The sequence below is a fragment of the Paramacrobiotus metropolitanus genome, unplaced genomic scaffold (assembly GCF_019649055.1).
Source record: "Paramacrobiotus metropolitanus isolate TYO unplaced genomic scaffold, Prichtersi_v1.0 Parri_scaffold0000001, whole genome shotgun sequence".
Taxonomy (NCBI): domain Eukaryota; kingdom Metazoa; phylum Tardigrada; class Eutardigrada; order Parachela; family Macrobiotidae; genus Paramacrobiotus; species Paramacrobiotus metropolitanus.
The window spans coordinates 1,255,583-1,357,411 of NW_026570221.1; the positions used below are offsets into that span (position 1 = coordinate 1,255,583).

At 45.7% G+C, this 101,829-nt stretch overlaps 9 protein-coding genes and 1 long non-coding RNA gene across 11 annotated transcripts; 3 read left to right on the plus strand and 7 right to left on the minus strand.

Moving 5' to 3' along the window:
- Window positions 1-489: 489 nt before the first annotated feature.
- On the plus strand, window positions 490-4,756 carry LOC129596442 (aquaporin-6-like). Its single transcript, XM_055493751.1, has 6 exons — window positions 490-1,003; window positions 1,358-1,651; window positions 1,954-2,046; window positions 2,133-2,266; window positions 3,982-4,062; window positions 4,150-4,756. The coding sequence occupies exons 1-6, from the start codon at window positions 901-903 to the stop codon at window positions 4,354-4,356; spliced, it is 912 nt and encodes a 303-aa protein (XP_055349726.1). The 5' UTR covers window positions 490-900; the 3' UTR covers window positions 4,357-4,756.
- On the minus strand, window positions 4,462-5,372 carry LOC129596524 (uncharacterized). Its single transcript, XR_008691449.1, has 3 exons — window positions 5,128-5,372; window positions 4,949-5,068; window positions 4,462-4,859 (listed from the first exon to the last, which is right to left on the minus strand). It is a non-coding gene; the product is annotated as an uncharacterized LOC129596524 (long non-coding RNA).
- A 5,297-nt stretch (window positions 5,373-10,669) lies between these two features.
- On the minus strand, window positions 10,670-19,749 carry LOC129591747 (uncharacterized). The gene is made up of 9 exons (XM_055487572.1): window positions 18,789-19,749; window positions 18,401-18,716; window positions 17,493-18,167; window positions 16,843-17,416; window positions 14,683-15,595; window positions 13,364-13,676; window positions 12,980-13,182; window positions 11,959-12,733; window positions 10,670-11,576 (listed from the first exon to the last, which is right to left on the minus strand). Exons 1-9 carry the CDS (start codon window positions 19,599-19,601, stop codon window positions 10,903-10,905), a joined length of 5,256 nt encoding a protein of 1,751 aa, XP_055343547.1. The 5' UTR covers window positions 19,602-19,749; the 3' UTR covers window positions 10,670-10,902.
- A 651-nt stretch (window positions 19,750-20,400) lies between these two features.
- LOC129598470 (histone H2B-like) lies at window positions 20,401-21,688 on the minus strand. The gene is made up of 3 exons (XM_055496424.1): window positions 21,450-21,688; window positions 21,147-21,189; window positions 20,401-20,915 (listed from the first exon to the last, which is right to left on the minus strand). Exons 1-3 carry the CDS (start codon window positions 21,539-21,541, stop codon window positions 20,676-20,678), a joined length of 375 nt encoding a protein of 124 aa, XP_055352399.1. The 5' UTR covers window positions 21,542-21,688; the 3' UTR covers window positions 20,401-20,675.
- A 5,850-nt stretch (window positions 21,689-27,538) lies between these two features.
- On the plus strand, window positions 27,539-32,440 carry LOC129598391 (uncharacterized). Its single transcript, XM_055496313.1, has 14 exons — window positions 27,539-27,845; window positions 27,919-28,028; window positions 28,141-28,325; window positions 28,405-28,532; window positions 28,691-28,788; window positions 28,882-28,992; window positions 29,127-29,262; window positions 29,478-29,624; window positions 29,880-29,963; window positions 30,027-30,268; window positions 30,370-31,254; window positions 31,338-31,558; window positions 31,624-31,833; window positions 31,905-32,440. The coding sequence occupies exons 1-14, from the start codon at window positions 27,674-27,676 to the stop codon at window positions 32,248-32,250; spliced, it is 3,075 nt and encodes a 1,024-aa protein (XP_055352288.1). The 5' UTR covers window positions 27,539-27,673; the 3' UTR covers window positions 32,251-32,440.
- Window positions 32,441-32,734: 294 nt separating this feature from the next.
- On the minus strand, window positions 32,735-37,128 carry LOC129591826 (uncharacterized). The gene is made up of 5 exons (XM_055487693.1): window positions 36,703-37,128; window positions 34,535-35,069; window positions 34,054-34,147; window positions 33,006-33,698; window positions 32,735-32,914 (listed from the first exon to the last, which is right to left on the minus strand). Exons 1-5 carry the CDS (start codon window positions 37,126-37,128, stop codon window positions 32,791-32,793), a joined length of 1,872 nt encoding a protein of 623 aa, XP_055343668.1. The 3' UTR covers window positions 32,735-32,790.
- Window positions 37,129-37,666: 538 nt separating this feature from the next.
- LOC129591905 (RUS family member 1-like) lies at window positions 37,667-40,036 on the minus strand. Its single transcript, XM_055487818.1, is given in 11 exon segments — window positions 37,667-37,912; window positions 37,993-38,057; window positions 38,278-38,600; window positions 38,735-38,885; window positions 38,888-38,906; window positions 39,014-39,116; window positions 39,211-39,243; window positions 39,306-39,351; window positions 39,540-39,654; window positions 39,739-39,816; window positions 39,899-40,036. Coding segments are annotated over 11 exon segments (1,317 nt in total).
- A 10,538-nt stretch (window positions 40,037-50,574) lies between these two features.
- Window positions 50,575-57,129, minus strand: LOC129591981 (uncharacterized). Its single transcript, XM_055487939.1, has 6 exons — window positions 56,838-57,129; window positions 55,233-55,849; window positions 54,506-54,796; window positions 53,422-54,365; window positions 51,575-53,157; window positions 50,575-51,491 (listed from the first exon to the last, which is right to left on the minus strand). The coding sequence occupies exons 1-6, from the start codon at window positions 57,127-57,129 to the stop codon at window positions 50,575-50,577; spliced, it is 4,644 nt and encodes a 1,547-aa protein (XP_055343914.1).
- A 2,143-nt stretch (window positions 57,130-59,272) lies between these two features.
- LOC129592152 (tyrosine-protein phosphatase non-receptor type 23-like) lies at window positions 59,273-61,566 on the minus strand. Its single transcript, XM_055488158.1, has 2 exons — window positions 59,695-61,566; window positions 59,273-59,584 (listed from the first exon to the last, which is right to left on the minus strand). The coding sequence occupies exons 1-2, from the start codon at window positions 61,564-61,566 to the stop codon at window positions 59,273-59,275; spliced, it is 2,184 nt and encodes a 727-aa protein (XP_055344133.1).
- A 10,978-nt stretch (window positions 61,567-72,544) lies between these two features.
- On the plus strand, window positions 72,545-74,439 carry LOC129581174 (retinal guanylyl cyclase 1-like). Of its 2 annotated transcripts, none has more exons than XM_055472113.1 (3): window positions 72,545-72,825; window positions 72,901-73,120; window positions 74,387-74,439. In XM_055472113.1, exons 1-3 carry the CDS (start codon window positions 72,707-72,709, stop codon window positions 74,402-74,404), a joined length of 357 nt encoding a protein of 118 aa, XP_055328088.1. In that variant the 5' UTR covers window positions 72,545-72,706; the 3' UTR covers window positions 74,405-74,439. The 2 variants fall into 2 exon arrangements, with proteins under 2 accessions (XP_055328088.1, XP_055328079.1); XM_055472104.1 differs by lacking the exon at window positions 74,387-74,439 and adding an exon at window positions 73,364-74,021.
- The last annotated feature ends 27,390 nt before the right edge of the window (window positions 74,440-101,829 follow it).

Consider the following 101,829-nt stretch of genomic DNA (forward strand, 5'->3'; position numbering starts at 1 on the left):
TAGAAGCATAGTAAACTTGATGGCCTTTACATGTTCATTACTGCAACCGTTGTTTAATGTTGCTATTTATATATACTATGGGTGTTTTCTGTGGGAGTACGAAGCATTGTCCTTGGCAATGCTATTGGTAATCGAAGTTTGGATTGTGCCGGTCACGTTGCTTAATGAAAAGCCAGCCGGGAAATGGAAATCAAAGAAGGAGTCTCCATTAAGGAAATGTGATGATCCAGCAGCTGAGATTAAATCATCATACCTAATTATCCCATCCCCAGGATTAACGAGCAGCATATCCGGCAAACAGCGACGACTGGGACGTTTCATACGACCCGGCCCCCTCCGCCAAATTACCCATGCAAATAGTGCACAGCGCGGCCAAGCACTTAATTGTCGAGTGTCAAAGCACACAAGACAGAGCGCGCAAAACGCGGGCTTAACGCCGTCCGCACTATGCTCGTACAGCTGATGGGATCGGATCATTTCGTGTGTGTATGTAAAGGCAGCCAACAAATCTTGAAGGAAGTATGATGTATTAGTGGAAATAATCGATAAGTGATTCGCCCATTCGTTTCATTTCCCTAGTGAAATGCCGCGCGTACTACGGAATAGCCGCGCGCGCGTCTGTGTGGCGTAATATACACCGGCAGAATTTGCCGGGTTGTGCAAATATGAGCTCTGGTCAAAATTGAGCTCGGGAATATCTAGACGGGTCTTTGTTGTGCTGGCGCGCGGGATAAAAGTTTGTGCAAACGTCTCAGTGTTAGGCCGGATTGACATATCGCTTTCCCGCGTCAGTTGTATGGTGTTTATCTTGTACTTATGGACAAGGGCCTTGTTCTTGTGTGGCGCACAACTTGCTGGATGCGCCATGCCGGCAGCTATGTCATTATTTGATCTTTATCCATGAAATTTGTCCTGTTCCGGGGAAATACTGTTGATGCTGGTTGCGCATGCAACAGATTCTGCAACATGGACCGGAAAGATATGCGCGAAAGGTTACAACAAGGTAAACGTAATTAAACGATTAGGAAATTAGGCAACACCTGCTGAATGTATCCGGACGTGTTTCCTGCGTTTGGTCAGCCAACCGTCTCTTGTTTTATATACAAAAAGGTCACAAATGATGAGTAAGTTGTGCGTTTATTTACTAGTACTAGATATTTTACTCTATTAATCGGGCCGATCGGCTAGCCAATCATAAGTAATAAATTTAGTCGAATTTGCTATGTATAGACTATAGAGTAGTATGTACATAGCTTAGAATACATAAATAATTTATTGTATTTATGCTGAATGATAAGTGCGTGTAATGTTAATGTCGTGGTTAACATGTTGCGTAACGTATTATTGGTCCGTTTAGTGCTGGAGCAATATGCAAAATCACCGAACTGGACGCCGCGGCAGGAAATACGCCAGCCAATGTTTTGGAAGTCCGTTCGAGCGGAATTTATCGGTTCTTTGATTCTGATTGTCTTCTCCAGTCATTCTGATCCATATATTGGACCTGTCAGTTATGGATGCACAGTCGCTATCCTCAGCTATTCCTTCAAAGCCACTAGCTCATATTTTAATCCGGTGATAAGTTTTGCCGCTCTCCTGTTACGCTCCGTAACACCCTTCCGCTGCTGTTCACTCATTCTAGCGCAAACAATAGGTAGGCTTTGTTAGCCAAACGTTTTTTATTAAGAGGACAAAGCACTAATTAAATTTCACTACTTAGTACAACAAATCTTCCACAAAATTGCCTTAAGGTATAGACAAAGTACTTATGAAACTGATGTACACAGAGTATATATATTATGCGTCAGATGTGTATATATTATCCCGTACGTAAAGTTGCAGCAGTTTGCAAAGTCGCCGTAATTCTTATCAATTTAATTTTTAAACTGTTTAAGCTGGTTTTGAACGATAGCGTATTTTGAACTAAAAAAATTAGAATTTTATCTTTCCTTGCAGGAACTATATCAGGCGCTACGGTGATCAGCCTAGGACTAGCGAGTAATTCAACATCTGTGATACTTCCGGAATTGCACGTTAATCCTGCCAAAGGTGCAGTTCATATGGCATCCCATTTCCTCATTGGTTCTACTTATACTTTTTTCATTACCGGTATGTTAATGGGAGTTTTTTAATAGGTTTCGGTTACGAGTTTTTCGGATCCCTTGTGGTAATTCTGGTCATGGCAGCCCAGCTGGAAAAATCAACAGACTATGATCCGCTCTTTCCTCTGATGACCGGTTTAACTGTTGGCACAGCGTCTTCACTAGCGGTATGTCGGCGCATCTATAATCACTAAACTGGAACTTTTCTTTGCCAGTATGTACCTCGTAATAATTACAGAGAACACAAAAACGCGAGCTTTTTTAATTTTTTTATACAACAACGTTATTATTTTCATTATTGTGGCCTGAGGTTCTTAAAAATATCAAAAACAAGCGCATGTTATTGCAGGCGTTTAGTTGTAAAGGACAAATTACGCTCATTTATACTCTGGAGTTTTTCCGGCTTAAATTCGGCATCTGTAAATTAATTTATTCTTTCTGGAAGTAGTACGAAAACATTATGTCAGATCGGTTGAATGGCTGCCGGAAATGCAAAGGATTTCAAATTGTATGGAACATGATAGCATTGATTGCCATTGATCGGCGAGCACTGTATAGGCTGCGTGCTCAAGAGTCCTCATCAATTTGTATGGGAACATAACTCCTGTGCACTAACAAGATCACTTGTATTCACTTCCTGTCGTCCAATTTGCAACTAATTTCCAATTCTATTTCTAAACTATCATTCTCCTGTCAAACACAGGCTTAACACTTACGCAACGCAGGACGAATTCGATAATTATGTGACAATTTTCTGGCCAACTCTAATAAAAACTCGTAAAAATAAAAACAGTTATATTTTCATTTGTACCAAGCCAAACACTCATAAGTAATCTGCAAAGCATGCAATGCCGCACATCCCGTAGTCCTATTTCGAATGATTTTCATTTCAGGTTAGACTGGAAGCAAACGACATTTTGTTGAGTATTTAAAAAAATTACTAGACCAATTCTACTCGTAGTATCTGTAGTATTGTTTAATGGACGCTATCCACAATTTTTTTCGTGGAATTTTGTATTTCCTGTACTTCTACACTGAATGTTACGATTCCTGGGCTTTAGCTACTGTATTTTCTGTACATTCACTGCTCTTATTTTGGAAAACTTAAATAGCAATAATTAATACCGCGAATTGATTATATGTGTCATTGTATTACGTACGTCCCAAGAATTTTACCACTTTGAGACAAAAATGCCAAATTGTCAGCAATATTACACTAGTGTATTACACCAGCTAGATAATACTTGTCCAACAGAAAAGTTATGTGGCAGGCGACTTCCGTTCACGAGTTTCTCATCCGTACTGTACTGTACTGGCGCGCACGGCAATTTCGTCGCTCTATTCATGCTTGGTTGGAGGACGTAATTCGATTTCACGTAATGGTTATTGAATAGCCACATCACACAGCGCCCGGCTAACCGGGCCTAATGCTCACACCCGCTAAGTTTTTATTGTTATCGCTACTTGATTGCAGTGCGAGTAGGCCTCCACGTAATCTTTGCGTGGACAATAAATGTCAAAATGCCGCATTCTTTAAGAAAGCGGTCAATTGCACGACACCGTCCGCACTAGCCTTTTAACACCCATGACCTTTGCGTGATCCAGGCTATATAGAAGAAAGTCTTACGAGAGGCAGTAAACCGTTTCTGTGCGCAGAGTTGTACATCGATATCTCCGTAGAATCTGTATATAAAACGCTTTCATGGAGTAATGTTTCCTGGATTAGTACGTCAATCACTCAAAAATGTCACTAACAACCGACACAAATCAGCTGGCCGTTTTTGACGTAATGTCATTTATCCACAATAATCCATCTAAATCCTATGTGTAAATGGGCTGAGAAAATACTGTGGTTTTGATTAATAATGCTGGTCATTTGTAGCGCCTGGGGACGGGCGGCTTTCTCAATCCAATTCGGGCTTCCTCGTTAGCGCTCTTCCAGGACTGCTGGAGTCATCACTATGTAAATCCGCCGTACTCGTGCAACGTCTGGCTTTTATATATGAACGTCACTGTAATGTAAATGGTTTTTTTTGGCTGATTGTTGCAGATTTACTGGGTGGGACCCATTCTCGGTACACTGCTGGCCGTCTTCACGTTCGATTTCATACGACCTTCAAGGACGAAGCCGAAGCCGGATTCCACAGCGATGACAACATCCGATAGCCGGGCAGTTAATCTATCGACAATCGTTCGGTCCGATATCGAGTTCACCCAACAGGAAACGGATATCACACAGCTTGCCACATTAAGTTAATCGCCAAGAAAAAATGTCATTTACCACCAACGAATTCGGCGCAAACGCGCGCGCTAAGGAATAACAACCCAAAATTAAGTTTTACCGGAAGAACTCGGTTTCGTGATACGTTAACCTGATTTATTCTTCCTGCAACGGTGGTCGAAATTATTGTTGTACAGATACCTCATAAATCGTTACAAGGGCTTGCATGATGTTCAGTTTAACACAGATCCGATAAAATCCAACAAGAAGGTAATAAGAGATAGGTTGGGCATGTTAAGCAACAACATGCATGCATGAGATAGGTTATAACATGTTAAGCAACAACATGCGCTGCCAAAATGACCAACCAGGTTGTAGTGTAAATTATATCCATCACTGGCAACTGAAACAGATCAATTAATGCACGAGAACGCTTTGGACACACACTTTCTTGTCCTTGTTTTCCGTGGGACAACACTTGACTAAACGTCCACTGCAGTCGTCGTCGCTCTTGCAGAATTGTGTGTTCATGCAAGGTTCTATCAAGAAAAAAAATATCATAAAGATTATTAGGATTATATCGTATTCAGGCTTTATATGTAGCATACACAATAAAAGAATCACTTACGTTTTGTGCAGAAACTGGAACCACCGATTGTGCAACATCCCCAAGATCTAGCACAGTTAACGTTTGGGCTGTTAGGATCCATCTCGCATTTGGGCGCAGGGCAAATGCCTGACTTTTTTTCTATAAAATAACACTTTTGCTTTTTGCACGCAGCCCCTTAAGGTCAAACTTGCGCCTACCTTTTGCCGAAAGCACGGTATTTGCGACTGCGAGTACGACCAAAAGGGCCGCGACCATATAAACACAGCGAGGCATATTCACGGTAGGAGTATAACCCTTAATATCGGTACTTAATAATCGAAAATAAAATCCTGGACTTTCCAAATTTCACTTATTATATGCACCTCTGCTTACACCAGTTTTTTGAAGACGCTTCTGAATGATATCTAAGGAACTGAGCTATGCTCTGTCATTTATTTTGTATACTCTACTTAGACGACTTTTGTGAACGAGCTTTTCAAGTAAAAAGCTCGTTAAAAAGTGCCTCCAGGTATAAGTTGTTATAAGACTTCTTGAGTCAACTGATTAAAAAACAATCAAAACGGATATTAGTTTGTTGTGAGTGCAGTTGCACGCTTTTTTGCCAAAAGGATGTATATCACGGTTCAAATTCGTTTACTCTGTAGAAAACAGTCCTTCTACAGCTTTCGGTACTGGTGCTCGTATGTCTGATACTGCGTGCCTACGGCTGACGGTTTAAATATGCGAATTTCTAGCATAGCAAGACCGCTTTTTTTAGAACAGCTTTACTATACTAGCGATCAGGTTTTGGCTAATTTTGCTAACCACTATTATGTAAGTGTTGTGAACCATTGACTACTAGGTCTAGTACGTACTTCGTAGTGGCAACATCGTGGAGAACAGCGAAATATATATTTTACGGCGAGTACCGTTATTCCGGCACGCAAATTGCTGCTGTATAATTATGTAAAAAGCGCAATTTAGGATCTACTGTAACTCTGTATTACGGTAATCACACTGTGGCAGTGTCAAACGGTTTAAATATCCACTTCAACTGACAGTGTGTTCCCATTCGCACAACTTTATTCATTTTGGTTTTACTACTTGTGCTGCGCTGTTGAAATGTTGCCGCCATAGCTGATGCACAACGTGCCCGTATGACCAAATCCCAGTAGTTCGATTGTCAGAGCTCATCGAAGTTGAACTACTTGAACGACAGACATGTGCTTTGCCCGATAAATACAGCAATTTTGAAATTTGTATCGCTGTGCACAGATACAAACTGCAAAATGGGTAAACTATCGTTGGAACGTTCTTCGGCTCGTTCGCCTTGGTTGTCTAAACGTGGTACCCGCGTAATCGCATAGACTTAAAAACAAGATGACCATCAAGTGAATGGCAGTTCCGTCATTTCCGTAACTGCATGGCAATATGTCGGCGTTTGTGTTCGATATCCGATATCTTCATGTGGATAACTGTAACAGCAATAAACAAGACACTCGTGTTTGCAAAGGTCAAGACTCGTATAATACCGTATGGGATAAATTTTAGTCCTAAAACGCGTCGTTCCTTGTTTACTTTACGAACACTTGTGTAAATGATGAACCTTTGGGCAACATGCAGTTTAACAGCGTATAGCATCAAGCATCATCAAACTCCAGCTAGCACCTACGATGCTCAGCGTTTACTGATAAAACTGTAAAAAACTTCATAAGCCGCTTAACAGTGCACTTGGCGATTTTATTATAATTATTATCGTACTGTAAAGATGGGTTTTCCATAAAGTATTGGTCTAAAATGTGGAAACTTTGGCTAAAAGCCAGGCGTGGTTCGATGGTAAAATCTGGCACGGCCGTCCAAAAAATAATCACATCCTGGTTAAATGTGCTTTGTTTATTCATATATCTCCCATATAAAAATGTTCCTTATGATCGTTCTACCTTCTGCCGCCCTAGGCACCGGACCATTTTTGGGAATTCAATAGCTGTCATTTCATTTATCGGTATGTTATGTTTCTGCATCCTGAAAGTATCGCTTATCGGAAACAAGGAAGCACCCCAACATCCAAGTGATTTGTTACGACTGGTGTCCAGCACTTTACCAGGTATCTGGGTTCCTTTCATGCCGCTCGGTATTTCCAGAAGTCTCCGTCATATCGGTCATATTTTTGGTGATAACAGCCCTTACACACTACTTAACTGCAAGTATCTTAACCGGAAAAATCGGGCGCATTTGACAGGATTTGCATGCATTCTAACTATGCTCTGTATCTATTCTTTATGCCTGTTTATTTACACGGTTTACCAAGAATGCCGACGAACGGTTTATATCGAAAGCAGCCCGCTTTTTCAGTATCTGGCCCTGAATCGGTCCGTTGTGCATATTTTGAGTTGCGTTTTGTATGTAGCCGGTCGCTGGGTTGATTGTTGCAACACTTTGACAGAATGCTTATTAACCTTCGTAGCTGCTGTCTTTGGTCTTTGTTTCAAGAACCTGCGTAAGTTGTATTCCGACGTCAAAAGAAAAGAAGACCGGGAAATTGTTTTCCAAGATTACAGCAATCTATGTAGTAATATTCAACGGCTGCAGAAAGACACCGGCTTACTCTGGTTACTCCTTTACCTGGATGGTCTCGTCTCGTCTGGGCGCTGTTTGCTGTAGCGAACATGTGGGATCCGGCGCCCACCAGGAAAATCTTAGAATCCAATTTGTTTGCCGGAAATCTGTTATTGAGATTGGTTGGTAAAACTGCAATATTTGTTTGGATGAATGACAAGGTAAAACGTCTAAACTGTTTATTTAGAAAGGTTGCCGCAAATGCACCCGAGCAATAGTAACATTATGTGCAGTGTTGTTGTGGTGCCTTATATGCTGTCTGCGTACCCTATCAGGCAGGAGCTGTAACAGATGAAATGACCGATCGGATAATCAGCGATCCCGGTTATCAAGAAACCAAGACCGACTTCGTTCGTGTTACTTTATTGGACAACAACCATGTCGGATTTTCCGTTGGTGGCTTGGTGAATATCGATCGCAATTTCGTCACCGGTGTAAGTCTCAACAGCCCTTGGTGTAATATTTTTGGCGTTTACTTTCACGATTTTTATATACTGGCACTTATACAAGTTTTGCTAATAGGTGCTTGCAGCATTCTTGACCTATTTACTCTTGATATGGGATGAACCAAACCAGTCCGCTGCTGCTGGACCACTGGCATGCAGTCCAAAAAATCTTAGTACCCATGTCCAGTAACTCAAAGCCTACTGTACCTTTGAAGGACAATTCCTAACGGTTTCCGGTGTAATTACTGTTTTTTGCGACTTACACACAATACAAGATAATGGAAGCAGTCAAACTTTAAAACATTCAACCATGTTGTGAAAATGTATCTGATGTGTGAGTCCAGATTGCAGGTGGTGGTACGTAAAAAGGAAGCTGTATATAACAAATGGAACTATCGTTTTCCCTATCTGCACTTTATTCAGCTGCGCTTTTGCGGTTGTTTTAACCGCGTCGAGAACGGATAAACTGACGACCGTATTATATGACACATGGCAGTTGTTCAAATGTTTGTATGGGTAACTGCTGCACAAGTACAGTCGAATTCAATGGAATACGAAAACGTAAAACTGTCGCTCCGAATACGGATCACCTGAGAATAATACAAAAGCAGCAGAAAACCTGCAAAAGTAAACTTTTGTGGCAGATCAAAAACACGGTCACCTCATACAGCATCCACCGTGCCTCCGATACAATGATTTCGCTAACACAAATACTTAACTTAATGCTCTATATTCGGCATTTTTGATTATAAGTACTTTGTCCTCTTTCTGGCCACTGTGCTGGCAACTATGCCAAACGACCCTGTCGACGCGGCGGTTACCGAGAACGATGCGCCTTGTGCGATACTGCAACGGATTTTTTCCTTCTGGCTGATAGTACTCCGTTCTTCAGTATACGTTTCTTTGGGAAGACACCGAAGACACTGCACACTAACCTCGAAAGATGTTGCGATATTCATTCTTAGTACTTGCGCCGTAATTTCCCTCCTGGCCACATTATGCTTCTGTGTGTTGAAGATATCGTTAATCGTTAACAAACCTTCTCCCCAACAGCCCAGCGAAGTTCTTATAACCGCATGGAGTGTCTTACCCGGATTTTGGATACCCCTAACATCGTTTGGTATTTGCCTCGCTTTCCGACATATCGGATCTGTTCTGGTTGACCATCAAGTTCTCGCGAGCCGATATCTTACTCGCACTGACCGAAAACCGTTGGTCATCTGCGCATTATCATTGTTAGCGTACTACTTGTGGACGGTTCTGCAGCTGGGTTACGGCGTCCGTCAAGAATGTCGCAGTACAATTTATATCGAAGACAGTCCAATTTTTCATGCGGCCAACTTGTCCTTACCTACGGTACATGCATTTAGCTGTGTCGTTTTCGTGTTCGCGTGTTGGAATGATTGCAGTTTTGTACTAACTGAAGCCTTGATAATCCTACTGGCATTTGCGACAGGGTTGTGTTTAAAAAATCTGCGCAGCGGCTACTCCCTTTGCCAAGAAAGTAAAGAGAAAGAAACCACTTTTAATGACTTTATTAAACTGCGCCTGATTATTAAGCGAGTGCAAGAAGACACATCCTTATTTTGGCTGATCGTGTACGTTAACGGCGTTGTGTGGGCGTTGTTTGCTGTAGCCAATGCGCGTGACCCTACTCCCGACAGAAGCGTCATGGAAATGAACATGTACGCCGGTGGATTGGTTGTGTTGCTGACTGGTCGGACAGGTGTCTTCGTATGGATGGCTGACAAGGTGATTCTGTAAACTTATCAAGTGACTATTAGCAGTTATTTCCATTAACTGAAGCGCGGTGTTTTGCGATATCCAGGCGTCGGGATTCATCGACGAACTCGCTTCCGAAGCGATTTTCTTCAAACAGTGTATACCTGTGGAACTCGGTTTCATTCGTGCATCGCTATTGCGCAGGCGGCATATGGGGTTTACTCTGGGTGGATTCGTAAATATTGACCGCAAATTTGTTATTACCGTGAGTTTCTTTAGCGTGCAAGCTGCAAATCACAGATAAAATATTCTATAATAAAAGTAAGTAATGTACTGCACTTTTTGCAGCTAATGGGAGTATTTCTCACTTACATGGTTTTGTTATGGGAGGAGCCCGAATCGACCTCTGGCCAGCTTACCGAAGTTTCGTGCCGAGGAAGCAACAGCAGTATCAGTGGGCCAAAATGAACGAACGAGATTTTTATTCTAATTATGGCAGTTGCCAGTTACTGTATTATGACCTGCAAAACGGCCCTTAAAAATCAATGTTTTACGTGGCCATGGAATTTTTAGTATTTCGAGTCGATGCTGTCGTCGGCATCTACCGCATGGTACAATGTACGACAAAAAGAGGTTGAACCGATCAGTCGGTCCGCGGTTCAAAATAACCTCGCAAGCGTCCAAGTTTTAGTGGTGGCGTGTCGTTGCGAGGTTATTTTGAACCGCGGACCGACTGATCGGTTCAACCTCTTTTTGTCGTACATTGTACACTGAACTTTTATTTCATAAATGTGACAGTCAGTGCATGCCTTATGAATCGTGTTATGAATATAAAATATTCCATATTGAGAATATAATATAGAATATCCCATATACAGAGTACCATTGGCATTAACACAAAGAATCGATATCAACATGCAAGTGACTGCATGTACCCACTGCCCGTATACACAAAACACGCTCGTAACGGCAAAAGTAAATTATTTGAATTATAAAACTATTTCATCATGATTGAGCTACAGTTGGGCGACTTAACATCGTCCAGACCAAGTTTTCGTCAATGCACGGGACGGTAGCGCAGATATCAGGCCGAAATGCACATCAACAGGACAACAGCTATGTCGCATTCCACTCAGAAATTTCTTTTACAAAAAAAAACAAAATGAGCAATAAAAATCTTTGAAAACAATAATCCAGACTGTCCTAAAATCACGCTGTGGCAGACTGCTTTACAGACCCCGATGGTTGGAAAGTAATTATAATCTCTGGCGGCGGTGAGTAGTTCCTGTGGCCGCCGGTGGCCGGCACCTGATACGTCAGAAACCCATGGCCGCGTAGCTGCTCTGCGGACCATCGCTTTGTAATGTCCCTTTTAAAGCACTGCTCCAGAAACTCCACAGCCACGCTATCCAGATCCTCGGGAATGTGCGGCCGTCCACCACTTCCCACGAAGAACATGATGGGCATCGGCTCCGACAATGGCGAAACACTACCGTCGCGCTGTTGTTTCTGGTATCTTGGTGTACGACCGGTCAGCAGTTCCAGCGCGACGCAACCGAAACTCCACACATCGGATGGCTGCCCGATAACGGCCACATCGTCACCCCGGATCATTTCCGGGGACATGTACATGACGGTTCCAATATTGGCTACGAAGGCATTATCTTCAGGGCCGCTGAAAGACCGCTCCAGGGATGCCATTTCTCCAAAGTCCCCGATTTTTACCAGACCGTCGGAAGTGAGGAAAACGTTCTCGCCTTTCAAATCCAGATGGTAGATTTTCTGTGCGTGGAGATACTGCAGACCGTCTAACAGCTGGGTGAGATAACCCTGTGTCTGGCTCAGTGAAAGGCGAGTTTTTGCGGCACTTTTCAACGACCCTCCTGCAACAAAAATTTATGCTTTTCCAAATTTTCCACGATATAAATAGTTTTTTTTTTCAAATTCACACTGTCGATTTAGGGGTTTCGTTCTCGCTTCGTTATCGTTTTAGCAGTTATCGTTTCATTATCGTTTCTGTCGCACTTGATGGACATTTAGTCAACACATAATTTTTTATCACCTTTTGTTAATTTCCCAAATACATATTTCCTACTTAAGACATTACTTTAATATCAGAACTACGACTGATACGCAACTGAATAACTGAATTCAGAACTGGTACAGACTCTGTACTTCGCGCGATCGAATTCAAATTTTAAAAATATTTAACTGGATGTATTCTTTGAAAAGAAAAGACCGGTACGTACAAGAACCGATACATACCGTCGCACAATTCCATTAATAGCAAAATAATCCGATCATCCGCCTTGACATCCATATCGTAATACTTCAGAATATTCTGATGGTTCAGCCTGGAGACCACTTTAAACTCTTTATACACACTCTCCACTTCCTGGTCATGGTCATCGTGAGCCGCCACCTCGATCCGTTTGACAGCAATCGGTTGCCCGTTGTCTTTCCTAGTGGCTCGGTAGACTTTACTGCGTCCAGCGCCCAGGCAGTTCTGTTCATCAAAACTACACGAATACGTCAGTTTGGGAGGTGGACCGGATGGCAAAGATTTGCGCCGTAGTGACGGTTCCTTCTCGATAGCGCAGGGGATAGTTGGCGGGCGGAAGGTCAATGCGGACTCGAGTTCTTCCACCTGCAGATGCGAGTCCAGCGCCCCAGCCTGAGGGAAGGACATTTGGAAATTGAAGGGCGTCAGAGCCGGCTGGAAGTTCATGAGCAGACCACGCGGAGCCGCCGCTACAGATGGCATACTGGGGATTCCATCCGGCTGCAATCTAAGTGACTCTTCCGCAGAAGAGGGAGTGGAATCTCGAATTCCGTCTTCCCGGAGCTGAACCCGTTCCGGAGAGTACTCGGCAGAAGAAGGAGTCCGTTCCAGAGAGTGTCTAACCATTCTAGGCATTCCCCCTCCAACCTGGTATGACGGTCCTTCTTCTTTTGCTCTAATCGAGGTTCCGTGTAAAGGCCGAATATCGGAAGGTTCAACATCATAAAAATCCTCGTCGTCTATTTCCTGCTGCCGCACCTGTCATACAGAGTTAAATTTGTCAACAATGTAAATCGCCACAATTGAAAAGATTTACGGGAATGTTTTACCCCGTTTTCTGTGCCTTACGACAGTTGTCAATAATTTATTCTCATTATTGCTTGCTCATCTTTTTATATTCTGTAGTAACCTGTTACCAGTATTTTGACCAACTGTATTAGTACTGATTTTTCCGATCCCCAATATAAGTAAACCGATTAACATGGTGAGCTTCGACATATTTACCGGTGACTTGGTATCTCGCCGTTGTCTGCTCCGCATTGTTTTGGCACCTTTAACCGGCAGAAACTTTCTGACATCAAAAACTGGTTTACTTCGCACTGCAGCGGATGGCGTCGGGGAAGTTGATGGTGTTTGATCAACAAGCAGCCAGTCATCGTCAACCGCTCGCTCCAGCAAACCTTCGCCGCCTTCAAAACTGCTAGCTCCTGTGAAAGTGACCATTTAACATTAAACTGCAATTTTAAGTGTTGAAGACTTGTGTTTAACAAACGTATAAGCTGAAGTAAATATACCAACCCAATCTACATACTAATCTACAACTTAAAGTGCATTCAACGGCAAATTTAGATAAAAATCGACTACATATTTATTCAGGCAAATAGATACCTGTTGAATATTTCAAAGTGTCGAGATACTGCCGCCATCTGGGTAAATCACGTCCTTTCGCGGTTAATTTCAAAGTACGCCATGCAGTTGTGAGGATAATGCGCAATTTAAGCGGTGATCCGTTGGTATAAGCATGCATTTTCTTTATTATCATCTTCAGCTCGGTTGGAATTTCCTTTTCGTTGCATTTAAAAACCGAGCAAAAAAATGCAATAGACTCGTCCACGTTGAAACCTTCCGGGACGCTGACAGCTTCCACGTGCGTTTTCAGCTTTTTCGCCAAATCGGTGTCTCTCGTGGTAACTATAACGCACTAAGGAAAAAGCAGAAGTAAGGTATTGTATACAGTAATTTAAGCAACAGGAATTTAGTATACTTCTAGAGGAATTTAGGCAATTTAGGTTAGTACCAAGATAGGTATCTTGGTAGTATAACAGACTTGCATGACCATGCGACTCATGCTAGAACTACGAACAAATATTTACATAATATTGATTAACCAGCAGAGACCACAACAATAATCACCCGATACTGGTTTGTATTTAAATTCAGAATATTTATATTAACGAACTTGCTAAAATACCTACGTTATAAACTTTAAAAAATTTTGTGGCGCAGTGAAGTTGTTCAGACTTCAGAGGTCGTAAATTTGATTCAGTCACCTTTGCTACATGGACAACACGCGAAAGCTATGAACCGGAAGTCGTGAAACGAGCAGGAAATGTAATTCGAAAAGTATTTCCCATTCTAACCAAATAATAAAATAGATTGCTCTAGGTACAAAGTGGTACAAGCCCTTATTACCTACTCTAAAACCTTTCTGTTTAGCGATATATGCATTGCTCAGCTGATTAAATAAATCGTAAAGCTAAAACAGTACTTAGTTCTGTAACGATAAATCTTCCCTCCTCGTTAACACTGCAGCGATAATATCGCACGTCATTTTTATTACCTTCATCAAAATGCACTATTTTCTTGAATTATAGCTCCCACAGTAACTAATAAAACAAGTGCATGGGCATCAATAATTTATGCATGATTTACACTAATTTATGTAGTTGTACTGTACAATCATTTAACCAAACTGACATTAATCTGCGCCCAATGCGATAACATCCAACCACTACAAAAATTTTATTGGAGCGCGATAGAAGTATGTACGTTTAAATAAAATTTTGTAAATTAACAGCCTCGAAAGAGTATTTTAGTTATCAACTTTATAAAACGTCACCCGATATCGTTGAAGTACAGTTGCAAATGTGACTTTACTAATGGTAAGTTTACTTGTACATATCGTATTTAGCGCTCGACATACGTACTTTGTAAAATGTACTCAGCAACTCCGCCTGTTTCGACGCCTCTTTGTTCCACTGGAACACATTATCCAGAACCAAGAGATTGCATGCCAGCGGCGATGCGGGTGTCCTCCTGTTCTGCGCAGCGATTCTCTTTAGTTCTTCTTCAATATTGGAGTCTTCGTCGAATTTCTCCGCCGTAATGTGATCCAGACGCCCCGCATCCTCCACCTGTATGGTCCGCAGTACATTGGCCAGCACCGCCGTCTTCCCACAACTGCCTTCCCCGGAAATAACCACCCACGTTCCCCCAGCCGCCGACAATGTGGAGGCCTTCCTGATTTTCAGCGCCTTGGATACTAAATGCGTAGCATGGTTTACCAGTGCAATGCGGGGAACGTAATTCGGTGGCAGGGGAAAATCGGCCGCCTGCCCCGACAGCGCCCGAATCAAATGCGGACGAACCATCCCGTCAAACGCGGCAATAATATCCTTAAATAATTCAGTGTGGCTGCGCTCTAATAACGCATTTAAATATCGGTTGAAAAAATGCACGGAATGCTCGCAGAATTCCTTCGTCTTTCCCGTGGCGATGGTGTGGGTGATGAAATGATCCAGACTAGACAGCGCTAGGCGAATGTACGGTGTCTTGGACAGTTTCTCCAGATTCTGTACATCGATGCATAATGTCTGCTCCTTCTCGCAGTCCTGACTCTGCAGCACGGACTCAATCACAATGGTCAGATCGAAACGGTCGGACATCTTTTTGTACAGACTGCAGGGTAGTTTGCGGAGAGACTGGATGGGCAGCGCCGTGGACCAGTGCAACGCTTCATGGTGCGCCATTTCGGATAAAGAGGCAGTGCGCGGGAGAGTGCAGCGTCGGGACATGTATAAACACGTGCCGAGTCTCAAGATGGGGGCAGACTGGCGAGGACTTTATTGTGCAATCACTGCCTCCCAGGTGGATCTAATCAGCAACACAGAAACAGTAGCTACAGCTGCTACACATCATTTGACGGCAACGGTAGGAAATCGCAGATTAGAATTCATTCAGTATTTGTTATCGTTTTCCCTCATCCTGGTGCTTTCTTATCAATTATCAAAGACAAGGACAAGAATCAAAATACATGGTGTTCGATTCAGTTTGAAGACAACCTGTCTCCGAAAACTGAAACATAAGAAACGAAGATAAAAATTATGGTGTAACGCGACTGTGGTTGCGGTGAAATGGAAGACTGTAAAAATCATGCAGATATCGTGATTCGTGAGATATGAGACACACGCAGTACCACAGCGTGGGTTTAGGCAACATGCATGCATACGCGTATTCGTATAGCATATTGTACGTCTTCTAACGCTGATGATCTTATTACCGCTCATTAGTCAGCAAAAGCTGTAAATACCGGTTTCAAAGTCCAGTACTAATGCTGAAACAAAATCATAATTCTACAGAGTATCATGTGTACCTGCATACGTAACGCGAACGCGTGATGCAACTGATCTACTATTTCATTTCCGACGCATTTAGCAAATTTCCGCAATATAGGTATAGTAATTACGATATCTGTAGTTGTCTATCTATTCACGTTTGACAAAAAAATCTTTGGGAATGGCATTAACGATACATACAAGTTACGAGTTAAATATGTTTGTACAGCTATCTATGCACATAGACATGCATGCACATGCCCTATGTACAAAAATTACATACCTCAGCATACAATTATTAATACAGCATTAATTTTTTTGTTTCAGACAGCCCTTGCTCGACGGCGAATTATCACTATTGGTAGATAAATAGCAAGTTGTGAATGCGCCTTTGCATGTAAATTAAGGCCTCGATCATTGCTTCACCAGCGAACACAGGGACATGCTTTCGCCGGGCTTCCGATTCAGACAACAAATTAGCTGTCAGAACTTTGCCCACTATAGAATTAGCGCAAATAAATGTTTCATTAGGACATCAACGGTGGGTTTCTGGATTACCCAATTTATCAGGGCAGAAAAAGAAGAGGGAGGAAAAAAGCGGGAGAAATAAAGAGGTCAGGCTATTCCTTTATTGGGGAAAGTGCGCACAACGCGACACCGGTTCCTTTTCAAAGAACTATTGAACTACAGACATTTATTCGCATGCACGGGTCCACTTAGCTGCCGCCTGCATGCAGTAACAAAGACTGTTACTGCAACAGAAACTGGTGAGTTAGCAGCTCCGCGGCGGATGGGCGGAGTGCATAGTCTCGTTTAAAGCAGTACTGCACGAAATCCGATGCAAGCACGTCCAGACTCTCGGGAATGTATGGCCTGCTCCCGGGTGTGGCGGCAATGTAGTACCAGATTGCTTCTTGTAGTTGTAACTCAATTATTTCTCCACCTGGACATGTTTTTCTGTAGGAAGGAGCGTGTTGCGTTAGCAGTTCCAAAGCAATGCATCCGAAACTCCAAATATCAGACGGTCGGCCGATCTCTGACAAAGAAGTCCCATTTTGGCAGATCATTTCCGGTGACATGTAGTGACCCGTACCACGCATGTCACCATCAAACAGCAAACAATCAGAGGAGTCTGGAGAAAAAACTTCACCGAAATCTCCGATTTTTATGTGGTCATCTTTGGCAAGAAATATGTTCTCGGTCTTTAAGTCCAAATGAAAAATTCGTCGCTGATGCAGATAATTGACGCCATCAAGAATTTGCATCAGGTAAGACTTGACCTTTGGAAGTGACGATCCGCGCTCAATGACTTTTTTCAGACAACCCCCTAGAGCAATTGTATTTGTAAAGTTATTTCGATACAATCATTGGCATTTGAAATTATAGCAGTTCGACAAATTTACCGTTACAGTGCTCCATGAAAAGCAGGATTTGACGATCGACTAACTGCACCGCTAAGTCGTAGTAACGAAGAATACTTCCATGATTCAGATTCGCTACAATATTGAATTCGATCTGCACTTTCTTGACTGCGACATCAATGGCTCTCTGTTCTTGATTGCTCCACACGGTTTTCTTAATTGCCACCGGACACTTTCTTTCAACACAGTGTCCAGTGTAAATGCTACTCCTTCCATATGGAACTTTCAGGCGATACTTCTCCGTTAAACTGTATCGAAAAGTGCCGTGCGTGTGCAGCTCAACCATTTGTGGAGCTATGTGATCCCATCTCTTTGTAGACCTCTTTTGTGTAGGTTTCGTCGGCGGAAATAATTTTCCCCGAGTTATTAAATTGCCGAAAATATCACGCGAGGGTTTTTTTGTGGAAGATTCCAGCTGAATGCGCTTAGGCGTGCGTGAGAAGTTGACGCCGGTAGTACACACTGCTCCATGATATTCCAGCGGAAATTCTGCCGCTTGAAATTGCGCTGTCGGTTGCATTTCTATCACGTCGTACTCGGCTTCCGATTCCGAATCTGACCGCGGAGATGAGCTAGTAGTCGGGGTAGGCGTTGGCAAAAGCGCCCAACCGCTGTCGTCCTGATCGATGGAAGTGCCACGCTCCCTTGTTGAAGACACTAGAGAAAAAGGTCATATTTGGTTCCAAATTTTGTTTCCGAACGATAGAAGTTGTCCAAAAGGCTGATGCTGGTTTAAGGATCACGACCACTTCTTCTACTAAGCGGTATGATAAGTGTTCGCGTTGTTGCAAAACTTGCTACTTGGTATAGTTGGTGGACACGATACCGAAATACAAAATTAATCATATACTTTACACATACCGGTTATGATACGATACCAAAGTACTAACCGCTTGGGTTCTTGAGGTTTTGAAAGAACTGACGCCATCTCCCAAAATCCTGCGGTTGGCATGACAAATTATGTGTTTTGCGTGCCATGGTGTAAATAATTCTTTGGCGCAGTGGGCATCCTTGGCAGTATTCGTGGATCTGATTTATTGTGTTTAGAAGCGGTATCGGCAGTTCTTCGCTTTTACAATCAAACATCGAGCAGAAAAATGCTGTGGATTCTGCGATGGTAAAGCCACTCCCGATATCAGCGGCACTGTATTTGCAACGCTGAGACTTGGGCTCGCACTTCCATGCTCTTGTCGTAATGATGATGCACTAAAAAGAAAAGGTTGCGTAAAGCGCAATAAAGGCATGAATTTATAGAGCAAAACAGCAGGTCACTCTAACCTTGTAAAACTGTGCTAGCGAATCCATGTGTTTTACTGCGACTGCACTGGCATCCATAAGATTGTCCAAAACCAGCAAATGGGATTCGATCCGCGAAAGTTTTTGCCTTTTAGCGTCGGCCAAGGTGTCGTCCATTAAACCATCGACATCTTCATCTTCGCCAAACTTTACTGCGGTGATAGAAGCAAATATCTCCCGAAGTTGAATGTCCCTAAGGACATTCGCCAATACCGCTGTTTTACCGCATCGGGAATTCCCAGCAATGACTATACATTGGGTGCAACCACTCTGAAATAAACGGCTAGGAAGTTTTTGTCGCATGGCGGCTTGCACTTCTCGCAGCACGCTAATCCTGGGAATATAATTCGCGGGAAGCGGGAAGTTTATCGTTTCTCCAAATATTCCTTGAATAGATGGCTCGTACATTCGGTCAAAGACATCTCTGATTTTTTTATAAGTTTTCGCCTGGTTTTTATTGAGCAAATGTACGTAGTATCTCTCCAGGAAGAAATGGTCGTGTTGACAAAACTGTTTGCTGCACTGGTTCACGATGTGATCCAATAGCGATAGCGGAGCCCTAGCGTTGTCCGAATTTTCAGCTAACAATAAGCTGTGGGTAATCAACCGCTCTATCCGAGTTAAATCCGATAGAAGCTTTTTTTCCTCCGCACAGTCTTTGTGGTTCTGAAGGATGGACTTGACTGCGCCGTCAAAAAAATCAGCGTGGCAGATACTGCGGTATAATGACAAGGGCAGCCTTTTTAAGCAGTAAATGGGCAAAATTGCGCTCCAGTGTGCAGCTTCCGGCTCCATATCTGCTGTGTTCCACGTTTAGAAATTAAGGGTCACACAATTGTTTATGTCGCAAATGCAGTTGCACACTCCAAAATTTTTTTTGCACACTCCTGCAAGTTGCACACTCTAAAAATTTCCTCAGATATTGCTGCGAGCAACAGCAACAGCGAGTGAGATACAGCAAAAAGGTTTCAACAATATCATACGCATTTGTGCATCCCGAACTAGGGCAAATTGAGCAATAATCAGCGGCAAGATAATTTTGAGTACTGTATCTGTTACTATCTAACCACATTACCTCATATCTGCTGTTGATTTATAAATTTTATTGGTTTATCTCATGTCGGTGTTTATAACAAGTGTAGATTACAGAGCTCACGCTGCTTTATTAAATTTAAATAGACCAAGTTCAAATACTGCGGCATGAACGTATTCACAATTACTGAATGAATTTGGACTCCCTTATAAATAATTATTATAATCATTTTATCATCACTGTGCGCGAACAATAAAACAATAAAAATTCGACCGCATTTGCCATCGTACAAAATGCACCCAAATGTAAATTAGACTTGAGACATTTTTTGCCACCTACCGGCATGTAATAAGCTTTTGGTTGTATAAAGCTCCTAAGCGCAATTAGAAGAATACTGGCGTAATAAGTACGTATAGATTGTTTTGCGCTAATAATTATTGATACAATCTATTTCATCGGACTTTGCGTAGTATTTTTGCATATCAGTTTTGTGGGGCTTATTGAACAACATCTTCAACTCGGTCTAAAAAAACATCGGCTACAGGATCATACTCATAGCAGTTGTAACGCTTTGCATTTACTATGCAGCTATTCCAATATCGGGACAAACAGGAATGGAAGGAGATTCGATTATCTTCACATGAAAATTAATCACATGATCGGCACTGAAACATTCGTTAATCAATTAAATTATGGATCAATGGCGATATTCCGCAACGGTAATCAAGATGACAAATGCGAAGGAAAACAGGGCAGCTGCACGCAGTGCAAATTATAGTGGTCAGTGAACAAAAGTCGGGACTTCCGGTCGGAGTTGTAATGTTGTAATGTATCCTTTATTTGTTGGCGCTGGTGTACTTGGTGACCGCCTTGGTTCCTTCCGACACGGCATGCTTAGCCAGTTCTCCCGGCAAGAGTAGACGCACCGCCGTCTGGATTTCCCGGGATGTGATGGTCGATTTCTTGTTGTACTGCGACAGACGCGAGGCTTCCGCCGCGATGCGTTCGAAAATATCGTTGACGAAGGAATTCATGATAGCCATGGCTTTAGAGGAAACTCCTGTGTCCGGATGTACCTTTGGCAAACAAGTATCAGTTTTAATCACATTAACATTACATGGTGATCTGTTTCCTGCCTAACAAACAACCCAAGAGTAGACGTGGCGGTCTGATACATACCAACGGGCTTCACTATTAATTTACAACTAAAATTGTTTTATAAAATTTATTCTGCATCCAGATATTATAGCTAGAACTGTATGCGGCAAATAATAATTAGTAACTTTCCTGTCACTTTTTCAACGTACCTGCTTAAGCACTTTGTAGATATAAACGGAGTAGGATTCCTTCCTGTAAATCGAAGCATTTCGGGCTTGGGCATTTCAATGTGTAATTCATAATCGTACAATTTATAAGGAAAAGTTAACCTAATAAGAAATACTATCTAACTTTTGCTTGTATAATATCTTATTAATTGTTGTAAAGCATTACGAGCACAATATACCATTTTTGGGATGCGAAATTCGGTTTGAAAAAAACTGTGCGAAACGTGTTACAGTACTTCCGGATATCAATCCTGTACAGTGTACACCTCATAAACAAGACCTTACCTCTTCTTTTTCTTCTTGGCATCCGGAGCTCGGATGGCTTTCTGCGCTTTCCCGGATTTCTTCATCGCTTTACCTGGGGCTTTCGGCGGCATTTTCCTTATCTACGGAAGTATCTTCTGGAAATCGAAAGAGTTTTATTATGTAAAAGCTGGAAAAACCTTGATGATCCTTTCGAGACCAGTTCTATCCGTGATGTCATAGGCCGCTGAGATAGAGCCACAAGCCCACTAGTCACGGCATGTGAAAACATGTTGGCTTGCGCTGCCTTTCACGGACGGCGTGCGCAAGGATGATTCATGTTGCGGTACAAAATTTTACGGTACGGTAGCACAGCTTGGCCGTACGTACCTACGTAGTGGCCAGGTGCTTATGGCGGGCACCCGCCTTGGCGGGTGCAATAAGGCGGGTACTGTATCAATATCAGTGGCGGGCACTGCCGAATTGCACATTGCACCGAGGCACCAATTGCACTGCACTTGCCTAATCGGTAGTGCACTTCTGCTTTTGTGTATTTGCCTTTTTGTTTTTCGTGGCTGAACTCGTTTTTTTACAACTGTAAGTCAAAGAAACGAACGGTTTGTAGTCTTTTTGTTTGTTTTGACTGTTATGCAAGTAGGCAACAGGTTCAATCATGCGACCAACTGAAAACAGAAGATGTAACGCTATATACGTGGATCGCTTTGACACCTTCAGGATTTCGAACAAGTTTTTTTAAAGTTTAATACAAAAACCAACGCATCCTGACACCATCCCCTTTTTTCAAGCAGATGTTTATGGTTATCTACTCCAAAGTACCACACAAGCTAAAATAACAGTTGTAAGAAAATTAACGGCAAGAATATTGAATATCAAGTAACGTAGATCAGAAAAAGGTGTCCAAATATAAAAATAACAGTAGACCCGCAAATTAGCCGCAAAACGTACAGAACGATATTGTCAGTGTTGGCAATTTAGCAGGTATAATGCATTTAAATGCTCAAGACACCGTTGACCGTATTCTCAAAGAGTCTCGTGCATACCCTGATGCCGGGAAATGAAGCAACTATAACTCTAATAATTATGATATTTTATTGCTAATGAAAAATTTTACGGTAAGTCTGCTAGCCGTATCGTTAAAATTTGTGGGACAGTCAGGTTACCAGTCATAGACCAACAAACAGAAAACAAAATTCGGTTTACTAACTGTTTACATATATATAAACCGTTATTGCTTTAGATAAAAAGTCCCATACAATCTGATTTTAATCGCATAATGGTTTTCAACAATAAATAAAAGGAGGTTTCAACCTGTATTACACTACATAGAAATATTGAGCAAAACGCGATTCATCTAACTCTTTTATTTTTACTGCTGCAGTTTTTCAAATTTTCCTATTAGTTAAGGTTGCAGCCTAAGTGTTTTTACCTTTATTCACTTTATCACAGAACATTCTCCCACCTGTTTTGATCTTCACGTTTAAGAAAAAAATTGGAAAGGCCTATTTGGTATGCATTCTTTGTTAAAAAACTGCGGTTACCAGATTTAGGCTGTGGCCTAAGTTGCTTGCCTAAATCCAGCGTTTCCCGGAACGCTCCTTTGAATTTAGGTTGCAGCCTATTTTGTTGCAGTATACAGGATTTTCTCTGACGTCAAAAAATGCTGTTACTTTTAGCTTCCGCAAGTAAACAATTCAGTTTGAAACCATTTTAGGGCTGAAGCAAAATTAATTTTGCGTTTCAGAGTGCCTCTTTTTCGGTTTAGTTCTGGTCGAAAATTGTTGAAAAAAAGCAGCTGTGATCGCTTCGATTTTTGAAATATCAGTAAAATAATCTTTTTATTTTTGAGCGATCAAAGCTTGGAAGCCCGTGCTTAACAAATAGTATCATTTACTATTTTTTCTTTTAGCATCTTACAGCAACTTATAAAAACAGCCTTATAATTGGCTCTGTAATGCGCTAACGTTAGACAGTTAAATAAAAACAAAACTGATAACATATGCATAATTTGGTTCGCTGTAAAATATTCAAGTTTTTTTCATTGCCTAAATGCTACGAAATAGCTTCGCTGTAAACTCTGGACAGTTACAATTGAAATAAATTTAACCTGGAGTCGCTCCTATCCATAAGCTTAAAAATATTGGTGCGTGTCAGGTAAAGTTGCTCTCTCTTTTTTGAATGCAGAATGTTAGTTTATTTAGTAGCATTGAACTGCTTGTCCTAATTTCATAGCTGTCGTCGCCTCTACGCATTCCCTTTATAAGCAAAATATATAAAATAACATATATATATATATATATATATATATATATATATATATATATATATATATATATATATATATATATATATCGATATATATCATAAACAAAATAAAATATATATTTTGCGTCTGTGCCTTTTACCTTTGTATCTTTGTATTAAAGAAACCAATTCTCTTTAGTGGTTTAAGAAAATACCTGGCAAGTTAAGTGAGTCCTGGAAACCAGTAAAATAAGTCCGCTAATAAATTAACGGGACACTGGGACATTTATCCTGCATTACGCATCTTTGTATTATAACTAAGCAGCCCAACAAATCAATTTAGAAAGATCTGCGTAAGTCTTTTTTGTAGACAAGAGATGGTTTTAAAGGTAAGTATCAATATTCATAAAGCGTGGAGTAGCGTAAGCAAGTATTGTATGACTCGCACTAGCAGCTTGGATGCGCAGCTAGTGGGAAAGTGCACTTTGCAAATGCATTTCTGCAATACCCGCCACCGACGCCCGCCTGATTGTTGACAACCGCCTTATCACACTCGCGAAGGCGGGTGCCCGCCATAAGCACCAGGCCGTACGTACCACGTAGTACTAGTACTCACGTCGAACGTTGAAGTCATGAACAATCATGGCATAAGAACCATTGTGGTGCACTTTGTTGCTGATGTACCAACAAAATGGCTTAATGTTTACAGTAGTGGTAGCATAGAAAGTAAAAGCCACACTTACACTTTTATTTTCTTTTTATTTTTTATTTCTTTTTATTTTTTTTCTTTTTATTTACACTTTTATTTTCTTTTTGCCACACCTACACTTTTATTTTCTATGGTGGTAGTATTAAGCACTCCAAATACCGTATCATTCTTACACCGATACGTATTACACTACTGTAATTACAGTGGAGCTGCTACTACGGACATGAGTACTTTCAGTATAGTATATAGAGTCAAAGCACTATTTAACGCACTCTCTACTGTGTAGTTGCCCAAATACCAACAGTGCCGCAATAATTTATTATTATCCTAGAAAATATTCGTGTTGAAATGTGCTCATACGATAAGCACATGTGCAGTTTTTGTATTGTCTGAGTTTAGACTACGATAGTACAACATTAAAGTATCACATGAGACTATTGAGTACCACTTTAGAAATTCAGATTGGCGGTACAAAACAATCGAAAATTTTTTGTACAAGTAAAAAATCTTTACTTTACGCAGTCTTAGCCGACATGGTATAGTGCAGCTGCTCTGTATGTGCTAGCAGAGTCCAGACGGATCGCGCAATAAATAATTTCCGAGTCTGGTTATATGCATACCTTTATACAGCACTGTCAGCCTTTCGTAAAAGCTGCCCTAGGGTAGATAATATAGTTTTCATATAAATCCTCTCATTTGATATTGTTCCATTAATCGTTAATAGTGTAAAAGGTCAACCTAGAAACATAGCGGGCAGTGGTCACGCCCAGCTATTTACGCACAATATTGTTCGTTGTATTAATTTTTTGATTTCCGTGATAATTATTAAGACTGCAGAATGTGTACAGTACTTACATTGTGGAATACGACTATACCAGTCAAATTATCAGTGAAATAGCATCCATTTCGTATGAACCCGGTTACTGAGACCTACTGACTTTGACATTAATCAATTAAAACTGAAATAAGGTATCATGATTTGCCATCGATTTTTGATTTTATCCATTTGCGCAAACCGTTTTAAGTTGTTAAGATTTGCGAGAGTCCTGCATCCGCGCATTACAGCCTGTATGGCTAATTCCGGTGGCAAAAGTAATCGTACGGCAGTTTGAATTTCCCGTGCTGTTATTGTCCGTTTTTTGTTATAATGCAAGATGCGTGACGCTTCTACGGCTATGCGCTGGAAAAAGTCATTGGCAAAACAGTTCATAATGTCCATGGCTTCGGAAGAGATCCCTGCCTCTGGGTGCCTCTACGGAAACTGAATTTACTTTCATACGATTGTAAATGTTTTGTTGGAAAAGTGCAGAACCAGCAATTCGATATTTTCGTACGAGACAACTGTTGTTCTTATACACTCGTTAAACCATACTGCATAAAATTGTCTTAAAAGGCACCTTACATACCTGTTTCAGCACCTTATAAATGTAGACCGAGTAAGACTCCTTCCTGCAAAATTAACAGATCTGAAATTTTGAATTTCGTAAATCTCGGACGTGCTAAATAAAGTACGACGGTCCAGCACTGCATGGAGTGCATGCATGCGTCTTGGTTGTTGGCTAACATAACGTATTAACGGTTATAAAGGATTCACTGTTTAAGTACGAGTACCTTTTCCTTCTCCTTCTTAGAACATGCGGGGATCCAACAGACTTCCCAACCTTCGGAAGTTTCCTCCGCTTTCTTGGTCTTGGCATTTTCAGTGGCATTGGCACTTATGCAGCGCAGTTTCAGCATATTCGTCAATAATCCATAAAGACTTGGAGATGTAGCAATATGCTTTACAAACACCGACAACAGCTGCACGGTCGCCTTTACTTCGATTCGTATCGCACCGGCATGTTTGCACGCTACAGATTCTATTTCGAATACATAGCACGAGTACCTACGTAGTCTTGCCGGTGCAGTTTATCAGCTACTGTGTAACAACAATAATATTTTATTGCGGAGCTTACAACGCGTAATCGATGCCTACGTACAAATACGCTTTAATCTGGGAATCACACTTGCCACAAAAACAGCCTACCAAAAAGCTGACACTTCGCAGACTAAAATTATTGAAAGAATGATACTAGTATTATTGACACGGCGATTTTCGAGTTACTGCACCAAACAACGACCGTACAAATATCATAAATCCGTAACCCCCATTACCCGCCTTAAGGTAACTTAACTCCAAACTGCACTCCACTGTGTGATATTCTGGAACGTAAGAATGTGCAACACAGTGAAAGGGATCCAACCGTGCTTGCTGCTGAAAACTCACCGGTAGAGACGCCGAAGGAAAATACATAAATTCTTAGGGATGATGGAATAAATAAAATACTTTCCCGAAAACTGCAAAAGTGTTTAAAGAGGTTTTTTTATTGCATCTCTGAATTCTGATGCATGTATTAAGAACTGCTGGTTAACCTGCAGAAAGATGCACAATTCTGTAGGTCAACCTGCACGTATTTATAGTAGAACCACGCAATGAAAGTTTGATTTAAGTGATCGTAAAATTTTTTATACGTAGTTCCAGCGTTTAGCAGTATGCATCGTTTACTTATTAAATATACAATAAAAATACATTTGTAGAAGGGTTGACCGCAGTTGAGTTGTAAACAAAATATACAAGCTTTTATGGCCGTCATTAAAACCATGTAAACGGACAACTATGCATCTGGGAAGACACTGGACAAGTCAATGGAACTTTACGTCATTTCCGGTTTCATCGACCGTCTGCATACGTACGGTTAAGTTTCTCATATTAGTTGAAAGGCCAACAGCGCTAGGTTGCACTATCAGCTGCCATAGCAAGCAGATAATATGGTTTTTGTGTGGTCTGCGCTGCGGAATGCAAAGCCGCTTGTTCAATCCTACCAAACGTCTGCAATTCCGTAGTTTCCGTTCCCACAGCCAGCGAAAATTACTTGCCCAGCTTTAACACTGCTGATAAAAAACTTGCGCAATAAGCGTTTGTGCCGTTGTTGCGGTACGTAATACAGGAAATTTGACGTGCGGCAAAAAGAATAACAACCAATTTTCGTCATATCTTTTGCATTGGAAGCTGTCTTCTACGCTGTAGACCTTCAACGACTTTTGTTGCCAGAAACGTGCAACCGAGAAGTGTATAAAAGCAGCATCCAGCGAGCCATGGCTAATCTGCAATACAGTTTCATTGGAAGGTAATTTGCCGTGACCTTTCTGGAACTTTCCCTTGAGCTGTATCTTGAATCCTTGATTCAGTTAGCTTGTCCGGTTAATAGTACAGTTCCATATTTAGAGAAAGGTCATTGTTCTTCAGTCCCTGACCATGGCACGGTGTGCGACAGTGGTACCGGCAGTTTGGTTGATCCTGGTCGCATCCAGTACATGGCACGTAGCAGAAAGCAACTTTCGGTTCCAAGGTAGTGATTCTACGGTATCCGATGGTGCAAAAGGATCGCGGGTGGTTCGCGCCGTAATGCAAAAGCTGGAGAGTGTTTGTAAGGTTTCACATCTTAATGTGTCTTTCTTGGGAATGCATGTTCCGCATTCACCGAAATCCATGTTTCGTAGGCATCTTCAAACGAGACAAACAAATGCTACGCACGATTGCCGTGGCAGCGTCCGATGACGGTGTGAAAGCTGGTACTTTCCGGCCAGGTTATTATGGAGGTATTTGGCAGGTAAGCCATAACAAGCTGTTTACAGAGTAGGTGCCTTTGAGCTAATCAATTAAAGCATCCTTGGATGTCACTAGTTGTTTCTGGTCTGTATTAAACACCAGTTTCGTCGCAGGTTGACGAGGCTTTGTTTTTGCGGACAAAAGATTATTCATTGAGTTATTTATGGAGTCGTTTCAACAGTGCCTTTAACATTGACTGGCAAACTGTACAATGGCAAGATTTAACCAAACCCTTGTATTCGGCTCTTGCGGCACGCCTGGTACTGGCGTCCGTTGCATACGAAAATGATAATAACATGTAAGCGATTCAATCAGAAAGTTGTGTACATAGAGTGTAGGTACCGCTAAAACAAAAAGTGACGATCTTCTCTCTGTAGAGAAAACGGTTTGCCCTGGGATCTACCCAACCAAGCATCTATTTGGATCAGCAGTTTCAATTTGCACCACGATGTCAACGCTTACCAAAATTATCATACCGCCGCCCAGAAACTGCGTGATACTTCCGGTACCGCACCTTTAAAATATCCACTTTGTATTGACGAGTGAATGTTGATGAATAAAGTATGGCTTTTAAAAGTTGCCGTGGCGTTCGTCTTCATTGGTTGTCTTTATTACTTGTCAACACATCCTCAACAGTAACGCCAATTATTGTACAATTTTTAGGTTGTAAATCCGTGGGTGCCGACATCGCCTTTATTATGGATGGATCTGCAAGTGTTGGCACTAGTGATTTTCAGCACAGCCTAAATTTCGTAACTGAGGTAAGTCTGGGGAATCTCAGAACCTACACTATTAAACGGATTGACTCCTTAAATTTAGGTACAATGAATTGTGTACCTGAGGTGGTTAATTAGGTTATCAGCCGGCTGAACATCGGACCGACGAGTAATCAAGTGTCGATGATCCAGTATTCTTCAACAGCCGTTGTCGAGCTCTATTTCAACACATTTGCAGCAAAGGACCAGGTTAGCTTAACTACAAAAATGTTAGGACGTTGCAACCGATTTTGCACAACCATTTATGCACAACTAATGTCAACTATGGACGCTTTTACAACGATGCGTGCAAGGGTAAAAGCAAATAATAGCCCCTCTTGCAGGTGCTACAAAAAATTGCATCCGGTATAGCATATCAAGGCGGTGGAACTGCCACAGAACAAGCGCTATGGCTGCTGGATCAGAACGTTTTTGCGCCATCTAACGGTGCTAGAGGGCAAAGTGCCATACCACAGTTCGGTAAGGGATACCATGTGTACAAGTACTATACATAATTTTAAATAATTGTTCTTTTTGTAAAAACTGTCGTATTTGATATCGGACGCACTATAAATTTAAGTATAATTGTTTCCAAGTAGTAATTTGAATTCGAATACTTCTTACTTCTTAAAATATATTATTGCGTTTTTGTCTAGCTTGACTATCGTAATTCTCTTCTTTATTAACGCACACAGCTGTTTTGTTCACGGATGGCCACGCCAACGATCCAATGGCCGCACAAGTCCAGGCAGCCCAGATTCACGCCAAGAATATAACCTTATTATCAGTCGGTATTGGAGGCATTAACGAGCTGGAGCTGAACGCTTACGCGTCTCAACTAAGTATAGAAATTGTGTTTGTCTTTAAATATTATAAATGGCATATCCGGGGCGTAACAGATGATTGTAGTGATTGTAGTGATGATTGTAGCATAAGCGCCAATAGTGTAAAATAACCGAACAGTCAAAAAGCACTTACTCAGTAGGTGTACAGTTCAATATTATTCTACTGCAATGGGAGCCGTGGTACCGAAAACGTTAATTATTTTGTCTATGGCTGTGGGTTGCTCTACGAATAAATACGAAAATGCTTTCTAGAATGCAAAAACACTTACCATCTCCAGGGTTTCTCAGATATGGCACAAATGTTTGCTTTCGAACTGGAACAACGTAGCTGCACAGGTACCGTAATCAGCTTTATTTTTTTGTATTTCTAGCAAATTTAGTCCTATGACCTTTACACAGACCACGGTAATGTTGTCCCCCTACCCGAAGACCCAGAAACCGGCCAGTTACCACCACCAGTCATGATCGTTCTGCAACCAAATCAGGAACAGTACATTTGTTTCCTGGTCCATGTATCACTGGGTGCAACGCTTATTATAAATGGAACTTCCGGTACTCTGACCATGTACTTCTCGTTCTCAGTGTCGCAACCCATCGAGGAAAACTACGACAAGAAAATTACAGTTACAGCTGGACATGTTGTAAGTGACTTGCTGCTAGGCTGCTGCTTAAAGCCAATTAGCATCGCTTTGAAGGTCACAAGTCCTTAGCAGAAAACTAATGCAACAAAAATTCTGCGTAGGAAACGCTTTATTTGACCCCGAGCATTATTAAAGCGTACGTCGGCGACATTGTCCAGGAAACACAGATCTGCATAACACTGGCAGCCGACAGCAGCAATCAAATCCCGACACCTTTCGTTTCCACCACGTTAGCACCAACGCCGGCAACGAATACCACGGTTTATGTACACATTGACCCGCCACCTCCCACTGAACCTTGGTGGATGACAACCGAACCAACCACTGAAGTTACCGAACAAACAACCACATCGCTGCCAACGGATAACGGGGCTAGTGGCACCGTGACAGTGGTGGAGGGATCAGTCGGATGTGGCGCAGCAGAGAGTAATATGCAGGATAATGACAAGCTGCTAATCACTTCGCCCCACTTTGACACTTTAACCAACCAACCAGCGGGATACCGGCAAGGTTTAAGTTGCGTCTGGCGAATCAATACTCCCGCCTGGACGACGCTGGAAATCACGGTCACCTACTTCCGCCTTCAGGAGAACCACAACGTGGAACCCGGAAGAACGTGCAATAGTCAGGATAGAGTTATAATCGCTGACACGGCTGGAGTGGTTTCTGGCGGATACTTATGCGGAAGTAGACTCACCGGCTTCGTGATTCCCGTAACCCGAACACTGAACCAGACTACCATTAGTTTTACCAGCATCAGCAATGCCAGCAGGGAGTTTGGGTTCAGTTTGACAGTGAGAGCCATCGGGCGGCATCGGCTGGACTGCAGCGCCAGCGAAATCAATGTTGAGATGCGAAAACTGTATCTGCCTGCCCAGACCCCGGTTGGGAATTATCGTCTATTAAATGACACCTGTAGAGCCTCGGAAACCGGCACCGCTCTGCTGATGCGCACCAGTTATGGCCAGTGTGGCACAATACGTTCTGTAGGCGCAAACAATTATGTTTTATTGTTTTAAATTACCCAAAGCATGAAGCCTTTTATTACATTAATTTTGGTTGCACATAGATTGATGATGAGAATGTTTATTTCGTCAATCAAGCCAGCGCTGCCGGCGGTCGGTTTTGCACCGGACCGATATGCGTGAACGCACCAGCGGTCGACATTCCTTTTCGCTGCAAGCTGGAACGCATGGTCAAGCCAGTGAGTGGCTCCGTTTCCTCCCATCATCCACGAAATGTCATTTCGAATCGCCCTTTCCTGGAAGGTATCATCGATGTTGGCGCTAGGTAAGTATTGTTCGACTGAAGTCATTACTTGCTTCTGATGCTTATTCTGCTTTTTATCTGGACAGCCTCGAGCTTGGCTACGATCTGAATTTCGATCAGCCATCGCAGTCAGCATTTCTGGATTTCGATTTTCAAAGCCAGAAAGTTTATTTTGAAGTCTCGGTCAAACGGCGCTTCGGCAGCAGCGTAGCGTTTATCGTGCAAGCTGATCAGTGCTGGACCACGCCCACATCGAACAAAAACGATCCTATACGATTCGATATTCTTCTTGACGGGTATTGGAAAAAGCATTAAAACTGTTGAATTTTCTGCAATACCTTGCTAAATTTTCTCTTATGGTCTGTAGGTGCCCGGTGGACACCCCCGGCTTTGACCTCCAGTTTAGGCGGCACTACACGGAGTCACGTCATAAAGATATTTTCAGTGTAAATGCCCTGCACTTCAACGAAACCAGTGACCTTTTGCATTTCCACTGCATTGTGCGAGTGTGCAGTGTTGGTGTGGATGAAGGGCTGTGTGATACAAGCTGTCAACGGCCTATCTCTGTCCCAGCCCCTCCAGAAGAGCCTGGACCTGAGATCCGTACCCGTACTTCACCTGTGGTGCTGAAAAAAGAAGCGGCCATGCAACGTACTGCGCAGCTGGGTTCTATCCAGTTCAGGCGGATGCAGCATAGAAACCAATCTCACTGAACCTCAATTAACTTCCGCTTGTTATCGCTCTATATCTAGGTAATGATCATTGCACATCGTATATTTGCTTTATTTCGTTTCCTTATATATTATCTATAATTATCTGCTTCTATGTCTAAAAACCACCGAGTAACTGGGGAAAAATTATCACTTTACTTTTTTCTCAGGGCCGGTACGTTATTTGTTAGCCAAGCAAGTGCCGGAGGTATGATGCTCCGTGTCTTTTGCATCATTAAAATTATATTCAAATATTAGATTAGTTTTCGTTCCAAAAGGTCAAAAGCTGCCATTTTTTCACAGTTGGCATCGAAAATGCACTCAGTGCAGTGCATAATACAGAAGACTGCACCCGTAATCCATACAAAGTAATTATTTTGAAGTAGGTACCGAGTATCGTACGTAATAAAATAATTCAAAACGAATCTACGTATGAACGATGGTACTGTGGTATAATTACAAAAAATGAGATTACGGCAAAATAATAAGACATGATGTTGACGCCGGTCGCGGGAGTGAACAAAAATATGGCAATATTCCCGTTCAATCGACGTAGCACCTATCCAGAGTAGTCATCGCCAGTTTTGTCAAGACATTTACATTCAGCTGACGAAGGTCCGTGTTATTCCAGTGATGAGCACTGCCATCAGGGAGAAAGCCGCTGCATCTGTAGTTTAAACAAACTGTAAGAATCACGAAGGAACGTATACATTTCGCTATTCGTAAGCATAGACTGATACGAAATCTAATGTACGTACATATTAAGGAGGTCACGAATTCCTAACCAACCCGCTGGATAATCCAGATGCTCCACCCAGCGTTTATGGATAGCTCTGATCTTGGCGACAACTTGCTGACCAATCGGTGGACAGTTATTATTGGCTGCAATAAAAAACCGCCGAGGCATCTGATCCACCGCATCCGTGCAGCGATGGCGCAGGTGCGGAATATTAACGCTCAATTTGATTCGCTCTTTTGATCGTAAAAAGCATCTTTCGTGTTCAGGAAAATCCCGGGCGAAATTTCCCGAGTTCAAGACATTTTGCACACTGTAGTTCATTACCAGTAACTGGTCGCAAACAGCGGCTATCTGCGACAGATATTCGCAGGTATACCCTTCCCTACGATCATAGCGTGCAATCTCACAGGAACTGGAGCAGTCTTTAACGATGATTGTAGACAGTTGCATCGCTTTGGCTTTCGACACTTTAGCGGCGATCGGGGCCCCTGTTTCGAAGTCCAAGTCCGCGGCGCGTCCGTTAAGAAGCACCAGTGTTCGCGTGTGTGGGGTGACAATTTGGTCCATCAATATGATTAGCTTGTAGGTGTAATTTAGGCATGCGTGTGACCTTTGATCATGTGGTTCGTCGGTCAGGTGAGAGCAAATATCCACGATTATATCCACATAAGCGGCAGTTTCCGTCAACAACACATGCCACAACGCGCAAACCCTATTGTAAAACCACAATTGGGATGTTTTCACGACTTTTAACAACAACAACAATATTGCAATAAATTTTGGTGTATAACGTGTAGGTACTATTCAAATGATTATTTTCATTCTGTGTTCTATTCAAATAATTCAAGTCCTGTGCCTGAAACCAAAATGTTAGAAACACAAATTTTTGCAGAAAGTTTTTTTGCTTAACAGATTGCCATTAACAGATAAGCATCTTTTCCGACAATATATTTTTCCCTATTTTTAAAGGATATTGCAGCAGTGTTTTTGCTAAGAAAAACTTCAAAGAGTGCGAACAGTTTAACAATTTAACATTGGATAAGTATGTTTTTTGTGATAATCCTCACCTTCTCGTTCTTGCTTGATTATGTACATCCAGGTTCAAAAGAACGTTAGTCATAATGGAATGTGGAAGGTCACTCATTCTCGTGTCCCCAGTTTCTGGAAAATAACCGGTGATATCGATGGTCAAGTACAGAGTACACCACAGCAAGCGTTTTAGCTCATCTTAATTTCGACTACAGAGTGCACAGGTACTTTGCTTAAATAATTTTTAAACATTTTAGAACATATATAATTAGAGACCGTGCGCAAGATGACCGGTACGAACCAATTTCGTCGAGATCATGTACTGACAAGTGACATGTACATGTACAGGTACATGTCGAGGTCTGTAGTCTGTATCGGTGCGTTTACAGTCAGTTTTCTCCTTGGCCAAAAGTTTGTTTTCTTTACCCTTTCCTTTTACGGTAGCAAGGCCAAAAACAGCCATTCAATACGTTATTAACAGCATAACAATTTCCTAATTGCTAGTATTTTCAACGATACCTCCATTACATTCGGAGGTATTTCTCCAAGGAAGGATCGACATTGGACCGTCGCGGTTCGCCGCTTGCTGCTCCTTCCACATTAGTTCGCATGCTCGCTTCAAAGAATTGTCACTCCAGCATAAGGCCCGAAGCGCGTCTCCGTGTATTTCCGCACAAATAAACGCAACAGTGCGCTTATCATCATCCACTCGCACAAAGAATCGACAACCGAGATTGAGCACCACCCGGCTTCGATTACCAACAGCTTCTATGCAACTCGCCGAGTCCAGGTAAAGTTTCATGGCTACCAGATTTGCTATTTCAGGAGCGCGTTCAAAACGAATGACATATTTCCGGTACAGTAATCCTTCGTTCCTCCCGAAAAAACATTGCTTGTCGTGCGATGGCAGTTCGGTGACCAACTGCGAACGGTGGACAACACGACGATTTTCAAAATCTTCATTATTCTCGTTAACACCGTTGTCACCCTGGCGGTTATTCAGCTTGACGACGCAGCACACGGTGAAAAGATCCGGTGGAGTTATTGTGCCGGGCTGAAATACAAACGGTCCATCGGGTGTATTTCGCAGCGCTACGTAGACCGAAGCACCATGCTTGAACCACGGCTCGCGAACATAAAGATGCGGCCAAATATGGCGGAATGGATCCAGCCGGCGGCAACGGATAGGCAGTCGAAATCAATAAAAAATAGATCGCCATAAACGTTCTGAACATATCCAAGCCACCACTCATGGTCCCTCTTGACCAATACGGTGTTCCCGTAGTTCATTTCACGAGCACCGGAATGAAAGTGTCGAAAATATAGCGGCGTCGCGTCGGCCATTCTGTTTTACTGCCAGTCTAAAGAACCTAAAAGTAAAGAAGTTTAACCCGACGAAAACTCATACCTAATTATTGCCGAATAAATTTATTGGCAGTAGCCAATCAATTAAACAGAATGCAAGCGCTGGTACACTACTTGACAGTTACAATTTAAACAGAGTATTACAGAGTACTTGCATTTAGCAACAAGTTATCAACTAACACGTATTCATAAATGGATTTTGTGGTGTATGATGTTATGATTTACTACGTAGACTATGTATGTGCATCAAAAGACAAAAGAAATTTTAATGAAATGACTAGAACTGGAAGTGAAATGCGGGCCGAAATATTACAGATCTATCCATATAAAAAATGTCTAAAATAATTCGCCCTAGAAACATCGCCTGCCTGGATGCACATACAGCAGCTAAATAAACATCATTATTTGCAGTGACCTTACCTGATACAGTTTGTGACCTTAGGTTTTCGCCGTAAGCATTACTCATCGTCGGTCGATCAGAACAGTGTGCAAAATTAAGCGGAAAACTGAAGTAATTGTAGGCACATAGGCTGTTCCGGGTTCCAACTGAAATAATTATGTGCACTGAGCATTGAGCACAGCGCATCAAAATTCCTTTAGGTAATTCGAAAAGTGATCAACTTCGGCAGAAAGCAATTACTGTACCTGTTGAAAGAGAACGAGGCCGCAGTCGTTGTATTGTGCTCATAGGTTTGTCTATTCAGTGAACCTGACCAGCTGCATGGGACAGTTGACTGAGGTATGACAAGATGGATTGAATGGGCCTAGGCCGAATCGCAGTCCTGGATAGCATTTTCGCACTTACTGGCTAGTAGACTACTGTAACGTTTCAGGGCTACCTTATGTACGGAGCATAACTTCCGCTATTTCTTATTATAATATGAAGTTTTAACAAGTTTTTAGCTCTGGAAGCTCTTTTTCCCGTGTTTATTCATTCTTTAGTACGGTATCTGCACATACAACTATCGCGTGCTTGTTAGAATATTATATAGCCGTAAGAGAAGTGTGTGTACCGATGACCTTGGACGTTATATTGTATGGTATTATAATAAATCGCAAATTATGAAGTTGGTCTCAAAACATATTATAATAAATACGAGCTACCACAGTAACCAAACCAAAAAACTGGTACTTTGTTTTCGTAGTTTTAATCCGCGAACTTCTTTTATTTGTTTCTCACCGTGTCCTTTTTCTGATTTTACACTTTCATTATGAAAAACCAAAGACACCCAGCTTGTCACATTTTGCAGTTTCATCGTTTTTATGCTGCTACAACAGGTTCCGCCGCTAAACGGTGCAGCAACCGGATCCGCCAACGGTACCCCGGGCGCTTGGAGGTCATCCATGCCGACCGCCATGGCCGGCACATCCATCGGTTTGGCCGCATCACCGGCCGCCTCGTCAGCCTCGCCGGCCCTCTGCCAGCTCATACTAGACATGGAACACCCGAAGGGGTCACCGCGTTGGCATGCTTGTTTGGCGTACTGCGAGAACTGCGGCTCCGGGCAGCACTGCCAATCCAGCGCCTCACAGCGTATAAAAGGATGGCGCGGATACGGGCAACCGTCCCCGCTCGGTGGGGCGGGCGCGGGCCTCGATGGACAGGCGGCAATGTGGGCGGGGATGGTGGTGGCGAGGAGCAGTGGAAGGCGGGAGGCGGGCGGGGCGGGGCTTGAGGAGTAGGCGGTAATCTGTTGGGGAATTACGGCCGCTAGGAGGAGGGACAATGCGGACAGGTGTTGGGGCATGGTTGCGATAGGCGTAGTACAGAGTGGAGGATTATTACAGAATACCACTGTATCCGGTCTAATGTCTGAGCTATTACAGGAAAAAACCTACTTAGCCTACAGGCTAAAATTCACTGATGTTCTCTGCGATCGAATGACAGAAAATGTGCTTACTAAAACTCTTTTGCACTATTTCCTTGGTTAAAAATATTGTGACTTTCTCAACTTTTTATTTCGTTGCCAGGTATAGAACATTATTGATAAGTACTAGTAATATCCAGTAATAGTAGTACGCTGTACGAATATACGAATTTACAGTAATAAAAAAATGTCAATACGTACTTCAGTTATATGTATGTTTAGCAAGGCATAAAGTAAGTACTGTGCCTTTACAATTTTTTTATAATAATTATCCATATTCCAGTATAAAGCTATTTTTAATTTTTTATTACAGTAATATTAACAATTACCATAAGTTAACCAATAATAATCAGCTAGAAGTAATCATAGAACTCATTTACAGGTACTTCTGTATGTACAATAAACGTTCTTGATTATATTAACTGCGTTTTTCCTTCTTTGTTTCGGGACATTCTAAAGCGTAGTCATTGTCGGCATCGAGATTCTGCCATGTGATCCGCCAGTCACGGGCCGCCAAATAGTTTCGAGTGAAATCAAAGCCTTCCTGATTCGCCAACATTTCAAAGCGGTCATATAAATCGTCGGCTTCCGCTCGAACTTGGTGCAGTGTCAGATAGACAAACTCATTTACTGCTTTCGCTGTAATGTAAAACATATTCAGCATCTAAAAAAATTTAAATCTTTAAGGAATAAAAATATTGTACCAGAAGATTGCGTAGATAATCTGTATGCAAACAGCTCTACTTCGAATGCAGCACGAATGACATCAATATCCGCGGATTCGGGTGTTAACAGCACCGTAACATGACCTGAAAAAATAAGTGGAATTTTTATGTGCTAATTTTGTATGCTTCCAATGGGGATAGAATTAACCGCATGGATACTGACCATATTTTTGCAAACTGAAGAAAAATGCGATAATGATACCATATGTTTATAACACAGCTGCATTACTGAAGGCGTTCACAGACGTACGGTTACAATCTACGTAATATAATTAAGGCGAAATTGGCATACTACCCGTAGTACTTTTGGCTGGATCGACCAACAGACAGAACGCTTGAGCCGCATAAATATCCCTCATTTTGAGGAAATCGTCGCTGTCGAAGCTCTGATGAGGCAGGCGATGACCGATGGAATATTTCCACTTCCGTTGTAAAGGAATAACTACCGGCTCCTGGCGGTTGACTTCGCGAACCGATGGCACGAAGAGCCCAGCAGAATTCAAGAATCCCAAAACGGCTAGATGCAATCGGGACTGATTAAACTGCTCCAAATTCAGCGCTTTCATCCCGCAATAATTGGCGATTACGTGAATAATAACCACCAAGGAAAATACCATCCAGCTTAAACTAAAATATTGAAGAGATAAAGTGGTTTTCTGCGGTTTTGCAAAACTTTTCAAAAATCTGGTGCGTATATGTATGCAGATTTTGATTTTACGGACGATGCCAATTAGCTAATTAAAGCGAATATAGCAACTTACAAATGGGAATGTGAAATCAAAGGCATGATCATTAACGCCACAATCATGCCGGTAAGATTCACCAGCGTCTCCTGGCTGGCTTCCTTCGCTGCAACATCCCCGAGATTATTTCGTCGAGCCTGATGCAAGGTGATCGCTGGCCGTGTTCCATACCGGCAATACCCACTACTGACTGCAAAACACTGACCGCAAATCAACGAATGCTGACATTTTGATTTCGCATTTTTCAGCGGGTTTAAACCCGCTGAAACATTTGAAAAAAGCCAAATTCTCACGCACTCGTAAAAGAGCGGAAAGGCACAAAGCAAACGGAAAATATATCGTCTGCGCTGAGATCACATCCAGGAACATTGCTAAATCGTTGAGAACATCCGCTCGTAGCCTGTTTTGAACAGTTTACTGTAGAGACTGACCATAAGTCACACTATGCTTTCTATAACGCTATCGACTCATAGACACCGGGTTTTATTGCTTACCGCCATAGCTTCATATCACAGTCTAGATCCGGGCTGTAATTCGTAAACAAATAGCAGTGACCTTTAATTCAGCACAAAACTTTCCGTTTTTGTACCCTTGAAACCACGCAAAAGCGATCTTTCCAGTCATGCTCACTCCATCTAAATTAGGAGAAACACAATACTATTTAGTTAATAGTTTCTGTAATTACCGCAAACATAGTCATAAGGTGTAAGCGTTTAACGCACGTGTAAACGCTTCACAACACTTCTCTGGATCATGTGTACGTCTCATTAGAAGAAAGTCCAAAGCATAATACTTATTTTTATGCGACATTAATTTTTAATACCTTTCAGAATGCATGTCATTGTAGCCGCTAGGACACTTGACGTTTCTTCTCCGACACCAAGTCCGGCAAGAATAGACTGTGTAGCAATCGTCCCATTGACGTAGCTACAAAATCCCTGCATCATGCATGGCTGTTAGATTTACCGTAAAGGTATGCTTTGGTAGAAGTTTTATTCTTAACGTTACTACACGAACTTAACTTGTACTGTGTCGCAGATCTGATACGCTAGATAGTCCTTGCTGACACTATCCGGATATCCTTCCGGAAAGAACACTTCCTGCAACAACAATTTGTATGTATTATGATTTTTTAATAGCATTAGGGTGAGGAGAATTTGATATGATATTCGTGTGACTGACATAGAAAAAATTCCCGAATCCAAATGCTGCACGGTTCCGGTTAGGTTCCACTTTAACCACGGTGCGCTTGTCCAGTGAATAAAATGTCTTATTCGCTAGCGGCGAACCACAGGTCTCGACTGCCACAATTTTAGCCATTTTTTAGTAAAAAAACCTTTTAAATCAGCGTAAAAGATTTGGGAAAAGATTACATGGAGATATTTGAGTAAACCAGTAGTAATAACATTGGCTAGAATGGTTTTCGCTAATAATGACGTACAATTGTGTGTTTTGCATTCAGCAAACATTATTGTTTACGCGTCCTGCTGCATGCGACGTAAGTGTTCCGTGTAGAAGTTCATAGTGCAGTTTCTCCGCATTCATTCAGCAAAAAAATAATCGACTTTGTGTTGCGGTGCCACGAGAACAGCCTCGCACAGCAAAGACGCCGATGGAACGAGTCATGGCAGTGGAAAACAGTTTAAATTAGCCAGAAATTCTAATACGACTTTTAGCGCTTGAAATTAACGTTAGTTTGAGGACAACCAAGAGAGTGCTTCGTGGAAAAAAAACTAAATGTCAACGGCTGGACCACACCTGCTAAACGCCTAGGGTAGGTAGGGAAGGAGAATCGTTTTTTTCGCCAAAACAAAGCGCTCATTGGGAAAAGTGATAATGACCACTGGAAACTGTTGCTACCGAGTGTCGCGCGCTTATATTAAGGACGATAGTGAAAACCTAAACGCCCAACACGTTGTAAATCGTATTTTGTGGTGCATGTTCAGGGAGTGTTTCCCAGTGCAGCACGGTGACCTCGCGAAGGAGGTCGTCCTACACTTCGGCCCACCTTTACAGCGGTGCCCTGGGTCAGGAGGGGCTTCAACTTAATGGCGTGAAGTGCACCCAGAAGGGCCATTGGATGGCCAAGTTCACACATTATGCCGCCATCCAAAGACATTATTTTGGTGTCCTTGGATGGCGGCATAAACGTGAATTTAAAACGAATTTTGTGTGGGAAAGACGAAACCACGATAGCTGGACTGCAGCGCATTTTCAAAGTGGCCTACTCTAGTTTTAAAATTCCTGTAATTTGATACAAGCTTGAATTTTGGAAACTTTAATTGTAAATGGTGTTGAATAGATTCAGATCACATAAAAGTTAAATAAAGATAAATTTATTGATAAATTTAGTTCATGGGAATTTTTTAAATGAACACCGCCAACTTGGCGTGAACGGGGTGTACTTACGGGTGTTTGAAAAATTTGGCTGGATATGTACTGCTTCTATAGTAAAGATCTGCAGTGAATTAGTGAACACCTAAGCAAGCATCAGATGCAAGCGGTTTATGACATAATGCTGTAGCGGGAGTTTATTAATTTGTCGCATTTTACAACATATCTGAGAACAATTCGTAAGCGTAACATGATTTCATGTCTACTAGTAGAGGATGTTCGCCGGGGTTCAAAGGGTCGAGGCAGCCTCGGTACTCGAGGTAAAGTCCCGGTGTACCCTCCGCTGTGCTGGCAGATCGTGGTTACGCGATGTGCTGGGTGTTCTGTCCGGTCAGAAATCCCAAATCCCCCTCTGGGTACCTATTGGGTAACACCTGAAGGGTGGGTTCCGGACTTTGAAGGTTGAAGTCCGAGGGTCCGAGGGTCGATTAGCCTCGGCTGATTGGTAGTTGACGATCTGATGGTCGCTTCCTCCCGGCAAAACCCTTATTAACGGTGTGGGTCGCCTATTGGGCAACTCTACCGAGGGTCTCACCGGTAAGATGAAGTTGCTACCCGGGGCGACCTCCGTGTCCGGGGTAGCCTCGGTGGTGAGGTAGTCAGCATCTGGTAAGGCTGGTCCTAAGGCATCCTGCCCGGGCAAAACCCTTTTTTTAAAGTCTCCCGTCACCTGTTGGGTAATATGGAGAGGGTTAATGCCTCTGGACAGGGTCCGAGCAGGTATCCGAGGGTCAGTTAGCCTCGGTGTCTGGGGTCAATCGGCCTCTGGACAGGGTCCGAACCTCGGTAACGAGACTGGCCCAACATGCTCTGGTGGGAGTCCGCTTGATGCTGGAGATGTCCACCGGGTAACTAGCAAGAATCATGCAAAAGAGGCTCCTCAGCGGCTGTATAAGACCTAATTGGGTCTAAGCCGCGAGACAGACACTCTAAGTGTTAAAGACGGAGTCCATGCTGGTCCGTTCCTCGGCTGATCCCGTGCTTCCACTTAGGCGGAAACACCCGGGATGCCGGAATGATGCTGGGACTAAGGGCCTATTGGGCCTCAAAGGGCATCTTTGCCGAGTTAGAGTCCGTGATTAGCCATGGTCTTCGGTGGGTGAGGTAGAGATCGTGGTTCTACGCGATCTGCGAAGGCTTGCATCCTCCGAGGGTCCTTCTGCCGGAGGAACAGGCCGGTGGAGCGAAGCGGATCGCGCCGCGCAGCACCGTCCCGTAACTTTTTGGCGGCCTATTGGGTACCTTACCTGGAACCTATTGGGTTCAAGGGGAAGTTATCGAGGGTTCATGTGCCATATTCGACTTCGCTTCAAACCGTCCATTTCCGGAGGGTGAAGTCCATATTTTGGTGGTCCTGGCCAGAGCGGTCAGGTTCCAAGTCGGCCAAACCTCCTCTGGCCAGGGCCTGAAGGTTGATCAGGCCTAGCTGAGCACTTGCCCCGGAACCTATTGGGTTCGCAAGGTAGTTGTTAAGCCTTTCATGGGGTGGGGTCCGGTCAGGTCCGCTTCTTTGGACTCTGTCTTTCGATCCGAGGTATTTCCGTTCCCGCGATGTAGGTACCGTTGCTTCCCGCATCGGAGGAACGGAACTTAGAATTTGATCCACGGGTGGAGGCCTATTGGGCCTCGTACCCCGGAGCCTTTAGGGTCCGGTGAGGTATCGAGCAATCTCCGTATCCCTTATTGAGGGTCCGGTGAGGTAGCTGATCCTGGTTAATAGGCGCGGTCTGCGTTGGTAGCTTGTCGTGGTTCGAACTGCGGGATGGTCGGCCGACGATCTGCGGCTCCTCCGATTGGGTTCCATCTGGGGTATACGTCTCTATTGGAGACGTCGCCATGTCCGTGTGACCGGTTTTGCGGTTAGCCTAACCCTATTGGGGTCCAGCTACCGGTCTCTCTTATTCCAAGTCCACGTTGACCGGGGCTCTACCACCCAAGTGGGAGCCTTCCGAGTCATCATCCTTATCCCGTCGTCCTGGGTGGTTTGAGGATGTAGCCTCCTGGGTACAGGCTGACTGCAATTCCGAGGCTTCCTGTCCGGGCTTTTCGGCTTTAGTTCGGCGGGCTTTGCGTCGTCGGCGGTTCCTGCCCGAGGATGACGAACCAGGCCACATATTATACCTGTAGGATGACTTACCCTCGGGCATCGGTGGAGATGTGAACCCGGGTGGCAAGTGGCGATGGGTCCGGCACCATTCCGAGAGGGTCGACGCCTCGTCGACATCCTTTTCGTCGTCTGGGTGGTACTGGTACTCCTTGTGCCATCGCTCTGCTGTCAGCAGGAAGTCACGCAGCCATAATCCCACCACTGTGTCTCTCACTGGCGTACTCAGCTGGGCCACCGCCGTCCGTAGTCGGGGCGGGATGTTGTTGTTCCGGTACGCACAGTACAGAGTGTAATGGCTGTGATGGTGGCCAAGTCGGGCCGCGAAAATCAGTCGCAAAGCCGTCTGGAAAGCCATCGGAGCATCTCCCCGGGCTTCGGTTTCAATGTTGCCAAGGTATTCAGGCAAACCCTGGGCCGCTCTGGCTGCAGTGATCACCATGGCTGTTTGTGCCTCGGTGAGTACGAACTGCGCCACCCATTCCGTATGGTCCGTGACCTCTCGTTCCGAGGCATACAACGGGAGCTGACTCAGCTGAGACCAGTCAAGATGGTCGAATGGCAGTCCCAAGGTTGCTGGGTCGGTCGCGCTAGGCAAACCGTTCGTCCGGTAGTACGGGAATCCGATGCCATAGGCCAACCGATCATTCATCTCAAAGTCCTCCGACAATTGCCGATGTTCAAACATCTGTTGGTATCCGGAGCGGTCGAGGAAGGTTCGAAGGTCGTTGACCAGGTGCCAGACTTGGTTGCGTCGGTCTTCCCGGTACTGCATGGTTCCCATGATATAATTCGTCCGTTCCGTCAGGTGTGGGATTTCCACCGCAATGCCCTGTCGGCGTGCATGGTCGTACCGAGGGTCATGCTGGCCTGGTACTACCGGGTCCGGGTCGGGTAATGGACGTTATCCGGGGCTGGTAGGTCGGACTCGTCAGTGTCGACGTGATAGTCCCACATTTCTTCCTGGGGACCCACGGCTAGGTGTTTAGCCGAGCCAGGTTCCAGCTGGTCCGACTCATTGAGCCTCCGCTTGACTGGGGTATCTTCCATTTCGATCTCCGGGGATGCCGAGCGTTCTAAGTCTCGGTCCCACTGTTGGATGTTGTCAACCATCCGCTGGAGAAATGGAGGAAGCGAAGAGACTGTCGCTGGCTGCCATACTCGTAGGCTGCCATAGCGACTGGCCCAACACAGCTGCCATAGCGACAGCCCGCTTCTTCTGATAGTCATCGCCCATCTGCTGCACAATCTCCTTCATCCGTTCGGTGAGGTTATGGTACTCACGGATGGTCTCGTTGGAGTCGTTGTCAGGCAAATTGTCGCGGCGACTCTTGAGGGCGTTATAGTAGTTACGCTCCGCGCTCGCAGCCCGATTGATACAATCATCCCTTTCGGTCATGGTCAGGTCCTTTATGGAGTCCATGGCCGGGTCATTATGGTACTGACGATGAGTCTGGTTACTATCCGCGGGCCCTAATTGGGGCTGCACAGACGGTTGTACCTGACGCTCAACCGTTACTTCGGCTGCTATGTCCGGCACCGAGGTTGACATCGATGCTGTGCTGCCCGGCTCTTTTGCCGCTATCTCCAGTTTTGCCGGAGACGAAGTGTCCCTTCGTTCTTGGGAGGGTTGCCGAGGGGTCCGTTTCGGGGAAAACCTCGGTGTTGGAGGCTGGATAGGGGTCATACTGGGTAACCGGTTCGGTTGAGACAGAGCCCTAGTTGGGGACACCTGTTTCACCGGGGACCTACTGCGTCCATCAGTTGACCGAGGCTCAGTCGAGAGCCTTGATGTTGACCGAAGGTCGTTTAACAGGGCTTGTTGCCCTTGTCGCTCCTCGTCACTATCCTCCGCGCCATAGACGTTGGGGTTGTCGTCATTACCTCCCGAATTGTCGGGTTCGGTTTCGCGGATAAGGTCGGTTTTGACCTGGCCTTCCTCCAGGGGTGGTTCACGGATGTATACAGCCGGGTTGATCCTCGGGTTCCGTAACAACTGGACATAGTCTAAAACCACCCTCGGTAACCTCTGTTGGCGAAGTACCTGCATGCTGCTCCGGAGAGCCATGAGTCTCCGTATAATGGTGTCACGGTCGGCCGCAAAGTCCAGGATCTTCTGAGTTATGCGGTTCCGATCCCTTGACGACATCTTGTGTTCCAGCTGTCCTCCGGTAAGTTCACCCTCTTGGATGACTCGGTAAAATTCAGCCTGTTTGATCTGGTCTACCAGTTGATTGTGGTAAACCAAGGCTTCTCGTTCCGTGGCGGTTAAGTCCGGTTGGATGACCCGCAATACTAACTAAGGCTGGGGGGCCGTCTTGTGGCTCTCTCCCGGCGTCGGTCGTACCTTCTGACGGGACTTCAGTGGGTTTGAAGTCGTTTCCCGCATCATGATCTCCCGGACCTGTTCGAGGGTCCGGACCTGTCTCGGTGGTGATGAGAACAGCTTCCGTTTCGGGCCTTGATCCTCATTCCGATCCTTTGATCGAGGCTTCCTCGCGAATTTAGGCGAATCTGGGCCTCCGGGCTGATGGATAGCCCTACCATCCGGGGTTCTCTCCGGGTCATCTGACTGTTCAGTCGGACGTCGGATGACAAGCACCTGTTCCGTTCGTTTTGGCCCGGCCGAACCGCCTATTGGGGGTACCGGCAATGTTGTTGGCCTCGGTGCCTTACTTGTACTCGGTCGCTCCGGGGTTAAGTCTCGTGTCCGAGTATAAGCTTCCCGTTCCGCTGTGGAGGGCTCGAGGTTCTGTTCTTCGCCTTCTAAGGGTGGGACATCCATGGGCTCACCGGGCGGCGTAGCTGGTTTGGCAGATGGCTTAGTCTGTTGGGCTTTTCGCTCTGCAGCCTCACGTCGCTTGTTACGGTAGTAACCCTCGGTGATCCGCTTTATATCTTGCAGCGCCTGAATTAGGGTCTCCTCGGTGTCCGAAGATCTCGCTGCCGATAGAGTAAGTATGGTGGCAATGATTTTTCGGCTTGTGTCCAAGGTATTGGTGTCAACATCGAGCCTTGCCGCCCTAGGGTCCCAGGCGTTCATGGCATGCAGTTGGGCATGCATCTCATGACTGGCATCCTCGGCTCGCTGAAGTGCGCGCCGAATGGTTTCTTCCATTCCGGGTACTGCCAGTGGCCAATTTCCTGACGGTGGGGTAGCCGTTGAGGGTGGCTTGATGGTCGGTCTCCGGGTCGATTGGACAGATGTACCCTGCTCTGGGGGTTCGATCTGCCTGATCCGAGACTGATCCCTGGAGGCTCGATCTGCCTCTCGCTGTTCTTTAGCCTGCTTTTCTTCCTCATAGTCCCGGATGAAGCCCGATAGCCAAAGCACGCATGATTGCAGCTGAGCCTGGTTGTACTGATGCTTCGGAGTTTCCGGGTGTAGGAGTATTCGGGTTGCCCGGGTGTGATTCTCCACTTCGGTGATGTCACCATCCAATTTGAAGAATTCCGCGCTGTGACGGTCGCAGAAGCCTCGGCGAGTCCGCATCTCAGTCAAGATATTATTTGCCCGAGTCATGGCTTCAACTATGTAGGGTTGAGCGTCGGGCGGCAGGACTCCCGGGTCCGATATATTTTTTATCGTCCGCACTACTGAGCGTGGTGAAAGACGCTGAGACGGTGCAACCTGTTGGGTCGCTACCGGCCGTTCCGGTTGCTGCGGTGGATTCGCAGAGGCTTGGGTCGGCGGGTTGGCCGGAGGCTGAGGTGGAACCGTTTTGCGGTTCTCTTCCTCATGCTTCCTTTTTGCCAATGCCACTTCCAGGTCAGCTCTTAAGCTCTCAAGGTCCATTGTGGCCATCTTATGCTGGTCTTGGATCCGCTCCTTCAGCTTCTTCTGAGCCGGGGTCCGATCCTCTAATTGGTTAGCCTGGACGGTTAAGTCCCGGACATAGCCTTCGTTGAGGGCTATGTCGTCACGGATGATTTGGATTTCCTGCTCCGTCGGGGCTGGTTCAGGTTGGATTGGCCCTGGTGGGTTGGCCTGTGAAGGTCCGAGGGTCGGAGGTTGAGGTGACCCTGGTGGGTTGGCCTGTCGGGATCCGGGGGTCCGAGGTTAAGCCACCTTGCGGCTTCTTTCCTCTAACTTCCTCCGGAGCCTCTCAGCATGTCCTCGAGCCATATCACGCTGTTCGGTGATGGTCCGTCGGGTAACTTCGTCACCCGGCTGCAGTGTGGAGATCCGTTGAGTCAGAAGGTCCGCTGTTAGCTCAGTTTCGGCTAAGTCCCTCCTCAATTCTTCGGTAGTTATAGTAATACCGAAGTCCATTTCCGGTGGGTCATCGAACATCTCGATGTCCGGTGAGGGTATCGGTGACGGAGGTTCCGACATCGGTGATGCACTTCGATGCGAGCCAGGGCCGGGGGTCACTGTTGGTTCCCCTTCTCGGCTGTGGCTTCGGCTCGGGCTGTATTCCGAGCATTCGTCCGAGTCCAGGTCACCTTCTTCGGCGATGCGTCTCCCGAGGTATCCGAGTAGCGCATCTAATTCTCGAACGTCGGCCGGTGCTGTTGGCATTCCGGCATCAGTGAGCCTGGCGACATGGCGGAGGTTACTCTCCAGGTTACACCGGTCGTTGAACCACTTTGACTGTTCTGGATCGCCGTGGTTGGGCTTTCCTTGCCATCGATCTGACCGTTCCAAGGTGGTCTTGAGCGTGTGGCCCTTTTCTAAGGTCTTTCTGATCTCTTGCCACTTCCAAAGTCTGGCTTCGGCTTCGTCGGGCCGGTTTGATGGATCGTCAGAGACGACTATGCCGTAGTTGTCGGCGCGTCGCTCGATGGAAGACAAGAGTCTCGGGAGCTCGCGGGTTTCCCAGGGTCCTATTGGGATCCCTTCCCAGACAAGACCTGCGATGTCGGCTGTCTCCCGGTTAACTTCGGTAATTAGGTCAGAAACTCGTCGGGCAGCCTCTTGTCCATTGAGGCTATAGGCCTGCTCACGGCGTCTTATCAACATCGTTATGATGTTGTCGCTGAGCCTCCTCACTCGGTTGACTCTTTCCCAGAGCTGCATCTTATCTCTGGCTCGGTCATACGCTTGGCGGGTTACGGGGTTCGGTTGTTGCCCTTCCGGTCCGGCCCCCTCAGTTAAATTGAAGGCCGCTATCTGTTGCTCTACGTATGCTACCGCGCCTTCTAAGAGCCATCTATCGCGGACTCCTGCTGGAATTCTGTCATGGCTGAAGCGTTCAATCTCTCCGAGCTTCAGTTGGATCTCGATGATGAGGGTCTCAGCTTCTGCCCATTGTTCGGATTCGATGGGGTATCGGTCTCGGCGCCGACGTAGTTCCATTAAGAGCTGCAGTCCTTGCTGCCGAGTCTTTCGGATGGCCACCAGCGCATCCGACTTGGCTACGTCGCGCGGGGTCGGTGATGCTGGGTTCTGATGGTCATCGACGAGCCTACGCAAGTTCCGGAACGCTTGCCGGGACTGCTGGATCTGCTGCGGGGTTGCCGGGACTGCTGGATCTGCTGCGGGGTTAAATTGTCGGTTTCGGTTGACCGACGAAGCATGTAGGAATCATGGATGATACGGTTGATGGCCAATTCCTGGTCCAAGTATCGAGGGTCGGTTGGCAAGGTTTCACGGTGCTCGCGGTTGAGACGTTCCGCCAAGTCGTCCGACTTCCTCAGGGTTGCGTAAACCTGTAGCCGGCTTGGGCTCGCATCCCCGTCATCCGGGGTTCTTGTTGTTCCAGCCGAAGCCCCCATAATTGTGGTTGCGACGGCTGATCCCCATTTTGTTTCTCGGCTCGTCGGTCCAGGCGTGTTGTCCACCCCTCTAGGGGGTGCCAGAGGGTGTTCGGTTCGGGCCTCCTCTACCTGGGCTTTCAAGATCCAGTAATGACCGTAAGGTAACTGCAGTTGTCCTCCGGTTAAAGGGGTCTGCGCCAAAAGTTTGCGGAGTACTTCGGCTCCGCATTTGTTGCACCAGAGCTTCGGTTTATCCGAGCAAGGTATACACTTCGGTCATCGAAGGGTTGAGGGGAGGGTTAGTTGATCCAGCCGAAGCCCCCGTAGTTGCGGTTGCTAAGGCTGGCCCTCTTTCCGAGGCTGGTATTTCGGAGGTTGACTGCCGGGCTTTAAGTATGGCCCGGGTATCCTGGATGTACTGTTCCAGCTCCTTCATTTCCGAGTTCAGTCGGGTCAACTCCTGCGCAAAGTTAGGGTCGCTCAACTTGAGAGCTTCTATCTTGCGCTGGACGATGGTCCATTCGCTTTCAGCTTCCATAAGACCCAATGTGAGTTCTTCCGAGGGTCGGATCTGCCTTCGCAATCCGGCCGAAGATGCGGCCGAGATCGGTTCAACCGTGATTGCGGCTGCCGAAGGTCTGGCTGTCGAGGGTCCGGCTGTTGAAGGTCCGGCTGTTGGTTGTGCCGGTGTTACTTCCGCTGATGATGTCGGAGGCTTTGGTCGTTTTAACATGTGGACCGAGAAGGCCTTCGTTCCGTCCTCGTAGTATCGAGTGAACGGGGATGCCGTCCGTTGACGTTCCGGCCAAGCCGTCGCTGATACCACCGGAGGCATATTTGTGCCATCCTGCCGTGGCGCCGCCGGTAATGTCGGCTGCTGCGAGGCTCCAATTAATCCAGTGACCAAAGGGTATCCCATCAGAGGGTTGACCGTGCCGCCTTGTGGCTGGTTCATACCCATCTGGTTACACCATTGTGTGAACATGGCGAACATTTGGTTCGGCATGGGGTTCATCCCGGCTTGAGTCATCAGCGGCCCTATTGGGGCCGGCTGGATGCTCGTCACCGTAATCGGAATGTATGGTACCGTCGGTGGTATAACTGGTCCGGGGATGAATGTTCCCGGTAGAAGTGGCGGGCGGATCTGACCTATTGGGTCGATCGGTACTGCCGGTGCATTCTGACCGGTGGCCGCGCTCACATTCACCAAAAGTCCAGTTTCGTCGAGCATAGTGCCCGGTGGCAAGGTCTGGAGGGGGATCGTCCGGGGTTGAGTGACCGTCCGTGACCCGACCGTTAAACCTGCCAAAGAATCTGCCGCTATGTTCGCATGCGGGTTTGTTACCTGTGGGATAGGGGTTTGGGTGGCCGAACGCGTTTCAACCCGTGAACCCGATCGGTTGTGCGGGTACGGCTGGGATCGTCGGTTGTCGCGTCGGCTACTGTTCGATCCGCTCGATGGAGGGTCTCGTTGTCGGTCAGACATCGTGATAGGAGGCTATTAGGATAAAGGAGATACGGCTCGTTAGCATTCTGATAAGGCCAGATAAGTTCAACTGAAGATTCCGTGCACAACTGAAGAGGTTCCATTTCGACACCAAAGGTCCATTCTTAACTATGTCCTAGCTAAGTCCTAACTTATTCTAAGTTAACTATGGCCCTATGTTTGTGTTGTGGTGGGTTTTGTTGTTTTGGGCTTCTTTGCTGGTTTGGTCGATTTGACCGGTTCTGCCCTTCCTTCGGCAATTCTGTCGAGGATATCTTTGTGTGCTTCATCTTCGGCCACTTGAGCTTCTTCAAGTACCTCATGCGCCGTTAACTTAGGCTTCTTGGCCGTCCCGTACTTCCGTTTCGGAGCCGGGGGTTCAACCGTCTTATCGGTTGAAACTGCCGGGACCGGTGTGTCGGGTCGCTTCTTCACCGGTTTCTTCACTTTTGCCGGCTTCTCCTTCGGTGCCTTAGGCTCCTTAGGCTTAGTTGAGGTAGCCTCGGTATTCGCGACTAAGTCCACCGACCTCTTCGGGTTAGCCTCGGATGATCCGGCCAAGTTCTTAGGCTTCTCCGGGACAGCCTCGGATTCATCCTCTATCACAGCCTGCTTTTGCAATTCCTGCAGGGCTGGTGTCTCGAAGTCCGACGGGGGCTTCTTCCTCGGTCGACCACGTTTTCCTTTCGGTTTAGGAGGTTCCTCCGGACTCGGTTTGTCGGACGGACCCTTATTCGGGTCCTGAACTGACGTTAAGTCCAGTTTCTGAGGCTCTTTTGCCGGTTCCTTCGGCTTCTCTTCGGCTGGATTTGCCTTTCGGGCCCGGGTATTGCGAGCGGGCTGACCCTCATGGGGGTACGGCACCGTTGCAAGGTTACTACCCGAGGTTCCCTCGGCTTTCTTCTGGCCGTAAGATCGCGTGATCCGCCGACGCTTGTTGCTTGGATGATGTTTGCATCTATCCACGGCGACGACGTCTTCCTTTCCGGTTTCGACGTTGCGGAGCCAGAAGTTGTTGGGTCCCTTATAGTTGAGTACCGTCCATACTCCATCGTACCGTTCCTTCCTGGTAGGATCCTTATTGGGATACTCTACCAGGACGAGGTCTCTCTTCTGGAAGTCCGGTACTGATTTCCTCTTATTATAGAGTTCTGCGGCCTTTTCGAAGCTTCACCGATGTTCGTCTTCGCGATGTCGTGAGCCCTCTGAAGCCGTTCCTTCATCCTTTTGATGTAATGTTCCTTATCGGTATAGTGTTCCGGTGCGTTGGTTCCGGTAATGACGTCCTGGGGTATGGTCATCTCACGTCCGTACAGCATGTAGTAGGGTGAGAACCCGGTGGTCGCATGTTTCGCTCGGTTAATTCCGCACACTACGTACTGTAGGTTCCGGTGCCATCGGTGACCATCCTTGGCGTCGCACTCCTTCCTGATGCCGTCCCAAATCGTCTGCATGGAACGTTCGACTTGGCCTTGACCCTCTGGGTGGTAGGCTGTTCCGAAAGTGTGCTGGATTCCGAAGATCTTAGCCACCTTGGCGAAGGTCTTAGCCGTAAAGTGGGATCCTTGGTCGGTATGAAGGTGGGTCGGCATGCCGTACTTTAGGACGACATCCTCCACAAAGAACTTCTCAAATTCCTTCGCCGAGTTAGTCTTGGTCGCTCGGGCTATGGTGAACTTGGTGAACTGGTCGGTGACGACCGCGATATATTGGTATCCCTTCGACTCAGTCCGAGGTAAGGGTCCTTTGAAGTCCGCGTAAACTCGGAACCAAGGTTCACCTACTTCCATCTTCTGGAGTTTACCGGGTGGTTTAGTCCGGGGCTTGTTCACCAAGGTACACCGGGGGCAGTTATCCACATAGTCGTGAACATCGGATAGCATCCGGTCCCAGTAGTACCGAAGCTTCGCTGCCTCCAGTGTCTTCACGCGGCCGAAATTGTTACCGGTTTTTCCGTCGTGAAGTGCTCGGATGATGCCTTTTCGCATGAAGAGCGGGACCACGAACCGTCGTTCCAACTTGGTGTTGTGGGTGGTCAGCCGGTACAGTATACCTCCGCTCATCTGGTAATGTTCCAACAGCTTGGACTTGTGGTCAAGCTGGTCTTGGTTCTCAAGTTCATCGATCAGCTTCCGGAGGTGAGGGTCCCGGAGTTGCAGTCTGCGTAGCTCCTTGTTGGACTCTATCGGTTTCTCCTCTTCATCCTCGGGTTCGCCTTGTGAACCCGAAGCCTCCGGTCCGTTGACTTCGGTAGTCCGTACCTTTGCAGATCCGACCCTCGACTCGCCTTGTGAGCCCGGGTCGTCCGGTACGACTACGTTAATTATCCGTACATCTGCGGTGGACAGGTCGTTCCAGTCGGAGATGACCTTGCATCCAGGCAGCGGGGTTGCTTTCGGAACGGGGCGACACATATTTGTGGTCTGCCTCCATTCAGCTGCCGCTCGGAGAGACCTAACTTTAGCCTCATCCGTCCAGCCTCCGGGCTCAAGTATGAGATCCGGATGTCTTCGGCTCTTTTCCTTAATTTCATGTCTTTGTACCCGGAGAGACCTTATTCGGATCTCATCCTTGAAGTCCTCAAAGTTGTGTACCTGGTCCAATTCTTCATGGGGGTCATTGTCGTCGGGTCGTTCCAACGGCCATCGAGACAGAGCATCCGCATTATCACAGAAAACTCCGGGTTTATACTCGATGGTGATGTCCTTACCTTGCAGAGCCAAAGCCCACCGAGTTAGCCGGGGGTTGATACCGGGTCTATTAGACTCACAGCGCATCAGGTTCTGCAAGGCTCGATGATCCGTTCTGACGGTAAAGGGTCCATGATCAATGAAGTGTTTAAACTTCTGGACGGCCCAAACTACGGCTAGGCATTCCCATTCGGTGACTCCGTAGTTCTTTTCGGCTCCGTGGAGTACTCGGCTGGCAAATGCTACGGGTTGTCCTTCTTGCGACAACACCGCGCCAAGTCCGGCTCCACTGGCATCGCATTCGATTACCGTCTTCTTGGTCGGGTCGAACTTTGCGAGTACCGGGGCTGTGGTAAAAGCCTCTTTGATGCCGTTGAACTCCGCTGTATGGTCGTCCGTCCAATCTGTCCGGATGGAATTGGTCTTCCGGAGGAGTTCATACATCTTTGATGTCCGCTGAGCGTAGTTGCGGATGAATTTCCGATAGTAGTTGGCCAACCCGAGGAACGACCGCAATTGGCGTTCTGTTCGTGGGGGTTGGTGTTGTGCAATAGCCGCTACCTTTTCGTCGTCGGTCTGGACTCCGGCTTTGCTGAGGACATGTCCGAGGAACGGTAGCTTGTCCGTTCCAACCTCACACTTCGAGGGTTTGATGGTGAACCCGGCCTCAAGTAGGCAGTCCAGGGTGGCTCGGAAGGCTTCTTTGAATTCTTCAAAGGTCCGGCCAAAGAAGATGATGTCATCGATGTACGCAAAAACGCCTTTCTTGCGGGCTTTTGCGGTTATCTTATCGACATGCATCTGAAAGGTTGCGGGTCCGTTGCAGACTCCGAACGGCATCCGGTTGAACCGATACATGCCTTCTGGCGTGACGAAGGTGGTCATGTCCTTCGAGGCTTCATCCATTGGGATGTGCCAAAAACCGGATTGGCAGTCGACCTTGCCGTAGTATTCCATCCCGGCGTACTTGTCCAGTAGTTCATCCGGGTTCGGAAGGGGGTAGTTGTTCTTCTTAGTTACTGCGTTCAACTTGATGCAGTTGATGCAGAACCTGGTTCCGACGGAGCCATCCGGGTTTTTCTTGGCTGCCAAGACCACGGGGAAGCTCCATGCTGCGTCGGAGGGTTCAATGACTCCTTGGTCCAGCATCTCTTGGACACGTTTGGAGATGAACTGGCGACCCTTCCAACTGGTTCTAGTTGGGTTCATCTTTATAGGCTTTGCACCTTGGACATCGATGACGTGGGTGACTCCCTTGACGTTACCGTAGGGTCGCTTTGAAGTTGGGAAGACAAGCCGATACTCCCATGCAATGTCCCGAAGGACTTGTCGCTGCTCGTCGGTTAGGTTCTCTCCGAGCTTCATGGAGTTTATGGCTTTCTTCTGTTCCTCGACGGTTGCCGGGTCTTCGTCACCTTCTTGGGTAAGTCTGTCCGGGCCTTTCGGTCGTCCGTCATGTGTTCATACGGCTCGACTCGACCCATTGGGGTTCCTTTCCTGATGGTTATGTCCTTATTGGTGTGGTTTGCCACCAGGATGGTGAACTTCTTCCCGTCATGTGGGGTCGGACCATCCTTCATCTCAATACCTTCCGCTAAGGCTTCCTCCGAGCCGAGGTACATTAGGTACTTGTTCTTAGCGGGGTCGACTTCTATGTTGAGGGTTACCGTGACTTCGACGATAGCCCTGGGGAGTAGCTGGACCTTCTGTTGGGTCCGTACCGTAGTAGCGTCATATTGTGTCGCCCTCGGTAAACTGAATGGTCGGTCTCCGTGCTGTGCGACTCGGGCTACTCCCATCGGGATTTCCCATTCGATCCCTTCGTTGTCGGGTTCGAACCCGTAGGTGTCGCTATAGTGCATGTATCCGATCTTCGCACCCCTTCGGAGTACCTGGTCGGATCTCGATTGTGTCTTCAATCGGCCGAACTCCGGAGTGCTTTCGCCGGAAGGATTCAAAATGGATATCCCGGTGAGGGGCCATGCTCTTAAGAGTTCGTACCAGTACGGCGCAGGTTGAGAAGGGTGGTAGGGTGCACTTGTTTTCGACAAAAACGGGTTGTCGGTCTTCGTCCTTATCTTCGGTATGGAGCTGAAGACGATTGACGGTTGGGCCTGTTGCTATTGGCTTCGGCCTCCGTACCCGTTTCCATGGGTTATAGACGGTGCTCTCCGACTTAGTCTGTCGAACCGAGGCTCTCTTCGGTTTAGCCGAGGCTCCGTCGGGACTTGTATTTTTGTCGGGTTCAACGGGGTTACCTCCGACGAATGTCGCCTGTTGGGCAATCTGTTCGTCGTCGGTCTGAGATACCCGTTGTCCCGCCGCACGGACGTCGTACGTGGGGCTTCCTTCCGAGGATTCAGCTTCGGAGGTATTAGGGTGATATTCTTGGCCCGTATCGCTGGACGTAGCCGAGATTACTGGGCTGTCAGCCGGGTGAGAAACCGTAATTGCGGTTAACTCAGCCCGCCGTTGGCCCGAGCCTCCGTTCTGAGGTTGCTGGGCTTCCTTTGAGGGTTCGTTACCGGACGATCCACCTTTTGGGGGTTTGTCCGGGGGTGTGTCGATTCCCATCCATCGAACCGAAGGGTCGAAGCCGATATCGTTATCATCGTCGTCATCGGAAGTATCCGATGAGTTGCCTTCTGAAGGGTCTGATGGCTCATTATCGGAGTCTGTGTCCGGTGAGTCACTTGTGCTCTGTACATCCGAGGCTTCCGAATCCCAATCTTCGAATTCATTGGCTTCGCCTTCCTCCGCTGTTGCAGCGGATGGTCCAAGTAGACCGTCAGTAACCCTAACTGGGGTCTGCTGAGTCGGTCCTTCCCACTTTCCCAGTTCGGGAGGTCCGGGGGATGGTGGCCTACCATGCTCCCAGACTTATTCGTTCCGAGTTCTGAGGGCTTGGACGATCGCTCCATTATTGTCGTGGCAGATCGGGCATTCCAAGGTCATATATTGTTGATCCGGGGCATGTTCCCGTATGTTAGCTAGGCGACCCCCATTGTGGGTGCACCGCCCCTGCTAACCTTACTTTCTTAGCCTGGTGCCAATTACAAGGCTTGATCGGAGGTTCGGAGTCCGGCACGACCCTAGTTATGCGGGTATCTTCGCCGTATCGACTCTAAAAGGAGGCAGTGTCCAGGGTACCGAAGTGGTAGGGATCCCGAAAATGCCACATAAGGCGTCGGTCCAATTCATGGGACTGGATTTCCAGTATCGCCGGTATGGGGAGCTGGTGTTCCACGAATTGTGCGTGGAGTACAATCCGCTCTTCTTCCCACTCGATGATTTCCTCTTCTAAGGCTTCAGTTAGGTCGATTACCTCTTGGCATTCCTCCCGTGCGGCTCGGATCTGATCGTCCGTCCTTGCACCGACTCGTTCGAGTGCAATTCTTATACCAACCGTTCGGGTTTCAAGGAGGTGTCGAATGCCGGAAAACCAAGTTCGGTACCTTTGACTGAGTATACCAGAGGCCGATGCCTCTGGTATCGGGATAGACTTTAGTATCCCTCGGACTGGTTCCAATCGGGTCGTCCGTACTTTCGCCAAGTATTGTTCGATGGTGTTGTGGATTTGCCGCTCCGTTACGAGGCTTCGTTCGGTGTCCGAGCATTGTGGGCAGATCGGAGGTCCGGGGTTCATCGGGTGATCAAGCCGATTTATCCGAGCCTCACTCGCTGCCGTGCCCGATGCCTCTGGTATCGGGATAGGCTGCACTACACCCGAAGATGGGTTCCGCTGACCTTCGTTGGGGGTTGTTGGCGCCCGGGTGAGGACGAACTTGGAGTGCAGGTAGTCGCATCCAAGAAGTACGGGAACGTCCGAATTATTGGGTTGGACGTGAAATGTATGGGGGCTGGTGAACCCGCGCAGGGTTACCGGTACGTTACAGCAATGGGTTACCATGAAGGCGACTTGTCCGCCGACACCAAGTATTTTGGTGAAATAGCCCAGGGATTCGAGTTTAAGGTTGTTAGTCCGGCAGAAACGCTCCTCTATTAGGGATGTTTCGGCTCCGGTGTCCAACATAGCCATGGTTGTCACTGGTCCAATCTGAACTTCATGTGTCCATGCCCGGACTACCTTCGGTCGTCCGGTGGTCTGTAACGGTTCAATCGTTACTTCCCTGATGGTCACTTCGACCGGGATTAAAGGTATCGTTGGTCCGCCGGGGACACTATTGGTGTCTACGCGCGGCGGTGATGAGATGCTGCCCGACCTCGGTGGATCTACTCCGTCTTGTGGGTAGCCATCCGAGGGTCGGTGTGGACTTAGCCGTTTTGCCGGGGCTGATAAGCCTGGTAGCCCGGGTGGAACTTCCTTAACCGAGTGATCCGCATCCGGTCGGTTAGCTACTCCGTTCATTAGCGATTCGGCGGTTTCCACCGGGTATGTCCGGCTTGCTATCCGTTCTTCCATGGATGGTTGACCCTCCCGTAAGGTTGAGAGGTTATACTGCATGTTGAAGAACGTACGCGATCCGGTTACCGTTCTGGCCGGTTGTCACTGGAAGAGGTCCGCTTCCTGCTGCAGACAGTAGGCGGGCACCTGTGCCTCCAAAGGTACTGATTCCCAGTCTTCGAAGTACTCCGTTACTTCGTCGGTCGGAGCCTCCGGCCGTCTACCTGGTTGGCCTACCAAGGACGGTTTAGGCGTCATTCTGGCACTTTGTGAGATTGCGGGTCGGCGTCCCGATTCTCCGCTTAGCCCGTGGCTCGTAATGCCTAATTGGGCACTGAGCCGTCCGGGCGGCCTGGTGACGTTTCTCGTCCCGGCTGGTCGGATCCGGTTTCTCCGGCCGACATCCCCGGCTTCACCTTCTGGGCCTGGGGGTCCGGGCACATTCTGTGTCCCGGCTGCCGATCGGGTCCAAGTTCCTTGGCCGATCCTCCCAGGTACCTGTTCTGGTCCGGGAGCCGCATTATCGGCGTGGCGAGGTTCGGGTCGATTCTCCGAGTATCCGAACCGGGGATGTTCGGCGCCTAATTGGGCTACCGTTCCCGCCGCTAAGATTCTAGCGGCCTCGCTGACCGTTGCGGAGGCTAAATCCTCGTTGAGGTTCCGAGTTATGTCCAAAGGGTTAATCCGGTTAGTGGGGTTATCCTTATCCGGTGGTTCCGTCGGATGACAGAGGTCGAATGAGTCACCGGAGCTCATCGACCTTAGGCGTTTCCCTGGGATGTACCCGGGACGGGTCCGCCAACTGCCGGTTGAAATCCGCTCGGGCCCCTATTGGGGGCCGGGGACGGCGGCAGTTGCGGCCGTTGGGCTGGTGGCGGGGTTGCCAATGGGGGTCGACCAACATTCTGGGGGTTCCCTCCATTTCCCTGGCCAGGCTGCCGGTTAGGGCTGCCTTGGCCGCCGAATCCGCCGGCATTCTGCTGACGGGGGCGCCGGGGTGGTACGATGTTCGGGAAGTTCTGATTCGCCGAACCTAATGGCCATCCATTATCGTACCGGTACCTCCAATCCAGGTACCATATTCAGTTTTGATTGTCTTCCAGCCGAAGGTTGGCATAGCCGCAACTCGCTTGGTTGTGGTTGCCCCATAGACAGTGACCGCAGGGAAACGTTCCGTCCTGGGTCCACTGGAAGAACTTGGCTTCCATCCGATCGACATAAGTCTCCTGCTGGCGAGCCTACTGCTGTGGTGTCCGGGGCTGCCGTTGCACATTCTGGGGCTGGCCGCCTCCACCCGCGCGGTTGCCGAAGTTTCCGCGGCCGCGATTCCCGCCGCCACGTCTTCCGCCGGAGCCACCATATTGTGAGGCTCCACCGCGTGTATATCCGCCTCCGAAGCCATACCCCTGGTTCTGAGGTTGGCCGTAGCCGGAGTTCTGGTCGTAGCCCTGTTGGGGCTGGCCATAGCCGGGGCTCCGAGGCTGGCTGTAGCCCTGTTGGGGCTGGCCATAGCCGGAGTATCCCTGGCTCTGAGGTTGGCCGTAGCCGGGGCTCCGAGGCTGACTTGGTTGGCCGCTATTTCCATAGGCCGGCGGCGTGACCATGGTCCCTGTTGGGGCCCCATTCAGGCTCAACGCCGCCATTGCCGCCCAAGTCTGTTCGATCTGACCACGGGCTTGAGGGGGTGGTGTCGCCGGAGGGCTCTGTCGGTGAAGCCCCGGTTGCACGTTCTGGTAACCTGGCGAATTGGGTTGGATGTATCCGGGAGCCGGTTGGGTCACAGGGACAGGCGTCGTCGTTTGACGGTGATGTAGTTGGTGGTATTGCCACCTTTAACTACCTGATACATCGGCTTCCCCCGGGTGAAGTCCCGAACGTAGTCCCGGAACTCCCGTGTCGTCTTCGGCATCCTCACGTCCAAGGCTGCTCGAAGGATCGGTTCCGTTACGTTCGTCCTCAGATAGAAGACCGCTAGTTCATCGGTAAGGTTGCCTCGTTGTTTGAGGTTTATGATGGCGTCGTAATACTGCTCGGGGGTCTCTTGCCCCAGCATGTACTTCCTGGTAGTGATGTCCGCGACAGCCGTGACCTGTTTGTCAGGGTCCATAAACCGGGCCGCAAATTGCTGCAGCCAGTAGTCGACGGTCCATCCGTTTTCCTCTGGTTCCAGAGCTGACTGGTTCTGGTACCATTCCAGGCTTGTCCAGTTAGGGCGCCTTCCAGCTCCGTCATAAAGGCGACGTTCGTCTTTGCGACGTCGTCAGCCTCCGAGCGATAGATTCGCCGGATCTTTGTGATCCAGCCTTCCACCTTGGCCCCGTTGCCGTTGAACTTCGGCAACTCTGCCCGATTCTTCTGAGCCAAGATCCGGTTGTTCCGCTCTTCGTACCGGCGCCGGCCTTCTTCGTAGCCCTCGAGTCGGGCTTGAGCAATGTCTTGCTCATCGGGTGGTGGGGTTTGACGGGGTTGGGCCACCGGCGCTGCCTGTTGGGCTACCGGAGGGTTCCAACCTATTGGATAGGCCGCTTGCTGGTTCTGCGCAGCCGGGACGGGTTGAGGTGGGTACGGCTGTGGTTGAGGATAAGGGTTGCCAGGGGGTGCCGGCTGTTGCGGCTGTCCCGGTCCGGGCGGAGGATTCTGCGCTCCGTTCCCCTGGTTCGGCGGTTGGTTCGGTGCCACATACCCAGGTATCCGTTGGAGGACTCGGTTCTGATCGAGCCACATCCCTGGTGGTATAACCACGTATTGGTCAGCCTGGGGCGCCGGACCTATTGGGTCCATGTTGCCTTGCTGGGGCTGATAGGGGACATTGCCAACAGCGCCGGGGCCAACCAGACCTATTGGGCCACGGTTGTCTAGCCGAGGCTGCTGTGGTACATTATCTGGGTAGCCGGGGCGTACCGGGTCAGCCCAATTGCGCTGCCCTGCCGATACGGGTTGTACTTCGATCCTCGGCGGGTACGTGTTCTGGGAACCCGAGCGTTGTCGGTCCCGGTTGGAATTCCCCGAATTGGGTTGCGAACTTCCCGCCGAGGCGTTTGTCGGCGGTCTAAGTCCCATGCCAGGTCCGGCTACCGGGGCTCGGAGGTTCGAGCCTCGGGGTTGGTCTTGTCCGGTTGAGGTTGATGCTACGGGCCTAGTTCCGGTTGAGAACATCGTCGTTGTGGATGTCCCTCCGTAGGCCGTAGTTGTTGTGGTAGTGGAATGGGTCGGTGCGTTGGGGGTGGCCGTCGAAATGTTTCGCTCCGGCTCCGGGGCTGACGGTACTACCGGTGGCCTCGGTATGGGTCCCACCGACGGTTCAGCCCGAAGCATTCCGACCTGATAAGTTTGTCCCTCGTGAGCCCCCGTTTGACCTGTTGGGTTCAGCAGGGGGTTGTCTCGGCGCAGGTAGTCATCAATCTGTTGACATTTATCCTGCTCTTGGGCTGACCGATAGGATGGCGGTTGCTCCGTCATTGAGTCCTCGAGGTAAGTCTTTTCCTCCTTCAGGCACGCGACCTCAATGCCCAGGTTTTCTCGTTCCTGGATCAGCTGATTGTGCTTTTCGCACAGGTCGTTGTACTTGTTGGATACATCCGTGCCGAAGTCGTAAAGTTCCTGTTGGTACTTTGGGAGACGGTCCTTGTATGTCTCCCATTGGGTCTTTTCGGATTCCAACTGGGTTATCCGAGCTCGTTGAGCCTCGATGACTCCGAGGTTCTCAATTCGGGCCTGTTTGAACCGGGCTGTCTCGTTCTGGAGATGGGTGGTGAGGGCACGAATCTGCTGGCCAAGTTGGGCCTGGCATAGCCGGAGGTCTATGGCTACACCCTCCGGGTCGTTCTGGTTCAACCGGAGTTTCTCGTAGGCTGTCCGGAGGAAGTCGAGTTCCCACTGAAGTTCGTCGATCTCTCCCTCCAAGCTGATGATGCCCTGTTTGAGGTGGTTGTTCTCTTTATAGTATTTATCCACCCGGCCTAGCACATTCTGAAGCTCGGCCGAGCCAGCCTCGGAGTCGCCGAGGGTCTGTAACCGCTGTTCCAAGTCCTGGCGCAGTGTGGCCACCTCGGCCCGAGACTGCTCCAGCATGTCCTGGAGTCTGGTGACTTCGGTCCGGTCATAACGGCAGGGCTCCTCAGTTACTTCAACTGGGCCTCTAACTGTTCGATTTCTTGGGTGAGGTCGTCGATGACGGTGTTCGCACGTTCAAGTTCAGCAGTGAGCCTCTTGCGCTCCTGCTTGTGCGAAGCTACCGTCTGGGACAAGACATTCTCCGTCGATTCGACGATGTTTTGCCCGGCCAAGAGCTGGTTTTGCAGCTCGTAAATCCGTTGGCGGAGGACCTGTGGGTTATCGATCTTCTACGAAGGGGTCTTTGTCAGGTACCGCCGGGGTGTATAGTCCGATGCTCCGGTGTGTGAGCCTGGGTACTGCTTCGGTGACGGAAACCTGAAGCCCTTTCTGCTGTCCGGACGCTCGGTCACCTTATTGGGTAACACGGTTGCGTCGAAGACATCGTCGGTCGGTGATGGAGTCTTGTCTGCCCCGAGGCCCGAGGGTTCGAACATCGGTGGTGTGGCCGGATGGTCCGTGGTTGGCTTTGCAACCATCGGTGAAGCCGATTTCGACTTACGAGTAGCCTGTGAGGCTTCCATCCGGCTGGCTCGGGTCAGCATAGGTTCACTGCCGGGGGTCATGGGTTTCGTGGATGACGGTCCGCCAGCCAAAGTTAAGTTAACCTCGGTAACCGAACCCTCAACCTCGTCCACGGAGGCTATGTCCGTTCCGACCGATGAAATCCGAAATTTTACCGGAGAAACGGCTTTTCTAGCCGAGGAAGTGGGGGTTGTCGGCCGGGTTTTGGATGTTCCAACCTGTTGGGTCGGAGTCCGGACCCTGGTGTTGAGGGTCCGAGCCTCGGTGCCCGAGGCTTTTGCCGACTGTATCCTCCCTTGCGGGGATTTTAAAGTCCCCGAGGTTGGCTTCGATGAGTTCGAAGTCCGAGTTGGGGTCCCGGTGAGGGTCCTCGGGTCCGGTGTGGTCGCCTTCGGAGACCCGGAGGGTCGTTTCGGGTCCGGCGACATCGATTTCCGACTGTTGTCCGAGGATTTAGGGTTGTTGCCCGTTGGTTTGGGGCTTTGAGCCAGGGTCGGTGGAGACTTAGTCGGTGAACCCGTCTTGTGGGTCACCCCCCGTGTCGGTAATGCCGTACCCTTCATTTGGCTCGGGCTCATCTGGCCTTGCCTCGGTTTCGATCCGGCCATGCCGCCCTGTTGGGGCTGCACAGGGTCACCCATGTCCGGTGACACATAGGAGCTACTTAGCACCGGGCTCGAGGCTCCATTGTCCGGGGTGATGGCCGGGAAGAAGACTGGCGAGGCACATATTGGGTGCACAAGTCCAGCCGCAGGCTCGGAGTTCGCAGTTTGACCTATTGGGTCATGCAGAACCTCCGGTTCAGCCTGTGGTAGCTCGAGGAACGTCCGGTCGTGTGCGTCCTCGAAGCTATCCTCCGGCGATTGGGTAAAGTCGTTCGCCAGGATCCGCGCATCTCGCTTCTCCTTGGCTGATTTGGTCGACTGGTTGGATTTGCCGGACTTACTCGATCGGTTGGAGTCCGACGAGTGAGGCTCGTTGCCCGGGCCGGCATGACGGAAGGTATATCCGCCTGCGTTATCCCTTCGGGCATAGCCTTGATCGAACTTCCGTTCGTATGGGTTCGATCGGTCGGACATCTTCGGTGGTAGCTCTATTGGAGCTGTGAAGTAGCCTCCGGGTTGCCCCTTCGGCCAAAAAGTCAGAGAATCCCTATTGGGGACTTGTCCGAGGCTGATGAGGCTTTTTGCCTGTTGAAGGTCCAAGGGCCCGGTGGGGGGGCTAAGGACCGGTGGGGGGCGCAGAGGTCCGGTGGGGTGAGGGGTGATGGTGTGGGTGTGCTTGTACTACATGCAACTCAGTACTGTTGTCAATACAGGGTACAGCTTACGTACGTCCTATACTACAGCACTGACCGCTATGACGTCACACACCACTAAGTGGTCTTGCGGATTACCGCCTACGTCACGATTCTACGCGCCGCGTGCAAAATTCCAAAAAACTATGACTCACTACGGGCCTATAGCATAGGGAATTTCCCCGCTATCCTGATTGGTCGAATTTTATAATGTAAAATCGGCCGTCGTGACGTCATAATTATTTAAATTTTTGAATTAATTAATTTCCGAGATGGAAAAATTCGGAAAAATCGCAGAAAATCCAGAAAAATTAATTTTACCGACCAAAAATTATTTTAGCCGGGGGAAAGTTATTCCCTTAATTTTCTAGAGGTTAGAGGAGGTTGAAAACCGAGGCTCAGAGGGTCTACACCGAGGCTCGAGGGTCCGACCTAGTAAGGTTGGCTAACCCTATTTTACCCGTAAAAGATGTTTTTAAGCCCGTTTCTCTGGGTGAAAATAAGTTTTAGCCGGCCAAATTACTTTTGGTCCGGTGAAAATGAAAATTGCCCGGCTATATCGGGTCTTATGAAGCTCTACGAGGCTTACCGAGGGTCAGTCGACCCTATTTACCGGGTGAATCCGCTTGTTCGTCCGGTGAATCCCGTGCTGGTAAAGTTGCGGGTGCCACTTAAGGCAAAGGCGACCCCGATTGATGAAGCTGCGAGGGTCCGCTGGGTCCGTGCCGTACGTTCTGTCCGGGGATCCGCTAATCGACCCGGGCAAAGTCCGTCCGATGGTCGTTTCCGCGAGGAACGTTCCGTCCACGCGCAAGAAGAGGGTCTGCCGAGGCTTTCTGCCCGCAAGAGAGAGAGAAGACACCAGACCGTTCTGGCTGGCGGCAATCAGATGGGGATATGAACCTTCGGTTCTCCCCTGTCTTCTCGTCGGCCGTTACGGATGTAGGTCTACACCGGGGTCTCAGAAGGTTCGCAGAAGGAAAAACTCAACGATATGCTATCATGTGACAGCTGGCGAACAAAGGCTCACGATAGTGAGAGAAGGCTTTATTGTGATAGCAATAAAGTGAAGAACCAACATACAAAGGCTCGAGGTGCGAGCAGTATCGTGAAAGTACAGTGAATGATATGCTAGTGAAACAGAATGAACGGCATATCGAGCCAAAGCATGGGAAAAGCCTATGCGGCATACTGGGCAGATCCAACACGAGCGAACGAACGCTGATAGGCCGAGATGTGGAAGTGGGGCGTGGCTCCGCCTACATCGAGGCCGATGATTGGCCGAGACGTAAGGCTGGGCGGAAAGCTGCCTGAGTCGAGGCTGATCTAGCGCTCGACAGCGAGTGCGACTCGGTGTGAGTCAGCACACCGGAAGCGGGACTGTCGCTGGCTGCCATACTCGTAGGCTGCCATAGCGACTGGCCCAACACTACGCAAAAACGTTTGTAAAACGAGTGGGTAGATTACTGTATCGTCGAGTCAACTTGCCAGCTTTTCTTACAGTGAGTTATATGCTAATCGGATACGACTCACTGTAAAAAAAGGTGGCAAGTTGACTCGACAACACAGTATTTTGTTTACGCTAGTCAGCGATTGATATATCGTGAATTTTTGCATTAGTGCATAAGTGAATCTTTGCATAACTCATATCATTAAGAATTTTTGCATTGTACAAGATCTTTAGAAAATAATAATGGCTTTCGGATCGAAATCGATCACTGTGTTGTCTTGGGCATTTAAAAAATGACAGGATTAAGTACTGTCGGTCGATAATGCCGATAATAGCCTCCTTATTAACTACCCGTATGTACTTACAAGTTTGCAAGGAAGGTGTTTCTGTGAACCGAAACATGTTAATTACAGTGTGGATTGTGGAGTATGTATGGCGGTGTATACGTGCAGATATATTAAACAAAATAATATTTATATTTTTGTTGATTATAGAATTTATAGTATACTTGTATTATTAACCAAAGCTTATCGGGTGTCAAATTAGCTGGCTTGACAGTTGTAACTTTATAAACAATTCGAGCAAAAAAATACCTTTCAGCGCTCAGTACGTCGTACGCCATGGAACAGCTGACATTTTATTGCACGTTATAAGTAAATTCCAGCATAGAAATCCAGCGCGGGAACGCGGCCTCCGTTCAGGGAACAGCTCCACCGGGAGCAAATTTAGATCAGTTGTTCTCGGTTCTTAGACCTTCCGAGGCTGTTTTATGCTGATTGGGTGTACTGCGTTGTGATGTTAACTGTTGTGTATAAGCTAAATGTATAAAATAAAATAATTATACTTGAAGCAAATTCCCTCTTGCGTGCAGTGTACTTGCCCAGTTTCTATGCTGGTATACTGTATTTGCGGTGCCGGTACTTTATATCTCTTCCCTACCTGCGTTCTTCTGTGCCGGGAATAAAAAGGTCAAAGTTGCATATTGCACACACACACTTGGAAAACAATAAGTTTGGTGCGAGTACAGACTACCGTGTATATAAGTAGACAAAATCTTGACCCGCAGATTGGATCGGAGGGTTCCATTTCCCTGGTGGGTGTAGAGAAAACTCGCACTCATTCGCATACTTTTGTGTATTTTGACTTTTTAGATTTGTGCAGGATGTCTGTGTAGGTACGGTAGTCTCATGGTACGTGCATAAGTGAATCTTTGCATAACTCATATCATTAAGAATTTTTGCATTGTACAAGATCTTTAGAAAATAATAATGGCTTTCGGATCGAAATCGATCACTGTGTTGTCTTGGGCATTTAAAAAATGACAGGATTAAGTACTGTCGGTCGATAATGCCGATAATAGCCTCCTTATTAACTACCCGTATGTACTTACAAGTTTGCAAGGAAGGTGTTTCTGTGAACCGAAACATGTTAATTACAGTGTGGATTGTGGAGTATGTATGGCGGTGTATACGTGCAGATATATTAAACAAAATAATATTTATATTTTTGTTGATTATAGAATTTATAGTATACTTGTATTATTAACCAAAGCTTATCGGGTGTCAAATTAGCTGGCTTGACAGTTGTAACTTTATAAACAATTCGAGCAAAAAATACCTTTCAGCGCTCAGTACGTCGTACGCCATGGAACAGCTGACATTTTATTGCACGTTATAAGTAAATTCCAGCATAGAAATCCAGCGCGGGAACGCGGCCTCCGTTCAGGGAACAGCTCCACCGGGAGCAAATTTAGATCAGTTGTTCTCGGTTCTTAGACCTTCCGAGGCTGTTTTATGCTGATTGGGTGTACTGCGTTGTGATGTTAACTGTTGTGTATAAGCTAAATGTATAAAATAAAATAATTATACTTGAAGCAAATTCCCTCTTGCGTGCAGTGTACTTGCCCAGTTTCTATGCTGGTATACTGTATTTGCGGTGCCGGTACTTTATATCTCTTCCCTACCTGCGTTCTTCTGTGCCGGGAATAAAAAGGTCAAAGTTGCATATTGCACACACACACTTGGAAAACAATAAGTTTGGTGCGAGTACAGACTACCGTGTATATAAGTAGACAAAATCTTGACCCGCAGATTGGATCGGAGGGTTCCATTTCCCTGGTGGGTGTAGAGAAAACTCGCACTCATTCGCATACTTTTGTGTATTTTGACTTTTTAGATTTGTGCAGGATGTCTGTGTAGGTACGGTAGTCTCATGGTACGTAGGCGGTAATCAAATTTAAGGTGATATACATATATCAATTTAAGATTACATCGATGCATCTGTTAAATGAGCATTAGCATCTCTGATTTGAAATTGTACAAACATAATTTTGGCAGTACCCGTGTATTACATGTAACTGCATTTGTGTTCAGATGGGCATAACACGAAATGCGATCCGTATAATAAATATGTAGTACAATAAATTACATTATATCTATATTGCAAAGCTGCTTAGACAGTTTAACATAACATATCATATTGTTTCATAAATCTGTTGCCGAAATACAATTTTTTCACGGCGGCAAGAGCTGTATATGTTGCAGCCATGTTGAGCTGTATATGTTGCAGCTAAATATAGATACTCGTATATCACGCGTGACTAATCGAATGAATGCGCGGTAAACACAATTCCGGAGGAAGTAATACTCTACATGTACCGTCTAAATACTAATTTCGACCGCGTTACATAAGATGGCATGTGATCTTCACCCATCCACAAGTTTCTGTAAATCCAACAAGAGGCGCGAAATATAATACCTTTAAGGAGAGCAGAAAAGTGCAAATCTTTTGAAAACAGCGCGCCAACGCAGGTAGCGCTGCTTCTTTCCATCACGCCTGCGATTCACGCTGGCAGGTAATCTAGACTTCTTTATTCCTTGAGAGTGCCAGTAATACGGGATGATTGTATTAATCTACCCACTTATAGTTAATCACCATTTATGCATTTGTGCGTTGTACCCTGCACACACTTTAAACGTAGAAAAATAGTACATTTATAAAGGGAACGTAATAATACTTACATGTGCATCGCTTTAATACGACTTTCTCCGCCTACACGGAATGCGTATTGCATACGTATATGGCGCACATCCTTTGTGCTGTGCGCCGGTCGTGCCTACCGAAGGCTGTTTATGGACCATCGTTTATCAATGCGCTTATTTATCATATACGTACATATATAGAGGAAAGCACGATTAGAGCAAACTTAAATCACAGTGATTTTTGCAGGTTTCATTTTCCAGCGTTCAGAAAAGAACTCATTTTATTAACTATGAGTATGCACTCCTGCCGCACATAATGGGGAAGCCTTATTTTATTCGATTACTTTTCGCATTGGCATGTCTGACTTAATTTTGTTCCGGGATTCAGCTAAATATTGTTACCATCTCGGCATCTTCGAATGCCGGTTCCGGTGTGGAGCCGATGCAGAGCGCTTTTGCAATAGCCATGGAGGATATGATCATAAAGTATCCGCGATTATATCAGAATCATACCAGAACTAATCTCACTCTTAAGGAAAACGTCTGCAAAGATTATGAATGGACATTTCCTTCGAATGTTTCCTCGTGGTATGGGAAGGGTTATTTTGATAGACCTGGACTTACCATTATACTGACATCAAGTAAGAGTTACTGAAATCATAAACTAGGACTGCGGAAATGGATGTGGTCCTGAATTAAAACGTCTTTCTTGATCTAAAACTTTAACCAGCCGTTGGGCGTCATTAAACCAAAATGTATTCAGCTGTGTGATGTACAGGTAGCCAACGGATACGCAGTCCGATAATTTTTTGCAATTATTCGCAAGTAATTGTACTACTGTATATTCCGATGGCTACATACAATGCATGCCGCGAAATGCACGCAACATTTTTCCGATTAGTTTGAGATTATCGGCACGTTCAGAGCTCGAGTAGTTACCAAATCGTTCAAACTTCAACACGAGCAGTACGGTTTACTGAATTGAAACCGAATCATGGAAAACACCGGAACAAACGCTAAAGTGGAGGTTGCCAACAGAAATTCGCATGTCAAGATTAGTTTATACTGCAAAAAGTAATGTTAATGGCATCTACTGGAAGAGAAATTATTTGCAAAATTATGTATACTGAATAAAAACTATAAGGTAATACAACTGTTGCAAATGCATTCACATTTGGCATACCGTAACCACAATTACTACCATATAACTATATAAATAACGTAACCATACGTTAAAAAATCTGTGGCATACTTATTTCAAACTTTAACGGTGGTACCGCTGCAGATGTAATTAGGTATGCAGTCTGTAGTTTTCTGTACCAATACTAATAATTATTTGTGTTTATGCAATACTTTTCAGTATGCAATCTTGTGGCATCATACACTGGCGATTTTGCTCGAGGTGAGAAAAGCCTATCATTTCCTGGGTTAATACACGTATGTACACATTCTTGTTTTTTGATACGAATACTGAAGTATGTATAATCACTCCATTGATTATCCCGTGATTACACAGTGCTGTCTCTTCAATTTTTTTATATTTTCCCCTGTAGAAATGGCTATTCCAACAATGGCATGGTAAGCTCTGACAATCAACTTTATCGAATAAATTGTCAGTTAACAGTACAATGACCAGATACGTGAACGTACAGTACACATCGTACTGTATACGCCGATATGCTGTACAGTCTGTATATGACATTGCGCTGTCATAGTGCCACCGGCTTTCCTGATAATCCCCGCTACAGCACCGTGATATCGCTGAGCCCGGGATCCATCCAGAATTATGCACAAGCACTGGTGACGCTGATGAAGATGAACAACTGGACATTCATCATTCTGATCCATGACAATCTCACCGGTGTAGTGGAAGCGGGGAGACCCGTGGCCATTACGACCATGTTCCGGCAGGTTTTTAATGCCAATCTCAAGATTGTTAACTGCAAATATTTCACCACAGATTCCGTAACCTCTTCCGTGGACGATCTGCGCTATGTAATGACACAAGCCAGTCAACATTCACGCTGTAAGTTAAGCCATTCAATCAGTCTACTGCAGTATAATCACAAAGGTCATCCTTATAAAGAAGTTGTCGTTACTTTTAGTGATTATAATTAGCACCTTGACGATTCCAATGCGGAAGCTTCTGGTACGGTAAAAACACGTCTTCTGTTTATAACTGAATCAACTGACATAATTCCAAGCGCTTTTAGGCTGCGGCTTACAATTTTAATATGATGAATGGCGATTATGTAAGTTTTTCATCTCAGTAGCGCCTCGATACTCCAGTGCGCAGATAAATGCTGAAGTCAGACTGCTTGGTAGAGTGTGTACCGAGTGAATTCTAAACAAATTTATTACATTAAAATTATAACTGTGCAGGTTTTCTTTTGCATTTACACGTGGCAAGTTCCCGGCGAGGCGCCGTTGACTTGGAATAAAATGATAATCTGGATGCGGTAAACATTAAAAAACCACAATTTTTCTTCTAAGTCACGGCCTATAATTACCGATCTTTCCCGTATTTCTCAGAAAGTACGAGTACTTGCGGTAATGAAGAGTGTCATTATTCTCACTTCGCCTCTGACCAATTGGCCGCGATGGAACGAAACGGGAGTTAGAGTCAACCGATTTCGAGAGAGAACTTTCAACACATCTTACGATGAAGAAAAAATTGTACGTAGGCTGATACTGGTATCTGTATATACCGTACGTGCCTTAAGTTCAAAAGAAAAACCTGCTTTCAGTATAACGACTTCGGCATTACTTGCTACGGTGCAGCAGAACTCATCTCTCAGGTGACAAATCATTTTTTTTAAAGTAGAGACACAATTATTTTTTGTACGAGTTCTAGTTAATAGGTTCTGGATGAGATTTTGACGGAAGACCATATCCCAGACGATGGCAAAGCCTTTACGTATGACGCCAACTTTAGCCCACAACAACTGATCCAGAGAGTATCACATCGCACCAATCAGTTGACTTTCGAGAATATCACTTTCGTTCCGGGTTCTGGATGGCGGGTTCCCGACATCATTCTGCAACAGTTCAATACGACCACCAATAGTTTTGATGTCCGTTACTTCTCCCATTTCAAATATCATTCTCAATATTGACTGTGGCATTTCTGACTGGATATTATTATAGTGTTTGATATCTTATGTAGGATGTGTACTGGTATGATATTCAGCGGTCAAGGTTCTTGCCTGCCTCCAGCAAAAACCGCCCATTAATCTGGCCGTCTGGTGCACCGCCTCGTGATCGATCACGCTGTGGATTGACTGGAGAGAAATGCGTCCAGGTCTCCAGCAGTGTGTTGGTGATAGCAGTCGTTGTTGCAGTGTTGTTAATATTATTAGCACTTGCCGCGACCGTTGGATGCATATGGTAAACATTGACGCTAGCAATAAGTAACTGTTTTACTGGAAATTTTCTTTACATAATTCAATAGGACCTTGCAATTATTAGTATGTTGTATTTGCCTGTAGATGCAATAATTCACCGTGTTGACGTAACTGACAATAATTATGAACTCTGAACACAGGTATCAAAAAAACAAAAACGATGACGATCAGGCATGGTGGCTTATTGAAGATCCCCATAAGGCAGGCGACAGTATGGCTAAAGACTTGGACAACCTCAATTATTCCAAAAAAACTTCTCGATCGCCTCAGCAGATCTTGCTAAGGGATGGGCGTTTGGCGTTGAGCAGCCACTGGAGTGGAATCTCCGGTGGAAACTGGTCATATCCAGAAAGCTCATCAAATACTTAAGCCAAGTAAGTTCTGCAATGCAAAGCTACAGTAATTAAGCAAAGCTAATTAGTCACATCCATAGAAGTACTCGTGCTACTAGTGTTTGTGCTATTATTTGTTAGAGCGCCTAAGAGCGGAGCATCGTTTGTATTGTGTATTGAACATGATGGTTATTACTTACTGTGTGCGTATATCTCAAATTCTGGATTTATTTACCGTTTTTTATCGATGGTCACAGGTGCACAAAGTTCATCATCCAAATGTTGCTTGCATGTTCGGCTTGGGATTTGTAACGAAATTTCCGTACGTTTACTACGAATGGTGTTCCAAGGGATCGGTCGAGAAGCTGCTGAAAACGTTTAATGTCGACCACATATTAAAATTTGGCTTGTTAGAAGGGTTCGGTCAGGTAAATTCTGATGATAAAACAGCTTTATTTCACTGCTAGCATTAGCTGGCTTCGGTCACATAGGGCTTGACCTTTATTCACCACTCCCAGTTCATTGCCACGGGAATCTCAAAATGTCGAAATGTGTTGTGGACGCTCGTTTCATGCTGAAAATAACAGACTATAGTCATGAGAAGTTGTGTAGCTTACTACTCGGAAAGAGATCAAATATCCAGCGAAAACCTCATTCTTCCCAAGTCATCCATGGATGGCACCGGAAGTGCGGAATGGGCAAATGCCAACACAGGACAGTGATGTGTTCGCATTCGCTATCATCATTCACCCGATTCTAATGGAATGCGAGCCATTCGGCGCGGATCTGCCGGAAAAAATTGCCGACAATCGAACCGGTATGTATAGTATAAGTAAATTTTATGTACGGTATAAGTACCGGCATTCGTGTGATATTCGCCATATTTCCAGCGGCGCTTTTACTTTGTTTAATGAATAATTTTGATAAAGCAAAACGATTTAAATAATTCTACAGAAAACTTGCCGGAATTTTTTCTTTCGACGATAACACCGCTGATTCGTGAAGCGTGGAACTCCAATCCAAAAGGCCGGCCAAAATTGCGCAAATTTGACCGAGCCATCCGATTGGCCAGCACGGCTGAAGGCATCCACGGGTCCCTGGTATAACGCATGTTCATACAGCTGGCGAGATATTTCATTAAGCTGGAACGTGATGTTGCCGACCGGACGTCACAGTTGAAATCGGAAAGGGAAAAAGCCGATCAACTACTGCGGGAAATGTTGCCCCAGTAACTGCTTTCATTTTCAATATAGGTAGTTACCATTACTAGTATTATACATCACGATCTGGGATTTTATTTCAGAGAAATCGTGAAAAAGCTGCGGAACGGACTTCCCGTAGTACCTGAGTACCTGGAATCCGTGAGCGTGTATTTCAGTGACATGTGCGGATTTGCTGAGTTCGTGACAACCGTCGCGCCGCCGGATGTCGTGAACTTTTTGCACAGTGTATATTCCGCCTTTGATAAGTCGGTTGCCGGTTTTTCTGTTTACAAGATGGAAACAATTGGAAGCAGTTATATGGTAAGGCAAAGCACTGAACACAGCAAGCGCCGGGCGCTGTGCTTGTTCAATATTAACATAAGTCCGGTTTTCTAACATCTCTAACATGGTGCTAAAGTTAATTTGCTCACTCGTTTGTCCGTTCAACGTAAAGCCTTTCACTTTGACGACGGCATCTCCATCATTGGTGATGTAGGCTTACGTTTCGGCACCCAAGCTAACAAACTGGGTGATGTGCTGTCCTGGCTTTAGTTTGTTGGTCAGGTCGCCCAGAAAAATTTCGGTGAGTGGATCAACAAGTTGTGAAAACCTCTTTGACGACGACACAGTAAAGATTTCAGTCGGTTTGAGACTGGGCGTAAAGATCTGCGAGCCGCATTCACGTGCAAAGTATCACAAGTTCGTAGATGAGTATGGACACCACGGCTTACCCTGCTCCTTTTCCGCTGGAAGACATGCACGCCACGGCGGTTAATAGTATTTTGTGTAGATCGTTAGTGTCAGCCGGCATCGCGAATAAGCTGGAACCCCGGGGCACATCCCACACGTCCGATCGTCGTCCGGATGGGTGCACAACCTTTGCCTGTTGCGTGCTATGTGCCTGGCATGGGACGCGACCTGTGTGGATACCGTTGCAATGTCTCATATGCAATCCACGTCAGTTACCGCAGGAGTTGCAGCTGCTGAGGCCGAGATAAAAAATTACGACTGTAGTCGTACTTGGAGGGTAGATATGTCTTCCCTCCACTAGGTTTCGAAACTCTTGGACCATGGGGGAAGCTAGCCATACTCTTAGTAAAAGAAATCGGCAAACGACTTCAACCACACACGGGTGAACCTCGCTCCCATGAATTTCTCCGCCAACGGTTGTCACTAGAAATTCAGCGGGGCAACGCCGCTTCAGTACTCGGAACAGTGGATGGAGCGGCAGCTTTAAATGAAATTTTGTTGTTGTGATTGCTGTTTCTTTTCAGTCTGTAATGTATGCGCGTTTATGAAATAAAGCACTGTCTCACATCACGAATACTAAGCTTGTCCTCGTATTCTAGTTAATGCCTTATGCCGTTTCGCTGCTCACTCTTATATTACAATAACGTCAGTCGTCAAGTGAAAGTGGATTTTTATTTTATAGAAACCAGCCAACAGATTTGAACTTTAAAATGTTCTGTTAGTAAAAAGAAGCATCTGATTTCTTTTGAAGATATAGAATCTATGGACATAAATTTACCGGTGGTCGCAAACTGCGAGCTGAAACAAACCGCATTTTAAATTTCAAAGCATTTTCAGGAATGTGGCGATTGCTGAGAGAGCCTATCGCATCATCTTATGAAATTAACGGAATTTTAATTGGTCGGTCAAACCGGTCTTGGATCACAGGCGAAGCTCCAGCTATTTCTTACGAGATACAATAGAATACGACGAATTACTAAATGGGACGACGATGGTGTGGATAACTGCACAGCTACCACGGCGATGCAAAAATCATTCTACGAGAAATATGGCAGCAGAGGGTAACAAGCATATTATTGTCACGCATTTTCTTTTAAACATTTTAACTTCGAAAACAGCCGACTAGAGTAATGTGACAAGACTGCAGCGCTCATTTTACAAGTTTACATGCACAAAATTCGTATTTTGTGCAGAAAGGCAGAAAGCATGCCTTCTGCATAGTATGACCAACCTTTCCTACTTTCTCACCCATTGGCCAAAAGGGCCAGGGAAAACATAAAATCTAGTAGGTAGTAAATTACGTAAAACACTACACAGAAACGTCCAAAGTCTGCGAAGACGCAGATTCAAATACAGCATTTGTTGCGGATATTGCGGCATTTAATGGTTTTTGATTGGTCCGCAACAAGACAGTGACAGCCGTAACAAGGTTTGGTACATATTTTGAGCCACTTCTGAATGTGCAGCACATGGATGGGCTGTTGCGTCTAAACCGAGCCTACCGCTTCATGAGGCAGGTACCTGACGACCATCTGGTATCGAAGCAATTTCCAAATTCTCCGATTCGCTGTTGCAATTTTCCGTAGACTTTGTATAGCAATGTACTTTACAATTTTCTTTAGAACCTTAATGTTTTTTTTTAAATCGAAATAATTTTGTTAAAACCCCCTCATTTAGGGTATCAAATGGTACATACATAGATAACCTGGATTCGTGCAGTACTGTGTTCCGGGTAGGTGCGCAAACGCGGTGACCACACCCCCTCTTATACTTTTATTATAAAGGATTAGTGCACAGAAATAAGTATAACTTTTTTCACAGTGAGTCGTACCCGATAGCATATAACTCACTGTAAAAAAATGTGGCAAGTTGACTCGGCAATACAGTACTGCTCGTTGAACCTAAACCTTAACTCTTCCCAGTTCGGCAAACATTGGAGAGTCATCGCAACCTGCCATTCATCCAGCCATTAGCTTGAAAAAAGTCATAAATTGACCATGCAAACGTTATCCACGCGAAGGCGAAGATCGAAGCTAAAAGTATTGAAGAAAACTCTTTCTGAAAAAGCTTCACAGCTGAGGTCATCAGCTGAGATGAAAGAAAATGATAGCTGGTTTCGTTGAAAAATGTTCAGTTTTACTGAATGCAAGCTTAAACGCTCTAATAACACTTCTAACAGTGAATTAAAAACCTGCGATATCGAAAAATGTTTTAACCCACTGACGCCCATTGGTGTTGGGGCGCAACATGGTCTTCAGAATGATTTTCTCAATGACCCACAGAAATTAATCGACATGTCAAAGCGTAATTAGCTTTACGTGACTGCACAGTAGCAATAAAAAAACTAGTCAAGCTTGTATCCTAAGTTACTCAAGAACCACGGGTTCGGGAAAGTCGCTAATTTCGAGTTTTCTGACCTTCCGAAGGTCCTGGCAATTAACTAATTAGTACCTGAGTCAATTAGTCTGAGATTTAATTTAGTAATGTGCAATCAGTAATGCTGCACTAAGAAATGCTTAGCACGGATTCTGAAAGTTAAACAGCAGATGGCCACAGTACATCAAAGTCTCATGCTGCGAGCAGACACCATTGGGCACGCATAGCCCTAAAGTACGGGCGGGCGCCATTTCGACATATAGTTATCATTATGTAAGTCGGATAAGGTCCTGTCAGTTCAGACTTATAACATGCTCCCCGTGGCACCGCTTGCCGAAACTCTTTCAAAAACGATTTCGTTGAGCGGCACCCTTGGCGGTCGGCTATTACCCTTCCGCGAATGAATGGGTGTCCGTTTCCGGCCACTGAAACCTTCAAGATAATCCAGCGTGGTAGTCGATGTTTTATTTTCTATAACCGTGCAGTACCCCTGTGAGCCGGCATGATATTCCTGTAGTCTACCATGCGCACATTGCAATCCACTACAGTTTAGATCAACTTGACAAACGCAGCGGTGAAGACGTGCAGAACCTGAACACGTCAGTGCACTGTGTCGTGGATGATCGCCACTGTAAGAAACATATATCCGGTGGTGACCTTTTGCGACACCGGCATATTACTAAATTCCGACTATGTTGTGTTCCAAGTTGCCTCTACTTCCCAGCTTCATTGCAGTAAACGCAGTTAGGGTTGTGGCCGCAAAGATGCAAAGGCTATGGACGACATTCATGAAAATGAAACATCCATGCTCACGCTTATATTTATAAGCGTGAGCCATGCAGCTCGGCATGCCATAAAGACTAGAAACACCTGTTACGTGAAGGTTCATATGATGCCTAATGGATCTTTTAGGAAAGAAAATTACTGTTATGGATCCTGAAAGAAGGCTACTTTTGCAGTATCTAGTTACTTATCAGTTACTATATCATACGAAAACCGTTTCTTTATTTTTCTGTTTTTGCTGACCAGTGGTCAGTTAAATGATCACTGCAATACCCTCGTTTTGAAGTCCATCTGACGTACTATACGATGAAAGTGTTTGTTTCGGTCAGTCAGTTTTCGCCGAATTATTATACAACTTAGCGTTTTTATGGTTAGGACCGTCTACGCCCAATGGTGTTGCTAAACACCCATGTCACCGTCGGTGACCTATGGTCAGTACGTAATCCCAAAAAATTCCCTTTTTTAATTGAAATTTTTCATCGAGAAATCCCAGTTTTCATGAAGAAACTCCCACCCCTTCGGGCAGTGAGCGTTGGAGGGTTAACCAAGTGTGTAACCCAGCCGAATCAACTCCTATTGATTGTTCTTGGTTTAGTAAATTAAATAAGAAGCCGGTGACTGTTGAACTTAATTCCTCTGATATTAAGGCTTCCGATATCGAAAATATCTTGAGGAAGAAGAGCACTGCTATTGTCAATTTGACAAGCGGCACATGGTCATTAGCTGCGGGGGCGGGCTTAGCAGTTACCACGCCCATGTCTCGTTGGTGGATTGTTCACGCGCCACCATGTATTGCCATATTCGTTAACCATGCAGTATACTCTACGGAATAAGTTAAATCAAGTACTGATATAAAAATTGCAATCATGAATGTTCTTTATTAGCACAAGCCAGTCACAGTGCAAATTTTGTTATTAAAACAAGATTAATTATAACAGGAAAATTTCTCTTAAGTTGTCCGTTACATCCATAGTTCCAAAACGGACACCGCATTTCCCCGTTGAATTTCGATAGACAGACGCTGGCGTAGAAATTCATGTGATCGCGGTTCACCAGTGTGCTGCTGCAGTCGCTTGCCGATTTCCTTCACTAGAGCGGATGCCGACTTTCCCCATGGCCCGAGTGTTTCGAAGGCCAAGGGCGCGAAAATGTATCTGCCGTCAAGGTACGCGTAAAGACTGGTCTTCCTGTCTTCGGCATGGGCAGCGGCGGATCCAGCGGTTGCCGAAGTGGACTTGATGTGCGATGGGGCGACAGTGTCGACGCAAGTGACGTCCCAGGCTAAACACATGCCACGTTTCCAGGCGAACGTCGTGCACCCGTCCGGGCGACGATCGGACGTGTGGGATGTGCCGCGGGGCTCGAGCTTCGCTGGGATACCCGCCGAAACTAATGATCGGCAGACAATACTGTTTAACCCGCCATGGCGAGCGTGTCTACCGGCAGAGAAGGAGCATGACAGCCCGTGGTGGCCATAAACGTCAACTGGTTTGCGGCATTTTGCACATGAGTGTGCTTCACAGATTACTGCGCCCAGCCTTAGACCGACTGAAATCTTTAAAGTATCGTCATCGAGGAGGTTTCCAATGTGTGCCGAAGGCAGCGCATTCAACCAAATGCCGGCTTCTGGTTTAGACTGGGCAAGCAGGCGGGCTCTGTTAATTTCGTCGTCGCGAAAAACGTTCAACAATGTTGACAGCGACGCATTGCAGAGCGGTAGGTCCCATGGTCTCTGAGACTTTTGGAAGTTGAGTTCGGGGGATCTGTCTGGCCACTCTTCACTTTCCACTGTTCCCGTGCAACAGTAGTGTCCACTGCAGCGTGATTGGGAAGAAGCAATGACATTAGCGCAGATGCGGAATGAATCGAAGCCAAGTAGGCTGGGAGAGCTAATTCTTCCGCTCGACGAATGCCAATACCACCTCTGCTCACGGGGAGAGACGCTTGCCGCCAACACGGATAATCATTCTTGTTGGTGCGCACATTGCACAAGGTCTGAAAACACTCGCGCGTAACTTCGTCAAGCTGGTAGAGCTGTTGCGGTTGCTTCCACGCGTTGCAGCACCGTAACATGTACACAATCTTAGGGACGCCAAGGCAATTCTTCAGCAGGAACAACGCGACATGGGCGGGTAGAAGCTGCAGTCGCTCGCATGCCGACTTCAACAGGGTGGATTTCTCAACAATTGCTGGGCCGATAGCATCATCCAAAACTGGCGCGCCTAGTAATGAAAATGTTGACCTAGTTAAAATCCGCAGTTTTGGATGTCTTTCAACAAAATATTCCACGACTTCGTTCTGTTGTTCCACCGTTCCCCCACCGACAAAAAGTTCACATTTCGCCTCGTTGACAACCAAACCAATAGCCTGCGCGCGTTCAATCACTTGATCAAAGGCTTGGGCCACTGTCGCTGGCTTGCCGCCCATGGTTCCGTCGTCCAAAAACCAAGCGTTCAGCTCTGCCTTGAGATTGGTCACAACCGGGAGAAAAGCAAGACAAAATAATAGTGGGCCCAATGGATCTCCTTGCTGTACGCCGGATTCCGACGACAGGAGAAAATCTTCTAGGAAAAGCGACGAGTGGTGTCCGTATGCTAACTGGAGAAACTTACTGTACTCCGGGAGGTGTTGCTTCCCAGCATTGAGCACGGCCTCCCTAGATACCGTATTGAAGGCGTTTCTGAAGTCCACTTTCAAAATTACCGTAGGTTCAGCTGTACATGATTCCAAAAAAATTCTGGTCGCGTGTACTATGGCTTCTGCCCCGCCTCGAACATTGAAGCCGAGCTGCTGTGGCGATAGGATGGCTGTTACACGATCGGCCACTCTGGAACAGATGATTCTGGCTGTCAACCTGCGCAGCGTTAGTCCAACCGCAATCGGGCGCAGGCCTCCATCCTTCTTTCGTAAAGCGAGTAACTTTCCACCAAAGAAATTAGGACGGACATCGTCAGGTAAAGTTCCATCGACAACCAGGTTAAGTACAGCGGCTAGCGCACGTCAGAATGTATGTACGGCAGCAAAAACCTCGGCCGCAGTAATAGGTGGCGCTGCATCTAGTGGCGGACCGAGCTGAGGCGGTAATGGCGGGGGTGGGCATTCTGGATGTTTCTCCCTTAACTCTTGTAGCACATCAGGAGAAGCGGGAGCGATGGCATCCGTCGACAAAATGAGACGCATGGCCCCCGAGATGCAGCCGTCATCTATCTTTTGACCAACTCTTCGAGCCAGGTCTTCACTGTGAGGCCGTTTCTTTGCGGTGTCAGGGGGTGGGGTAGGGGAGAGTTCGGCGTCCCGGTCGTACAACTCCAGGTTTCTCTTTACCACAGCTACCAGGGATTCGCTTCGCTCAGACTTTGCCTTCGTCGGGACACGAAGCGTAGATGGGGCGAAGGAGAGCAGCTTTAGCCAGCAGGATTTGTCATTCTTTGTGGCGACCCGCTGGAGAACCTTCTGGAACGACGTTCTGGCGGCAGGCCGTGCACCGTGTGGTATGCGCCGCATAACACGTTCTCTCGACGGCTTGAAAGGCTTGTCCGACGGGGGCGGAGTCGGTGCAGCTCCTGCGGCGTTACCGGAGGATGCAGTTAGGACGGGAAGACCAGATGAGCGAGACTAGCAGGCCTTCATGTGGTTTTTGATGCCAGCCCCTTTCGAAAAAAACTCTTGACAGTGGGGGCATGGTTGATCACGTGGGAGAACCATAGTCAAATGCCAAATGGGGAGCGACTAACCTGATGGGTTACAGAGGACGCGGGATGCCAGGAGGATCAGGCCCGCCGGACCCGTAATGCGGTGCGATCATGAATTGAATATCGTTAAGTATTCGTCAAAAGTGAGACAGTCAGAAAATGGCAAGTGTGCGAATTTATTTCACCTTGGGTCACATCTGCTGGCAATCTCCGCGATGCTTGAAATGCCCAACCAAGTTTTGCTTAAATTATGAAATCGTTTACGCCCGGACCTTGCATTATGGGCAAGAACAACAAACAGGACATAAAAAAAAGGCTATTGTCACGCGGGTACAGGATATAAAATTGTACAATACGGCACGCTACGTGCCGCTGAAATACCAGACTGTTTTGCCTTGCACTCCAGCCAGTCGTGGCGTCTTTGAAAGCAGCTTTAAACGCCTGGTTTCTGGATGACGGAACCATGGGCGGTAAGCCAGCGACAGTAGCACATGCCTTTGCGGAGATCATTCTGAAAGCCCGTGAAATCGGCCTAGTTGTGAACGAAGCAAAGTGCGAGCTTCATATTTCCGGCGGAACCGAAGAAGCCCGAAACGATGCTGTAGCATATTTCCAGGAGATGTACTCGAAACTACGCATCCTGACAAATGCCGACTTCCTGTTGTTAGGTGCACCGGTTTTGGACGATGCCATCAGTCCAGCTGTAGCCGAAAAGTGCGCAACAGTTAAAATGGCGTGTGATCGGTTAGAGTTTTTGCCACGTCACCAATCACTCTTCCTACTCAAAAACTGTCTAGGGGTCCCAAAAATCATTTATATGCTGCGCTGTTGCAATGCATGGAAACAACCGCAACAACTCTATCAACTGGATGAAGCAGTGCGGGTGTGTTTTCAGTCATTGTGCAACGTACGCACGTCGCACGACGACTATCCGTGTTGGCGGCAGGCGACACTACCAGTGAGCAGAGGCGGTATTGGCATACGCCGGGCGGAAGAATTAGCTCTCCCTGCCTTTTTGGCATCGATTCACTCCGTATCCGGCTTAATATCACTATTGCTTCCTGATCACCCTACTGTAAATGTTTCGGCCGATTCTGAGTTGTGGAAAGTCAACGCGCGACTGGCAGAATGGCAGGACTCCCGGAGCAAAATGTCAGAAAGGTACAACGATCATGGGACCTTCCGCTATGTAACACATCACTATCCACACTGTTGGACATCTTTCGCGATGACGAAGTTAACCGGGCCCGCCTCCTCGCACAGTCGACACCGGAAGCCGGCATATGGTTAAATGCCTTGCCCTCGGCACACATCGGCAACCTCCTGGACGATGACACCGTGAAGATATCAGTCGGCCTGAGACTGTGAATATCTGTGAAGCGCACTCATGTTCTAAGTGCCACAAGCCCGTTGATGTGTATGGCCACCACGGACTGTCCTGTGCTTTCTCAGCCGGAAGACATCCACGCCACGGCGGCTTGAATAGTATTTTGTGCAGATCGTTAGTATCAGCCGGCATCCCTGCAAAATTGGAGCCGCGAGGTACATCCCACACATCGGACCGTCGCCCAGATGGCTGCACCACGTTTGCGTGGCAACGCGGTATGTGTTTGGCGTGGGACGTGACCTGCGTGGATACTGTTGCTATGTCTCACCGGAAAGCCACATCAGTCACTGCGGGATCCGCCGCCGCGCAGGCAGGAGGATAGAAAGGCGGGACTGTACTTGTACCTACAGGGCAGATACATCTTCGTACCGCTGGCTTTTGAAACTCTCGGACCATGGGGACAATCAGCTAGCCGTTTAGTGAAGGAAATTGGCAAGCGACTTCAACAGCATACGGGTGAGCCTCGCTCCCATGAGTACCTCCGTCAACGTCTGTCGCTGGAAATTCAGCGAGGCAACGCTGCTTCCGTTCTCGGTACAATGGAAGGAGCGGCAGCATTAAATGAAATTTTGTTATTTTGATTTACTGTTTCAAAACTGTGATGTTACCGCATTTTGTGAAATAAAAAATCCAAGACGAGAAGAGACTGGCACAATGCTCGCCATTATTTTTTATGCCTCATCCAACAGTCTTATTAGTAGTTATTACTACTTTAGACTATTATAACTTTGATTAGTGTCAATAAGTTATAATGCACATAGTACTACATGTTAAAATGCACATACTGTTATGATATTGATGACAGTAAACAATCGCAAACAGGATCAACAAAGCATCCTACAGGTATGAGGAAAACTTACGTGATTCTACTTTTTGCTGTACTGTAAATATTCCGATTACATTGCACTATCGTACTCTTGTGCAATGGTTAATAAGCGCTTCTATGTGGAAATATCTGTAATGTGCCAGAGCGAAAGGCATCTAAAGTGGGACTCGGGATGAATCCAAGGGCGAAGATTTCGACGGAAAAGATCCCGCTTAGTGAGCGATGCTATAAGAATTGCGAACAGTACTACAACACACGACGTCCGATAGCTACTGCAAACTTTACTCTCTGTTGACAAGTGAAGACTCTCAGCTAGCGGACTGCACTCATATCCGCATTCACATCCGCATTCGCCACGTAGTGAGCGACTGACAGACAGAATCGGCTCTAAAGCCGAGAACAAAAGACCAGCTAGAGACAGCACAGACAGAATCCCAAGCGAAGCCGCAGCCGCCATGGTGTACGGAGTACAGCCATCGCTCACATGCCTCTGGGTGGGATGCCGAGCTCCGTTGAGGCTCAACATCCGCCCGAACCACGATGAATCCAAATCGTTGGCTGTCTGTGTGCTCTGCTGCTAATAAAGACATCAGATTCTCTTACTTCATTTTATCACATCAAGTCTATAAAAGACAGTTCCAAGTGTACCATGTGAAATAAAAGATTCTTTATAAAAATACTATCCAATCAACAGTTAAAAACAGAAAAACAATAAGAGATCAACAAAAGCAGTAATCAAATGTAGACTAGGATCCTCCATTAAACTCGCATAGGTCACCGGTCCTGTCCACCGTTTCCAGCATCTTTGGCCAGTTCCGCTCCATTGAGCAATCCCGCTCCGCTTGAGCACTTCTGCGCATATGTAATGCGACTTCCGTCACATGAGATCCGCTTGAGATTAGATGCGTATCGAATGGGCCAGGGTCAAAAAGAGGGAGGAATTTTGTGAGGGAGGAATTTCACTGTGGTCAAAAAGAGGGAGGAATTTTTAGAGGGAGGAATTTTGCTGTGGTCGAAAAGAGGGAGGAATTTTTCGAAGTCGAACTAAAGTACTCGGAGACCTCGTACCCGGCTCTCCGAGGTCGCCAATGCGATTTTAACTGTAAATATACAGTTTGACATGCTGAGTCGAACTGAAGTATTGGGGGACCTCGTACCCGGGTCCACGAGGTCGCCACTGAGATTTTCACGATATATATGCAGTCACAAGTGCTAAATCGAACTGAAGTATCGGGAACTTCCGACCATGTTCCTGACCATGCTAACAAAACCAACATTACTAGCATGCTCCGACGAGTGATGTCCGGTAGCAGCAAGTATATTTCCTCACACAAAGAGTGCTGAACTTTTCTGGCATTTTATTACTTGATTCGGGGAACAACGCAAATTTAAAAATTGTTTTGCGAACAGAATACGTTTCTATTGTGGGAACTGGTGAGGTGCTCATCGCCTTCGTCATGGATGAATAGCTGGTTAACGCAGTTGAGTTGACCCTTGCCTTATTGTTCGGATTGCAAAATTAAAGAAAGTGCTGTGCAATTCGACAGACTTTATAGCGGCTTCATTGTTGCTGCCGTAGCCCTGTATACAAAATCTTAAGAAACATAAGAGTCGTACGAAAATCTAGAAAATATAATTTAATTTATATATAAAAACATTAAAACATAAGAAAACAAGCAAACCAAAGGCAATAAAAATATAGGAGTATATTTTGCTATGAACTTTAGAACCTTTTCTTGCCAAAAGGCGATCCCCGTCCGACTCAGTATAAGCACCATATGGGATGAGGTCATCCGGATCACACCGCCTAATATGATTATACCGAGAACTCGTCACTGGTAACTTTCCAAAAATGTAGTGGAATAAGTTCGATGAAAAAACGGCATTGAAATTTTGAAACGTTGCGGTTGAAAGTGACCCTCAGAGTGTGGGTCTTGGAACGGGCATTGCAGTTTAGTTGGCATACAAGTTCACTTTGCCGAGATTTTGTAATAATATCGTAACTATTGTTTACTTCTTTTAAAAAGATTTTAAAAAGTATGAGCCATTTTTCATGCGAAATCTCAAATTTATTGTAGAACGAAAAGAAAAGAAACAAAAATGTTCGCAAATTTTTTGCATTTGCATCGAGGGTAAGCAGTTATTATCGAGTTCGCTTATTCTTGAAGCATGCAAAAAATTGCTCTTTTGTGGTAGATACTGGGCATGCTGCGATGCTGAATCTGTGACTGAACAGAAGGCGGGCATTTAATTACGGTTAGACTCTTCGTTTATGTTAAATAGGGGCAAATTGGCATTATAAACTTGTACATCACATGAAGTCAAGGGCGAAGGCTTAAGTTACTAACGTAATGAAGAAGCATCGGAATCGGACACGGGATTTGGCTACGGTCATTTACATCTTCACTATAACATACAGAAATCACTGCTCTGCTGTTGCTTTGTGCTTTTTCTTCAAAATTGTTCCACTGCATAAATTTTGAAATTACTCAGTAACAAAATTTACCCGTCAAATATCCACCAACACATAAATCGCAACGTCTTTATTACAAATCAAGTAACTCTAAGTTCAATCTTTGAAGCGATTATCCTTTTAAAAACTGTGATATAAAAAATTGTGATATAAGTGTTTTTGAAAATTTTTGAACTGCATGAGATTCAAAAAAGTTTTTTAAATTTAGTGCTGTGACATTGCAGAAAGTTTTAAAAATTTCTGTAGCGGTCCAGAATAACAGCAAATTCCTTTTTTATTTGCGTTGTGAGTTCAAGGTACCGGGTGGCTGGACTAAATGGCCGTCACCGTTTTTCGTTTGACTTTAGCGAACTACTTGCCGCTCCTGAAAGTGTTCACACCCATTCGACAGACAGTTTTATCGACTCCTAGGAAGGCTACAGTTTTCTTTTTAAAATTCACACACTTTTGTTATACCCTGTATCGAATAAAATTGTGAAAAAAGTTTTCGTGTCCCAGTTCGGAAGATTCGAACTCTCGTGGCCTTTCGTCGCCGTCTTCGTTTACAATTTTCGTTAAAAAAAACAGTTTGCGCGAGATCCTTTCGCAAATGTCGGTAAAAAAGTTTCTTACAACAAAGATAGTTTGCGGATTATTAGAGAATTCAGGGAGCGCGGTCGGCGTTCTACAATTTTTTGCCAACCGACGTCGCTAAAATTTTGTTCCTGCAGTAAAGAATCAAGGAACATTAACCCTGCTCGGAGTAACATGACATTAAAAACTCGGCTTGGCTGATAAACAGTTATTTTTATTTGGCAAGGGTGAATTCGAATTCTTGCATTCGGATCATCGTTCAACTATTAGGTGTTACGACTAGTTTCGCAAAGCAGTTCATAAAAAAAGTAAAGATTTTTCAAAACGTCGAACTAACTGAACTTGTATATGCAATAAACATTCCTTTTCGAGTAAAACTAATATGGAGCCCTTCAGCGAGGTCGATCACTTCGGCCGCGTTACGTTTCGGCCGAAGCTCACGTCTGACAACACTCATTTCGGCCTCCGCTCATTTTGGCAACGGCACATTTTACCGCCTTCGGTTTCCCAAGTTTTCCCTGTTTATGTTATTTTCTTAGCTTTTCTTGGGTTTTTAGGTTTTTTTGGGCCATATTTCTTAGGTTACTTAGGTTTTCTTAGGATTTCCTAGGTTTTCTTGTGTTTGTAAGGTTTCTAAGGTTTTCCTGGGTTTTTTTAGGTTTCTTAAGTTCTCAGCTTTCTTAGACTTTCTTGGGTTTCAGAGGTTTCTCAGGTTTCTTATGTTTCTTAGGTTTTCTTGGGTTTCTTAAGTTTCAGAGGTTGCTTAGGTTTTTTTTTAATTTCCGGTGTGTTTTCAGGATTTTTAGCCTTCTCTCCCGCGATGGTAGGCTTCATTTGATCTCGTACGTGTCTAAGAAACCTGAGAAAGCTTAAGACCTAGGAACCCAAAGAAACCTAACCTAAGAAACCTAACAAAACTAAATTTATCATAAAGAATCTTAACAAAACTAAGAAGCCTAACAATAAGAACAATCTAGGAAAATCCTAAGAAACCTAAACAAAACCGAAGCAACATAACGAAAGCTTGGGAAATTGAAGATGACCAAATGTCCTTTTGCCGAAATGGGAAGTGGCCGAAATGACTGCTGCCCTAAGTGAACCCCGGCTGAAATGAACGTCGGTCGAAGTGATCGCATGCGGCCGAAATGTATCGCAACCGAAGTGATCGGAAGCGCTGGTGGCGTGCTAGCGCGACCGAATTTTGTATACATGAACCACGAATTCTGAAGCTTTTTAGTTTTTAATAATCATTTCGAGGTTATGTGGAACATATTTATAAATGTTTTAATAAAATTGAACCGCTAACGTGATAATTAAGCGGATTAGTTTCGGTCACTGCCGGATACGACTGCGAAACTGCCGAAATCTGTCATGAAAATCAAGAAAATTAAAATAAGTTTAGAAACACAATTCGGAAAACAAATTCAGAAATCAGTTTGACAAATGAAAATGAGTCAGCTGACTTGAGGAACTGAAGATTAAAGATTACAAAACCTATTGGAAACTACTTTAAAAACTGAACTTAACATTTCAAAATGACTCGGAGATCACAGGGAAACAAATGGTGACATTTACGAGACAAATCTAGTGACTTCAGAGTCAATGTCCACAAGCTTTGATGCCGTCCTCATGAACCCGGGTTCGAGGTCCCGAGTACTTCGGTTCGACTCAGCACGTCAAACTGTATATATATAGTTAAAATCGCACAATGAAGCAGCTATAAATTCTGTCGAATTGCACAGCACTTTCTTTAATTTTGCAATCCGAACAATAAGGCAAGGGTCAACTCAACTGCGTTAACCAGCTATTCATCCATGACGAAGGCGATGAGCACCTCACCAGTTCCCACAATAGAAACGTATTCTGTTCGCAAAAACAATTTTTAAATTTGCGTTGTTCCCCGAATCAAGTAATAAAATGCCAGAAAAGTTCAGCACTCTTTTGTGTGAGGAAATATACTTGCTGCTACCGGACATCACTCGTCGGAGCATGCTAGTAATGTTGGTTTTGTTAGCATGGTCAGGAACATGGTCGGAAGTTCCCGATACTTCAGTTCGATTTAGCACTTGTGACTGCATATATATCGTGAAAATCTCAGTGGCGACCTCGTGGACCCGGGTACGAGGTCCCCAATACTCAGTTCGACTCAGCATGTCAAACTGTATATTTACAGTTAAAATCGCATTGGCGACCTCGGAGAGCCGGGTACGAGGTCTCCGAGTACTTTAGTTCGACTTCGAAAAATTCCTCCCTCTTTTCGACCACAGCAAAATTCCTCCTCTAAAAATTCCTCCCTCTTTTTGACCACAGTGAAATTCCTCCCTCACAAAATTCCTCCCTCTTTTGACCCTGGCCTATCGAATGTGCGTCTTCCGAATACGGCTTCAGCTTCGGAATGGGTGCGTATGAATTGTGCGACTTCGTAATACTGAATTCCGTAAAGGTCATGGAGGGACGACCGAAGACAAACATGATTCGCTTCCTCCCTGGTAAGATCATCTTTTGACGAGATGCGACGCCTTTATCAATCCAATTTTTTCTAGTTTTGTGACTCTGTTGGGCAGTGATGATCCCAAAGGTCATCCAACTTCTCTTCGTTACTTCAATTCAACTTCCATTAAATGTCATGGAGGATCTTAGCCGTTTTCCATCGGCTTTCAAGCGCTTTTTCGCCTGTCTCCCTGGTAAAGGTCCTCTCGTCGCACATCCATTTTCAACTTCGCCTCGAGCGGCCAGAGTGCCGGCAAAGTTCACCGTCGCATCTCCGATGGGGCCGGCTACCGAATTATTTTTACCCCATGAATGAATTCCACATTAACTCTTTCTTTTTTCGCCGCTTGTGGCCCACGTTCGTAACGAGAGATCCGGCTGGTTACCGTAGTTTCTCTCGTCTGATTTTTTTGAACACTGAATCGTTGGAACAGGAGAGCCGACTTTTATGTCGTGATTACTCCGTTGGGGCCGGCTATCAGACCGAATCAATTTTACCCCAGCTGTTAATTCCACATAATCTTTTCCTCTATTTCTGTCAATTGTGACCTTCAACATTCTTCGTGAGAGTTTGCCGACTAATCCGCTGTAGTATCTCTCTTCAATTTGACTTTTCCTGCAATACAAATGCTGCAAACAACAAAACACAAACGACAGTTTTCGATGATATTTCACGTGACCTTTATACTTAACCATCATATTCGCTTCTGATGAACTTTCGTTACTTTAACCTGATGAATTTCCAGTCACATTATTAAGCTCATTCGCCTCATTCTGACGTAGTGACCTTTCAGGTTTTGACATTTGCTCCAGTTCAAGTGCTCCGTCGATAGTCAAGCTTTCAATATAGCTCGGTGCAGCAGAACTCATCTCTCAGGTGACAAATCATTTTTTTTAAAGTAGAGACACAATTATTTTTTGTACGAGTTCTAGTTAATAGGTTCTGGATGAGATTTTGACGGAAGACCATATCCCAGACGATGGCAAAGCCTTTACGTATGACGCCAACTTTAGCCCACAACAACTGATCCAGAGAGTATCACATCGCACCAATCAGTTGACTTTCGAGAATATCACTTTCGTTCCGGGTTCTGGATGGCGGGTTCCCGACATCATTCTGCAACAGTTCAATACGACCACCAATAGTTTTAATGTCCGTTACTTCTCCCATTTCAAATATCATTCTCAATATTGACTGTGGCATTTCTGACTGGATATTATTATAGTGTTTGATATCTTATGTAGGATGTGTACTGGTATGATATTCAGCGGTCAAGGTTCTTGCCTGCCTCCAGCAAAAACCGCCCATTAATCTGGCCGTCTGGTGCACCGCCTCGTGATCGATCACGCTGTGGATTGACTGGAGAGAAATGCGTCCAGGTCTCCAGCAGTGTGTTGGTGATAGCAGTCGTTGTTGCAGTGTTGTTAATATTATTAGCACTTGCCGCGACCGTTGGATGCATATGGTAAACATTGACGCTAGCAATAAGTAACTGTTTTACTGGAAATTTTCTTTACATAATTCAATAGGACCTTGCAATTATTAGTATGTTGTATTTGCCTGTAGATGCAATAATTCACCGTGTTGACGTAACTGACAATAATTATGAACTCTGAACACAGGTATCAAAAAAACAAAAACGATGACGATCAGGCATGGTGGCTTATTGAAGATCCCCATAAGGCAGGCGACAGTATGGCTAAAGACTTGGACAACCTCAATTATTCCAAAAAAACTTCTCGATCGCCTCAGCAGATCTTGCTAAGGGATGGGCGTTTGGCGTTGAGCAGCCACTGGAGTGGAATCTCCGGTGGAAACTGGTCATATCCAGAAAGCTCATCAAATACTTAAGCCAAGTAAGTTCTGCAATGCAAAGCTACAGTAATTAAGCAAAGCTAATTAGTCACATCCATAGAAGTACTCGTGCTACTAGTGTTTGTGCTATTATTTGTTAGAGCGCCTAAGAGCGGAGCATCGTTTGTATTGTGTATTGAACATGATGGTTATTACTTACTGTGTGCGTATATCTCAAATTCTGGATTTATTTACCGTTTTTTATCGATGGTCACAGGTGCACAAAGTTCATCATCCAAATGTTGCTTGCATGTTCGGCTTGGGATTTGTAACGAAATTTCCGTACGTTTACTACGAATGGTGTTCCAAGGGATCGGTCGAGAAGCTGCTGAAAACGTTTAATGTCGACCACATATTAAAATTTGGCTTGTTAGAAGGGTTCGGTCAGGTAAATTCTGATGATAAAACAGCTTTATTTCACTGCTAGCATTAGCTGGCTTCGGTCACATAGGGCTTGACCTTTATTCACCACTCCCCAGTTCATTGCCACGGGAATCTCAAAATGTCGAAATGTGTTGTGGACGCTCGTTTCATGCTGAAAATAACAGACTATAGTCATGAGAAGTTGTGTAGCTTACTACTCGGAAAAGAGATCAAATATCCAGCGAAAACCTCATTCTTCCCAAGTCATCCATGGATGGCACCGGAAGTGCGGAATGGGCAAATGCCAACACAGGACAGTGATGTGTTCGCATTCGCTATCATCATTCACCCGATTCTAATGGAATGCGAGCCATTCGGCGCGGATCTGCCGGAAAAAAATTGCCGACAATCGAACCGGTATGTATAGTATAAGTAAATTTTTATGTACGGTATAAGTACCGGCATTCGTGTGATATTCGCCATATTTCCAGCGGCGCTTTTACTTTGTTTAATGAATAATTTTGATAAAGCAAAACGATTTAAATAATTCTACAGAAAACTTGCCGGAATTTTTTCTTTCGACGATAACACCGCTGATTCGTGAAGCGTGGAACTCCAATCCAAAAGGCCGGCCAAAATTGCGCAAATTTGACCGAGCCATCCGATTGGCCAGCACGGCTGAAGGCATCCACGGGTCCCTGGTATAACGCATGTTCATACAGCTGGCGAGATATTTCATTAAGCTGGAACGTGATGTTGCCGACCGGACGTCACAGTTGAAATCGGAAAGGAAAAAGCCGATCAACTACTGCGGGAAATGTTGCCCCAGTAACTGCTTTCATTTTCAATATAGGTAGTTACCATTACTAGTATTATACATCACGATCTGGGATTTTATTTCAGAGAAATCGTGAAAAAGCTGCGGAACGGACTTCCCGTAGTACCTGAGTACCTGGAATCCGTGAGCGTGTATTTCAGTGACATGTGCGGATTTGCTGAGTTCGTGACAACCGTCGCGCCGCCGGATGTCGTGAACTTTTTGCACAGTGTATATTCCGCCTTTGATAAGTCGGTTGCCGGTTTTTCTGTTTACAAGATGGAAACAATTGGAAGCAGTTATATGGTAAGGCAAAGCACTGAACACAGCAAGCGCCGGGCGCTGTGCTTGTTCAATATTAACATAAGTCCGGTTTTCTAACATCTCTAACATGGTGCTAAAGTTAATTTGCTCACTCGTTTGTCCGTTCAACGTAAAGCCTTTCACTTTGACGACGGCATCTCCATCATTGGTGATGTAGGCTTACGTTTCGGCACCCAAGCTAACAAACTGGGTGATGTGCTGTCCTGGCTTTAGTTTGTTGGTCAGGTCGCCCAGAAAAATTTCGGTGAGTGGATCAACAAGTTGTGAAAACCTCTTTGACGACGACACAGTAAAGATTTCAGTCGGTTTGAGACTGGGCGTAAAGATCTGCGAGCCGCATTCACGTGCAAAGTATCACAAGTTCGTAGATGAGTATGGACACCACGGCTTACCCTGCTCCTTTTCCGCTGGAAGACATGCACGCCACGGCGGTTAATAGTATTTTGTGTAGATCGTTAGTGTCAGCCGGCATCGCGAATAAGCTGGAACCCCGGGGCACATCCCACGTCCGATCGTCGTCCGGATGGGTGCACAACCTTTGCCTGTTGCGTGCTATGTGCCTGGCATGGGACGCGACCTGTGTGGATACCGTTGCAATGTCTCATATGCAATCCACGTCAGTTACCGCAGGAGTTGCAGCTGCTGAGGCCGAGATAAAAAAATTACGACTGTAGTCGTACTTGGAGGTATGTCTTCCCTCCACTAGGTTTCGAAACTCTTGGACCATGGGGAAGCTAGCCATACTCTTAGTAAAAGAAATCGGCAAACGACTTCAACCACACACGGGTGAACCTCGCTCCCATGAATTTCTCCGCCAACGGTTGTCACTAGAAATTCAGCGGGGCAACGCCGCTTCAGTACTCGGAACAGTGGATGGAGCGGCAGCTTTAAATGAAATTTTGTTGTTGTGATTGCTGTTTCTTTTCAGTCTGTAATGTATGCGCGTTTATGAAATAAAGCACTGTCTCACATCACGAATACTAAGCTTGTCCTCGTATTCTAGTTAATGCCTTATGCCGTTTCGCTGCTCACTCTTACCCCATCAATAATAAAAATATGAATCATAGTAATATCGGTACATGTATTTAGACGTTAACTCAGACGGGAAACGTATGAATCACAATCACCCTTAAATCAGTGTTTTTTTGTCTAGAAAAAGACAAAATTTGTCCTGGAAGTTTTTGTCGTAATCCGACATAACGTAATAATTTTGTCGGTACAAATTGTGCCCTCCCTGCCCCCAATCGTTTATGAATTAATTGCGGTTGTATTCTAAATATTATGTTATCCGTTATATGTATTCTGTAGTACGATACTAGCAATCTTAATGCGCTTGTGCGGATTCATTTGTTTCGGCGCTTTTCTTAATTATTCAGCAGGGCGATCGGGATTCGGTTGTTGTGGTGTATGTATATATGTGGCAACAGTTTTCGGCTGATACAGAAATGACACTGGCATCGAACAGTTAATTAATCACAGTTTGGGCAAAATGGCATTCATCCTTTCCTGGAAAAGAACTTTTTGCTCACTGCATTGTGCAGACAGCTGCCGGTTTCTGCGTGGATGGTTTGTACAAACCATCCACTCCAATTAACTTGATTAGCATTAAAATTTTAACGTGCGGCTTGATTCGAAGCAATCAGGGATTCATAACAGTGCAATACGCACAATAACCGTGCAACAATTCACCAAAGAAAAGAAATACGAGCATCGTAGGCAAGCATCAATTCGTAATAAAATGTGGCTGCACTGTTCAGACGATTTTAAAATCTTTGCCTAAAGACGCAAGACACAGCCTGATGCTCCCGGTTGTTATCCCAATAAATTAAATAGTTCCATATGAGCTGCCGCCGATAATTATTTATTTGGAAACGTAAGACCAGTGAAATCAAGATTTAGTGGTGCAGTGCGGTATGAAGCTTGCGATCGAGTGAAATATCAAGTTTTAAGTTTTCACCACACTGACAACTATTGCCGCGCGCAATTGAACTGTATGGCGCATTCAGCCGTTGCGACGCGACCCGTGTGAAATCCTGATAAGAGACTTTTTTGATAACAGTAATATTATCATGTACGCGACCGTGCGCGTCTGCTGTGGGAGGTCAGCCATTAACTGTTTAATGTCTTCTGTGAATTAATCATATAATTAATGAATAAAAATAGGAAAAATGAAATAAACAAAGTATTACAGTACTTCGGCGGTTTTTTTTTATATGCTGCAAGTGCACTGTTAGTGTGTACATACATACTATATATAGTACACATATAGCCATATACTATTAATACTAATATAGGTACATATGTTAAGTATCAATATATCGAGCTGTATTTAGTTAAACGAGTTTGACTTTGCCGCCGGTATACCAGGTATTTAGGCTTTTGGAATAATTCAGTTTTGCACTTATCACAAATTATAAACATGCAGTTGTTTTAGAATTTAGCAGTATTTACTGTAGATAAAAGCGGACCGTTTCGGTTTTGTACTTACCATGATTAGAAATCGGTTTAATTTACAGATACAGGCCATTAAGTTTTTCAAGTAATTAACGTAATCGGTTAGTATTTCATAGCGCGTGTGAAAAATTACACATGCCGACTTTCATTTACGGTATCTACTCATTTTTTAGCTGCTTCCAAAATACAGTAGTTCGAAAGTCATACCTCGGTTATTGTGCGTATTCTCTGTACGTAGTCTACACAGATCGCTCTCTAGATCTGTGAAGGTGATTAATGTAATATTTATGAAGTGCTACCAACATATATCTATATACATAAAATTATGTAGTATACGTATATGCAGATGCATAATGGTGCATACTGCGCCTTATGCATAATTACTGGTTAGAGGCAGGTTTCATGACTAATTATTAATAACCAAAAAACGAAGAAGAATCTATCTTTTAACTTTTAAGGTACATCAAGATTTATAGAGGTTTTCTGCGTAGTGTTTTACATTGGCTTATCCATATACTATTTAATAGAGTAGGATTCTCGTAATACGGTCGGAACTCGGAAGCCCGCAACGCATTGTAATTACCGTACGTACTTGCGCAATCGAACGCGCACAATGGGAGACCGGAAAGTGCACCGGCTGATCACCATATTTTCACAGTTTTTCACGATGACGATGCATGAGCGCGTATCAACTTCAGCATTTTCGTTTTCACTGATTAGAATGAAGAAAAAATATTTAGTGTAGAACATAACAATATTATATAAAGTGTCAAAACCTTAGGCCAGTAAAGCTTTGGCCAGTAAAATGCTGATTTATGTGTTTTAACCAGATGCCGACAGGTGCTTGGCAGTTGGCAGCTGAAGTTAGGTTTAGTATTTTCGAACAAAATTTGCCGAACCACGACGCTACTCGTTACGAACGAGATAAAGTTATGACTGCCTAGGCGTTATCAGTCAGCGCTGTAAGCGGTTTGCATGAACCGACATGCACTCCTGTGAATCATATGCGGTTATCTGTGAGCCACTCATCCGAAACATATGAAACTGTCTTTCCATATAAATGTTATTAACAGGGAATTACAATAACGTCAGTCGTCAAGTGAAAGTGGATTTTTATTTTATAGAAACCAGCCAACAGATTTGAACTTTAAAATGTTCTGTTAGTAAAAAGAAGCATCTGATTTCTTTTGAAGATATAGAATCTATGGACATAAATTTACCGGTGGTCGCAAACTGCGAGCTGAAACAAACCGCATTTTAAATTTCAAAGCATTTTCAGGAATGTGGCGATTGCTGAGAGAGCCTATCGCATCATCTTATGAAATTAACGGAATTTTAATTGGTCGGTCAAACCGGTCTTGGATCACAGGCGAAGCTCCAGCTATTTCTTACGAGATACAATAGAATACGACGAATTACTAAATGGGACGACGATGGTGTGGATAACTGCACAGCTACCACGGCGATGCAAAAATCATTCTACGAGAAATATGGCAGCAGAGGGTAACAAGCATATTATTGTCACGCATTTTCTTTTAAACATTTTAACTTCGAAAACAGCCGACTAGAGTAATGTGACAAGACTGCAGCGCTCATTTTACAAGTTTACATGCACAAAATTCGTATTTTGTGCAGAAAGGCAGAAAGCATGCCTTCTGCATAGTATGACCAACCTTTCCTACTTTCTCACCCATTGGCCAAAAGGGCCAGGGAAAACATAAAATCTAGTAGGTAGTAAATTACGTAAAACACTACACAGAAACGTCCAAAGTCTGCGAAGACGCAGATTCAAATACAGCATTTGTTGCGGATATTGCGGCATTTAATGGTTTTTGATTGGTCCGCAACAAGACAGTGACAGCCGTAACAAGGTTTGGTACATATTTTAAGCGGGGGTAATTTTTATTGGTTTGCTTATCATTTATAGGTTTAAACATCAACATTACATTATAAAACAAAGTAAACAGCGTTAAAACCGTCAGAACGCGGAACAGTAGACGTCACAGACAGCGCATTCCACCGCTGTATTTCAATACTAAGACGCTGTAGTAGAAACTCGTAGGAGCGTCGTTCTCCCGTAGCATCCTTTAATCGCCTGCCCAACTCTCGTAAAAATGTAATACATGATGGACCAGCGACGCCAAACGTTTCAAAAGCCAAAGCAACAAATTCGAATTCAGGTGCTAAATACTCGTATTTCCGCCTCTTTTCTTCTTCCGCTTTTCGGGCAGCTTCTCCAGCCTTGACGCTGCTGCTGATGACGTTAGACAAGGCAACCGTATCAACACAAGTCACGTCCCATGCTAACCGTAACCCGTTCTTCCAAGGCAGTTGCGATACACCGTCCGGCCGGCGATTATCTTCATCACTAGTGCCAAGCGGTTCCAGTAAAGCCGGTATTTTAGCAGTGACCAGGCTTCTTCGAATCAGTTCGTTCAGTGCAGTGTGGCGAAGAAAACGTCCGGCGCTCTTTTGCAGGATAAACCGTGATGGCCGTATTTGTCAACAGGTAAACGGCAGTCCGTACAGAGATGAGGACAGCAGATGGCTGCGCCGATTCGTAGGCCGACTGCTACCCGGAAACTCTCATCAGACATCAGGGTTCCGAGTGAAGGCACAGGTAAAGCGTTCAACCATTTGCCCGATACCGGCTCTGCAACAGCAAGCAAACGCGCACAGTGGGTGACATCATTAGACAAAGTTTCCTTAATGATTTGACAAGTTTTTTGCACCAAAGCTGCATCCCATACTTTCTGTACGCGTCGTAGATTTTCTGGTGGTAACTCAGTACCCGTGGCTGTTTGCCACAGTTGGTGCACCAAGTCGTGGCTCTCCGTACCAGTGGTAATGACTGAGACCAGAGGCGCTGTAGCATAAACCGAAGCCAGATAGGCTGAAGTAGCTAGTTCTGCCACACGTCTGATCCCCAATCCACCACTGGAAACGGGGAGCGAAGCTTGAGTCCAGGCAATACCGTCAATTTTTACGTTCGTTATCCGCTCCATTGCAGCTTTGGCCGTGTTATCAAACACGTCCAGTTCATTTAAGCACAGCCATGTTGGACTCGCTCGAAGTAAGTAACTCATTTTGGGAATACAAATGCACGTACGCAAAAGAAAATAAGCTTGATGAGCAGGCAGAATACTTAACTTAGATGACAGTCTCTGCAGGTCCTGGATCTTCTTGTGGATGGCTTCCGGAATTGCGGCCTGCAAAAGAGGAGCACCAAGCAGCAACAAATCCCTTTCAGCGGGTTGCAAGAAATTCGGGTAACGACTAACGAACATTTCCCGAGCAGTTTCGCGATCTTGCGTTGTGCCACCGAAAACAAAAAACTCACATTTCGTGAGATTTAACTCAAGACCGAATTCACTGGCGGTAGCAACTATCTTATCCACGTCGTTTAGTACATCGTTTAACTTACCGCCAATTACACCATCATCCAGATACCAAGCGTTCAAAGGTGACAATAAGGACAATATAAGCGCTAGTATCAGAAGTGAAAAAAGCAGAGGGCCTAACGGATCTCCCTGCTGCACACCCGCCTGTGACAGTATATCCCACTCGTCAAAAATTAAGCTGCTGGGATTACGGTAGCACTGGCTTATAAAACGATAGTATTCCGGCAGTTCTGATTTTACACATTGCAGCATTTTGTCGCGATGAACGGTATTAAAAGCGTTGCGAAAATCAAACTTAACGAGGACTTGCACGTCTTCCGAGGGAGCTAAGAGAAATCGCCTTACTGCATGCACCACTGCTTCACAACCACCTGGGGTACCAAAACCAAGTTGCTTCGGTCTAAGTTTTTCACCCATCTGTTGCTGTACACGCCTAACTACAACTTTCGCTGCCACACGACGTATCGTGCTACCAACTGCAATCGGTCTAATCCCACCCCCTTTTTTATTCAAAGCCGTTAGATTTGCTCCGTAAAGCACTGGACAAATTTCATTAGGGACCTGGCCGGAAAGCATGAGATCTGCCAGTAGTGCTAGTTTCTCACACAAAAAAGCAGAATAATCATTTGTGGTATCGCTGACCATGTCTTTAAAGTGTTGAGGCCGGAACCCGTCCAGCCCACCAGCCGAATCGTTCGGGAAACTCATAATCGCGTCGAAAATCTCTCTTTGCGTGACACGATCGATCTGTTCATTGTTAGATTGTGATAGGGTTGGGTAACAAGCATCCGGGTTTTCACCCGGATGTTTTTTCTGCAGTTCTGCGAAAGTAGCCGCTGTGCGCGGTGCCAAGGCGTCCTCGGAGCACAGAACACGAACCGCTCCTGACACGTCGCCATTTTGAATTTTTCCCTGCACAAATTTTTGCAAATCGAAAGGCCGTAATTGCCGAACAGGCGCAATAGGCGTATCTCTTGATCCCGATTCAAAACTCGCTAAGTTAGATTTAATTAGTGTAGCCAGCGATTGAGTACGGTCGTTCTTAGTTTTCCCAGGTAAACGAAAAACAAAATAAGCAAAGGTAAGCAACGCCTCCCAGGATTGTACTGAGTTCTCCGTAACACACCGGGAAGCTACACGAGTGAATGCTGTTGCTACCGCTCTACGAGCACCCTTAGCTATTCGCTTTACCAGTCTACAGTTCGCCTTTAAAAACTTAACCTGGCTCAGGAGGCTGGAACTGGAGTCCTTAACTGAAGCGTCTCTGGGGGCCGACTGTTCCAGTCCACGCTGTCGACGCAGCACATTTTCCTTGCATTTATTGCTTCCGCTGTGGTTGGTGAAGGCACTCTTAGTTGTGCAGACAAATCCACATATCCCACAAGGAAAGGAAGGTTTTGAAGACGACGCACCTCCGTCAGAAGATAAATCCATCATAAATCATGATTAGGGTTACTGTTGAGATGAGACCATATGCGAAAAAAAACTACGTATGGACTACGTATGGACCGTATAAACTACGTATGGACTATAAAGTATACACAAACTACTGCTCGTTTTGGAATTTTGTACTATATATTAATAGCATAAGCCTCAGCAAAATTCCATTCGTATCTACTTTTTGCAAACGATACACTGAACCAAACTTTAATGTCTATGGATCATTCGGTAGCGCTGCGATCATAGATTTGCAGAAACGGGTTAGTTTTTCTGAACTTATTGAGCCATTTCTGAATGTGTACATATTTTGAATTTTGAATGTGTACATCTGAACTATGTACATATTTTGAGCCACTTCTGAATGTGCAGCACATGGATGGGCTGTTGCGTCTAAACCGAGCCTACCGCTTCATGAGGCAGGTACCTGACGACCATCTGGTATCGAAGCAATTTCCAAATTCTCCGATTCGCTGTTGCAATTTTCCGTAGACTTTGTATAGCAATGTACTTTACAATTTTCTTTAGAACCTTAATGTTTTTTTTTAAATCGAAATAATTTTGTTAAAACCCCTCATTTAGGGTATCAAATGGTACATACATAGATAACCTGGATTCGTGCAGTACTGTGTTCCGGGTAGGTGCGCAAACGCGGTGACCACACCCCCTCTTATACTTTTATTATAAAGGATTAGTGCACAGAAATAAGTATAACTTTTTTCACAGTGAGTCGTACCCGATAGCATATAACTCACTGTAAAAAAATGTGGCAAGTTGACTCGGCAATACAGTACTGCTCGTTGAACCTAAACCTTAACTCTTCCCAGTTCGGCAAACATTGGAGAGTCATCGCAACCTGCCATTCATCCAGCCATTAGCTTGAAAAAAGTCATAAATTGACCATGCAAACGTTATCCACGCGAAGGCGAAGATCGAAGCTAAAAGTATTGAAGAAAACTCTTTCTGAAAAGCTTCACAGCTGAGGTCATCAGCTGAGATGAAAGAAAATGATAGCTGGTTTCGTTGAAAAATGTTCAGTTTTACTGAATGCAAGCTTAAACGCTCTAATAACACTTCTAACAGTGAATTAAAAACCTGCGATATCGAAAAATGTTTTAACCCACTGACGCCCATTGGTGTTGGGGCGCAACATGGTCTTCAGAATGATTTTCTCAATGACCCACAGAAATTAATCGACATGTCAAAGCGTAATTAGCTTTACGTGACTGCACAGTAGCAATAAAAAAACTAGTCAAGCTTGTATCCTAAGTTACTCAAGAACCACGGGTTCGGGAAAGTCGCTAATTTCGAGTTTTCTGACCTTCCGAAGGTCCTGGCAATTAACTAATTAGTACCTGAGTCAATTAGTCTGAGATTTAATTTAGTAATGTGCAATCAGTAATGCTGCACTAAGAAATGCTTAGCACGGATTCTGAAAGTTAAACAGCAGATGGCCACAGTACATCAAAGTCTCATGCTGCGAGCAGACACCATTGGGCACGCATAGCCCTAAAGTACGGGCGGGCGCCATTTCGACATATAGTTATCATTATGTAAGTCGGATAAGGTCCTGTCAGTTCAGACTTATAACATGCTCCCCGTGGCACCGCTTGCCGAAACTCTTTCAAAAACGATTTCGTTGAGCGGCACCCTTGGCGGTCGGCTATTACCCTTCCGCGAATGAATGGGTGTCCGTTTCCGGCCACTGAAACCTTCAAGATAATCCAGCGTGGTAGTCGATGTTTTATTTTCTATAACCGTGCAGTACCCCTGTGAGCCGGCATGATATTCCTGTAGTCTACCATGCGCACATTGCAATCCACTACAGTTTAGATCAACTTGACAAACGCAGCGGTGAAGACGTGCAGAACCTGAACACGTCAGTGCACTGTGTCGTGGATGATCGCCACTGTAAGAAACATATATCCGGTGGTGACCTTTTGCGACACCGGCATATTACTAAATTCCGACTATGTTGTGTTCCAAGTTGCCTCTACTTCCCAGCTTCATTGCAGTAAACGCAGTTAGGGTTGTGGCCGCAAAGATGCAAAGGCTATGGACGACATTCATGAAAATGAAACATCCATGCTCACGCTTATATTTATAAGCGTGAGCCATGCAGCTCGGCATGCCATAAAGACTAGAAACACCTGTTACGTGAAGGTTCATATGATGCCTAATGGATCTTTTAGGAAAGAAAATTACTGTTATGGATCCTGAAAGAAGGCTACTTTTGCAGTATCTAGTTACTTATCAGTTACTATATCATACGAAAACCGTTTCTTTATTTTTCTGTTTTTGCTGACCAGTGGTCAGTTAAATGATCACTGCAATACCCTCGTTTTGAAGTCCATCTGACGTACTATACGATGAAAGTGTTTGTTTCGGTCAGTCAGTTTTCGCCGAATTATTATACAACTTAGCGTTTTTATGGTTAGGACCGTCTACGCCCAATGGTGTTGCTAAACACCCATGTCACCGTCGGTGACCTATGGTCAGTACGTAATCCCAAAAATTCCCTTTTTTAATTGAAATTTTTCATCGAGAAATCCCAGTTTTCATGAAGAAACTCCCACCCTTCGGGCAGTGAGCGTTGGAGGGTTAACCAAGTGTGTAACCCAGCCGAATCAACTCCTATTGATTGTTCTTGGTTTAGTAAATTAAATAAGAAGCCGGTGACTGTTGAACTTAATTCCTCTGATATTAAGGCTTCCGATATCGAAAATATCTTGAGGAAGAAGAGCACTGCTATTGTCAATTTGACAAGCGGCACATGGTCATTAGCTGCGGGGGCGGGCTTAGCAGTTACCACGCCCATGTCTCGTTGGTGGATTGTTCACGCGCCACCATGTATTGCCATATTCGTTAACCATGCAGTATACTCTACGGAATAAGTTAAATCAAGTACTGATATAAAAATTGCAATCATGAATGTTCTTTATTAGCACAAGCCAGTCACAGTGCAAATTTTGTTATTAAAACAAGATTAATTATAACAGGAAAATTTCTCTTAAGTTGTCCGTTACATC

What these genes read in the sequence shown, in the direction of transcription:
- LOC129591826 (XM_055487693.1), bottom strand. Translation starts at nt 37,128, where the DNA reads ATGCCCCAACACCTGTCCGCATTGTCCCTCCTCCTAGCGGCCGTAATT. An exon ending in ATGACCTCCAAGCGCCCGGG is followed by an intron (nt 35,070 to 36,702) that starts GTACCGTTGGCG and finishes TTTGTATTTCAG; the next exon opens with CCCGGCACAATAACTCCACC. An exon ending in ATTCGTGACCTCCTTAATAT is followed by an intron (nt 32,915 to 33,005) that starts GTACGTACATTA and finishes TTTAAACTACAG; the next exon opens with ATGCAGCGGCTTTCTCCCTG.
- LOC129592152 (XM_055488158.1), bottom strand. Translation starts at nt 61,566, where the DNA reads ATGCTGGAGCAGTCTCGGGCCGAGGTGGCCACACTGCGCCAGGACTTG. An exon ending in AAGGCGCCCTAACTGGACAA is followed by an intron (nt 59,585 to 59,694) that starts GCCTGGAATGGT and finishes CCTGACAAACAG; the next exon opens with GTCACGGCTGTCGCGGACAT.
- LOC129598470 (XM_055496424.1), bottom strand. Translation starts at nt 21,541, where the DNA reads ATGCCGCCGAAAGCCCCAGGTAAAGCGATGAAGAAATCCGGGAAAGCG. An exon ending in GCCAAGAAGAAAAAGAAGAG is followed by an intron (nt 21,190 to 21,449) that starts GTAAGGTCTTGT and finishes TTCGATTTACAG; the next exon opens with GAAGGAATCCTACTCCGTTT. An exon ending in TCTACAAAGTGCTTAAGCAG is followed by an intron (nt 20,916 to 21,146) that starts GTACGTTGAAAA and finishes TGTTTGCCAAAG; the next exon opens with GTACATCCGGACACAGGAGT.
- LOC129591981 (XM_055487939.1), bottom strand. Translation starts at nt 57,129, where the DNA reads ATGGCTATGTTGGACACCGGAGCCGAAACATCCCTAATAGAGGAGCGT. An exon ending in TCTATAACCCATGGAAACGG is followed by an intron (nt 54,797 to 55,232) that starts GTACGGAGGCCG and finishes CGGACCCAACAG; the next exon opens with AAGGTCCAGCTACTCCCCAG. An exon ending in CATCGCGAAGACGAACATCG is followed by an intron (nt 51,492 to 51,574) that starts GTGAAGCTTCGA and finishes TCGTCCTGGTAG; the next exon opens with AGTATCCCAATAAGGATCCT.
- LOC129598391 (XM_055496313.1), top strand. Translation starts at nt 27,674, where the DNA reads ATGGCACGGTGTGCGACAGTGGTACCGGCAGTTTGGTTGATCCTGGTC. An exon ending in ATTATGGAGGTATTTGGCAG is followed by an intron (nt 28,029 to 28,140) that starts GTAAGCCATAAC and finishes GTTTCGTCGCAG; the next exon opens with GTTGACGAGGCTTTGTTTTT. An exon ending in CGCTTACGCGTCTCAACTAA is followed by an intron (nt 29,625 to 29,879) that starts GTATAGAAATTG and finishes AATGCTTTCTAG; the next exon opens with AATGCAAAAACACTTACCAT.
- LOC129581174 (XM_055472104.1), top strand. Translation starts at nt 72,707, where the DNA reads ATGTTCATACAGCTGGCGAGATATTTCATTAAGCTGGAACGTGATGTT. An exon ending in CTGCGGGAAATGTTGCCCCA is followed by an intron (nt 72,826 to 72,900) that starts GTAACTGCTTTC and finishes ATTTTATTTCAG; the next exon opens with AGAAATCGTGAAAAAGCTGC. An exon ending in CAATTGGAAGCAGTTATATG is followed by an intron (nt 73,121 to 73,363) that starts GTAAGGCAAAGC and finishes TTTGTTGGTCAG; the next exon opens with GTCGCCCAGAAAAATTTCGG.
- LOC129591747 (XM_055487572.1), bottom strand. Translation starts at nt 19,601, where the DNA reads ATGGAGCCGGAAGCTGCACACTGGAGCGCAATTTTGCCCATTTACTGC. An exon ending in CGCTAGCACAGTTTTACAAG is followed by an intron (nt 18,717 to 18,788) that starts GTTAGAGTGACC and finishes TTTTCTTTTTAG; the next exon opens with TGCATCATCATTACGACAAG. An exon ending in ATTAATGGAATTGTGCGACG is followed by an intron (nt 11,577 to 11,958) that starts GTATGTATCGGT and finishes TTTTTGTTGCAG; the next exon opens with GAGGGTCGTTGAAAAGTGCC.
- LOC129596442 (XM_055493751.1), top strand. Translation starts at nt 901, where the DNA reads ATGAAATTTGTCCTGTTCCGGGGAAATACTGTTGATGCTGGTTGCGCA. An exon ending in GCGCGAAAGGTTACAACAAG is followed by an intron (nt 1,004 to 1,357) that starts GTAAACGTAATT and finishes TGGTCCGTTTAG; the next exon opens with TGCTGGAGCAATATGCAAAA. An exon ending in GCACGTTAATCCTGCCAAAG is followed by an intron (nt 2,047 to 2,132) that starts GTGCAGTTCATA and finishes GTTTTTTAATAG; the next exon opens with GTTTCGGTTACGAGTTTTTC.